Source organism: Antechinus flavipes, chromosome 1 (assembly GCF_016432865.1).
Source record: "Antechinus flavipes isolate AdamAnt ecotype Samford, QLD, Australia chromosome 1, AdamAnt_v2, whole genome shotgun sequence".
NCBI classification, from domain to species: Eukaryota; Metazoa; Chordata; class Mammalia; order Dasyuromorphia; family Dasyuridae; genus Antechinus; species Antechinus flavipes.
In genome coordinates this window covers 48,746,481-48,856,194 of record NC_067398.1, presented here as the reverse complement: position 1 = coordinate 48,856,194, position 109,714 = coordinate 48,746,481, and the positions used below count along the sequence as shown (strand labels likewise).

General features: G+C 43.2%; 6 protein-coding genes across 13 annotated transcripts; 2 read left to right on the top strand and 4 right to left on the bottom strand.

Annotated features, from left to right (window-relative positions):
* Window positions 1-2,630: 2,630 nt before the first annotated feature.
* Window positions 2,631-23,898, top strand: EMC3 (ER membrane protein complex subunit 3). Of its 2 annotated transcripts, none has more exons than XM_051982004.1 (8): window positions 2,631-2,972; window positions 12,442-12,499; window positions 13,143-13,236; window positions 13,853-13,957; window positions 14,897-14,978; window positions 15,639-15,718; window positions 21,919-22,001; window positions 22,722-23,898. In XM_051982004.1, the coding sequence occupies exons 1-8, from the start codon at window positions 2,818-2,820 to the stop codon at window positions 22,848-22,850; spliced, it is 786 nt and encodes a 261-aa protein (XP_051837964.1). In that variant the 5' UTR covers window positions 2,631-2,817; the 3' UTR covers window positions 22,851-23,898. The 2 variants fall into 2 exon arrangements, with proteins under 2 accessions (XP_051837964.1, XP_051837972.1); XM_051982012.1 differs by lacking the exon at window positions 22,722-23,898 and adding an exon at window positions 22,577-22,666.
* Window positions 23,899-45,046: 21,148 nt separating this feature from the next.
* PRRT3 (proline rich transmembrane protein 3) lies at window positions 45,047-56,695 on the top strand. 3 transcript variants are annotated; one of them, XM_051981963.1, is made up of 5 exons: window positions 45,047-45,255; window positions 46,062-46,297; window positions 50,183-51,724; window positions 53,596-53,751; window positions 54,367-56,695. In XM_051981963.1, the coding sequence occupies exons 3-5, from the start codon at window positions 50,242-50,244 to the stop codon at window positions 56,328-56,330; spliced, it is 3,603 nt and encodes a 1,200-aa protein (XP_051837923.1). In that variant the 5' UTR covers window positions 45,047-45,255; window positions 46,062-46,297; window positions 50,183-50,241; the 3' UTR covers window positions 56,331-56,695. The 3 variants fall into 3 exon arrangements, with proteins under 3 accessions (XP_051837923.1, XP_051837915.1, XP_051837931.1); XM_051981955.1 differs by having other exon boundaries at window positions 46,019-46,297; XM_051981971.1 differs by lacking the exon at window positions 46,062-46,297.
* A 1,150-nt stretch (window positions 56,696-57,845) lies between these two features.
* On the bottom strand, window positions 57,846-65,162 carry CRELD1 (cysteine rich with EGF like domains 1). 2 transcript variants are annotated; one of them, XM_051981984.1, is made up of 11 exons: window positions 65,057-65,162; window positions 62,985-63,192; window positions 62,792-62,874; window positions 62,430-62,540; window positions 61,717-61,808; window positions 60,927-61,103; window positions 60,700-60,795; window positions 59,940-60,023; window positions 59,701-59,796; window positions 59,451-59,591; window positions 57,846-58,951 (listed from the first exon to the last, which is right to left on the bottom strand). In XM_051981984.1, exons 2-11 carry the CDS (start codon window positions 63,120-63,122, stop codon window positions 58,731-58,733), a joined length of 1,239 nt encoding a protein of 412 aa, XP_051837944.1. In that variant the 5' UTR covers window positions 63,123-63,192; window positions 65,057-65,162; the 3' UTR covers window positions 57,846-58,730. The 2 variants fall into 2 exon arrangements, with proteins under 2 accessions (XP_051837944.1, XP_051837951.1); XM_051981991.1 differs by having other exon boundaries at window positions 62,985-63,137.
* Window positions 65,163-65,420: 258 nt separating this feature from the next.
* Window positions 65,421-80,103, bottom strand: IL17RC (interleukin 17 receptor C). 4 transcript variants are annotated; one of them, XM_051981914.1, is made up of 19 exons: window positions 79,723-80,102; window positions 79,267-79,288; window positions 78,887-79,027; window positions 77,827-77,904; window positions 77,505-77,614; window positions 76,345-76,450; window positions 75,351-75,395; window positions 75,069-75,205; window positions 74,322-74,381; window positions 74,067-74,124; window positions 73,716-73,909; window positions 73,392-73,442; window positions 71,898-71,943; window positions 71,614-71,735; window positions 70,971-71,030; window positions 66,911-66,956; window positions 66,643-66,738; window positions 66,334-66,372; window positions 65,421-66,218 (listed from the first exon to the last, which is right to left on the bottom strand). In XM_051981914.1, exons 1-19 carry the CDS (start codon window positions 79,831-79,833, stop codon window positions 65,626-65,628), a joined length of 2,115 nt encoding a protein of 704 aa, XP_051837874.1. In that variant the 5' UTR covers window positions 79,834-80,102; the 3' UTR covers window positions 65,421-65,625. The 4 variants fall into 4 exon arrangements, with proteins under 4 accessions (XP_051837874.1, XP_051837882.1, XP_051837890.1 ...); XM_051981922.1 differs by having other exon boundaries at window positions 78,887-79,024; XM_051981930.1 differs by lacking the exon at window positions 66,334-66,372 and having other exon boundaries at window positions 79,723-80,103.
* A 1,991-nt stretch (window positions 80,104-82,094) lies between these two features.
* IL17RE (interleukin 17 receptor E) lies at window positions 82,095-99,238 on the bottom strand. The gene is made up of 15 exons (XM_051981904.1): window positions 99,064-99,238; window positions 98,385-98,498; window positions 95,780-95,877; window positions 95,170-95,332; window positions 94,886-95,025; window positions 88,921-88,989; window positions 87,756-87,822; window positions 86,850-87,025; window positions 86,539-86,586; window positions 86,350-86,395; window positions 86,051-86,199; window positions 83,403-83,471; window positions 83,273-83,324; window positions 83,087-83,194; window positions 82,095-82,844 (listed from the first exon to the last, which is right to left on the bottom strand). The coding sequence occupies exons 1-15, from the start codon at window positions 99,236-99,238 to the stop codon at window positions 82,192-82,194; spliced, it is 2,127 nt and encodes a 708-aa protein (XP_051837864.1). The 3' UTR covers window positions 82,095-82,191.
* Window positions 99,239-102,631: 3,393 nt separating this feature from the next.
* JAGN1 (jagunal homolog 1) lies at window positions 102,632-105,072 on the bottom strand. Its single transcript, XM_051981898.1, has 2 exons — window positions 104,820-105,072; window positions 102,632-103,627 (listed from the first exon to the last, which is right to left on the bottom strand). Exons 1-2 carry the CDS (start codon window positions 104,906-104,908, stop codon window positions 103,165-103,167), a joined length of 552 nt encoding a protein of 183 aa, XP_051837858.1. The 5' UTR covers window positions 104,909-105,072; the 3' UTR covers window positions 102,632-103,164.
* Between the last annotated feature and the right edge of the window lie 4,642 nt (window positions 105,073-109,714).

Genomic DNA, 109,714 nt, shown 5'->3' with positions numbered 1-109,714 from the left:
AAAATGTACAGGATAAAATGGAGACAATGTTGGAGAAGGCACTAAAATTAAAGACTAGAAAAGGCTTCTTGCAGAAAGTGAGACTAAAAGAAGCCAGGGGAAGGAGATAAGGAAAGAAAATTCCACACATGAGTACAATCAGTAAAAATACATGAAGCTAGGAGATGCACTTTTGTATCCAAGGAATAGCAAGGAAGACAGTATCACTAAGTCCCCTTCTTTTTATAAATTAGGAAATTAAGGCTCATAGATGTTACAATGATTTGTCCAAGGTAATGAAACAGTGCAAGAACTATGATCTTATGAATTAAAAATCCAGTTCTTTTCTTATTATATCAAGGTCCTGTTGACCTCCTCAACTTCATTCCTTTGAATTAAGCATGGCCATTTCCAAGCTCCTCTTTTACACTACTTTCAGGAGTTGTAATCTCCTAACTAATATTAGACTACAAAATGATTTTGCGTGGGGCAAGGCAAAATAGCAGAGTATGATTTTTTTGTTACTATTCATTGCTGTTCAATAGGATCCCTGAATCACAGTAGGGCAATACAGTCCATGGGGTTTTCTTGTTAAAGATACTGGAATGGTTTATCATTTCCTTCTCCTCAAACTTTTTAAATAGGGGGCCTCAGACTGCTGGAGGGCCGGACTATAGTAAAAATAAAAACTTTGTTTTGTGGGCCTTTAAATAAAGAAACTTCATATCCCTGGGTGGGGGGATAATCGTCCTCAGCTGCTGCATCTGGCCCACAGGCCGTAGTTTGAGGGCCCCTGGATTAAGGCAGAGGTTTAGTGTCTTGCTCCAAGTCACAAAGCTGTCTGAGGCCAAACTTGAACTCAGGTTTTCTTGACTTCAAGCACAACACTCACTGAGCCACATAGCTAAGTGGTATTCATTACTCTCCATCTATTTGGCACATCATATTTTTACTTTAAGCAGGCTGTCAATTACTATTAAGATATTCACAGAACATAAGATTTTTGAGAACACAGATTTTATATCTTTGTACTCTGCAGCTCAAAATTGTATATGATCCGTGAAGTTCTTCCTCTAGTATATAGGACTTTGGGAGCTCTCTTTCTGTCTGGATGTCTCCTGGGGCTACAGGGAATTTACAAACAAAGACACATAATCTCAGTTCTCAAAAATCGTATGCTCTGTGACTATTCAGGATAAATGTACTATGTGTATGTAAATGTGTACCTATGGATGTCTGTGACTTTGGAAGTTCTCTTTCTGTCTCCTGAGGGGCTGCAGGGGATACAAAGAAAGAATCCCAGTTCCCAAAAACCTTATGCGCTGTGATTATTTGGGGATATACGTACTGTGAGTATGTACATGTGTAGCTATGTGTTTGTATATATTTATATAGATGGGCATATACACATACTCTTATTCCCAAGTCTCAGTGCAGTTTTAAGCCCTAGACAATTCAATCAAACAATCATTCATTTCACATGTGTGCCTAGTACTGTGCTATTTGCTGGAGATACAAAGTCACAATGGAAAACAGCCTGTCCTCCAGCAGCCTTATGCTCCAGCTAGGGGGAGACCCACTTCTAACAAGTATCCTGTTACATACGTGACCGGCTTATTTTTCCATTCTATCCCCAATACTTGGCAATGCTTAATGCTTCATTCATTAAGCAAAAATCGGCTTACTGAAAGTAAGTGTAAAAGGTTAACTGAGTAATTAAAAAAAAAAAAATACCGCGATCATGGGGCAGCAAGGTGGCGCAGTGAATAGAGCACCAGCCCTTAAGTCAGGAGGACCCGAGTTCAAATCTAACCTCAGACACTTAGCTGTGTAACCCTGAGCAAATCAGTTAACCCCAATTACCTCAACAAAAAAAAACACACAAAAAACAAAAAAAAGTGATCACTGATACACTAATCTGGAGTCGAGACCTTACATGAAAAATAGACACAGGGTCAGCTGGATGGCACAGTGAGAAGATAGCATGAGGCCTGGAGCCTGAAAGACCTGGATTCAAATTCTACCCTCTCTCTCCCCCTCCCCCCACTTAACATTACCTGAAGCAGGCCCCTTTACCTGTCTTCACTTCAGTTTAGTCATCTGTAAATGGGGATAATAAAAGCCCCTACTTCTCACTACGTTGCTTGCGAGGGTAAAGCGCTCAACACAGGGCCTGGTATAATAGCCCGCGTTATATGTTTCCCATTATTGTTGTCAGGGCTGGGTATTATTAATAAAGGGATGTGGGAGGGGCGCTAGCAGCTGAAAGAGATGGAGGAGTGGGACCCTTCGAAAAACTGGAGCTGGATTCGAACCCAGGCCCTCGGAGGATCCGGGGCTTGTTCCAGGCCACCCCGCCCTGCCCCCACCAGCGGCCCAGGGAACTAATTCTGTCTTGACCGCAACCCCGAGCCCGAGAGCTGGAGACCCTCGGAGTCTTTGGGGGGGGAGCCGCCATCGGCTCCACGGGCACTGCCGGGCCTAGTTAGCAAAGGCCGGAGGCTACGGGTCCCCGCGTCCCCACTCACTCACTCACCCGCCCGCCCGCTCCAGCTTCCACTCCGCTCGACTTTCCCGCCCGACACGCCCCTCAACACGGCGCCGCCGGAAGGGGCGGGTCTTCCGCCGCTCGGTGACGCCATCGGTGGGCGCCGTCACTGCGGGCCGGACGCTGCTCGGGGGACGCTCGGGGTTGGGCAGAGGTGCTAGCGGCCGGGAGGGAGCTCGGGCTACTGAGGAGTCCGAGCCCAGGTCGCGGGTGCTCGCCCTCGGGACCCCTACGGGGAAGAAGGCTGAGAAGCGGCCGGAGGCCCCGGCGGACATCCCTCCCCAGCCACGATGGCGGAGCCCGAGCTGCTGCTGGACTCGAACATCCGCCTCTGGGTGGTCCTGCCCATCGTCTTCATCACCTTCTTCGTGGGTATGATCCGCCACTATGTGTCCATCCTCCTGCAGAGTGACAAGAAGCTCACCCAGGAGCAGGTGTCCGACAGGTGAGGTGCCCGCAGGGCCCCCGAGGCCCCAGTGCACACCGCGGGGCGGGGCCTCCAAGTCCCGAGCCCCCAGACCAACTCTCTCTTCCCTCCGCCCCTCCCACGTCTCTCCTCTTTGGCTGAGAAGACTGGAGGCAAGGATTAGGCGCCTGCTGAGTACCGCCCCCCTTCCCTTCCCCCCTCCCCCGCCAAGCTGCCTCTTACAATTCAGGCAAAAATAGAAAAGTCAGGGTCAGAAAGACCTACTTTAGGATAAAACTGTTGTCACATGAAAGCCAGTGGTGAGCAAAAAACTATCCAGGTGCTAAGTGCACTACAAAATGAATAAACCTTGTTTTTGTCCTTAAGAATTTCGGTCTCACATAGAGGTAAGACGTAGAAATAAGTAACACAAATGTCAACACAAAGCCGAGTGTGAGGGATTCCTCCAAAAGGGTTAAACAAAGTGGATTGGGGAAGTTCTGAGATGGAGAAAGAAGTCATAGACAAGGTGACATTTAAGGCTTTTCGTTTCTTTTTCCTAATCATCCCGAGCATCTTCTTTTTTTTCCTCTCCTCCTCCCCACTCTTTAAGTTCAGGTAGAGTTTTCCCAGTGTTATCTGTATTGTGTTTTTATTTATTTTGTTAAACATTTCCCAGTTACATTTTAATCCGTTGGAGCCCCACTTGGTCTTTGATATCTCTAAACACCTTCATTTTGTAGTTGTCAAAAAAGTGGGAAAAGTAGGTAGGAATACTCTAAATAGACTTCTGTTGACCTTCTGGCCACCGAGTGAGGGCTCAGATAGCCACCAGAAGGCTGGCTGAACGGACCTCAATGTTCAGCTCCACATAAATCCAAGAGAAAAGATCTTTGGTGAAAAGTAAAGTGGTGTGATGCAGTAGAAGGAACCCCAGACTTGGAGTCTGGAGAGCTGGCTCAGCACTGGGCGTTCCTTTCTTCATTTTTTGCATTTAAATATTAAGAACCATGTATTCACAATGCCTGGGTTAAGTGAGCAAGGGTAACAAATAATTGTTAAATTGCTGTTTATTTGAACAAAGGGTTGAGTATTTGAAATACATTACCTGGCAGGATTGTTGTGAGAAAATTCTTTGTGAATTAAGACAAAATAGAGGGTGGAGGGCAAGCCAGAGTGATTCATTGAATAGAGTCAGGAAGACCCAAGTTCAGATACAGCCTCAAAACTATTAATCGTGTGATCCTGGGGAGGTCACATAACTTCGATTTGCCTTTTATCCACTGAGGGAAAAGAGAAGTCCAATAATAGTGTCACCAAGGGTCAGACACAGAGGAAGAACATAACATATCCATGTCATTCTATAATCTGCCTAGAATTCAGTGTATGACTTTGTAAAAGGTGCTTAATTACGACTTCTGTGAATATAAATTTCAACATCTATAAGAGAGGGGTTTGATGAGATAGCAAACATTGCTCTAACTCACATTTTATGACCCTGTGGTTTCTGAAGCAACTCAGAAGCCAATAGGTTGGGATCACTATCTTATCTACTTACATGCCATTGCCAGAAATAGCAGTTCCATAGGAACATGAAGTTAAAATAGTTTCAGATGGTTGGGTGTCAGTTGAACTGGTTCTGAAAGGAAGCTCTGAATTGTAACTACTTCCAGATAAAACCTAGGTAATTAAGAGAGAGCAATTAATTTAAGCAAGGAGCTTATATTCCTTAACTTATACGGGTATTATAGCCAGGCTGTTTCACTTTTTGTTGTTACTGTTATGTTTCCCAGTGACTTGTAAATGTAGGGGAAGGGGAAGAAGAAGATAGTGTTAAGAAATCCTTTCATCAGTTACCCTTTGTCAGATTTGTTATCGTCTCATCCCTATTGACTCATCCCAAGCCCTGAGAAGACATTGCAATCCACAGCATACTAATCCCAATGTCTAGTTGTAGCCCACAGAAGTTCATACTTACCAAGGAGTGTGAAAGGGACAGGGAGAAGAGATTCAAGCAAAGAATTTGACAAACATTTATTAGACTTACATGCTAAGCCCTTCTCTGGCTATTAGGGATTCAAAGATGAAAACAAACCAATTTTTGCCCTCAGGGAGCTTATAGTTAAAGGGAAGAAGAGAGCATACTACTTATACTGTAAATGCAAAATAATTTCAAAAGAGAAAATATTAATAACTGGAAGGAATCAAGAAAGGTAATACCTGAACTGTGTCTCAATAGAAACTAGGATTCTGTGAAGGGAATTGAGAAAGAAGTATATTACAGGTTCTGGGGGACCACTTCAATGAGGCAGGAGATGTCATATGTTTAGGCAACTGCTAATAGGTCAGTTTCACTGGAATGGAGAGTGAAAGGACATAAATAAAATTGAAAAAATAAATAAGTGGGTAGCCTTATGGAAGGCTTGAAAGGTCATGAGGAGTATTTTTAGTTTGTTTTAGAGGCAAAAGAAAGTTATTTGAGATTTTTGAGTAGAGGAATGACATAGTCAAATCTGTGTTTTAGAGATATTAATTGGATATTTGGATGGAAGATGAATCCAAAATAGGAGGGACTGACTTGGGGGAGGAAGATAAATTAGGAGGTTCTTGGAATTGTCCCACCAAGAAGTAATGCTTGAGCTGATTTAGGATTGAGACTGTGTGACTAGATGCAAGAAACTTTTTATAATCAACAAGACTGGCAACTGTTTGGATGTGTTTAGTCGGGGGAAAAGGGAAAATCAAGAATGATTGAAAGGTTCTGAAGCTGAGTAAAAAGAACGATACTAGTTGTGTCGTCAGAAACGGAACTTCTTGAAGTGATGGATTTGTAATGGGGAAAGTGGCACAAAGAGGGTTTGGGGACAGAAACTGCAACAGTTATGTTTTTTTCATTCAATTGGAATAATTAGCTTTAATTAGTTCCATTGCTAAGAAGACATTTTTATTTAGGATATTAAACTCCCTTCCCCCCCCCCCAAAAAAAAAAAAAAAAGAGAGAGAGATTATCTGGCTTCTGTCACTGAATTGCAATTGGTTGGGGAGTAGTTAAGATTGTATCTTGTTCTAAGTTTGGTGAAAAGTTTCCAAAAAATTGTGCAATTTTAAGAATAAGATGTATTGTGCCCATAGCCCCAAGATCATGAGAGTTTATTTTTAGTCCATATTGAAGAATGTTTTTGTGTCTCTTACTCTCTGTGTTATTAAAAAAATCCCTTTTTTCAATTAATGTCTTTTTATGGCCTGTTTGAATTCCATAGCCTTGAGTCCTTTAGATATTGATTTTGAAATATCTTTAGATAGATTTTGAAAATGTTCAGCTTAATTCTGGGGATTGATAACTTTATTTATGATAGGCCATGAGAGACAGAAAGAAATTTCATTACCACTAAGGATATGATAATTTTCTATTTAGAATTTTTAAAATGTATTTCTTGTTTGTATGTCTCCCTATGAGCTCGGCAGTACTTATGTAACCAATATTAATGGAAGCATAAAATGTGTTGTTGTTTGTTCTTGCTGCTTTTTACATTTTTTTTCTTTTTTGAGTTGTCCATATATTCCTCTTAATAGTCTGGTCTTGTATTGAAATCAACATTTCATTGATTTAAATTCTAAATGAATAAGAGGCTGTCAAGCCATCTTACTAAAATAAACAGAGAGAGAATGAGTGAGAGCTGCAGAGCAAGGAGCGTAGGATTATAGAATTAGATCTGAAAAAGCACTGAGAAGTCATTGTAGTTCGGTCCCAGTAAGTTAAGGAGAGCGTGGTTAGATCTTAAAGAGAAAAGGGGAAGAAAAAAAAGTGATTGGGGATCTGAGAGGTGGAATAAGGGAGATTTTTTTTTTTTATTTCCTAGTTTGTATGTGGTATTGGGTCAGTGGTAGTAGAGACTTCAGGCTATATATACTATAGACCAACATGCTATCCCGTGTGGTTTGGTTGCTACTTGAATTACCATCAAACGAGAAAAGTATAGGAAATAGAGAGGTTCATAAACATTCTTGTAAAAAAGAAAAAAAAAGCACTAAGAAAATGACTGGTCCCGAAGGCAGACTTTACTTAGACTGACTGATGCTATAAAAAAAATTTTTATGGAAATGCACAAAAGAGACATTTCAAATGAAAGAATGATGAGAAAACTCCCCAGAGAATTTTTCTGTCTGCTGGGCAAAAAGAGACAATCTTGAGCCAAATCTTTCCAACATGATTAAGCAAGAACAAAAGGAAAAAAAGCTGGGAAACAGGAAGTACTTTTGCCAATTGTTGGTGCCCAGGGAAAAACAAATCTTAAAGTACATTTGTACCGGAAAGAAGAAGGAGAGGACTTGGAAGAGAATGAGTAGCCAAATCTGCTTTGTTAAAGTTGTCATTACTCAACCACCACCTCTACCAGTCATTTATTAGATTAGGTTTGAGTTTCAAGACGGATCGTGTAACATTCGCAATTTAGGGCCACTTTGTACCTGACCATACTTGGTGAAAAGAAAAGTCTCTCTTCCCACCCATACGCAAGTTTAGGTGTTATTGCCAAAGGCACTGTTGTTGCAATGAATCTGAGTCAACTGGTCCTTGTGGCATAGGAGACAAAGTTGTCTAACAGAAAGAAACATTTACAGGTTACCTGGATTGAGGAAAATGATAGATTTATAAATACATTTTTGCTTGTTTTTTTACTCATGGAAGTTCTACATCTTCTAGAATTGTTAGGGAATCTCTAATATGTATCCAGAAAACAACAGTTGTTGTTTAAAAAAGAAAAGTTATACGACATACATTCTGCAAAACTTGTCATAGTTGAGGTCTCCTGTTATCATGAAAATTCTGTATTGTGATAAATTTAAATGATATGATGGGGTAGAGAGGAGGGGAGAGGAGGGCTACTGTATGTCCATACTTTTGATCCTGTGTATGTACATTAACTCTTCTACTACTTCTTGCCTTCTGTAGCTTTACTTTAACTTACCATTCTGCAAAAATTCAAGCATTATACAGAATTTTATCCTTGATGATGAGATATCAAGATTAACAAGTTTCTAGAATGCAAGGAGGCTTATTTTGATACCTTTTCTCTCTTTTCCCCCATGACCACCACTTCTATGACCTGTTTCCTTTCCAGATTATTTTAATTTCCAAGGTGACATTAAACATCTGTGGTTCTAGATTGCAGAGCAAAAAAAAAAAAAAAAAGTTAATCTTTGAAAATTAATTTGTATTAGCCCCTGTGACTAGTATTCTAAATATTTAAATTAAGGAAAAACAGTAGCTTCAATGCTACAAATGAGGATCTGTCTTTAAATGGATTGAATAAGTAACTGAAGAAGTTAAATATTTTGATTTTCATGTTACTAACTTTTGAACTCTGTGTGTGTGTGTGTGTGTGTGTGTCCAGCATTATTAAAAAAAATAAATAAATAAATAAATAAAAAGGCTTTTGGCCCTTGAGATTACCATCTGGCTAGGGAGACCAGACTCACAGATGTGAAATAATTAGAGAGCAATTAAGTCCTAAACTGCCTTATGCCGATTAGAAGTGCAGTGAGAGTTCAGAGAAGGAAAGATCATTGTGAGCCAGGGTAATCGAAAAAACTTGATGGAGAAGTTTGCAGAGGGTAGAATGTTAGAAGGAGGTCTAGCTTTGGGACTGGTAGAAGAGGAAGCTAGGTTTCTAAGCAGTGAGAATAGCCCAAGCAAAAGAAGGCACAGAAGACACAAGGATGTGTACAGGGACCAGGAAGAACAGCCTGAAGAACCTAGCAGGGGAAGTCTTTGGTGGGCTATCTGATGAATGAGAAGAGAAAGAAGAATCCAAAAGCCTTTTCAAAAAGAAAAAGAAATGAGTAGATTTTGATGATCAAGTCAATATTAAGGAATGGGTAAAACTCCCAGGTCTCTATCTACCCTAGGAGGCTGGCCCAGTAATGGTTTCATAGGTGGAAACAACATGGAGAGAGATTATAGGCAAAGAAGGGCAGAGGGCCGAAAAGATCAGCTTACTAACAGTAAGACCTCATAGTTCTATAGTACTTTAAAATGTGTAAAGCACTTCATATTCAATATCTCATTTGAGCTTCAGAATCACTCTGAAGTAGGTGTTTTGGGACCTGTCTTATAATTGAACAAAATGCAATTAAGTGACTCCTGGGCCAGGGTCACCGAGCATGCAGGTGGTAGAGGCTGGCACTAAGTTGGCTCTTTCCAACTCTCTTCCCCTCTGCTAAGCATCTGCTATACAAATGGATAAATGAAATTTATCCATTTATTAAGTACTTCCTTTGTGTAAAACACAGTGCTAAGCCCCAAGACACACAGATAGAAAAGCCAGGCAGTCCCAGCTCAAAGAATGATTCTGCTTCAAGTCAGATGGAAAGTCCTTTAGTATGAGACATAAGTAGACTCTATATCTGTGAGAAGTGTTCAATTTAGTTGAAACAATTTGTGGATAAAGACAGTTTAATATTTTAAAAATAGATTAAGGTTTCAATGACAATGCAAATCACAGTTTTGTTTTATTTTTTCATTGTCTTCAAGTGTTCCCAGTAAGAAGATTTCTTGTTCTCGCCAGGGAACTTAGCTCACTCAGACATGTGATCCCTAATCTGGGCTTTTCTCTTTGGTTGAACCTTCCAGAGCTTGTTCTTCACTGGCATAGCCTTTGAGAAGCAAGGGTCAGCCATTATCAAAACTACTAGTACAATTGTCTCTTCCAAGTACTTTGATGCTGGAATTGCATATAATATACTATTTGTGATGTATAGCCACAGCAAAGCTGTCACAGACTTGAGATTTGAAAATGGTTGAGACCATAAATAAATAGACTTAGAGGATGGAAGGAGATATTTTTGGAAGGGAAAGGTCAAGTAGGTAAAGCAATTGTTTGTAGAAGGGACTTGGAAGACCACTTGGAGTAGAGGTGAAAGGACTTAAGCAGGCTCTATAGATAGCTTTCTTATGATTTGTGTCTTTTAGATACTTGGAGTTTTGATTCTTTCACTGCTTAAATGGAGGTTCTGATTAACTGAGATTTTATTTTCCTTTGATTGCATTTTAGAAACCCCACAAAACCTAGTTAGAATTGAACTGTTGAGATTCTATTATGTTTTGGCTCTTGCATCTTGCTGATGACAGCTGTTCTTTGTAATAACACTACTCTTGGTAGTTTTTCTTCAAGGATATTGTATGCCCTTATTTATATACTGTGAGATATTGAAAAACATCAGGCTTCTCTCTCTCTCTCTCTCTTTTAAAATAATAACTTTTTATTTTCAAAATACATGCAAAGATAGTTTTCAACATTCACCTTTACAAAACCTTATGTTCCAAATTTTTCTTCCTCCCTCCTTTCCCGCTACCCTCTCCACTAGACAACAAGTAATCCAATATAGGTTAAACATGAGATTCTTCTAACCATATTTCCACATTTATTGTGCTGCACAAGAAATATTAGATCAAAAAGAGAAAAAAAATGAGAAAGAACAACAAAAAAGGTGAAAATACTATGTTGTGATCCACATTCAGTACCTATAGTCCTCTCTCAGGATGCAGATGTTTTCTCCATCACAAGTGTTTTGGAATTGGCCTGACTCACTTCGTTGTGAAAAGAGCTACTTCATCACAGTTGATTAAAAATCTTGTGTTGTACAATTGCTGTGTACCATGTTCTCTTGGTTCTGCTCACTTCACTCAGCATCAGCAGGTCTCTCCAGGCCTCTCTGAAATCATCCTACTGATCATTTCTTATAGAACAATAATATTCCATAACATTGATATACCATAACTTATCCATCCATTCCCCAACTGATGGGCATCCACTCAATTTCCAGTTCCTTGCCACTACAAAAAGGGCTGCTACAAAGATTTTTGCACATATGGGTCTTTTTCCCTTTTTTATGATCTCTTTGGGGTACAGGCTCATTAGAGACACTGTTAGATCAAAGGATATGTATGCACAATTTGATAGACAGGCTTCTCCTAATAGGAAGAATAGATCCTGTTGGAATTTCCATGTGTGCTTTGCCATAATAGAATATTTTTGCAAAAGCTCTTAAGTTCTATAGGCATTTTTCCATAGGGCTGTTTGAAAACCTTCCCCACCAGTTGTGAACGAATCCAGCCATTCTGGAGAGCAATCTGGAATTATGCCCAAAAAGTTATCAAACTGTGCATACCCTTTGATCCAGCAGTGTTTCTATTGGGCTTATACCCCAAAGAGATACTAAAAAAGGGAAAGGGACCTGTATGTGCCAAAATGTTTGTAGCAGCCCTGTTTGTAGTGGCTAGAAACTGGAAAATGAATGGATGCCCATCAATTGGAGAATGGCTGGGTAAATTGTGGTATATGAATGTTATGGAATATTATTGCTCTGTAAGGAATGACCAGCAGGATGAATACAGAGAGGCTTGGAGAGACCTACATGGATTGATGCTAAGTGAAATGAGCAGAACCAGGAGATCATTATACACTTCGACAACGATATTGTATGAGGATGTATTCTGATGGAAGTGGATTTCTCTGACAAAGAGACTTAACTGAGTTTCATTGGATAAATGATGGACAGAAACAGCTACACCCAAAGAAGGAACACTGGGAAATGAATGTGAACTATTTGATTTTTTATTTTCTTCCTGAGTTATTTTTACCTTCTGAATCCAATTCTCCCTGTGCAGCGGGAGAACTGTTCGGTTCTGCAAATATGTATTGTATCTAGGATATACTGCAACATATTTAACATATATAGGACTGCTTGCCATCTTGGGGGGGGGGGGGAGGGAGGGAAGGGAAAAAACGAAACATAAGTGATTGCAAGGGATAATGCTGTGAAAACCTTCCCCACCATATTCTGAGCAATGATCAACTCTACTTTCCATTTAGGAAAAAAAAATCTCTCTTCCCTTCTTCCCTCCATTCTAATCCCCCTCCCTCCATTTAAAGGGAATAGAAAACTTGTGGAAAGGTCTGGATCTGATTTCCTTAGAAATCTTAATTCATAACATAACAACCTAGGAATGAGCAGTCAGAAGGTGGGAAGGCAATCCCTTCCACTTTAAAAAATGATATTGCTATAGTTTGTTAGATAAAATATGTAATAGTATTGATTTTGTATCAAAGTCTATATTTTGATATTTCCCTGGGGACAGCAAGGTGGAATAGTGGATAAAGTGTTAAGCCTGGAATCAGGAAGACCTGAATTCAAATTTGGCCTCAGATATTTACTGGTCATATGACCATGGCAAATCCTTAACCTGTGTTTACCTCGGTTTCCTCTACTATAAAACAAGGATAAAAAAATCTGCCTTATAGGATTGTTATGAGGATCAGATACAATGTGTTTAGCACAGTGCCTGGCACATAGGTGCTCTAGAAATGCTTATTCCTTTCCCTTTCCTCTCCTGAATATTTCATTGCCCAGTGAGACCTAGATTGTATTTGGAAGGATTTTACAGCAAAATTTATAATCTTTTCCAGTATTTCATCTTAATAATTTAATTCTTTTTTTTTTTTCCTAGTCAAGTCTTAATTCGAAGTAGAGTCCTCAGGGAAAATGGAAAATACATTCCCAAACAGGTACTTAATCATTTTTTGTTGGCATCTCTCTGACTAGACTGATTTGTAGCTAATGGTTGTAAGTGTCTGAATGTTTTATGAGGACAGAGTAGATGGTTTCCAAAAAGATACTGAGCCCTGTCCTCCTGCTGCTTTCAGTGTCTTTCTTAGGAAACTCATTTTAAGATGGAATTTTCTGGGTAGCAGTTTCATTGCTGAGTATTGTGAACATCTCAAGAGCAGCACACTCTTAAAAAAAAAAATTAAGTGTTTTCACTATCATTTATTTATTGTTAATTCTTGGTTTTTAACATCACCTTTATTTCCAATTTTGTTTCCAATTCCATCATTTCCTTTATTTCCCCATTGCCAATTCAGAAAGCTAAATCCTTTGATAATAAATTAAGAAAAAGAAAAGGCAAGGTAGGTCAGCAATATTAACTATCACATTAGCTAAGTCTGACATTATATGTGATATTCCCCACTCATAGTCCCATTACCTCTGGAAAAAATGAGGGAGGTCAATACTCTTGGACATTTTGTGAAGAGTTACCAAACTATATAGCATATAATCATAGTCATCATGAATAAATAGTCTTTTTAGAGCATATCTATATTCAGTAATTTTGTGTCTTTGAGTTTTTTTAATGTGTTTTGTTTTTAGTCTTTCTTGACAAGAAAGTATTATTTCAACAACCCTGAAGATGGATTTTTCAAAAAAACAAAGAGGAAGGTAGTACCTCCATCTCCCATGACAGGTATTTTATTAGCTTTCTCTCATTTTAAATAAATGGTGGGAGGCAAAATTGAAATTCTGAAAGAGTATTAGAGAATTTATTGTTGGAAACCTGAACAAATTTGATTCAGTCAGTCTTTACTTGGTGAGAAGAAATTCAATTCTTATCAACGCATCCTCTTTCATTTTTCTGCTGCTTTGATTGCTAGAAATTGTCCAGTGGGTCTATTATTTTCAATTTATTAAATATCTGTTAAGTCTTATTGCTCTAGGAATAGAATAAACTGAACAGATATTTAAAGAATAGAATAAGTGATCTTGTGCTGACTGCCTTTTACTATATTCATTTCTTGAATCAAAGATAAGCAATTATTTATAACCTTTGTAATAATAATATAACCTTTGTAATATTGAAGGAGGCAGGACAGCCACCATGAGGCTGGTCAAAGATGGAGTCTAGTATCTGAAGTCTGGAGCCTGAAGTCTTCTTTGTATCTGTGGCTGAGAGAGCCTTCTGTATCTAATTCCCTTAAATACCTCAGTAATGTTAGTTAATGTCAAATAGTCATTTAGAAAACAATCAAGAATTCCCTGGGAGAAGAAGACATTAGTGATCAGTCTGTTTGTTTAATTCTTAGATCCCACGATGCTCACAGACATGATGAAAGGAAATGTAACAAATGTACTACCTATGATTCTTATTGGTGGATGGATCAACATGACTTTCTCAGGATTTGTCACAAGTAAGTAAGTAAGTGAGTGTCCGTCATAGGATGCTATGTGAATTGATTGTTACCCCTTTTTAGTTCTTTGGATTAAGTTCATTGGGAAGGACCTTAGCCATCATCTAGTTCAACTCCCTCATTTTACAAATAAGGAAACTGAGTCCCAGAGACAGGAAGTGACTTAACCAATACCTGGCAAGTAGTAAGTAGCATAGGTGGGATTGGAATACAGAATTTCTTAACCCATAGCTAGTGTTCTTGTCACTGTACCACCTTACCTTTTTCCATGTTTGAAAAATGTAAATGCAGGTCCTAGGACAGGTAAAGGTCCATGTAATCTGTTCACCGATAGATTTTAATAATGTTTTTCAAGACCATCTTTTAAAACTACAGCACTTTTATTAGTTCACCCTAGACCAATACCTCATTTATGATGTAGAAGCCAGTTTAGCTTTATTCTCTTTGTGACTGTCTTCTCAACAGGGATTCAAACCAAATGAAATATCTGTTTGGTTCAAAGAATATTTTGGTGTTCCAGGCCAATAGAAAATATGTAAGTTTGTTTCTGGTTTAAACTAGTTCACTATTTAAAAAATAACTGCTCTCAGTTCTGTTTTCACAAAAAAAAAAATAAATAGGTTCAGTTTTCAAATTCAACAGATTAGTGAAATTCATTTCAGTCTTTGGTTCACAGTTGTAATCATAGGCCCTGTTGCCAAAAGGATATAATAACAATTCTTAAGAGAACCTGATTTAGTTGAATGATGTTTTAATCTGCTAGAAATAGTTACCAAAAGCTTTTAAAAATGCATTTTCACAAAGAAATTTATGTGTTGAATATTTTTTACATATCCTCCAGGAGAAGATTGTGCACATTAACAGCTAAACCTTTCTAAAAATACAATAGCAGAAAACAGTTGTGAAGTTTTGGTGAGCTTTTTTCTTTCTTTTTTACAGCCAAAGTCCCATTTCCTCTGACTCTTCGATTTAAACCCATGTTACAGCAAGGAATTGAATTGCTCACTTTAGACGCCTCCTGGTAAGAATATTCTTTTACTAAACTATTCATTTATTGTGGTAAGGAAAAAGGGATTCTTTCAGTCTTTCAGTGTTGGATCATCTTAAAGTTCCCATAGTGCTTTTAAAGATTTCATAACATTATATGATAATCCTACTTCACTTCCAGCAAAGTACACAAGGAATCGTTGTACCTAAGACATGAGGGGCGGAGGATATAACAATGGCCATCCTACTACTAAACTGTCAAAGGTAGCACAATGCAGGAAGAGAGGGTATAGTGTCAGCCTTCTGAATCAGAAGAAAAGTCTTAGATGTTATATCAGCAATGTTGGGGAAACTCTCCTTCTCTACCAAAAATTTCTATTCTCTTATTTATAGCCTAAGATGCTACTATTATCACTTATTTCTTTGGCTTACATCTTTGATCCTTTTAAAATGCAAATAAAAAATTAATTGCCTACAATGAGTAACTGTTTGCAAGGCTACTTTTTTTTTGTACGGTGCCTTCTTTAATTTTGTTTGCTAATGAATATGTCTATAAAAGCTGCCAAAATCTTAGCCCTTCCTCCTTTATTAGAAAAATTTCAATTGGATACAGTTTCATCAATCCAATTTACCTTGAGAATTGGGAACATAATTCTTTTTATAATATCTTCAAAGTTCTATCCTGTCTTGCTAGGGTAAGTTCTGCATCCTGGTACTTCCTCAATGTGTTTGGACTCCGAAGCATTTATTCCCTGATTCTGGGCCAAGACAATGGTGAGTACTATTTCTCTAGATGAATGCCCTTTGATTCTGTTCATCAAAATGATAGTCTTCCATATCAGGACAAAAGAGCTATGTGCATTTTCTCATGTGACAGCATAGCCAGATAATACATCCTCTACGCTACCAACTAATTTTTCTGATTTATTCTTCAGTCACCAAGAATAAGAGAGGCATTGCATTCAATGTTTAGGGATAAGCTAATATTCTGAATTTAGGCACATTAATCTAACAATAATATCAGAAAGTAATAGGACTTGGAGGTCTTTTTTGTGATATTTTGTTGGATCCGTGTTTCCATAATGTGTACAGTCCTTCCAGTGTGACGGATCTGAGTCTATCCTTTCCTTATCCTATATGTCCTATATCAAGGATCTTTCTGCTCAACACTTTGAAGACCTCCTTCTCTCTCATTCATGTTATGGATGTCTGATTTATCACTTCCAAAAGCATCATTGCTGATAAATGCTAGACCATTTGTACTGGCAAATTTTCCAAATGTCCTCGGGTCACTTGTATTTGTGGTTTTTTGGACATCATGATATTCCAAGATTTGAAACCATACTTAGCAACTGGAGAACTGTAGAGGACTTTTATATTTAAAAAAATGGCTTTTGGTGTTGAGAATAGCATGGATCATGGAAGGTATTACAGTTTCTCAAATGCAGCCTAACCTTCTCTGTTCATCCTTGCCAATTGTTGGTCCAGCCCACTGTCTTAACTAGAGTACCTGCCCAAAACACTTCGGTTACCTTTATCACATTATGTGTCTTAATCTGATATGTATTTTTCATCCACTTAGCTTTTCCTTTGTAGATGGATCTCATCAAGGAAGTCATATTTTGACCTTTGAGATTTAATATGTCAGTGCACTTGCTCTCTGCAAATTTGGGCAGTCTGAAACCTTCATATGTGTATATATGTGAAGACTAAGTTAGCACTCTAGATACTTTAGAATCAGCTGGAGTCAGGATAAGCAAAAGTCCTTGGTCTTTATTCTTGATCTTTAGGGGTAGAAGTGAACAGGATGGACGCAGGACCTTCCTTCTCTTCCTCTACTGCCAAAGTGACATTGGCTTGTCTTACTCCATCCCCTAAACCTTCCCACAATTCTCTGTACACACCAAAAGATTGAACCAGCACAGACAGAATAGTGGGAAGGGCTATTTTCCAAGCATATGCTAATAGAGTATTGTCCAGTCAATAGTTAGCCTTAAGTGCTCAGTTGTCCGTCCTCAGTGCATCAACTCAGAGTTTCAGCCTTTTACACACACACACATACACACACACACATACACACTTTTTTTTTTTTTTTTTTTGGGGGGGGGGGGGCGGGGTAAGGCAATTGGGATTAAGTGATTTGCCCAGGGTCACACAGCTAGGAAGTATTAAGTGTCTGAGGCTAGATTTGAACTCAGGTCCTCCTAACTTCAGGGCTGGTGCTCTATCCACTAGGCCACCTAGCTGCCCGTGAAACCTTCACTCTTTAAGGAATCATTCCACTGGACTCTGTGATAGGGGTAAACAGTTTTAGCAGCTTGTTTTCAGTTTATCCTTCATTAAATATTAATATAGGATAATGTGGAATGAATCTATATGTGTTTTGGCATCTGTCAAGTAGCCTTACATGTAGGGTGACACCTTGTTGGAAAAGAGCCTTTAAGGTGTCATTTTGCTCTGCAGAATCAAAAGCTTTTTATTTTAATCAAATAGTAAATTCAGTGGGATCCTGGATTTTCTTCCTCTTTGTCATGTAATCTGCTGTAGAGACATCTGCAAAAGCTTGCCTTTTTTTTCTTTTGGTTTTCATTAAAGAAAACAAGATGATTCTAGACTATTCCAACAAGATTTTACAGAAGAGAAAGAAGGCATATGAGTCTGTAGTTATTAATGTCTTATGAGTTCATGATCTTTTGCATCCTTGAATCCTCCTTCCTCAAGGTCTTGAAAATCAGTCCCTGTATATCTTTTCCAACACAAGATTTCCCTTATACTTTATTTACTTGAGTCCATTAAGTTTTCCCAGCTTCATTTTTTTTTTTTGAATGTCTTTTTTATTTCTTTATATTTGAGTTATTCACACAATAAACCTACAGCCATCCAAATGACAAAATCACGTAAGTGGAAGTCAATGGAAAATTGTTCGATAGCCAATACCTTTAGTTTTTATAAAAGTCCAAATCAGGAAGTGTAGAGATAGTGTGTATTTGGTAAGGGCTGTCAAAGATGTACGTTAAACATGCCTATACCTGAGGAAGCTAAGGAAAAGGAAAGAATGCTGGAGAAGAGAAGCAATGGAGGGGAAAGGGAGGGAGGAATCCAGAAGACACCAGCAAGCAGGCAGCTTTCCTGCTATGTTGCTAAATTTATGCCCACCACATTCACCCAGTGTAGCACTTTTTGTATCTCAGGAACATATCAAGGGCATAAACAGGAATATGTCCATGCACCAGTGACGTTTGTCTCTTCTCTGTTAAGATTCCCAAAAGGCAGCTGCCCAGATTCTCTGTGGAGTGCTCCCCAATGAAGTAGGTCAGAGAGTATTCCTGTCCCTGGGCTTTCTTCTCAGTGCCTGTTGAAAAGACAAAAAGATCAGTATGAGCACATATATATTCCCTTTCTTGAAAAATAGCAATTAGACATGACGGAGGCTGAGAGAAGATAGCGATAGATGCTTTTCCAAGGGTCACCTTTGGTGACGAGTGTGATCTTCACTAAAAGGATAGCACAGATAGAGGAAATGACAAAAGATATTCTTCCTTTATACTCCACCAGTTGAGAAGAGGAGACAAAGACAAGATGGCTGAAGTGGGACTTGGTGTTTTTGATGACATTGGTCTGTAAACATTGGGAGAAAGAGATCTGTGCTTCTTCTACCCTCAGTGCCTGCCCCACACATAGTAGGCATTCACTAAGTAGTGGATGAAACTGAGATAGTTTGTTTTTTTCAACAGTACTTTATTTTTCCAAATACAATCAATCAATATAGGTTAAACATGTCCAATTCTTCTCAACATATTACCACATTTGTCATGCTGCACAAGAACAATGAGATAAAAAGTCAAAGGAAAAAAATAAGGGGAAAAAGCAAGCAAACAATAACAACCAAAAAAGGCGAAAATAATCTACTTTGATCCACATTGAGTCAACATAGTTCTCTTTCTGAATGTAGATGGCTCTTTCCATCATAAATCTGTTGAAATTGTCTTGAATTACCTCATTGTTGAAAAGAGCCAAATTCATCACAGTTGATTATCATATCTTGTTGTTGCTATGTACAATGTTCAGAGTTGTCTTAATTTGCATTTCTCTAATCAATAGATATTTAGAATATTTTTCATATGATTAGAAATGACTTTAATTTCTTCATCTGAAAATTTTTCATATTCTGACCATTTTATCAATTGGAGATAAGGTTTTAAATGCTATTTAGCAGTCAAATGACACTGATTAAAAAAACACAGAAAGAATTGACTTTGTGAAAAAGATGAGAAGAGGTAAAAAACTGCTTTAGCCTTTAATTCAAGCATTCATCTGGCAGAAAACCCATACTGTTATATTACCTGGAAGGATGGTGTGAGCTATACTCCATTTTTTTGAAAGAGGTAGACAAATAAGTACTTCAGAGCAGCGTGCTTTAGCCAGTCAAACAAATTCTAGGGTCTATTTTGAGCTCTGTATGTTTAAAATCCAAAGTTTCACATCTCTGACTTGGATAGAACATACAATACATGTTTTTAATCATGACTCTACAAGAAGGAGTTAAATCCTGGTCTTTTTCACTACAGTAAGGAAATAATTTGGGTGGGGGGAAGGGAGAAGTTCTTTAAGTAGACATAAAGAAAAAAAATTATAAGCAGTTAAAAGATTAATTATCTTTCAGTTACCAAAAAGATATCATTCCTTCAACATGTCTAATTAACCAAAGGAACAAATTACATTTCTTCCAATAGTGGGAGTGAGGACAGGAAGACAATTTGTTCCATTTGGGATGTGTTGAATTGGGGTTGCTGATAGTTATGTGGCTGATGTGTGGCAGGCAGTTGAAAATATGGACTGAAGTTTAGGAGATAGTTTCAGAGGTTATTTATACAGAGAAGAAATTAAGCCTATGGGGAAAAGGAGATGAGGAGGGAGAGTGTAGAAAAAAAGGGAGAGGAGATAATTTGACTCAGAACCTTGGGGAGCAAGAGATAAAGAGTGATCCCATAAAGGTGACAGAATCGCAGGGAGAAAGGAGTCTCAGGAAAATAGATATAGAGCTGGAGCATACTCCCTCTTCCAGATAGGGAAGCTGTGGGAGACATCTTTTAGAAAGAGATTTTTAAATTAAAGCATAAGGTACACTTCTTTCAAGAGGATACAAATGTAACCAGAAGGCATTTTTTATCAAAAAAAAAAAAAAAATTGTTTTCTTTTCCCTAGCCACGCTACCATGTCCCATGTCTCCATTTTCTGCCCTAGTTATCTAATCTTTACTAGAAGATCTCTAATGAGGGGAAACCTTGCTACTTCCAGAGGGAGCTGACCCATTACAATTCTCAACAGTGTTTTTTAGTTTTTCTCCCCTTTACCACTTTGCTGGTCATTTTCAGATCGAGCACCATGCTTTCTCTCTGTTCCCTCATCTGACACCCTCTTTTCTTCCTGTTTTCTTGCCTAATCTTTGGCTCTTTTTCACACATTCTACCCTGAGACATCTGACTGGGGTTGGAACTCAGCCTGCAGCTGTTCCTTTGTTGATTTGTGTATAACTTAATAAAGAATTGTTTGGACCTCTCTGAAAAAAAAAATGCATTGGGGGCAGAAAGGGAATACTGATTGTAGCTCCTCAAGTTGTATTCTAATATTTTTAAAAGTCTTTTTCTCCTAATAGATTGTAGGCCCTGGTGCTAAGTCTGTAAGTTCCTATATTTAATCAAATACATAGGGCCTCCTAAAGAAATTTAGATGGTGCTGATTGAACTTGTTCAGATCAATGGGTAAAACCCCATATAGGCACATGAGAAATCAGAGCCATTATTATAATTGTTGAAGATCATTAAGGTGATTCAGTCATGGGAGTTCTAAGAGGTGACCACCTCTCTGAGCTGGGATTAGAGTATGATGTAGGTCATGGGAGTTCTGAAGTCTAGATGTTTGAAGGAATACAAACATGTATATTAAAGCCTCCAAAAGTGAGAGCAGGACTAGAAATGAGGGCCAGAAAATTATATCCACAAGGACATGAGCCTAGTAATATAGATGGATGTGATGAATATTAAAGGAGAAGTTGTTAAAGGGGCTTCTAGTGGTAGTAAGAAGAGCTGAAAGCTGGGAACATGAGCAAGGAGAAGCATCCTCTTTCTGGCCCCATGCGTTAGAACAGAGGAGAAAGAACACACACTAGTAAGGGGGGAGGCCAGAAATGAGGCATTTTCTAGAAGAAGGATATGAATCGAGATCTAAGAGGAAGAGGATTTTGTCACATTCAGAGCCAGGAGTCCCAGAGAGTAGAGAAAGATAGAGAGCTGGGAAGGAGCTGGGCTGAGTTTTAAAATGATGATCTTATGAGGAGAAATATCAGGGGAGAGGGTGTACAACTGCACCAGTGGCAGCTGAAGAGCGGTAAGTTGGTTTGTCAACCTGAGCATAGAGGGTTTGATGATCCTCATGATCACTTTCCTTTCTGCAGCTTCTCTCTTAAACACTCAGGATCCTCAGGCTTGGAGAGTGGTAAGGAGGTCAGACCAGATCCCTGAGTCAGTAAATATTTAGCAGTTAGGTGGATCTTCAGGACCCAAGAGAACTGGCAGCCAGGTTCTGGGCTTTATCCTCAGATCACTACAGTGGGGTATGTGGAGAATATGCATTCATCTCCCTGGCAAGGAACACTGAATCGGCATGGAGACTCTGGCTCAGGGAATTTGTCTGTGATCATACAAAGAGGGATAGATGTCATTGACCTCTCTAGTTCCTCTGGTATTCCATATGTATATGTGTGTGTACTCACACACACACACGTTGGTCCTTCATGTTGAGTTAACATCTGATGCCCTTTGAGATGGCTATACTTCTATGAGTTGAAAGGGGCTTCAGAGATGCTCCAGTCTGAACCACTCATTTTGCAGGTGAAGCACCCAGGAAGCCCCAGAAAATTATGTGAGTACCCCAGCTCCTTGAGTTAGTCTTGTTTGTATTCGTTGTAATTGCAGCTGCCGACCAGTCTCGAGTGATGCAGGAACAGATGACAGGAGCCGCAATGGCCATGCCAGCAGACACCAACAAAGCTTTTAAGGTAACCAGGAATTCCACTGGGGGGAAGAAGATGAGGCTTTGAAAGGTTTCTTTTGTCTATTTATGGCCAAGTTTGATGCTAGGTAGAAAGTTAAATTCATTCTGCTACATTAAGCTTGCTTATGAATGAAATCTTCTAATTGACTACATCAAGTAAATGTAGAAGATGAATATTGTAGAGAAAAAAATGAATTGCTTTTTGTAGATATTTTGTGTAGAAGGGTAAAGGAAGACATCCTAAATTAACAAACTTGTTTAATTGTGTTTATATTTGCAATAAAATCTCACTAATTGAGCCAGAGGACTGGCCAATATTGAAATCTAAAATTATCATTTTAAAGGATTTTTAGTAACTTTCACACTGAGTGAGTTCTGCTGAACCTTCTTTAAGCAATAAATTATTCATTTGTAATCAATAAATGTAAGTATTTTAGCAGGACTATTTGCAAAAAAAGCTCTTAAGAGAATTTGTCCTTTTTTTTTTTTTTTTAAAGCAAATCCATCTTTCTCTGGTTTAATTTATGTAAAAACTATTGAAGTCCTATATAATGAGGTTTATAATATATTCTTTTGTAGGGCCAGTGCTCTTTCTCGACTTATAATAAGATAGTGTTCACAGAAGCTTCTGTACCATTTCAATAAAAAGGGTTTACCCTCCAGACACCACCTTCCCAGTCCCTGTTCTGCTTTCTCACAAAATTAGTGCGTTTTTTCCTCACAGACCGAGTGGGAAGCTTTGGAGCTCACTGACCATCAGTGGGCACTCGATGATGTTGAAGAAGAGCTCATGGCCCAGGATCTCCATTTTGAAGGCATGTTCAAAAAGGAGTTACAGACATCCCTCTTCTGAAGGTTGAGGGGGTGGTTAAGCCAGTACTGGCACACTATTGGGAGCTCAAACAAGTCCTAAGATTTTTTTTGTTTGTATTTGAAAAGCTCAGAATAAAGAGGAGCATAGGCTGGACACCTAACTGGGGCCTGTTCTTGTCTGAACTTGTCTCCCTTTTTATATCTGAAGTCACAAGAAGTAAAGCCTTCCGCATGACTTGGAGAACTGTTTTAAAAAATAGTTTGTTTTCCAGCTCATGTCTCTGGTAATAGCAGTTAATAAGGGGGGAAGGTTACAAAGTGAGAGCATAAACAAAAGGAAGATTGAACCTTTTGCCAAAAAGGGGCCACTTCTCAATAAATAACATTAGGTGCAGCTGATCTTTATCTGGAGTCCAAAGAACTTTAAAGTCTTTTCTTTCTGACCTCCAACAACACATTTTATGGCCCGTTACAGTTTAAAAAGCTGTAGTTAGGTCAGGCATGCCTTGGATAGATAATTATTCCTAGTTTCCCAGGGTAGACGCAGAGACTTGGTACTTTTGCCCAGTGTTGTGCAGTCATAACTGGGGGCTAGGACTACTGATCCCCACTCCCTTTAACCTGATCGGCAACTTCCTGGGAGTATGGGGTGGAGGTAGCCCCATCTTCTCCATCTACAGAGAAAGTTGGTGTCCATGTGTTGGGTCCTGTATAGTTCTGAAGTGTCTTCTCAAACATCGAAGGCAAGTTCAGGGATGGTCAGTCTTCTCCTAATGTTGAGTAGATTTTATTACAGTCCAACTTTTTGGTAATTTGTAATTTGTGCCCTCACCATCATTATTCTTAATTAAACCACTCCATTCCCTGAGGATTATTGTAAATAAATGGGAATACTGCTTGATAATAGTGACGTGGGCAGTTGCCAGTTTCATTTTATCCAAACACATGTTATGGGCTGAGCAGTGGTCATTTTACTTGGTTAAATGTAATAGAGGAAACAGTTTGTGTTGTTTTTACACTGTGGTGAACCTCTTCGTGTAATGAGAGTTGTAACTAATAAAAAAGCCTAATCAGCTCTACAAATTAAATAGACTGAACTCATTTTCCTTTGATCTGTGAAATTATTCCCTCCCAGGCTTGTGCACGACTCCAGATGAGTTTTGGTCTGGGTAGAGTTAACATTGCTAGTTTTGGGAAAGATCTTGGAGCAAGAAGGACCCGCCTGCTCATGACCCAGACGGGGACCCAGGGAGGCTCAGGTCTGCCTGGCTCCTTCCCACTGCACCACGCGGCTTCTCTCTAGGACTGCAGGGTGGAGCTGGGCCAGTTGCCACCTCTCTGGGCCTTTGCCACCTCATTGTTTCAGTCGACAAGCCAGATGATTGGAGACAGGGCAGTGTAATGGTAGAGTTTGGGCTTGGGGTCTGGGACACCTGGACTCAAATCCTGACATAGATTTATTGGCTGCCTGGTCACCATGGGCCCAAGTCCTCTCAACCTCAGTTTCCTTATCTGTGAAATGGAGTCATACCTACACTCCCCTACTTAACAGGATTATTGTGGGGTTCCCATGAGAATACACTCATGCTTGCATGCACACATATATCAGCACGTAAACATTGGCGATACATGTCTACAAAAAACGATACGAGTTTATAAAATAGCTACAGCCTCTAAAATAGCCTTCTTCAAGGGAAATATGACATTTACCCAGATAGATGATACAAAATAATTTGGCAGAGAAATTGCAGTGGCTTCTCATAGATGAAATCAGATTAGGTCCTTAAATAAACAGCAAGTCCACATTCGATGTGAGATGGTTGTGCATTCCAGGTAAGGGTGTGCAAAGACACAGAGGTGGGAGATAGAGATAGCAATACTTTGAATCATCCTTAAATGACCCTAGATGGTCATTTGAAGTTCCTTCTGGTTCTAAAATCTCTCAACTGTATTCATCAGACCAACTCTGTGTTGCAGTTGCAAAATCTGAGGCCCATAAATGTCGAGCTGGAAGGGGCTGTTGAAGTCATTGAGTCCAACTAATTTACTTGACAAATGTGGAATCTGAAGCACCAACAGACATCGGGTAATTTGCCTGGGTTCACACAGCTGCTAAGTGTCTGAGACAGGATTCAAACCCCGCTGTTCTTGGCTTCTATCCAGCACTTTTCACTATACCACCCTGCCTCTCTAATCCAGTCATCTGAAGTGATTTGACCAGGATTGTACAGCTTATTTAGGGGGAGTCCTATTATTGTGCACTTTCAGCCATAAAATAAGCTCAATTTTAATCTCTGTTTCTGTAATTAACACATCACTAAAATCAAGTGTGACTTCTGAGTGGAATTCTACTGTAGAATGTAGAAGGAAGATCTTATCCAGGAGATGGGGCTATAGACACCCATAGTGCATGGAACATTAAGAGAAAATCACAAGGTGGATGCTTCCCAAATGATGAAATTCAGAATGAAAGCAGTGTAAAACACAAAGGATGTTTAGTTAAAACAAATGTGGAAGGACATGTCAAAAAGCCTTATATTCAACCAAAAACTAGTATTTTTTAAGTTGTTCTTCCCTAAAGGTTAAGAAAATTGTGAGCAGGAGGAAGCACAGCTTCTTCTAGCTCTGTGACCCTAAGCTAGTCACTTTACTTCTGTCTCAGTTTCCTCCTCAGTAAAAGGGTTCTAATAATTGCACCTACCTTCTCACACAAGGTGATTGTAAGGATCAAATGAGACTACTTGAAAAGCACATAGCACAGTACCTGGCACGTAGTAAGTGTTAGCTAAATATTGGCTATTTATCTCTTCAAGACACTTTGGGTGCTCATTTCCTTACATTCTCAACAGAAAAGAGATCTAAAATACTTGGTGCTAGGAGTAACTCCAAGAATATTAATCTTTAAAGCAAGGGATTTAGCCTAGGTAAGCTCTGAAATCCTTTCCATCACTGAAAGTCAAGGAGACTCTAACCATGGCTTCAAAGACCCAATTGAAAAAGCCCAACTAGATGATGCTGTTTGCTTGTAGTCCTGTCATTCTATAATCAAGAACATAGCAGGTGCTTCTAAGGCCCCAGTCAATGTAATTCTTCCAGAGAGCCTGTAGTTCAGGAAGCAATACATCTGTAAACTTGAGACAGATTGTCCACATCCTGTCATATTCCTCAATTCTTGGCAGAATTTTAGAACATTTAGAAATGTGAGCATTTAAAATGAGAAGCAATGATCTTTACAAATCCACATCACTAAAAGACCATGCCAGACTAAACTCATTTCCTTTTTTGAAAGGGTAACTAGACTGGTAGATCTAAGGAATGATGTAATCATTACCCAAGTTATCTGCAAAATACAGTCTCATACCATATTTGTGGACAAGGGAGATAGTCTGATTATAATGCATTTAGTTGGACTCATAACTCAAAGAGAATGAGTTAAAGTTGATGCAGTATCTTCAGGGGAATACCATGAGGATCTATTCTCAGTCTTATGTTGTTTAGATATTTTGGGTTTTTTTCTGATATGAATGAATAAAAGGAAAAGCATTTATTAAACCTGTGTAATATGTGATAAGTGCTAAGGATAGAAAATCAAGTGCCCTCCTGGAGATTATAGTCAACACAGGGGGAGATGAGGACAAAAACTATGGTAGTCGTGATTTTTGAGCCCAGAGCAAGTAGGAAAGTAAAAGGAGAGATATTCTGGCACATGGTTCTGTTACGGCTTTATAATCAGATGATGTGGGTAGCAAAGCCTGATCTCATGGTCCAAGGCTGACTAGACATAGTAAACTAATTGAATATACATTCACTCATCAATCAAATAGCCTGAATTCAAAAACTGAACGATCAGCTTTTCTAGGAAGAGTGGGAATTTTTTTCTGGTGGCCAAGGTTAGAGATACTATACCAGGTGAGAGAAGATTCAACCAGATGAGAGAAGGTTCACAGTGGTACAAATGGCAAGACTGCCAAGGTGAAAAGAAGGGTGCCAGGTGAAGTCTGGTGGTTGAGGGCCAGCCAGATAACAGATTTAATGTGTTTTAATCTATTTGAAAATTGAAATAGTAACGCACTAGACTTATAGATGTCATAAAAAATGAATAAAAAATAAAAAAATTACAGTGGATTACAGAATCAGGATCCCAAAAGATTTTCAGTGCAATAGAACAATGAACTAGATTTAATAAAATTGAATTTTATAGGATTGAATGTAAAGTCTTAAATTTGAGTTCAAAAAAATCAAATTCACAAATACAGAAAAAGCATATTTTCCTTCTGAAATGACCACCTAGAGTCCAGGGGTCCTCAAACTTTTTAAATAGGGGGCCAGTTCACTGTCCCTCAGACTGTTGGAGGGCCGGACTATAGTAAAAACAAAAACTTTGTTTTGTGGACATTTAAATAAAGAAATTTCATAGCCTTGGGTAAGGGGGATAAACGTCCTCAGCGCTGCATCTGGCCCACAGGCCGTAGTTTGAGGACCCCTGACCTACACGATAGTTATGAAAAAGACTAGGGGAATCAAGTGAGCCGCAAACACCATCTATATTGAAAGCCAAAAAAAGATTAATCTAGTTTTAGGCTACATTGAGAAGTAGTGTCCAGAAGCAGGAACAGCCCCCGCTGCACTGATCAGACTACATTTTGCAATATTGTGTTCAGTTCTGGGCACTACCTTTTAGTAGCTGACTTCATTGTCAAATCCATTGACAAACTGGAGTGTAAGGAGAGAAGGAATATCATTGATCATGAAGGAACTGGAGACCATTGCTATGGACAGAGATAACCTAGAGAAGTCTCAGAGGATAACTTGATAGGGATGGAGCTCCTTAAAGGCAAGGATGGCGTTTTTGCCTTTAAGTCCCCAGGATTTAGTACAGTGCTTGGTGCTAGTGTTTAATAAATGCTTATTGACTGACTGACTTATTTTACTTGATGATTTTGGCTCAATGTAATGGACACCTTACTAAAATTCAAAAACCAAATGAACTACCTCAGGAAGGTAGTTCCCTCCCACTGCAGAGTGACCATAAGTCTGAGATTCTGTGATTTTGTGGCCAGTCCTGGTTAAATTTTATTTGATAAAACTAAGACTAGACTTGCTTGTTTGGCAAACTGAGGCTGAGCAAAGACCTGTTCTACCTGGAAAATCTTCTGATAGGAAGTCAGCCCCTCAGGAAGTTTGTGTGAGCCGCTGTTAAGGAGGTAAAGGAATAATAACAAGGAACCAATAATTAGGACAACCACCTTATTCCATTCTGTTATACAGACTCTTATTGCCAGTAGTGTTTAGCAGTTTTAAACCCCTTCAAGGACTCTAGACCCATCACAAGACTCATTCAGGAGACTGTCGAATCTTAATTCCCCAGTTCCATGGCCTTAATCTCAAACCCTAGAAAAATCCCTTTTAATCACAGTCAACAAATTAACAAGCATTGTCCTATCTAGGACAATATACCGGCCTAGGTATGATATATACAGGAAAACGATAGGTTACAGACTGGGACTATAGGATTTCACAGGTGTGAGAAGTCAGTGTGGGCTGGTAGAGTCTGGAAAGGTTTCAGGAAGGAAAGGGACTTGGGGCTGAGCCTTAAGGGATGGGAATTTGGGATAAGAATGTTAGTGGAACCCTTTGCCATCATGGACTCCACATAGGGCCTCACTCCAATCTGTAGGAGTGGCTACCAGTGGGAATTAACCAACCCCTAAGGAGCTGATGATGGGTAACCCTCCAGTTCTGGATTAGAAGTAGCACCCGGTCATTGTTGTGTATTGGAAACAGTACTGACCTTAGAGGCAGGTACAGATCTTGAAACCTGCTAGCTATCGGACCTTGAACCATAAGAGCATGTGTTCCTCCATAGCAAGGACTGATTTTTGCCTCTCTTTGTATCCCCATTGCCTGGAATGCAGTAGGTGCTTAATAAATGTTTACCTAATGATTGGCAAGATATTTCACCGCCCTAAACCCCATTTTCTCCTCTCCCTCCTCAAAAATCAAGAGATTGAACTAGAGCAGGAGTTGTTAGACTATTAATTTCACAGACACCTCAGGTAGTCTGGGGAAGCTTATGGACCCCATTTCAGAATAATGTTTTTGTTTTTTCAGTTATTATATGTAATTATATGTATATGTAATTTATTGACTACTGAGCATTAGATTCAGATAAAGATAGGGTTTTCTGCCTCCTGTCCAAGACAGCAAGCAAGCTAATATAAGTTAAACATGTGCAATCCCTTTAAACATATTTCCATATTTGTCATATTGTACAAGAAAAATCAAGGCAAAAGGGGAAAAAAAAACCATAGAAAAAAGAAGCAAACAAATAAAAGATAAAAATACTGTGCTTTGAAAATCCACAGTCTTTATAGTTCTTTGTCAGGATGCAGATGCATTTTCCATCCCAAGTCTATTAGAACTGTCTTCTCCAACTTACGGGTATCCACTCAATTTTTAATTCCTGGCCACTACAAAAAGGACTGCTACAAATATTTTTGCTAATGTGGATCCCTTTCCCTCTTTTATGATTTCTTTGGGATACAGACCCAGTAAGTGCAATTGCTGGATCTGCTCTTTGGGCAGAATTCCAAATTGTTCTTCAGAAGGTTGGATCATTTCACAACTCCACTAATAATGTATTAGTGTCCCAGTTTTCCCTCCAACATTCATCAGCATCTTTTCCTGTCATCTTAGCCAATCTAAGAAGTATAAAGTTTTACCTCAGAGTTGTCTTAATTTGCATTTTTCTTTTTTTTCTTTTTTTTGAATGATTTTTTTAAATTTTAGTCTTTTATTTACAAGATATATGCATGGGTAATTTTTCAGCATTGACAAATGCAAAACCTTTTGTTCCAACTTTTCCCCTCCTTCCTCCCACTCCCTCCCCGAGATGGCAGGTTGACCAATACATATTAAATATGTTAAAGTATATGTTAAATACAATATAGGTATACATATCCATAGTTATTTTGCTGCACAAGAAGAATCAGACTTTGAAAGAGTGTACAGTTAACTTGTGAAAGAAATCAAAAATGCAGGTGGACAAAAATAGAGGGATTGGGAATTCCACGTAGTGGTTCACACTCATTTCCCAGAGTTCTTTCGCTAGTTGTAGCTGGTTCAATTCATTACTGATCTATTAGAACTGATTTTGGTTCATCTCATTGCTGAAGATGGCCACATCCATCAGAATTGATCATCATATAGTATTGTTGTTGAAGTATATAATGATCTCCTGGTTCTTCTCATTTCACTCAGCATCAGTTCATGTAAGTCTCTCCAGGCCTTTCTGAAATCCTCCTTCTGGTCATTTCTTACAGAACAAAAATAGTCCATAACACTCATATACCACAATTTATTCAGCCATTCTCCAATTGATGGGCATCCACTCAGTTTCCAGTTTCTTAATTTTCATTTTTCTAATCAATAGTTATTTAGAGCATTTTTTCATTTGACTAGAAATGGCTTCAGTTTCCAGAATAATGTTTTTAAAACAAAAAAATAAAATACACAGTATTGCAAAGGAAACTAATTGCATTGAAATCACTGAAATCTTTAAAAAAACATTGGTCTGAATGTTCTTGTTTTTCAGTTGTTTTTTAATTATGGTTAACTTTTTGTGACCTCATTTGGGATTTTCTTGGCAAAGATAAAGAGTGATTTGCCATTTCTTTCACCAGCTCATTTTTATAGATGAGAAAACTGAAACAAATAGGGTTAGGTGACTTGCCCAGGGTCACACAGCCTGAGATCAGGTTTGAGCTCAAGAAGATAAATCTTTTTCATTAAAGAAAGATCTACTGCATCACCAAGCTACCCAAATCAATCTGAATACATTGTGATTTTCTTCATAAATATGGCTTGATGGAAAAGAGCAGAGACAGTAAAAATGAATGAATGATACTTCTAGAGCTCTAACATTCTAACATTCTAACAGGGGAAAGATAACAAACACAGGGTATTTCTGTTGCAAGCCAAATGGAAAAACCTAGGGGTCTTTATGGTATAGCAGAAAAACAAAGAATAGTAGATCTTCCTAAATGTTATTCCCATTAAAACAAACCAACAAATCAAAAAAATCCCCAAGAAGATTCTGTTATTTTTTCGTGATGTATCATTTGACCACACCAAGGGTTTTGGTAGTAGGAACTCTTTCTTTTAGGGCTTTAATTTAGTGTTGGTTAAGAGAAGAAAAAGAGATTAAAGGAATTAAGAGTAGGTAATGAGGAAACCAAATTATCACTCTTTGCAGATGATATGATGCTGTACTTAGAGAACCCTAGAGAATCAATTAAAAAACTATTAGAAATAATCCACAACTTCAGCAAAGTTAGAGGATACAAAACAAATCCACATAAAACATTTAGTGTTGGTAGTGGCAAGGATGTTGGACTCCCTCTCCACAATGGTTGCTTCACTTGATGCTGAATGCAAAGGCAGGCTGAAAGGTTGAAAGCAATTTTTATTTTAATTGAAAGATGTACATTTAAAACCCGTAGTAAATACGCTTCTATACTGTAACCTTGTATAATTCTATTTCAGCACCAACCTTTACATTTCCTTCATCTTCCTTATCAATTTTAACCAATCTTTTCTTCTCTCTCAAGGGCATTAAGTCAGTTAATGGAAATGGGAGAGGAAGAGCCCTGACTTCAAGAATCCATGTTAATGTATTTTGCCACAGCATCAAAACAACAGCGATTTTGCCCATCTGCCTTGCCTCCTCCCCAGCCCCAGATTACAGATCTGGTCTGTTCTGCTTTCATATGTTTGGGTAGGAATGACTCAGGAACATCTGATTTTTAGGATCTTCCTTGTTAAAAAGACTCTCTTGAATGTTGGACTGGTTTTGAATCCACTCCAAAAATATTGCTGTCATTTTCTTATATTTTAAGGCTCAGCTCATCTACTAAACTAAAGGAGATTAATGGAAAATCTTTGAAGTCCAAGGATTCAGATTCTACCTGTGATTTTTACTGCCTGTAGGACCTAAGTTTTGCAAGGCTGAAGCTTTTTTTAAAGGCTTACTTTATGCTAAACAGAGCAGCTAGGTATCAAAGTGGAAAGAGAGCAGCACCTGGAGTCAGGAAGACTTGGATTTCAAATCCAGTCTCAGGAACTGACAAGCTGTGTGACCCTAAACAAGTTACTTCACCCAATTTGCCTCAGTTTCCTCGTCTGTAAAATGAGCCAGAGAAGGAAGTGGCAAGTATCTCTGCTCAGAATATTAGAAATATTTAGAAATGGGGTCACAAAGAGATATGACTGAAAAGTGACTGAACAACAACAAATATGATAAATGCTGGGGAATATGAATGTAAACAAAAAGCCAGTCCCTGCTCTTAAGGATTTTACAATCCTTACAAGGGGGAAAAAGGCAACACACAAAAGTGAACTGAAAAGGGGGTGGACCAGATTGGTGAGCTGGGTCCCTCCACAAAACAGAGGTTCCCAGAAAGATTCACCAGTGAGAGAGGGGGACCAGGAGAGCAGAGGGATGGCTCCAGAGTTAGTGGGTGTTTCAAGGTAAGAATACGAATGAGGTGAGGTGCTCAAGTCTGGAAAGTTGAAGGCACCAAGAGGGACTGTTTACTTCAAAGGAGCCTGAGTTTTCTCATCTGTAAATTAAGTGAGTAGAACTAGACCCTAGCTATCTCTTCTCCAAATCTATGATTTTATGATCTCACTAAGAAGACTCTTTAGGGTTTTTTAAAAATTAGATTTTATTTTAAGGTATATATTTTCTCCTTCCCATCTCTACTCCAACCCCCACAATGAAAACAAGAAAAACAAAATCCATTAAGAACAGGTGTAGTCAAGAAAAACATTCCCCATCTTGACCATTTTATGTCTCTCCTTCCTTCCTTCCCTCTTTTCTCTCCTCTTCTCTTGCTCTCCCTCCCTTCTCCTCCTCCTTCTTCATCTTCCTCCTTTTGGAGGTGGTTGTTCAGAACTCCTACATTTTTCAACATCATTTGTCTTTTCAATGTTGTTATTACATAAATGATTCTCCTGGTTTTCCTCACTTTCCTCCCTTGATTTCTTTTTTTAAAAATCTTTTAAAAATAGTTTTTTTATTTTCAAAACTCAGCATAGTGTTCAACACTGGCCTTTGCAGAACCTTGTGTTCCATATTTTTTTCTCCTCCCCTCCACCTTCTCTCTAGATAGCAAGTAATCTATATAAAAAATGTGCAATTCTTCTATATATTTTTTCACAATTACCTTGATTTTACCCCTGAGGCAATTGGGGTCAAGTGACTTGCCCAGGGTCACACAGGTAGGAAGTGTCTGAGGTCAGATTTGAACTCAGGTCCTCCTGACTTCAGGGTCACCACCTAGCTGCCAGTTACCTTGATTTCTTAATATGGGAGACTGGAGGAGAGGCAGAAATGGCAGAGAAAAAGTTCAGACTTGAAAAATAAAGGAACATTGAATTATAAAAAGCAATCACTTAAGTGTTTATTGAGCACCTACTGAGGAACTCTAAATATTTTAGCCCCTAGCTCCCTAGGGTTCCATAGTCTTAAGGTCAGACTAACAAGCATGAGAACATGGAAAGTAATTCATTGTCAGAATATCACCAGCTGAATTGCTGGTGGAATGAATCAAAGGCAGAGGGGAGAGACATTCTAATTTCAGGGAAAAGTTCCCTTTTCTGGTCTTCTTCAGGCCCATGTGACTTTTTCAGATCACTACCTGGTGATCCTAGCTTCTCAGAACCACAGATTTCTGCCCTCAGAGGGTTGAATTCTGCTTTCCTTTCTTCCCTCCCTCCATTTGATTTGCATGTCTAACCTCAGACCAAAGGAAAAGTTATTAAATAAAGTTTGATTCACAAATAATAGAATTTTAAAGCAGCAAAAGACCTCAGAGATTTTCCAGTCTTTTTAGAGAGGCAAAAAATATGGTCTAAGAAAGTAAATTACATTGCCTGAGATCATTGAACAAGTTAATGGCAGCTAGGAATCCAGGTGATCTTATTTACAGACCTTTAATTTTTCTAGTTTTTACTAGGCTGACCTGTGCCTTGTCTCCAAATCACTTCTCTAGCTGCTTAAGGAAAATACCTATCACGTAAATAGGTTCTCTTCAAAAGCTAATTCCAGCATTTTTCAGAACTCTCAGCAAACTGTCTGTCTTGTGTCCTACTCCCTAAACACTCCATTTCCTAATTGAACAGACAAAGCCCTATTGATGTATTCAGTGGATAATAATTAACTTTAATTGTGCTACCCTCCAACTGGATTAAAAAAAACTTTATTTTTAAAATTTTTATTTTGGTGTTATACATACACATTCACTATTTTACATATTTCCACATGAGTCACGTTGGGAGAGAAAAAGGGAAACCAAGAGGGAAAAAAAAACAAAACAGAAGGAGAAAAAAAGTAAAATTAGTGGACTTTGATTTGCATTCAGTCTCCATAGGTCACTCTGGATATAGATGGCATTTTCCATCCAAAGTTTATTGGAATTGACTTGGATCACTGAATTGCTAAGAACCTATCACCATACAATTTTACTGTTGTGGTATACAATGTTTTCCTGGTTCTGCTCACTTCACTCAGCATCAGTTCATTGTAAGTTGTTCCAGGCCTTTCTAAAATCAGCCTGTTTATCATTTCTTACAGAACAATAATATTCCATTATCTTCATATACCACAACTCATTCAGCCATTCTGCACTTGATGGACATCCACTCACTTTCCAATTCTTAGCTACCACAAAAAGAGCTTCCCCCTGGATATGTTAATGAGAAAAGCAGTGTGAAGGTGGCTAGATAGATTACTGAGCTTAAAACCAGGGAGACTCATCTTTGTGAGTTCAAGTTTGACTTCAGATACTTACAAGCTGTATGACCCTGGTAAGTCACTTAACCATGTTTGCCTCAGTTTCTTTACCTACAAATTGAGCTAAACATGATAAAGTTGGAAATATATTTAGAAGAATTGACCTATATTAGATTACTTTCTGTCTGGGAGGGAGGAGAAAGGAAGAGAGAAAAATAGGGAATACAAAATTTTGCAAGGCTGAAGGTTGAAAATTCTCTTTGCATGTATTTTGAAAAATAAAAAGCTATTATTAAAAAAAATGAGCTAGAGAAGGAAACGGTAAACCACTCCAGTATCTTTGCCATGAAAATTCCAAATGAGATTATGAAAAATTGGACACAATTGAACAACAAAGTGGATATAGACAGTAACACCCCCTTAGGGAATCTCCCTTGAGGGAAGCTGTTAACTAGAATTCTAGGAAACTCAGGAGGGAGAAGAGGTTTTTACTCCTTTTAATATAGTTCATGAGCCCACACTGTGCGCTTGCCATTAACAACTATCCAGGAGAAACAACTAGCTCTTAGCAAAGGAATTTTTTAAGAGGGCATTGTAAGAACAGTGATTATAAAAGATTTTGTTGTTATTTAATTTTTTTTAGTCATGTTCAGCTCTCCAATTCCTTTGCCATTTCCTTCTCCAGTTCATTTTACAGGCAAGGGAACTGAGGTAAATAGTTTGTGACTCACCTAAGATCACATAGCTAGTAAATATCTGAGTCAAGATTTGAACTCAGGTCTTTCTGACTCCAGACTGCACTCTAGCTACCCATTTACTAAAACCCCTACAAAAGATATACTACTTTATATAACTGAGGCATACTTTCCCACTAGTACACATAGAATCAGTGGATAAAGTGAGTTCAAAAAAACCCCCAACAAAACAAGAAATAGACTCTCTTTTGGGGCTGGTCATTCCACTGGTTCCCACGCTTTTCCACTTGGGTGAACTCTGAAATGGCTAATTCTTGAGTCTGTTAATGACCTTCTTTACTGTTGCCAGAGATCCCCTTCATTAAAGTCACTCCTGGCCTGTGGGGATTGCCCCTTTCTGTCCATATCTATTTGTGATACGCGTCTCTGCTCCATTCAGTGCACCCGAAATAATCCCAAACTGACTCAACTATGGAAATGGATGTCTTGCTTTGAGCAAGTCTCTTGGCAGCTAGGCTCATGATCAACGGGAGGGAAGGGGGAAAAAAATTCCCTGCCCCCAGCCTCTGGCCAAGATGCAGTAGTCTTTTCTACAAGGCCTAGAAAATTAAAACTGGGTCAACTGTTTTTTTAAGAGCCATCTGGCTAATACCAATCAACCCCATTTAAATAAGAGATGGTCTCCTAATTCAGTTAAAGGCTTCATACATTTTAAAGTATTAATACCTTGTTAACCATTAGCACTTCTCTTTTTTTCTTAATATTTTATTTTTCCCAATTACATGTAAAAATAATTTTTAACATTCATCTTTTTAAAATTTGAATTCCAAATTCTTTCCCTCAACTTTCCCTTCCCTAAGATGGTCAGTAACTTAATGTAGGTATACATGTGCAATCATGCATAACATATTTTCTTATCAATCATATGAAAGAAAACAGACAAAAAAACAGAAAAAAAAGAAAGTGAAAAAAGTATGTTTCAATATGCATTAAAATTAGTTCTTTTTCTAAAGAATTTTTTATCATAAACATTTTTATCTTAAGCATATTTATCATAAAGCATTTTGTATCATAAGTCCTTTGGAACTGTCTTAGTTCATTGTAAAGCTGAGAAGAGCTAGTCCTCTCATTAAAATATTGCTGTTACTGTGAATAATGATCTCCTGATTCTGCTCACTTCACTTTCTATCAATTCAAGTAAATCTTTCCAGGTTTTTTTGAAACTCATCTTGCTCATCATTTCTTATAGCATATAGTATTCCATCATTTTCAGTCATTCCCTAATTGATGAGCATCCTCTCAATTTCCAATTTCTTTTTACAATCAGAGCTAGCACTAATTATCTTGTGATTATAACTTGTGATGTTAACAAATCTAGGAAGAGCAAAAATTAATTAATCAAATATTATCTTCCTCTCTATCTCCCCCAAGTCAAATGGAAATAACACTGGGTGTGGGAACACTAGATTAGAGAAGTACAAAATTGTAATAATTTTCAAAGAAGGGAAGAAAACAGTTTGCAAACTTGACTAGTGAACTTCAGTTCTTGGGGAAATTCTAGAAAGAATCTTAAAAGAGATGATTGGCAAATATTTAGAAAATGTAGTTATGAAATAGCTAACATTTATAAAGTGTCGACTTTGGGTCAAGAACTGTGCTAAATGCTTTACAAATATTATCTCATATGATCCTCACAATAACCCTTAGGAAACATGCAGGAACTGGGACTATTGAACCCGGAGAAGGGCAGAGTGGTGGGGAACATGATAACTTTCTCCATGTATTTGAAGGGCTGTCATATGGAGGAGGATTAAACTTGTTCTGTTTCAGCCTATGAAACCGAACTGGGAGCAAGGGATAAAAGTAGTAAAGAGCATAATTTAGGCCTTCTTCCTGATCAGAGTGGTGCACAAGTTGAAGGGTCTGCCTCGGGAGGCAGTAAGATCCTCTTCCCTGGAGACCTCAGTTAGAGATTGGATGATTTACAATTATTGAGCGTATTAGAGAGGAGATTCCTTTGGAATCCCTTCCAACTCTCTGATTCTGTGATTCTGAGGAAGAAAAGTGAATCCCAGTTCTGTCCCTTATTATGTATGGGATCTGCCTTAATTTCCTTATTCCACATTTTATTAAATTGTCTTTCAGTCATAGCCAACTCGTCATTGTACCACCAGAGAAACTGAGGCGAGAAGAGATTGTTTTTCATTTTTAATGTGGAGAGTTTAAGCTAGCTGGGAACATGTTTCCAAAGCATTCGGTCCAGAGCAACTGAGGCACAGAGTTTACATAAGGTTTTCTAGCAAGCAAAATACCAAGTGCAGTGAATCTTGCAGCTGTTGTTATCTTTACTTCAAAGAGAAGGCAGGGAGAGAGGAGTTAATTTGGTATTTACAGCTTGGAGATTGTGGCTCAGGCCGGGTCAGACGGGGAGGAGGACATTCTTGGATAGATAGGGGCTACAACGAGGGCATAACTGCAGGACACGGGATTGTCCTTGACAATCATTCTATTCCCAGGGTAGTTTTTGAACAGGGATGAAGTCAGAGAAGCGAGCATCTGGAGACTGTTTTTCTTTTCTACATTGTGTCCCAATGGTATATGAGGGGAGTCAGAGCCTTGAGGTTTAAAGTTTTCTTTTTAAACTCGATTTTCCAAGTGTAATTGAACAAGAGAAAAAGGGGAAGGGGGTATGGCCTCCAATCCAGGACCAAACACCATGACCCCATTTAAGGTTTTTTTGGTAAAGATATTGGACTGGTTTGCCATCTCCTTCTCCAGTCCATTTGACATATGGGGAAAGGGAGGCAAGTGGGGTCAAAGGACTTGCCCAGAGTCACATAGCTTATAAATGTCTGAGGCAGAATTTGAACTCAAGAAGATGAATCTTCCTGACTTCAGGCCTAGTACTCTATCCACTACGCCAACCAGCTGAACCTCAGAGATATTGTTGGTTCAGTTTTAGACGGCTGCAATAAAGCAAGTTTCACAATAAAGTGAGCCACAAATTTTTTTATTTCTTACCACATAAAAAGGTTATGTTTGCATTATACTATATTTACATTATAGTATTACTATATACTTATATACATATAAATATAACGTATAAATGTATATTAAACTTAATTAAACATTAAGTGCAATAATAGTATTATATACAAAAAGTACATATTTAATTTAAAAATATTATATATTAAAAATATATATATAAATAAAATAACATTGTATATTAAAATACTACAAAATACTTCAACTGAGACTTTAGTGAGTTTTAATTTTTTTGCTGGTAGAGGGTCTTGTTTTGATGTTGATGGCTACTGAATGATCAGGATGGTGGTTTTTTAAGGAAGCAGTATCCTTGCCCAAGTTGCTTATCAGTGTATCTACATGTTTGATTCAGTTCTGAATTGTATTGCAAGAAACTACTTAGGTCTATTGGGGCGGGGGGAAAATCAGAACTGTGAAAGCTGTCTAAGACTCAGAGTAATGTTCTTATTTTGAACACATAAAGAAAGGGTTGTTTGGATAAGAACACTATAAAAACTAATTATTTAAAAACAAAACAAAACAAAAAAAGAGGCTAAGAGCATGATTTTGATTGAATGACAATCTTTTACTAAAGGGTCTCTTCTCAAACAGAAAACAAGGTGCTCCCTTTGGCCTTTTCCCTTCAATGCTTCAAACTAAAGATCAATTATAGAATGATGCGCTTTAAAAATAAATACAGGTGCATTTGTAAGATTGTTCAGTTAGGAGTATTGATTAGGATCTAAAAGTAGTAACTTGTCTAAGAAAATGACTACAAAAAAGTGGCAGCTCCCTCCACATTTACAGTTTTCTTTATAAAATTGATAGGCATATTGATTGTATTTTCTTTTTCTCCAAGAAAACGTATATCTTAAGAACAGATATCCAAATATATTTGGTGTTTAATTTTTGTGAAATACGTATGTACATATATGAATTGGAAACAAAACTGAAAATAAAATAATTTCCCCCCCCCCAAAAAAAAAAATTACCAAAATATGACCCAGAGACAATGTAAGCACATGCTGTTGGAAAAATAGCACTGATAACCTTGCTTTTCATAGGGTGCTACAAACCTTCAATTTGTTTAACAAATGCATACATATATATGCAAAGTAAAATAAAACAAAGTGTGCTTGTATATCGACTTAAGGAGATTAGAAGTACACAAACTTCTGAGAAATGGTCTGAGAGATTTCTTCATCGTGACCTTTGATTTCACTGTTCAGAGAATGCTCAGTATGGAACTTTCTTCCATTGATACAGTTCTATAATTATTCTCTAACTCAGAGTTTTAGAGAATTGTTAGGTACACCAGGTAAGCAGACTTAACTGTGGTCACACAACTAGAATGTGTTTTTGGCAAATTTTGAAAACAGTTCTCTGTAATCCCAAGGCATTGTTTGCCTTCTATTTATTATACTATTTGGCTGCTTCACATTCAACATGTTCATTCTATAGGGAAAACCGAAAAGGAGTTTGATTAAAAAAAAAGTTTAGAGTAGCATCTTACAATAAATCAAAATGGGTATAACCTCAATATCACACTATACCAAAAAATTAAAGCACAGAATGCACCCTTTTTTGTAATATTTTTTCATTTTTTCCAATTACAGGTAAAGATAATTTCAACTTTCATTTTATAAGATTTTGAGTTCCAAATTTTTCTTCTCTCTCTATTCTCCCCCTTCCCCAAGATGGCAATCTGATAGAGTCTATACATGTATAGTCATGTTAAACCTATTTCCATATTAATTATGTTGGGAAAGAAGAATCAGAACAAAAGGGAAAAATCAGAAGAAAGAAAAAACAAAAACAAGTGAGAATAGCATGTTTCAATATACATTCATATTCCACAGTTCTTTCTCTGGGTGTTGTCACATTTACCATCACAAGTCCTTTGAAATTATTGCATTGCTGAGAAAAGCTAAGTCTGTCATAGTTAATCATTGTACAATGTTGCTGTTATTGTGTACAATGTTCTCCTGCTCTGTTCACTTTACTTAACATTAGTTCATCTAAGTCTTTTCAGATCTGAAATCTTCCTGCTCATCTTAGGGATATATATATATATATGTATAGAATACATTCTCTTGTATTTATGTACCATAACTTGTTCAACCATTCCTCAATTGATGGGCTTTCACTCAATTTCCAATTCTTTACCACCACAAAAAGAACTGCTATAGATATTTTTGCACGTGTAGGTGCTTTCCCCTTTTTTATGACCTCTTTAGGATATAGACCTAGGAGTGATATTGCTGGATCAAAGGGTATGCACAATTTTATAACCCTTTGGGCATCGTTCCAAATTGCTCTCCAGAATGGTTAAATCAGTTCCAGTTCAAAACTCTACCAACAATGCATTAGTGTCCCAATTACCCCCTATCTTCTCCAACATTTAGTATTTTCCTTTTCCATCATATTAATCAATCTGCTAAGTTGTTTAATTTATATTTCTCTAATCAATAGTGATTTAGAGCATTTTTTCATATAATTATTGATAGCTTTTATTTTAAGAAGGTACCTTTTGCAACCACTATATTAACCAAACAATAGAGATCATCATAAAAGATAAACTATATAATTTCAATTATACTTTTTGATGAACAGAATGCAAATATATTCAGAAACAATACTGTCACATGGGGGGCAGGGAGGAGAAATCTTTGCATCCAATATCTGTTGTAAATCTGATAGCCAAGGTAAGTAAGTTTAATGGGAGACAGGCCAGTGAGGCTCAGCTTAGAAGTAGGTACAGCAGCATTTTGCCTGATGCAATCCCTCAAGTGGATGTTCGGTGAGATTCTCATTTCATCTTTCTGTGACTATTTCCTATCTGCTTCCTGGGGGGTAAAGAAAGGTCCTTTGATTGGTTGTTGAGTTGATCTTACCTTTTTTTCCTGGTGATATTCTGCTGAAAATTTCTGTGGATTGAGTGCCAGACATCAGTGCCTTTTTTCTTCTCTCACTCTGGCTATGAGCACATTTGGCCCCTATTTTTAGCCTCTTTAAATCCATCTTTTAATGCTCTTAAATGAAAAAGCATTTAAGGTGGTTACAATTTTGAGTTTTGAAAGATTGGAAAAGTGAGTGACTCCACCAGATTTCCAGAACTGGAGAGTCTACTAGAATTTGCTGACAAGCAGGTGAAGTGCCATCCTGAGGATCACCCTGCTTGACCCAGTTCAGTAGTGGATTCCAAGATAATGTGTCCTGTTGCAACAATGAGAAACTCATATTTATTGGCTAGGCCATGCAATATTCAGAAATGAACTTGGTGAAGTGAATGTTTTGTAGTGACCCCTTCAAATTTGAGCCCATTTTCTCCAAGGACCAACAAAATAGAGGAATGTGTCCCAAGTTTGAAGGACTGTATTTGTACTTGTGTTCTTCTCAGTTAAGATCTCTTTGTAAAAACCTAATTGATGTTAATTGGGTCAATTAATATGGGAGAGAGAAATTCAAGTAAGAAAAAAGTATTGATAAAAGAGAGATACTAACTGAGGAGTGATATTAAGGTAATGTGGTTAAATAGGGGCTGGTGCCGAAAGCATTAGAAACATAGGCTGCTTCGCCTCAGGGATAACACTAGAATCCTAAGAAGGAAATGTGGCTAGTCAATCCTCTAGGGACTCAATTTGTCAGTAGAAGTGGAAGTTGGGATAGAGATTGCCAGGTTATTTGACTACATAAGGAATTGACATAAATATACAAGACCAAGAATCACTGCTTGGTGTGGTCAAAGATCAAAGAATATGCACAAACTATTTTCAGAAGAAATGTGAATGATGAGAAACCATATGAAAAAATGTTTTAAATCACTAATGAGATACAGATTAGAACAACTTCATACTCATCAAATTGGCAAAGATAATAAGAGTAAATAATTGAAGGAAGATAGACACATTGTAATATATATGTGTATGCAATACATATATGTGTGAATATTAATATATATGTGTATATATATATGGGGATGGAGCTATGAACTCATCCAATTGATCTGAAAAACTATTTGATTTTCTGTTAGAAAAGTCACAAAATTGTTTATACTTTTGGACATAGAAATCCCTCTATTGAGTAGTATCCCAAAGGAAGTCAATGAAAGAAAGATCTCATGGATATCAAGATATTTAGAATGGCACTCTGTGGTTGAAAACAAATGGGGAACAAATGGGATCAATGGTGAGGAATCAGTACTAAGAAATGATTCAAAAATGTTCCTTATATGAGTGTAATAGAATATTGCTTCCAGTAAGAAAAGGCATATGAGGGGTTTGAAAGAACATGGGAAGGTTTGTATGAACTGATGCAGAATGAAGAAAGCAAAAATGAATGTAATTTACACTTGCCTCCTCCACCCCATGCAATAGGAAACAATGCAAAAATGTAGCTGAATTTAGGAATTATCATGGTTAAACTTGGTCCTAGAAAACAAATGATGAAAAACATTTACTTCCTAATAGAAAAACAATTACTTCCTAGTTTAAAAAAAAATGACCTAAGGGATGAAGAATATTGTTTATATTGTTGAATTTGGTTTTTTGTTTGAGTTTTGCTCATTTGCTCATCTTTTTTCTTTTACACAAGGAGGGATTTGAAGGAATAAAGGATGTGGTGAGAAATTACCTTTCTCATGTTAAATGTTAAAATGTTAATGTTAAAATGTTTTTAAAAAATGTTAAAAAAAAACCCAGTTGAGCAAAATTCTTGTAAAAGGCAGCTTGGGAGAACTGATGAACTCTAAGTGCAGAATGAGTTGTGCTTTTTCTACTTTTTTTCTTCATGTATGTGCATTTTTTTTGGTAACACGGCTAATGCATGATTATATAATTGATAGATTGATGGCTTTCTCAAGGGCTAGGAGAGAGCTAGGAGGGAGAGAACTTAGAAGTTACAATTTTTAAAAAGCTTTTAATTTTTTAAATTTGGGAAATATTTACCAAAATAAAATTTTAAAACCTTTTAAAAATGAAAGGCAGTTTGGAAGTTGATCTAGAATTGGCTTAGAAGCCAGGAATACCTCTGCCCTACCTCTCCACATCTGGCTCTGTTACTGGTAATTCTTTTATCTTCTCCGTGCAATTCAAGCATGAATTTTGCAGAGGTGCCCCCCTCCAACGATGGAGTTTCTTCACCTGGGAAATCCTTATAGCTAATGAATTCACAGCTCCAGGGTCCATCCCTATTCAATGAAATTTCATCTTTAATTTTTACAGATCAGTTTAGGGGATTTGGCGAGCTGATCTCTTGCACTTTTGCCATTCTCCAATCGAGTAAGCTGCTAAATGCCCAGTCCCAGGGAAGGCCTGATGCACAGGCCGAGTAGGTGCTCATCAGTGTGGAGTGACAGACGCGTCTCCCAATGAGTTCACCTAACAAGTTGCAGACAAAGCTGGGGGGACCCGGTTTCCTCACCCCGGGGCCAGTTAGCTTTCCAGTAATCACATCAGAGCCCGCTCGCCCCCTCCTTGCCGACCTGGCTCCGGTTGCCTGAAGAACCGCTGACGGCGGGAGCTCGCGGGCTGCCTGGGCGGGGAGGGGGCTGGCAAGGGCTCCCAAGTCCCACCCCCCCGCACCCCACCCCCATCCCCTTCCCGCCTGGCGCCCGCGGGGCCGGCTCCCCGTGGCTCTGTCCGCGGTGGCAGCCGCTGGCCTAGGAAGGAGCTCGCTGGGAGGCTGGGAGGGAGGGCTCGGGGTCCCAGAGCTCATCCCCGGGCGCGAGGCCGGGCCGGGCCGGGCCGGGCTGCGGCTGCTGCAGCGCCTGCGGGCTCCGCATTGACACCACCCGCTCGGGGCGGGGGCGGGGGCGGGCTCCCAGCGCGGGGGAGGGTGCCCCGCACACCTCGGGCCCGCATTCAGGTGAGTGGAGCGCAGCAAGGGCGCGAGGGGTCCCGGGAGCGGGTCGGGCCAGGAGGCGGGCTCGTGGAGACGCCCCCACCCCCCGCACTAGCTCGGGTGACCTGGAGCGTGCGGGGGGAGTGGGCGGGGCGTGGGAGTGGGAGCGGGGATGGGGGATGGGGCTTCAAGGGAAAGGGTCCGGGGTCCGAGGAGCTGAGAGGAGCGAGGACAGTTGGCAGGAGCCGCTGGAGATGGCGGAGACGGTGGGGTAGAATTCCGGCTCTGCTAGGGGGCTACCTAGGTGACCTTGGGCCAGTCATTTTCCATTTTCGGCCTCAGGCTGCAAAATGAAGGGATCAGACTGGCTTCGCCCTTTTGTCCCTTCTCCTGGAAAAGCAATTCTATTTTATGATCTTGCATTGCTTGCCGCTTGGGGAGGGGGTGGGGAGGAGCGAAGCCCAGTTCCGAGTCTCAGTACCCAGGCTGCTTAGGGTAGGGATGCCCTAGGATACGCTCAGTCCTTTCCGAGAGAGCCGCGGATGCACCAGCCTCCCCAGCCCATTTCACCGGAAAGCTGACTGAGTTCTGGCGGCGAAAGAACTTTGTTCTCATTGCCGGTATGTCTGGTGGGAGGGAGCTCCTCCTCCGCCCTGGACCAGCCCCAGATCCCTCCCCAGCTCCTGCCTTCCCCACCAAACCCAAACTGCTCCCTGGGTGCCCGGATGCCCAGGCAGGTGGATGGCTGCAAGCCGGCAGCGGGGGCCCAAGGTGCGTGTCCCGCTCCGCATCTGTGTGGGCGGGGCTGGGCAACACCTAGCTCGCTCTGGGGCAGACCGTGGGGGGGGCCTAGGATTTCACAGCCGGGCTCTGTGTGCTTAGGGAGTCACCTGGGCAGGCCCCTCTTCTCCGGATGCTGGAGGCACCGGACTTCGGAGAGCGCCGAGGGAAAGAGGCTGTATCTGTTAGGGCTGAAGCCGCGGACCTCTCCCCAGGATGGCTGGCCCCTTCTCTAGCCGACAGGCTCTCCTGCAAAGGATGCTGGGTTGGGGAGGCTCCCAGAGCTGCTGAGAACTGCAAAGATTTTCTGGGTAAGCTACTGGCTTTTATCAGTGCCTTTTCCCTTTTTCCTCCTCCTCCCCCAACCCCTACCTCCACCCCGGCTCTCTCCAGCCACCCCGGGTCCGAGGGCATTGGGAAGAGTTAAGATAAGTCTGCTTTGGCTCACAAATGCGTTAGGCCTCCAGCCCAGGGATTCTTAACCTTTCCCTCCTCTGGCACTGTGATACAGCCTAGGGACTCCTCGGGATGTTTTAAAACGCACAAAATAAAATACAAGGGGTGAGAAAGAAACCAGTGATGCTGAAATAAAGTTATCAAAATACTTTTACAAATTTACTGATCCACTGAAATCTGTCTATTGATCCCTTGGGAGTCCATGGAGCTGGGATTAAGGACACCCCCCCTCCAAGATATCATCTCTGTTCTCTGCCACCCCTTCTCCCCATAGCTAGGACCCCAGCTTGGGGCTCCCTAAGGGTATGGACTTTTTGATCTCTTTTACTCTCTAAAATTTACCTCCCCCACAAATGAACCAGAGTTCTGCAGTTCGTTTTCAGGTAATTCCTCCCCTGCCCCATACTGATAGACACACACACACAAACACACACACACACACACACACACACACACACACACACACCAAATAACTTCAATTTCTCTTCCCCCATCCACACTCATAATCATAAACCCACATACACACCCCACTTCTCCAATCCCCATTCCTCCTGTAGGATTAACTTTCATCTTGGCTTCAATTGCTGGGCTAGAAAAATGCATCTTTTCTTTGTCCAGAATCTCTGAATCCCTCCTAATCCACCACATGGAAACATTATAGGATTAAGGTGCCTGGTTAGGCAGAAGGCGGAGCTCTGGTGGAACCGGAGGGAGGCTCTCCCAGGGAAGGGCCGAGAGGACTCTGACAGCCACAGAGCCTGTGGAGGCAGAGCAGGGGACAGGGTGAAGGTGAGGACTGCCGCTGACGTCATTGATCCTTCACCTACCTGCGGCTGCAGGACCCCACCCCGGGGTGGGGTGCCTGAATCAGAAGCCTGCTTCCACTTCTGGCCACAGGTAGGTGAGCTGCTGCTCGAGGGAAGGACACAGCTGAGAGTATACAGAGATCAAGGGTATCCAGACTGGACCAAGAGGCTATAAATTAGGGAAATGGAGGAGAAAGATCGGGGTCCTCAGAGGAATGGACAGCTCCCTTCCTCCTGCTCCTTCCACTACAGTGGAGAGAGGGCTGGAGTTGGGGTAAGAGGAAATAGGTTCCTATCCTTTCTGCTACTTAATGTTTGCATGATCCTGGTCAAATTGCTTTCTTTCTTGGATCCTTACCGCCTCTTCTGTGGAATGAGGGAGCTGGACTACATGACTTCCAAAGTCTGTGATCCTAAGACATAGAGCCCCAGCACATAGTGCTAAAAGGCTTCCAGACAAAGACAATCACTTCCACTTTTAGCCACCATCCCTTTCCAACAGCCTAAGGGCTAGTTAAGATGAAAGCAAGTATTCCAACTTCCAATCAACAATTCCTACTCTGCCTTCTCCCCTCCCCTCTCCCCCTACCGCCTTAAAAATAATTCAAAAGAAACCAGAACAAGAGGATCAGGAATGGACCAAAACATGTAGAAATACAGATTAGGGAAACTAAGGCCATAATGAGAGTGTAGCCAGTGGGATCATCACTACCTGGGAAGAGAGAGGCTAATACTGAGGTTGGGTGCTTTTCTAAAGCAAAGAGCACTTCAGAATCCTCTGTCAATCATAAAAAACATGGGATTTCCCATTGATATATTGCTTTACTAAAAACAAACAAAAAACTCTTTTACAACTAAGATAGTGGAATTTAGAGCTGGGAGAGGGGGGTATCTTAGAGATCATTTAATGAAAAATCATTTTATGGATCAGGAAACAGACCTAGAGAGGAAGAGCTATTATTTTTCCCTAAGTTATATAGGTAAGTAAAAGGAAAGAGCAGGATTTGAACTCACTTCTGGTGCTTTTTGCGACCAGACCTCCATGTTTCCTTATTTAATTTGATTCTCAAAATGGTGTCTTAACTATAAAAGACATTCTATATTTTTATGATGATATTAGATAAGATAGGCATTATTAGTCCCATTTGACAGATGGAAAAACTGAGCCCCAAAGGCTTACACCTGGTAAATACTTGAGATAGTACTTGAGACTGGAAGAAGGCTTGAGGGCTCAGTAAAAACTGTTTCAAATGGGAGGTTTAGAAAAAGCCAGGAAAACATTCTCTGGGTCTGCCTTCCCAATTTTTCTCTCTTTCAAAAAGCCAGAACCCTGCTGGCTATTTGATCAATAGAAGAAGCTTTTGCTCTTTATATTGTGAGATAATAGGACCAAAGAGGAACAATAAGTCTTTGGGGAGCAACTTTGTTGCTAAAATTCTGACAGAGTCAGAATCCGGAAGCCTGGGTTCAAATCTCTAGCCTCCTATCTGCTGACTGGGTGATCCTGGTCTCATTTTCTTCCCCAGTTAGATGATGGTTGAATGCAGGTGGTTTTCAAGGTCCCTTTCATCTCTAATGATCAATAAATGGGGGGGGAGTGGTTGAGTGGATGGGCAGGAAAGAGAAAATCCCAGCTAGAATAGGGTTAAATTGGCTGCAGTGACTGGAGATGGGGCTTCCAGCCCATCGGCAGTGCAGGGCTCAGTTAGCCAAGTCTGAGCATCTCTGAGGATACTGAGCACAGGGAAAGCATCCAGTATGGATGCAAGGTGAACCAGGGGGTTCTAGGGCCAGTGCTCAGGTAAAGAGCCATGCTTATTCCTTCAGCCCAGGGGCACTGGGTATCAGGGAGGCTGACATGTCCCTTAGACTGATGAGCTGCCCCCTTCCCCTCTCTGCTCCATGAGCAGGGAGAGCCTGCAGCTTCCCCCATCCCCTGCACACACACACACACACACACACACACACACACACACACCCCTGGGCAGCCTGGACTTGGGCACTGCAGGGAAGGCAATGTGCCAGGCACAAGAGAAGCCTCAGAGAAGGGGTGGGGAAGGGGGTAATGTGATAGGAGCACAGGACTTGGTCCCCAGTACAGTGGCCCCAGGGCTGCCAATGACAGCAGTCATTGGTGGGAAACTAAGGGTCCTATTTCTCCTCCTCCTCCCCAAACACAAATATCCTTCACCAGAGTGACCTAGGAGACAGCTTCCAAGCTGGGAACATACCATCTCTCATTTCTTCTTTCTCTCTCCTCCTCCATTCCCACTCAGAACATTTATATGCCCTAGTTTTCAGGTAAAAAGCTCAGTGGGGTCAACCCAAGTATTTCCCATCAGCAGATTCCTGATCTGCAAAGCCTGTTTCTATGTTTCTGTGATATTTAGGGACTAAGACATAATCTGGAAATACTCTGGGCACTGTCCCTCTCAAAAGTCCTCTCTGAGTGAGGGCAGTCTGTCCCCAAATAATAAAGAGGATGAATTCAATTCCTGTCCTCTACACCTGTGTGTCCTGAAAAGTGAGTTTCCTTCTCTATGCCTCAGTTTCTGCAGCTGTAAAATTATGAAGTTATACTAGATGATCTTTGAAGTCCCTTCCAGCTTTAAATCATCTGGTCCTGGGTGGGAAAGGAGACCTTGTTAGTATTATTGAGTGCTTGTAACAGGGAGCCGGGGACCCTCACTCAGATGGAAGATGCTGACATTCTAGCTGACAGAGATCCTGGTTTGAGAGTCATTGCTGAGACTGCTGGGAAGTAGGGGATAGGACTGAGGGGCTGGCTCTTTAGCCCTGGGAAGCCACAGAATCTGAGGGCAGAGGAGGTACAGGCTGTAAATCTGGAATAAGATCCTTCACATATACATATTTATCTATCTATATATCTTTAAAGCTATCTAGTGCTTTCCTAAGCACTTATTTGCCCAAGGACTTGGTGCCTACCACATACAAGGTACTGTGCTAGGCAGTGGGACTACAAAGACAAAAGGGAAACAGGGCCTGCTGTCAAGGAACTTAACATTCTATGGAATAATCGACTAAACTTACAATCCTTTGAAACACTGTGATTCCTATTTGATGGATGAGAAAACTGAGAATAAGAAGATAAGCGATTTCTCCAGAATTACAGAACCAGATAATGTCAGAGCTGAGTCTTTTTTGTTCAGTCCTTTATTAGTCATGTGCAATTCTTCTCTTGGCAAAAATACTGGAATGGTTTGACATTTCCTTCTGAGACTACACACTGGTTTTTAAAAAGGTTTTAAATTTTTTCAGGCATTTTTTTCTCCTTTCGTCTCATCCCTACTTGGAAAAAAAATGACCTTGTAACACATATCAAGCAAAATAATTTCCCCTTGATCATGTCCACACATGTGACATATTCTACATATGAATCTGTCCCTTCTCTGTCAGGAAGATGCTTCCTCATTGTCTTCCTTACTTATAGTTGACAGGAGTTTTTAAGACTTTAAAAATTGTTCATTTATACAATCAAGTAACTCATTTCATAGATGAGGAAATAGACCACCACCAAGTTCAAGTGGTTTATCCAAAGCCATGCTACCAAAAGGTCAAAGTTGGAATGGGCATATGAATAACCCGACTTCCAGGTCAGTACCCTTTCTGTTATGGTCAGACTGGAGGAGACTGAAGGGGGAAAAGGAAGGTGTGGAGTCTGAAAATCTGCTTTTGAACCTTGGTTGCTGTATGATTCTAAGCAAGACAATTAACCTCAGTTTCCTCATCTGTGAAAAGGATAAGTTGTGCACTACCTCAGAGAATGAATTTTGTTGCTACGTAAATGAATCAGTTTGATTCATGAAGAAGTAATTAAGCTTCTTCTCCCCTGTGAGGCTTATTGGGAACTTATTGAGAGGTAAAAGACTATAAAAGAAACTGCCTACCTTCAGGGATCTGACATTCTACTGCATCTCCATTTCTCTTCACCTCCACATTTTCTTTCCTATTACAGGTTTGTCAAGGGAAAAGTGAAGGCAGAGGAAGGCAAGCCCTGGAGAGCTGGCATTGACCATGGCCCCCTATGCTCCCATTTCCCACTGGAGCCTCCTCCTTACAGCGATACTCCTCACTTGCATAGTGCAGGCTGGGCAGCTTCCTGGACAGCCAGAAAGCTCAAGACAAAGCCTTGACAAACACCCTACTCAGGAATCTCAGCGGGACTACGGGGAATCCCCTGGAACCAGGACCCAGAACCATAACTCTCAGGACCAATCCTGGTTAAATCATGGAGATAGAAGTGAGCTTGGCTTAGACCTAAGAGACTGGCTCAGACCCACTCTGCCTCCTTGGCTCAGGGTTCCTGTGGGGCCAGGAGAAACTGAGAGGCCCAGAAAGTCTCCAAATAGCCCCATTCTGCCCCTACCCACCTCTCCTCCTCTGAGCCTGGCAGCCAGTCTGGAGACCCCTTCTGCTCAGGATAGTGTCACTGGAGCTGTGTGGATGGACTCTCCTCCTAGGCAAGAAGGATACAGTTTGGTAGATAACTTAGTCACAGGAGATGAAGGGGAAAGGGATGTGGGGGTCAAATTATGGGTTTCAAAAGAACCCATTTTCAAAGACACGAGGGGTCCTCTGAAAACAGAGCAGCCTCCAGGACAAATGGCTCCAATCTCCCTTGCAGCTTCGTCCCCTGAGGAGTCTCCAGCTTCTCATCTCTTCCCCACCCTTGCTCTAGATCACAAAACACAAAGACCCCATCCAAAGGGTCTTCAGGAGAAGATAGAGGTCTTGTCTAAAGGTATGACAGGCCCTACTCCCAAAGAGATTCCTAGGGAGGACTTCGACTGGAAGGTAGTCAGCAGGGATGATGATCTTAGTCTTCAAGGGCCATTGACTGGCCAAGCCCCATCTCTTTCATGGGTGCCTTCCGTGACAACTGATCATGAGCACCAGCCACTAAGTAACAGTCCTGTGATTCCAGAGGTAGGAGGAGAGCTGATTATGCAGACAGACTTTGTCACTCTCAGGACCATGAACAGTTATGTCCCCTTCCCAAAAGACCATGCCCTAAGCCCCACGGTGGGTGCTGGAGAGGAAATGACAGAGAAAGTACAAAGTTGGAGTGAGGTCACCCCTGGAGAAAGAAAGCAGGACACCCCCAAACCAGGGGTAGGAAGGAGCTGGAGCGAAGAATCCCAGGCCCCCCAGCTTATCACTCAGAAGAGTTTTGTGTCTTCTGTCCTAAGACCTGATCGGACATCCTCTGCTACAGCTGCTTCTTCTCAGGGTTCCAGGTCTCTGCCCATCTGGATTTCAGAAAATCACCTTCCCTCAGTTCTGGCCGAAGAGCCTGACCTCAGGACTGGAAGCTGGAGTGCCCATTTTGCCCATCAAATCAGCACCCAAAAAGCTCCACTCAGCCCCCAGACTGAAGACTCTGACATCGAGGGGTCCACTCCCTCCACTACACTTCTTCCCAGCTCCAAGTCACCATCACCTTCCCCTGCCTTCAACACTACAGCTCCACTGTCTCCTGGGCAACAGCCTGGGCCAGGTAGGTACAAGGGGAATTTCTAGGGACTGGTCCCACCAAGTTGGCTCCTTCTCACATAGTTCCTAAATGCTTACATGCTTTCCGTTCTCCATCCTAGACCCTACTGGTTCCTCAGGGCAAGGAAGGAACCGCCTCAGGAAATAAAGGCCCAGAGTGTGTCCTCTCAACACTAGAAGCCCTATTTAGGCCTGGCCTTCATGCTAGTTCCTGCAGCCCTGGGTATGCCCTCTTTAGGAAGAATGGACTTAAGATTGTGCTTTGTCTCCTAAAAAGCAGAATTCCAAGAATCTTGAGAGCTCCCTAATTGTCATATGAGCATAGACAAGCTATTTAACCTCAAAGTACCTCAGTTTTCTTATCTGTAGAATGTGAAGAATAATGTTGTGAAAATATAAAGTAGCGTAAAAGACTGCTTTCAGCATCAGGGAGCCTCAATTCAAATCCCAACTTGCTTTCTACCTCCAGGACTGTGAGCCAGTCACTTAAACACTCTGAACCACAGTTTTCTCAATTATAAAAGTGATGGTGTTAGACTAAGTGATCTCCAAGATCCCTTTGAGTTCTAAATCCTATGATGGGACCAAATGAGAAGATGAAATCAAAAGGTCCTTGAAAATTGTGAATTGTTATGCATATTATATAAGTAGAGCAATAATGTGATTATTGAAGAGAGTACTGGATTTTGGGTCGGTAAGATTTGTAATCAAATTCTTCCTCTAAAAAACTACATGAACATGGAAAAGAGTTACTTACTCTCTCTGTTTCAGGCAATTTTTTAATAGCTTTTTATTTTTCCAAATACATACAAAGTATGTTTTCAATATTTACCTTTGCAAAACCTCGTGTCACAAATTTTTTTTTCTCTCTTTCTCTTCCCCCCCCATTGACAGTGAGCAATCCAATATAGGTTAAACATGTACAGTTCTCAACATATTACCACATTCATCGTGCTGCACAAGAAAAATGAGATAAAAAAAGAGGGAAAAAAACAAGCAAACAAACAATAACAATCAAAACAGGTGAAAATAGCATATTTTGATCCACATTCAGTCAACATAGTTCTCTCTACATGCAGATGACTCCTTCTATCCTAAGTCTATTGAAATTGCCTTGAATCACTTCATCTTTGAGAAAGGCCAAGTCCATCACAGTTGGTCATCACATAATCTACAATGTTCTCTTGATTCTACTCACTTCACTTAGTATCAGTTCATGCAAGTCTTTCCAGGTTTTTTTGGAATCAGTCGGGCAGTTTAAAAATAAATAATTTATTTTTCAAAATACATGCAAATGATAAATGTGGAAATATGTTGAAAAGAATTTCACATGTTTAATCTATATTGGATTACTTGTTGACTAGGGGAGGAAGTGGGGGTAAAGGGAGGGAGAAAAATTTGGAATACGATTTTTCAAGGATGAATGTTCGAAAACTATCTCTGCATCTATTTATTTTTATACTTTTTATTTTTAAAATACATGCAGAGATAGGTTTCAACATTCATCTTTGCAAAACATATTTTCTCACTCCCTCCTGCTTTTCTCCTCCCCTAGACAGCAAATAATCCAATCTAGGTTAAATGTGCAATTCTTCTCAACATATTTCCACATTTATCATGCTGCATAAGAAAAATCAGATCAAAAGGGGGAAAACAAGCAAGCAAGTAAACAACAAGAACAACAAATACTATATTGTGATCCACATTCAGTTCCCATAGTCCACTGGCTGGATGCAGATGGCTCTATCCATCGCAAATCTATTGGAATTGCAGACAATGCTTTTAAGACTCAAGTTTTAGACATCAGGAAGTTGTGTTGGACTGAGTTATCATACTGGGAGCTCCCCTCCTCTATGGTATTATTGTTTTTTTCAGAGACAGTACTCTTGGAAGAAACTGAACTAATTTCCCCTCAGAGAGTAAGAGGAGCTGTGGAATCTCCAAATTCCCTTAATTCCACCATTCCAAGCACCCCTGTAACTGGGAAGATGCCCAATGCCACAAAGAGCCTCCCAGCAGCCGGTCTACCAGGTGAGGGGACTATTTGTGGGGCCTGAATATGGAGGGGAGAGAGAACATTTTTGCCCACCCACCCCCAGAAGATTCCTGATTAAAAATCTGATTTGGAGCCCTGATTTGAAGGTGCCCAGAAAGCACATCTAGCCCCATCGGAATATCTAGGGCCAATTTTCCTAGGACAACAGTTACTTTTTGTCGCAGTTCTCCTGTTTGAAAATGACTACTTTCCCATTTTCCCTTTTCCTGGGCTTTCCAAACAAAACAAACAAACAAAAACTCCCAAAAGGAAGGCCCTTCTAGCTGATTCACGTGTGGCCTTAGGGGTTGGAGAGTTTTCCCAAGCCAGGCAAATTCCTGTCTACCTCTCCCTGTTGCTGCTCTGAGCCGCCTGATTGAGGCCCAAAGAAGTCCTCGCTAGCTGAGGGGAGGGGGAGGGAATAACCATTTGTATGGTACCTACTAAGAGCCCGGCACTGGGCTAAAGCTGAGCAGCTTTCACAATTATTATCTCATTTGATCCTGATGCTTTGAGCCGGGTGCGTTTTATAGGAGGACCCCTTCTCAAATCCCAGGGAAGGCCTGGGGCTTTCGGGGAAGGCGGGGCGCTCATGGATGTCCTTGTTACAGGTGCAGGGGAAAGACCGCCTGTGGAGCGACCTCCTCAGAGCCACCCTCCGGCGCCTCCAGCTTCCTCCGGGCCACCCCTCATCACTTCCCGCAGGGGGCTCATCCGCGTCACCACCCAGAGAGCCCTGGGGCAGCCGAACCCTCCGGAGCCGTCCCCGAGCCCCGCGGCCTCGGAGCCTCCGGCGGATTCCACCTGCGGCCCGAGGGCGTGCGGCCCCCAGGCCAACGGGACGAGCTCCCCCCCACTGCGCTGGGGGCCTCTGCGGCACACCCTGAGCTTCGCCTGGGAGCTCCACGTGTACGGAGCCGGGGCCTTCTTCCTGCTGCTGGCCTTCCTGGCCCTGGCAGGCCTGGTGGCCGCCGCGGTCACGCCGCACGTGCCCGGGCGAGCCCACGCGCTGGTCGCGGCCGCTCTCGTGCTGGCCGCCTCCTCGCTGCGCGCCATCTACTTACTGGCCGACCCCTACGGCTCTCGGGGCCGCTTGGCGGCGCGCACGGGGCTGGTCCTCTACAATCTGCCCTTCCCTCTGCTCGTGACGGCCCTCGGGGCGCTGGCGCTCCTGGGCCTCGGGCAGCTGCTCCCGCCCAGGCTGCGGAGCCTGCGTCTGTTGGGCGCGCTGGGCGCGGTGCACTGGACGCTGCTTCTGGGAGCCGACCTCCTCTCGCCCTGGCTTCGCCCTCCTCTCAACCTGCTGGTGCAGGGCCTGTCGTGCGCCTGGGGCGCCGCGGTGGCGCTGGGCACGCTGCTCCTGTGTCGCCGCTGGCTTCTCGGGGCGGTGGAGGTCGGCCCCGAGGGCCACGGGAGGAGCCGAGCCCCGGGTCCCGGTCCCAGGGTCCTGGCTGTGGGCGGGGCTCTCGGGTTGCTGGCCAGCGGTTTGCAACTGGCGGCCGCGGTGTGGCTGTACCCGCTGGCGGGGACCCCCAGCCGATTCTCCTGGCCCTGGTGGGGCGTACAGTTCTGGCTCCGCCTGGTGGAACTCGCCTGGGCTGCCGCCCTAGCCTTGGTGGCCGGAGTCGCTTCGTGCCGCTGGGGACCGAGGCCCACCGAACACACGTGCTGGGGCAAGCTGCTGCACTACGCGTGCCCCCCACCGGGGAAAAACGAGGTGCCCGAGTACCCCAACAACTGCTACGACTGGACGGGCACAGCCGGGGTCGAGCGCGGCGGCACAGACATCAGCAAGAGCCTCATTCGCAACCCCGCGGAGAGCGGGGGCTGCCGCCCCACCAAGGACAGCAACGAGCTGCGAGCCGGTCAGGTCTTTCCCAGTCCCGCCGGCTCGGCGGCCTCCCTGGCTCGGGCCGGCCGGAGCCCCAAGTACCCCAACAACGTGGGCCCGGGTCGCTCTCGCAGCAGCGTGTGCCTGGATAAAACCGCGGGCTTGTCGCTGAGCGAGCTGGACTTGCGCCCGCCGTCGCCCATCAACCTGAGCCGGAGCATCGACGAGGCGCTGTTTCGGGAACACTTGGTCCGCGACAGCGTGTTCTTGCGCTCCAGCCTGCAGTACCCAGCTGGCCCGGGCCGTCGGGACTCCGCCGCCTCCCTGCAGGCTCTCCCCCAGCCCGGGGTCCCCGTCCTGCGGCAAAGGCGCAGCAGCAACCCCGACTGTTCGGGCCTGACCCCTCAGGACCGCTGCTGTTCCTTGACTGACGTGCGGATCGTCCCCAAGCCTGCTCCCGAGCCTGAAACGGGGGCAGCGTCCGGGAGCTCGCTGGATAGCTTTTCCAAGGGCTCCCTCAAGATCAGCTGGAACCCGTGGCGCCATGGACTGTCATCGGTGGAGAGCCTTCCCCTGGACGAGCTGCCCAGCACGGTGCAGCTGCTGCCCTCCCAGGCCGAGCCAGAGCCTGCGTCCGCCCCGGAAGAGCTCGGGGATTCAGAGCGCGAGGCCCGAAGGAGCTTCCTGGCCCTGAGTAAGCAGGTGGACTCCCGAAGCGCCTCCAGCGAAACCATAGAGCTGTGATCAGGCCGGGAAACTGGCGACTAGAGAGAAAAGGGGAGGCGCTTCCCTTCCCTCTCTCTGTCCCCCAGAGCAGCCCAGGGAGAGAGGGGCGCTTCATCCTCAAAGCCAGGATTATTTTTTTACCTATTTTTTGGAACTCTGATTTTGCCCAGGGATATGGCCTTCACAGAGTGGAGGTAAAATGGGGAAAGAACTCTAGGGAAAGGGCCTTCTGCTGCCCCTCAGCGCGGAGCCAAGGAAGGAAGGATTCCAGGAGCTATAATGGGGGACACGTTCTGCAAGAAGTCCCCTCGAGAGCCACGTCTAAAACTTCCTGCTTTGTGCCAAAAAAAAAAAAAAAAAGACAAAATAAACTTTTAAACCAATCTGCCTGGCCCAGCCTTCCTGTCCCTCCTTAGCCCTCAAGTCCTGCTTTTCCTCCTATAGGATCTCTATCCTTCATCTCCTACCATTCTGGGCTGAGCTTTCAGCCACTCAGCCAAATAGCGAGGAGAAATCAAGGCAGGGTAAGCCAGGTACATCTCCAACATATATGATGGCCCACAGCGATGTGTGCGGAACTCAGAAGTCATGGAGTAGAAATTAAAATCTTGATTTTGCTCTTGTCACATAACTCCTCTGGGACTCAAGTTTCCTCATCTGTAAAACGAGGGGGTTTAACTCCATCACCTCTAAGGTCCCTTTTATTTCTAGGTCTAGGACTCAGGAGCTGCACTTGGAAGACTTAAGAAACTCTTGGGAGAGAAACACTAGAGAGCAGTGGATGGAGGTTGGGAATAGGCATTCTTTGGTTACAAAAGTTTCTCCTTGCCCATTAATTTTCAGGGCCCTGCTGTAGCTGAATCCCACATACCCAGTGGACATTCCCTTATCCCATTTTCCCCATCAGAACAATTCCTAAAGCTCACACATTGAAAGTGATGGCAAATTCTCTTCTACCACCCAACCCCAAAATCCTTCTAGTTCTTCCAGTTCCAAAGAGATTAGCCCAAGATTCATAGTCAGAGGATCTAGCCACTATTCCCAACATAGAGAGCTTAGGATCAGCTATTAAACTTAAGAGACACCCAATTTTCCTTTTTATAAAATTAGGTAATATTTTGGCTCAAATTTTTGGGGGAATTTTTTTTAAAGTATTACATAAAGAGCAAAGAAGAGGTGCATGGTGGGAATAAGGAAGGTGTGATGTAGCAAAATAACAAAAGCAAGGATGTCCTGGAAATAAGCAGCAGAAATAGGCAGGTCATGGGAAAGTCAGAGGCAAGGTAACCTTGATAAGTCAGAAAAAAAATGAAAGAAAATTCGTGGTCAGCCACGAGGGGCAAACCTAAAAGGAAGACTTAGACATAGAAAGGTGAATCAGGACACCTCATTCCAGGTGAGCAAAGGCCTCCTGGGGCCCCACTTTTACGCCGTCCCTCATATGGTCACCATTAGACAAATGTACAATATGTCAAGCCAGAGGCTAGGCCTGGGATAGATAGCAGGGGGACTTAGAGATGCTGGAGCCACTGCTAGATTTATGAAGAACTTTATTTTCCTGAGATGAATAAATAGGTGAGTGAGTGTGGGCAAAAGCAAGGGCAGGGACCATGCAGGAGGATTCCGTCCCTCTGCTCCTCTTCCCTTGCATGGACCACCTCCCTGTGCCTCCCAGTTTCTAGGACTAAAGAGGGAAGAAGGGAGAATATGGGGCACATCTGTATGGCCAAGGTCATAGGCACTACCAAAAGGAGGAAATGATTTTTAAAAATCACTTAGCCGGACTTGTCCTCCCATTCAGTATCTCATTCCCATCCCCCTTCCCACCCAGCTCCTTTTAAAGTTGTGGGCCCTGCCTCCAGGGGCATTTTTTTCCAAAACCCTTCCATTGCCAGTTCCAATGACAGGTAGGCCCCAGCATCACCGGAGGGCCTGGAGCCACTGCATAGGGGAGCAGAGGGCCACAGGAAGTGCATCTAGTAAAGAAAGGGAGTAGGACCAGAGGAAAGGATGGAATCCTGGCCCAGTCCCCACACACAAACACAAAATAACTGCAGCCCTAGCCTATGGCTAGGAGGGAGACATTCCCATCTCCAGCTCTGCCTGGAGGGTCACATCTGCAAAGATGGAAGCCAAGGGACAGAGAGAGGCACTGAGCTCAGCGGAGGACTGGCGCGGCACCTGGGAGCCGGCAGTCCTGATTCACTCGGGCTTGGGAGGGCAGGGCTTAGAGTTAAGGCTTGCTGACTTGTTCCCTCCTTGACACAAACCTTAACTTGCCCAAGCTGCCTCTTCATCTGGATCCAGTCTCCCCCCACCATCAGTTTTCAGTCCTTGGGTTCGACCTGAGCCGACCCCCCCCTTAGACCCCTGCACTGTAGAGAGGGAGGGGGGGACCCTCCCACCTGTAGCAATTCTCTATCTGCCCTTGATGAAGCCGTCCAGCACACGGTCACTACGCTCCGACAGCCAGTATCCGGCCATGGCAGCCACAGCCCCGATGAAAATGGCAGTGAAGACCATGTCACCTTTGGCTGCCAGCGTGGCCAGGGCACAAATGATGACACCAAAAAACATCTGCTGCAAGACCACCACCTCATCGTCAGTCACCTCGGAGAAGAAGCCTCCCGGCTTGGGCTCTGAAGAGGAGGAGGAGGAGAAGAGATCCATGTGCAAACAAGGCTCTGAGCTTTACAAATCCAGGCCTAAAAACCACCTTACAAGTGGCTGCTCTCACTCCTTTTGAAGATGAGGAACCATCTTTTTAAAAGGATTTAAGGGATGTGCCCAGGGTCCCTGAGTGAGTGTAACTCGGGTATCCTGACATCGGGGCTAAGGTTCTATCTGATAGGCCGGGCTGGACAGAAGCCAGGTCAGGCACATGTAAGTCACCGACAGAAGCGAGGTGTTGGGAGAGAGCGGATCCAGGCTGCGGCAGTCAAGGAGAGAGAAAAGAAGGGCTTGGGAGAAGGGCTGTGAACACTACAGGTGGCCGGTGGCCAGATAAGCACCGGGCAGGCCTCTGGGCAATCTCCTTGGAGGCTGACAGGAAGGGTGGGAGGCTCGGCTCTCCAGGGCCCAGAAGGTGCTTCCGCTACCCCAGGCAGCCCCCAGCCCCACCCCCAGGGCACTGCTCACCTTCCAGCTGCCGGGGCACACAGCCCTCCTGGCTTCTCTCGTAGCCCTCCACACAGGCGCACCGGTAGCTTCCGTCCGTGTTCTCACAGAGCTCGTGGGGGCCCGTGCACACCTCCTCCTGACCCTCGCACTCGTCCACATCTGGGGGATGGAGGGGAGGTCAGGCCTCCTCCAGCCCCCGTGACCCAGAGTCCCCGGGCCCACCACTCCTCAGTGTTGGGCGGGCCAGACAAAACAGACGCTCCCTCACCCAAGCATTTGGCTCCCTCTCGGCGGTAGCCCGCACTGCACCTCTTGCACCGGGCAGGCCCTGCCCCCATACAGCCAGCGCAGGCTTTGGCACAATCTGGGAAGAAAGGGGAGAAGGGCCGTGAATGGGACCCCGCAATCTGATGGAACTTGGGAGTAGACCGTAGGAGACGGAAGGAGCAGCTGTCCCTCCCAAGGGGCCTCCCTCTCCCCGCCTCCACCTCCAAAGTTGGGTCTGACCTCGGCACTCATAGGACCCATCCGTGTTCACGCAGAACTGGTTGGCTTTGCAGGTGGCCATCTCTGTCCCACACTCATCGATGTCTGTGGAGAAGGAGGGGCTTTCAGGGACCTCCCTCCAGCCCCTAACCCCCTCTGATTTCATGGGGACCCTATCCTCATAGGCCCCACAATACTCTATGTGTAGCCACAACAGTTTATTCTTTTCAAGTCTTTTCATATCCATTACACTCATCTGATCCTTATAACAACCCCATAAGGGAAAAGTAAGGGTTTTTTTTTTCCATTGTTAAAAAACATTTTTATTTAAAGTTTCGAGTTCTAAATTCTATTCCTCCCTCCTTCCCTGAGACAATAGCAATCAGGTACAGGGTCTATATGTGCAGTTATGTGAACTATTTCCATATTAGTCATTTTGTACGAGACAACCCCAAAGGGAAAAAATGGAAGTAAAAAGTAGCATCCTTTAGTCTGTATTCAAACAATAAGTTCTTTCTCCAGAGGCAGATGCTCTGTTTCACCATTAATTCTTTGGGATTGTCTTAGATCCTTATATTGTTGAGAAGAGCTAAGTCTTTCACAATTCTTCATCCAACAATATTTTAGTTCCATTTTTACAAAAGACAAAACTGAGGCCCACTGAATGATTTGCTCAGAGTCACACGGCTCCTAGTGGCCCAACTCTCCTAACCCCTGGCACAACGCCCCCTGGAAAGAGTGGGAGGCGTGCCCTGAGTCTGCCCCACTCTGCTGCACTCACCCACACACTTTTGCTGGTGCAGGGCCCAACCTTGTTTGCAGCGAAGGCAGTTGCCCTCCTTGGGGCCCGAGCAACGGGAACAGGGGCCGAAGCAAGCTGAGGAAGGCAGAGACAAAGGGAGGGATGGTGTGAGATGGGGAAGACGGTGGGCCCCCTTGACAGCTGAGCACACCGTGCCATCTCCAACCCCAACCCAAGGGCCTCCCTGGCCCTGGCCCACTACCTACCCTCACATACCAGGTGGCTGGAGTTTCGAGTGGCTTCATAGTAACCGTCCCCACACTGGGCACAGGTGGGGCCCCCATAGCTGGGCTGGCAGTCGCAGCGCCCACTGCCCTGTCGGGTGCCCTCCCCGTCACAGTGCCCATTACCACTGCATGGCTTCTCCGTGCCCCCAGGACAGGCTGTAAGGAGACATCACCCATCCTAAGCCTGGGACAGCCTTGGAGCTGGGCTGGCAAAAGCTATTACTCCCTTACCCCCAAGCATCTACCAGTCCTCCCAAAGCCCTTCAGGCCCATGGAGCTCTCCAGAACAGTACTGCCCCTTCTCCTCCTATCATCCCAACTGGGCCTAGTCTGAGCCTAGGGCCTGGTTGCCACATCACCATACCAGCACATGTGCCACGCTGCGCTTTGTCACTATCCTCCTCCACTTTTTACCTTATTTCATCTTCACAAATGCCCCGGGAGCTGGACAAGTATCATATTCCCAATTTGCAGATAGAGGAATTAAGGCTAGGCCATATAAGACAAGTGGAGATGAAGGGATGGAGACAGCTTAACTACACAAGGGTCAGAGAAGACCTTGGAAGGGAAAATGGGCACTTCTGACTAGCTAAAATGGAAAAGCTCTTGCGCAAGCAAATCCAGTGTAGTCAGAATAAGAAAGGGAAGAAGCTGAGACGAGTTCAATGGCTTCCCTCAAACTCCATGCCACACTCTCTGCAGTGTCCCTGAGGGGCAGATGCCCATGCGCCCACCACCCCTATTTCCCGAGGCAGCTTGAGCAACTCACCCTGACAGGCGGGCCCATAGGTTCCGGGAGGGCAGCAAACCTTTAGGGAGTCCATGCAAAGCCACTGGAAGAGATCGGGGGCCTGATGCTGCCTGAGAGGGTGGGGGCACCATTAAAGGGGTAGGACACAACACATGCTACAAAGAGTGAGGTCAAGGCTCTCTGAAGGACCCAGCCCAGCATCCTCCCTTCCCCAGTGCTGGCCAACCAAGGAGCCGCCCTGGTCTGGTGGTGAGCCATCATTCAGCCCCGCTCCCCTTACTTTACAGAGAAAGAAGCAGTGACCCCAAGAGGCTAACTGGCTCGGACCCGCTTCAGATTAGCATCGGACCTGCAGGTTTTCGGATTCCAAATCCAATGCTCTTTCTACCACACCATCTCGTTCCCAGGTGAGTTGTTTCCCAAAATAGAGTTCAGGTCAGTTTGATTCAATTAAAAAACATTTATTGAGCACCATTAACATGGAGGCACTGTGCTAGGTGCTGAGGCTACAGAGATAAAAATCAGCAGTGTCTGCTTTCAAAGAGCTTACAATCTAAAGTGGGGAAGGGGAACCCAAGGCTCAACACAAGCAACGATGACCCAAGATAGGATGTGATATGGTAAAAGCGACCCGGCAATGACCTGGTATTTGGACTGATGGGAGATGCTCCCTCTTGGCAACCCGTGTCCCCCCCAGCTCTCTCCCGTCAGCCCCCGGGGAGCCCACTCACTTGTGGAACCACCAAGTCTCCACCAGCTCCTCACTCTGCTCCAGCAGTCGGTGACATTCAAAATCGGACTTGCTGCACACGCCCTCCAGCACCTCCACCAGCCGAGTCTCACTGGCCAAGTGAGACAGGTGGACAAGCTGAGGTCCGGTCCTACCCCTTGCCCAGCCCTCCCTCTCCCCAGCTGGGCCTATCCAGTGAACCCTACCAATGGTACCTAGCAGAGCGGGGGGGGGAGGCTTCGCTCTGCTCCTGGCCCCCGATGTGGCACAGATGGGACATAAACAGGAGAATCCCCCTTTTCTTGGGGAAGGAAGTCCTGTCTCAACCCCGAGACCCCATGGTCTCCCAGTCCTCCAAACTACCTGTCCTTATACTTGGACAGCTTCTCTTCCTCCCAGGCAGTGTTCCCTCCTCCAAAGTTGTCCCGGACTGTCCGTTCCAAGCCCTGGGTAAGAGAAAGGGCAGGACTCATCCCACTCCATAGTGAGTGGCTCTGCCTTAAACACTTAAAAAGCAGGAGGTTGGGGGTAGTAGAGGGACTGGAAAAACACTCACCTTGCTAAAGCTGTTGACCAGGTCCCGGCAGGTGTGACAGGGCTGTGACTGGAGCCACACAGGGACTGGCAAGCTCAAAAAAAGGCACAGACCCCATGGTAGGATGGGAACCAAGCTTCTCCAGAGAACTGGAGCCATCTTCCTTCGGGGAAGCTGGAGTGTATTGGGTGGTAAAAGGAAAGAGGACACTTTGTCCCTATTCCAGGAACTAGGGGAAATAACCAAGGGAAGTGATGAGAATATGCACGGGAGGAAGACTATGTAACAGGTGAGACTTGGCGGGGGAAAGATGGGACAAATTCTCCTGGAAATCAGGGAAGAAGAAAGAGCAGTAGATAGAGAAATACTGAGAAGGTAACTGCTCTATTTCTAGGGAAGTGGGGAGTAATATTAGAAGGAACTAATTAGTAAGGAAACCAGTCATTAGGAAAGTGTCTAAATGGGGACAGGAATAACTAACTTGGGCTTTCTAGTAAAGGGACAGTACTAGGACAAGGAAGGAAACCAGTCATTAGGAAAGTGTCTAAAAGGGGACAGGAATAACTAACTTGGGCTTTCTAGTAAAGGGACAGTACTAGGACAAGGAAGGAAACCAGTCATTAGGAAAGTGTCTAAATGGGGACAGGAATAACTAACTTGGGCTTTCTAGTAAAGGGACAGTACTAGGACAAGGAAGACAGGAAGAGGCACCACCTGTAGTAGTGGGGGAGAGGGTATGGGAGAGGAGTTAGGATTATAGTATTGGGAGAGGAGAAGGGAGCAAAAAACTAGACCAGCAAAGGGACAGTGTCTGTTAAGGGTTGAGTATTGGAAGTTGTGGGAAAAGGATGAAATTGTAGTATTTGCAAAAGAGGTAAGCTGGGGATGCTACTGTTCGGGGAGCATGAGAAGGGAAGAATGTGAGGAGAGCAAGAACTAATAGAATCATGGTATTTCCAGAGGAATCAATGGGCTGAGATGGGGTGGAGAGGGAGGTTTATAAAGATATTGAGAGGAAGAGAAAATACAGACTTATGTTAATAAAAGATTGAAAGAAAAGGGGCAATGTGGGGAGAGGTATAATAACCACAGTACTGAGAAGAATGGGACAATATTAGGGGTGTTGTTATTAAGAAAGGTATGGAATATTAAAGGGGCTGATATAAACCCTGATGTTGAAAGGATAGGCAGCAATAGGGGGAAGTAGAGTAACTACCTTATAAAGAAGAGGGCAATAATTAATTAGCTGGGATATTAAGGAAAAGAGGGCAATCTCAAAGACTGATATTAAGATATTGAAGGGGAAAGGGAAATATTAGCGGACTGCTATAATTAACCAGGTGTTTAGGGGAAAGGGACAATATCGGGAGGCTGATATTAGTGGGGTGTTTGTTCAAGGGGAGCCCGGGCTGATATTAACCATAATATTGAATAGGACAATATCTGGGGACGGATATTAACTGGGATGTTGAGAAGGAGGCAATATTGGGAAGGGGAACTGATCTTAACCAAGTATTCAGAGGGAGATGGCAAGATTGTGGGATGATAGCAACACAATCACTAACAATATTCATACGATATTGTGGGAGCAATCATAGGAACTGATGTTAATCTGGGACTGGTGAAGAAGGCAATGTTAGGGGACTTATTTTAACCAGCGTATTAATGGAGATAATGTTGGCAAGAGCTTCAATCAATCAGAAAGGGGGCAATACTGAAGGGTTGCTTTTAACCAGGTGTTCGGGACTAGGGGCGTTATTGAGGGGCTGATTTTAATCAGGTATTTGGGGTAGGGACAAGATTGGGGGGGCTGATTTTAATCACGTATTTGGAGGAGTTGACGCTGGGGGAGCTGATAATAACTGATTCAGGGGGAAGGGTAATACTAGGGGGCTGACATTAACGGTGATACTGAAGGGAAGAGGGACGGGAGGGGGCTCCTATCAACGGCGGGGGGAGGGGTGGGAAGAGAGGGGTTGGGGGAGGGGAGGACTGGGGCAGGGGAATGACACATGCCCCCCCCTCAGTTCCGGGGCGGGGCGGGGGAGGGGAGAGGAGGGGGCGGGACCCGCGGAGGGTGGGGCCGTCCGTACCCGCCGTCTTTAGGAGCCCGGATGGCCCGGGGGCTCCAGGGCCGCGCCCAGCCAGCCGCCCTCGCGCCGTCGCCGAAGCCGCCACTGAAGTCGCCGCTGCCGCCGCCGCCGCCGCCGCCGCCGCCGCCGCAGCCTCCGCGCGGCTCGGAGCCTTCGCAAGCTCCGCAGTCTAGGGGGCGGTGCCAGCCCTTCCACCAATGGCGGCTGGCCATGTGCCTTGACGTCACTGCCAGAGCGACCAATGGGAGCTGGCTCGAGCTGCACCTGTCCGCGCTTTTAAAGAGACGACGCGCGGACCCCGCGAGGGCGGTGTCCCGGACTCCCTAACCCTTAGCACAGACGCACAGACTAGAAGCTCGGAAACTACAAAAATAAGTCTATCTTTATTCACCCAGATGTCCCCGCACGGCCCAAAGCCGGGGTCCATCCCCCACATCCACATGTCCTGGTGGGCGGGATTTTCAGGGGAGAGGCGACCTTTGCTCCAGGTGGATGCACATCCAGAGGCTGCGGAGGACTTGGCTCTGGCTCCTGCCCTTGGGCCTAGTGGGCGAGGGGCCCCGGCTGGGTCAGAGAGCAGACGATGACCCCCGCTGCAGGCACTCCTCCAGGGCGGGCTGGAGGTACTGAGCCACCCGCGCGGCCTGAGCGCTGAGAGTGTCCCGCTGCCCCTTGGCAGGCCCCACTAGTGCCCTCAGGAAGGCGGGCATCTGGGAGGGCAAAGAGAAGACTGGCACTGCGTGGAAGAGGTCGGGGATCCCCTGGCGGGGAAGCAGCTCCTCGAAGCAGGCTACCACGTAGCCTCGGTCCGCCCTGCCCTCCAGGAAGTCCGGCAGCACGCAGCTGAGAGACGCCCCGAAGGTGTCGGCCGGGCGGGCTGGTCCCTGCGGCGCGCGCGCCTCTTGGAGCCACTCCTGGCAGAGCGCCACGGCCCCGGGGGAGAAGAGCAGGATGACCACCCCACCTTCCTGCAGGGCTTGGCGACGCTGTGCGTGAAACCAGGCCAGGGGGCCCAGAGCACTTAACTCCCTCCGGTGCCACAGGTCCACCGCCACTGAGAGCGGCAGTTGCCCAAGGGCTGTGGCCAGGGTGCCCACGAGGCGTTCGAAGCTGGCATGGTCCGGAGAGTAGAGGAGCAGGGCTCTACGGGCCCGCGCGGCCCCTGCGACAAAGACAACTGCTGTTGAGCGTTCTCCCGACTGCAGTTGGGAACATCCCGGGCATCTTTCCTAGCCCCGAGTCCCACTGTGCGACCTGGGACCCCCCTTGAAACTCACCCCCATAGCGGTAATCGTTCTTCAAGAATTGCAGCCACCCTGCGAAGGGAGAGGGGCAGAGGCAGCCAATCAGCGTGAATGTGCTTGGCGTTTGCCTTGGGTGTTCTAGGCCTGCTAGCTCTAGGTCTGTTCTAGGTTTATGCCCCACCTCCCTCTCCTCCCTCCCCGCTAAGGACGTCCTAACCGGCTCTTCGCAGTACCCTGGCTGTGTCAGGAAGAGAGAAATCCCTGAAAGGCTAGGGACTGGAGAAGTCTGTTCTCATCGTGCCCCTGGAGATAACAGCCCCGAGAGAGAGAGCAGCATCTCACCTTTCATATCATCTTTATGGAGCAGGAAGAGGAACAGGATGCAAGCAGCCAGGACTAGGAAAGCCAGCCAAACCAGGACCCAACGCTCATGAGTGTCTAAGGGCAGAAGTCAGCACCAGGGCTAGGGACTTGGGCCCTCCAGGGGTGGGAAGGGGAGGCAGACACCCAATATCCTCCCTCGGGTGCTCTAACCTTCCCTCAAGCCAGCAGGTCCTAGAGCTCCCTGTGGGTCCAGGTACCATCCATTTCCCTTCCCCTCCATACTCACACTTTTGAAGAGAGCAAGCCCACAAGATCCCTGTGTCATTCCACAACTGAAAGATAAGCAATTCATTAATTTCCAGGAGTCCTCCTAGCATGAGGGATTGCCTCCTCATTTTTCCCCTTCCAGGATAATATCCTGCCTTGCTTCCTTTCCCTCTGCCAGATCCCATCTCTGAAATTCTTCCAAAGCCATCCCAGAATCTTTACCACCTGAACAACTTATCTTTGAGCCTTTGAGGAACTTCCCGCCCTTGAGAGAGATAGAGACTGACCTGGATAGGTAAGGTAGGTGAGAAATAGATTACATTCCCTGTCAGAGATTTACTCACTTAGTATCTATGAAAAAATGGACAAGTTTCTTTAGATATCTGGCCCTCCATTTGAAGAGTTAGACTAGCAGAGGCAGAGGAGTTCATGGATAGAATTAGTTTTGGAACCAGGGAAAACTAAGTCCTGCCTTTGAAGACCTGGTTGTGTAACCCTGGATAAGTGTTCTTAGCAGCTCTCTCTAAAATGCTGACCTCCGTTTGATAAGAATTTCCTCTTCAGGTAGAAATTATAGATCCAGGCCCCTAACTATTCTAGACTAGGTGATCTTTAAAAGTCCTTTTCAGCTCTGAATCTGGGAACCTTTTATGGTGGTTTCAGCTTCACAAAATACTCCCTGATGAATGTTATTGTTCCCATTTGACAGGTAGTGAAATTAAGCCTCAGAAAAGGTCAATTGATGTGCCCATGTTCACACAAACAGTACAGAGCAGCTAGGTGGCTTAGTGGAGAAAATTCAGACCTAGAGTCAAAAAGATTTCTCTTCCTGAATTCAAGTCCAGCCCAGTCAAGAATGACCCTGGACAAATCATTTAACCCTGTTTGCTTCAGTTTCCTTATTTATAAAATGAGCTAGAGAAGGCAATGGCAAAACCACTTCAGCAGCTTTGCCAAGAAAACCCCAAATGGAGTTATACTGAGCAACAACAACACAGACAATAAGTATTAAGGTTGGAATTTGAACCCAGTCTCCTGGCTTTGAATCCCATACTCCCTATGCTATGGCTGCCTATACCCAAAATCCTAGTTATCCTTCCAAATCTCAATTTAAGGACTATCTTATGTTTGCTTTTCTTCAGGGAAACCTTTCCTGAATGTTCCAGTGCTCCCTACTTTTCTCATCTCCTTAAAGATCTTCCCAAATGTTTTTCACTTCCACTGATTCAAATAAATGCGTACTTTCCCATAATATCTGGCTTATATCCCCTGTATCCCCTGTATGCCCTGTAATCAGTTCTTTTTAAAAATACACTCAGATATATTTCCTTTCAAATAGATCTTATTCTGAAGACTATATTTAGGGGTAGCTTACGTTTGGACCAATACAGTAATTATATTCTATCTTATCATTTATGTTTCATGTATGATATCCTGTCTCTACAACTAGAGTATAAGGTCCCTCAAGATAGAACTTTATAAATGCTATTTCCTAGTATTCCCTATAGCAACAGGTATATCAGGAGTTTTTCAAAATCCAATTTGGTTACATTTTGAGAAATATGAATAAATAAGTAATAAAACAAATCATAAAATTATGAAATTAATTATAATTCATGTATATTTAAATTTAACTGATTTGAGCATCAGGAAATTTCTAGCCTTCATGGAATCATAGATTTTTAGAACTAGTCCAACCCTTCTTATGTTTTAAAATTTACTTTTATTAAAATATCTTGTTTACATTATCTTCACTTCTGAGCGTATCTTTCCCACTATCCCTACCCAGCAAGCCATTGTAATAGAGAATGAAAAAGAAAGAGGGAAGAAAATCAGTTTGATAAAACTAGCTAAGATACCTGATAGTATATGCAATGTTCCCCACCTCTGCAAAGAAAGGAAGGAGACATTTTCTTATCTCTTCTTTTGAGCAAAGTTTGGTAATTATAATTATATGGTATTAAGGGTTTTTGTTGTTGTTGCTGTTCTTTCCCTTTTACATTTTAACTTTGAAGGAAATTGAAGAGCATGAAATCTAAATGACTTGCCCATGAACTTGTAACAGGTTAGAGGCAGAGTTAGTAGTGTTGTTTGTTTATATTCTTCTGTTTTAACATGACAGCAAATTATCAAGAAATGGGAGACCCTTCCTGGAAGGTTTTAAGAACAGAAATTTAAATGCAAAGAGAAATTCATTCCTGGCATAAAAAATACCACATGCTCCACAGTCTTATGGCATAAAAAGCAATCTAATAATGCCATCTAAATATGAGTATTTCCCCAGAGGCCAGCCTGTGTGAAGGAGGCAGAGCGAGCAGAAGATGGCAAAGTTCACTACAAATAGCAAGAGATCAGGTTTCCTGCATCAATCATCTCCTACACAGCAGGCACTTTGTAAGGTGCTGTGGGATCCAGAAAAATAGCAATGGAGACTTTTTATTTGCTTCCTGTGTTCATTAGTCTCCTCATTAGTCAATTATCTCCTTATAGATAGATCAGGGTCCTTGCTTTCTTCACATCTTCCTAGAAGGTTCAGCCCAGAACTCTGTACAAAATAGATCCTCATGGATGGTGTTTATTATAGGATAACAGAATATTAGCTCTCATAGAGACTTTAAAGACAAGGTATTAAAACCAGAAGAGACCTTGCTAATAGTGTTAGTCCATGAAATGTCAGGGCAGGCAAGGACCTTAAGCACAGACTTTTAGATCTGGCAGAGACCTGAAACCATAAAATATAAGAATACAGAATGTGACAGCCAGAAGGAACCTTACAATATTGCATGTTAGCCAAGGAGGATAATTTACACAATGATCACAGTAAGGTAAAGGAAACAACATTGAAAGACTTCAGATCTCTGATCAATGCATTGATCCATCCTGATCTCAGAGAACTGATTGATGGTGAAGCTTGGCTCTCATCAATTAGCTTAGGAGATGGATCGCATAGCAGTGCAATGAGGGACACATTTTTCGACATGGCTACTGTGTTGATTTGTTGTTATTAATTGCCTGTATTTGTTACAAGAAGAAGAGATTCTATTTTAGGTGGTGAGAGACTTCTCTAGGAAATAGCAGTGACATATATTAGACACTTTAAAAATGATAGCATCTGAGGGACTATGAAACACAGACTGTTAAAACAGTGTTTGTTCCAGAAGAGACCTTAGGATGTAGAACATTTGAAGAATAATAATTTGGGAGAGACCTGAGGGTCTGAGAATGCAGAATGGCAGGGCTGGAAAGAACCTCAAAACAGATCATCTTAATCCAATGCCACCTCCCTCCCTCCCTCCCTCCCTCCCTTCCTTCCTTCCTTCCTTCCTTCCTTCCTTCCTTTCTTCCTTCCTCCCCTACTAATTGCACAAAGGAAGAAGCAGAGAAGAAAAAAGGGAATAAAGGAACGTGACTTGTTTATAACTCATTCGAAGCACTTACAACCCTGTGAGTCAGGAAGAGTGAGTTTGGGTTCAGAATTATGATTTCATTGACAGGGAACTTCCACATCAGGAAACTCCCTCTTCCCATCTGTCATGATTCTTAATGATCTTAGTCAGTGGCCTGGGGCACTTGAGGAGGGGGGAGAAGGTTCAGTGACTTGCCTAGTCATACCACCACTATATGTCAGAGGTGGGGCTATGAAGCCAGGTTTTCCTAACTCTCAGGCCAGTTCTAACCTGTTTGCTTAAAATAATAGGATCATAGATCTAAGAGTTGAAGGAACCTCAGAAGCCATCTAGATCACTGTCTGAATTTTATAGATGAGAAAACTGAGGCACAGCAATGTTAAATGATTATCAGTTATTCGCAATAATAAGTGTCAAATCCAGAAGCCACACAGTGAGAATCAAAGGTGAGTTCCCCACTGCACCATACACTTCTTTATCACTCCTCTATTAGATTTGAGATTCCTAATAAGGGGCAGAATAGTTAAGTGACTGCCACAATGGAAGCATTAGATTTGGAACCCAATGGTCTCTATCCAGCATTCTTTCCATTCTCCCAGTCCTGGATGGTTCACTGGGTTGCCCTCCCGCCCACTACCTGTCCACCTTTGCCAGCTTCTTGCCTCCACTGACCTGCATGCACTGACCGGATTGCAAGTCTTGAAGAAGCTGTTTTCCAAAGAAGGCTGCTCTCTGTCAAGCCAAAGATAGAAGCTGTCACACGGAGTGGTGGTGGTGGGGGGGGGAAGGGGACTGGAGCTGGAGGGAGGGAAATTGTGGAGGGCAGGGAGAGGAGGAGGGAACTTGAGGGAAGAAAGGAAAGAGCTCTAAGGTAAGGGGAAGGACCTGAGGGGAAAGAAGGGAGGTGCACAGAGATAAGACCCTTCAAACTTCAAACCTTACTTTGGGGACCTGCAAGTGATCTCAGCCTTATGGCCAAAGGGTTTGAAAGGGAAAAAACCAGGGAGTAAAACAAATCAAGAATAAAAAGCCAGGAGGGACCTTGGATACTATCAAGTATTTTACAAATTTTACATTTTGCAAATAAGGAAATGGAGGCACCAAAAATGTAAGTGATTTGCCCCAAATCACAAACTAGTAAGTAACAGAGTTGAGATGTGAATATGTGTTTTCCTGATTCCAAATTCCACGCCAGAGAATGGAGGGAAACCTCACTGGAAGATTGGGGGGCTGCAGTGCAGAGTACCTGTTAGGGATGGAGGAGGAAGGCATGCAGAATAGGAAAAGGGCTATAGGATGTGGAGTTGGGTCTTACTGTATGGGCCATGCTTGGCAGTGGGGTGCACCCACTGGTCTCCATGGCACAGAAAGAGTGGTTCTGCAGAGGGCCCCAAGTCTCCAGCAGTAGCATGTCATCCCTTAGAGGACCCAGAATATCTGGGAGGAATTAAAGGTCAGAAAAATCAGAATGAGAACCTTCTTTCATTCTCTTCAACTTGACCACCATACCTTCTTCTCCCCCAGTTTAACATGTTTCTTCAAGTTTTTCCCAGGCCAGATCTCTTCCCCCCTTTCTTCCCTCTGCCATGTTTCACTCACTCTCCTGTGGGCATTCCTGAATCTGGAGCTTTTCCCCACTCCATACCTGCAGGAAAGGACAGAATCAGGAGGCTTGATGAGGAAAAGGCTCCAGGTGAAAAGGAAGGGGAAAAGAAGGCTGAGGGAAAGGTAGGGGATGGAGAAAGAAGGAGGGCACACATGCTAAATAAAAATAATAGGCAGCTAGGTGGCTCGGTGAATAGAGCATCTGCCTTGGAGTAAAGAGGACCCCAGTTCATATCCAGCCTTCAGGCATTTACTAGCTATGTGAGCCTGGGCAAGTCGATTGGCCTTATTTGTCTCAGTTTCTTCATCTGTAAAATTAGTTAGAAAAAAAATAGCTAACCACTGCAGTTCCTTTGCCAACCCCCCCCCCAAAAAAAAAACAAAAAAACAATTGGGATCACAAATTGAAAATGATTTACCAATGAAAGTCACTCTATGGATAAATCATTAAGCCTAAATTCAATCCAGCTTCAGATAGTTACCAACTTTATGATACTGGGCAAGTCACTTAACCTCAGTTTCATTTATAAAATGAGGGTAATAAGAGGATCTGCTTCCCAAAGATCATTGTGAGAATCAAATGAGATAATGTTTGCAAACCTTACATATATATATATATATATACTGCCTATTTTTGTAATAAGAAGGATAAGTTTAAAATGTCAAAATAAGCTTTGAGATCCTGGATAGTGGTTCCAGGTAGCTCCAGGACCATGGGCTGAAAAGCAGATACCTCACTGCATTGATAGAAGTTTCCATACTGAAAGTTTTCTATGCCCATTAAGTTAAAGATTGGAGAATAATGATGAAAATCCCTCACAAATTTTATGGCAATTTATGTATTTTCAAAAAGTTCTTTCATATATTTTATCTTATCTCCAAGATAAAAAAAAATATTTGTCAGAAAAATATTACCTCTGAGGACAAAAGGTCCTGTGCCTCCACTTACCAGCTCAGCCTAGAGCTTCTGGTCCTTATTTGTGCCCTGGGTCCTGCTGGCAGTATAATAAATACTATGGTCTCCTCTTATATTCATAATTGAAGAAAATGCTCCATTTCAGTTAAAGGATGGTAAAAAGAAAGCAGTGATTTTCATCCCTTCCAAGTTCCCAAACCCATTGAAATTTATCCACTAATCCTTTGAGTCTGAGGGAAGTGAAAATAAGAACCCCTGATCTAGCCAATCCCCAATTGTACAGATGAAGAAACTGGGCCCAAGTGACTTGTATTAGGTCACAATGTTAGCTCCTGGATGATTTTCTATGCAAATGTTCTTTCCATTGCACCAAAGGTGATCCTCCAAACAGTCCCAGGGAGTAGACAGAAGTGGGTCTGATTATAATCATTTGCCAGATGAGGAAACTGAGTCTCAGAGAAGGGAAGGGCCAGCCCCGGGTCACATAGAGAGTTTGTGACCGAGTTGGAAATAGATTCCAGAGCTCCAGTTCTACTGGGCTCAGAATTCTTTCTCTTCCTTTGGAATCTCACCTGAACACAGACATTAGGATGGAGAGTCAGCAGAGGGAGGTCCTGGAATTTCTGCAAAGAAGGGGAGGGAAGGAGAGAAGGAGATCCCCAAGGTTAGCAGTCACAGGGTGTGTGTGTGTGTGTGTGTGTGTGTGTGTGTGTGTGTGTGTGTGTGTGTGTGTCTGTCTGTGTCTACCTCTCTCATATCCTCTCCACTTCTTGGATTATCTGAGCTAATTTCCAGGTAACCATCCCTGGTTTCTCCCTTCTCTCCTCCTTCAGCTATTCCCCTGCTGTTCCTTGATTCCCCATCTCCCTCCCTCCCTTTGTCTTCCCTTCCCTTACATTCAGAGTGACATTCTTCTGAGGTAGGGGCACAGGCAGCGGGTAGCAGAGCTCACTATCCACTGGCTTCCAACAGAGAATGATCTCGGCAGACAAGGAGCAGGGCGCCTCCACCATCCAGCTCAGGCTTCTTGTCCCCAAGAACTTCAGCTTCAGTTTGGTCTGATTCCACAGGTTCTTGTGGGCTCTGGGGTCTAGGGAGGAAGGGTTGTAGGAGACCAGGTATTCCTCACCTATGCACCCGCCAGAGAATCTGTCCCATCCCTCTCATCAGGTTTTACTTTCCCTCTATATTCCTAGCTCCAGAGACTGCCTCCCTCTGCTTCCATCCCAGGCCCCAAACTCTCTCACCCTCCTTGAATGGGCAAAGGTAGTTTCTGATGGCATCTTCCTCTTCCTTTATCCACATCTGGAAAATGAATCCATTTGGGTGAAGGAACAGAAGGCAAGGTTTAACCTTCCTTTGACTTAAGAACGGGATCCTTTCTTCCTTTTTCTCTTATCCCCCCTTTACACTCCTCCCACACCCCTTCGGCTTAGGGAGACAATTCTAAATCTACCACCACCAGCAGCCAGCTTCAGATTTTAAATAGGCTCAGTTCTTACCTCGATACAGAGGCAAGGGACAAGATCCGTTTGGTTCAGGGTGATATTCTGTGGTCCTGTCTAGGGGACAAATCAAGGATAGAATCTGAGATACTACTTCTACTGCTACTTCTACTACTACTGGGAGATGGGATGGGCAGTCAGGGCAGGGAGGAGGGGAGAAGACACACTCTTGGAAAGCAAACAAGAGACCAAGGAGTCAGCCAGGACTGAGAGTAGAGGAATAATATGATTTACGAAAGTTTGGAGCAGCTCTATTCCCCAGTAATCTCTCTTTCTGCAAATCACCAGTGCATGAAATTCTATCATTACAGATTGACCATTTGGGTCCTGGAGGCTTTCTTATTTTTGAGAGTCTCTTTTAAAATAAAAATGCTATTAGAATTAAGGGTAAGGGCAGAAGGGAAGATAGGAGCTCTTAAACTTGTCAGAGAACACCACATGTAGGATGTTATAACTGTCACCAGAGAACAAGCTCGAGATAGGGGAAGGTCTGAGCAAAAGAGAGGTCAGGAAGGAGGAAAGACAGGAAAGATAGCAGGGACCCTAAAAGGAACTTCAGAGACTGAGAGGAAGGGGAGAAGCTGAAAGACTCAAATTGGTTGGTTGAAGGGGAGGGGACAAGAAGAGGTTTGACTAGGAGATCCTAGTCAGGAGCCATAGGGGAGATTCCTGGGGGGAGAAGGAAAAGATGGTAGGGTGAAACAGAAATGAGGTGTTAAAGAGGGGAGCTAGATCCCTTCTCACCAGGACTTGAAGAAACCTTGTTTTACGATTCCCGCTCTGATTCCAGTAGAGAGAAAGGAAATAGTTTTGCTCTGTGGAGATGTCCATCACCAGCTGTATATCATCCCCTTCATTGGAGATATTGAACCAGGGCAGCACTGGAAGTAAATTAAGGGTGGGGTAAAAAAGGAAGACTTTCATTCTCTTTGCCCTCCCACTCAGACTGCCCTCTGTCTTCTACTGCCCCAAAATTTGCTCTTCCTCCCAACTTCCCCCTCCTTTCAGCCTGACTGTGTTCTATACCAAAGCAGCTCGGGACGCTGTTCTGCAATTCTGGCTTGACACAATCTGAGGAGAGAATAGAATGAAGGTTCTTAGTAGGGATAAGGGAAAAAACAGGAGGAGAGAGAACACTGTCTCTTCACAGGTTCTTATTCACTGGCTGAGCAGGTAAACAATAAGTGTTTTTTTCTTTTTTTAATATGTACAATTTTAAACATTTATATGTAAGTCATGTTGAGAAAGAAACATTAGAATAAAAGGGAAAAATCATGGGAAAGAAAACAGAACCAAAAAAAGAGGTACTTTTGCTGAACTATTTTTTCTGTAAAAAATTATGGAAGATTATGTGATCAACTATGATGAATTTGGCTCTTTTCAACAATGAGGTAATTCAAGGTAATTCCATAAATTTGTAATTGAAAGAGTCATCCCTCATCTAGAGAGAGAAGTATGGAGACAGAATGTGGATCAAAGAATACTATTTTCAATACTATTTTTGGTTGGTTGTTTGCTTGTTTTTTTCTCACTTTTTTTCACTTTTTGATCTGATTTTTCTTTGGAAGCATGACAAATATGGAAATATCTTTAGAAGAATTGCATGTATTTAACTTATATTGGATTACTTGCTATCCGTGGGAGGAAAGGAGAAAAATTTGGAATACAAGGTTTTGAAAAAGTGAATGTTGAAAACTACCTTTGTGTGTAAAATAAAAAGCTAAAAATTCTTAGACATATTAGATGGTTTTCTTGGAGGGAAGAGGCTCTATTAGAAATATAAAAAAGAAATATAAAAATAAGAATTTATATTTACAAAAACCTCTCAATTTCAGATAAAAACGGTTAGTTTCAGATACTTTCCTGATAGTAGGTTGTAATAGGGAGAGAGAGAAAGCAGATTTGACAAGAAGGGATCCAACAAGATAAAGCTCAAGAAACCCAAGACCAATTTTCCCTTCTTTCCGTGTTGCCAAGGCCATATCTTATTTCTCCCTTCCCACAGTGGCCAGACACTCACCTGGCACTTGTTGTATATGACTGAGTTCTTTTTCATAGGGAGGCTCAGTATAGATCCGTACTTCCTCCCCTACTGGCGCCTTAAAGCAGTCAAATACCAATGAGCCCTGAAGAAAAGCCAAAACCCCACAAAGGATCAGCGTTAAGGTCAAAAGCAAGAACTACTAACTGGATCCTCAGCTCTCCTGACTTTCTCTATCCTTCCAGGCCCTCCCAGCCCTTCCTTCCATAATCCTCTAGAGGCAAAGTAAAAATCATTTCCACACTTCAACCTTGGGAAGTTATGAGGGAGTACTAGGAATGGTGAGCTAGCCCCCTCTCCACTCCCAGCCTCCCCTGGGATAAGGAAATTGAGCCCAGAGTTCCTGCCTCCATCTCTTACTTAGGATATTTGCCTGGAGTTCAGCTAGCCTCCTTCCATTTTAGAGATAAGGAAATTGAGGTCCAAAGAGGAAAAGTACTTTGCCCATAGCTGATAAATGTGGGAGTCATTCAAAACTAGATGTTTTGACTTCAAGTCTAGTATCCTCTATATTATAATTAACATCTAAAAGACAAAATGGACAGATAGTTACAAGCCTGGAGTCAAGGAGACCTGAGTTCAATTCTAGTCTCAGACGATTACTGGAGGATTCTGGGCAAATCACTTAACTGTTTCTGCCTCAGTTTCCTCAACTGTAACCTCCACAGGGGACAATAATAGCATCTGAGTCCCAGGGTTGTTCTGAGAATCAAATGAGATAATATTTGTGAAGCACTGAAAAGACGAGTGACTAGCACATAGTAAGTTCTTAATAAATGCTTCTTCCTTTCCCCTTCATGTTGAGGGGAAAAGTTCTACCCAAGGTCAATTCCTTCCTCAGATACTCTTTATTTTATCCTTTTCAAAGCATCATCATAATTATCACCTTCTCTGTTCCTGAAAACAACCTATGAGGGAGTCAGAACAGTAATTGTCCCCATTTTACAAATTAGGGAAACTGAGGTACAGAGTGAGTGCCAGAGCCAAGTCTTTTGACTCCAAGCCTGATGTTTTCCTGGATTACGCCTCCAGTGCTAATATGTGTGTCGGGGTAGAATCTCAGGGAAAAGCTTTAGGATAAAGCTTAAACAGTGGGCCAGCCCCACAAAGCTTCCCTGCCCTTTCATCTTTCAACCTACCACATTTTGACCTGGTTGTACCATGGCGGCAGGCACCTCTATCTTCACTAAGACACATCGGTCAGAGAGGTATGCCTGGAAGGAAAGGATGACTTTTGCCTGGAGAGATTCTACGGAAGACACAATATAATTTAACTCAGCAAACATTTATGAATCACCTACTGAGTGCAGAGGGCTATAATAAGACACTGTGCTAGGAAGAGCAGCCGGGATCGGTCTGAGCAAAGCTGGGATGAGGGACAAAGGGAACACTGTGCAAAAAGCCATTCTTCCCCAGGGAGGAAGCAGAGAGAGGCTGGGAGCAGAGACGGGGCTAGCTCACCATTCCTAGGCCAAGGGTGAGAAGTTAGTTCAGCATCTTCCCGGAGCCAGACCTCATCAGGATCCTCCTTCCTAGGTTCTAAAATGACTCTGTAAGGGCAGAGTCCCCCCTGCCCAAGAACCCCGCCCACCCCCAGCTCAGAGACAGTGAGTAAGTTTTCTGGCCCCTCTCCCAGGTTTTCTGGAATTCCCTTTGCTGGGAAATAAAGCCTGTGGGCTATATCCCAAGGGATCCTCATTTCCTTAGCTGCTGGGATAATGAGGAACCCAGGTAGGAGGGACCCTGAGCCAACAGCTGAGTACCTGCCATCTCTAGAGAATTTAAGGGGAGATCCTTCTCCCCAAACCTGCGCTCAGCCGTGGGCAGCCTGAGTCCTCCCCAGATGGCCCCTCTTACTGGCTTCCTTCTCCCTTTCCCCTTCCTCCCTCCCTTTCCAAAGGCTTTCCGGTCCTTCCCCCTATCTTTTCAATCACTCTGGATCTCTTCCCGTCAAATCTAGTGACATATACAGATGGCAAGAGCAGAACAAACCACCCTCTGCCACGGGCTCGCTCCCTCTTTCCTCCTGCCAACCCCTCTCCTTTTCCTCTCTCCTTTTTCCCAACCCACTTTTTCCTCCTTCCTTCTTTTCTCTCATCAGGAACTTTCCCTTTTAAGTACAATCCCCAGCCCAGCCCACCTCTTCCCACACTTACGATTTTAGAATTCAAAGCTAAAAGAGCCTTGGGAGCATGATCCTTTTGTCACAAAGGAGAAGGCCGAGATTAAATGCCAGAGAGGTAGGTCAAAAAAGACAATTTGCGGAAAAGCCTCGGGTCTCTTTTCTGCTCTGGCTCTATGATCCTATGATCCCACGTGGGAGGGTGAAAGATTGGAACCCAAATCCTCTGACCTCAATCCAGTGTTCGTTCCAGACTGTGTCCCTACCAGATTTCTCTCTCCTCCCCAGGTCCTTTGGACCTCTTACCTAAACCCACATCCTAGCCTGAGGATCTCCTTTACCCTCCACCTTGATAAACCTTTTCTTCAGCCCCCCCACCCCCACCCCGCAGTCTCTCACCCTGCACTGTCAGGTGGAGGGTCACCCGCACACAGGGGACACAGTTCCTCTCTCCCCTGCACTGAAGGACCACCTCTGTCTGTAGTTTTGTGGGCACCAGCACAGGGTCTTTGGTGGGTTCGAGCAGGCAGAGCACATCTTCTGGAGGAGGTAAATGGCAGCCTTTGAAAATACCCACCGCACCCGGCCCAGAACAGGGGTGAAGGGGGACGGGGGAAGGGGTGGGAGAGGGGAGAACAGTGCCCTCAATGCTAGTACAAGGGGGAGGATTCCCTAGGAAACTCTCGGGAACCAGCTCAGCCAGACCCAAGGGACTGGGGGGTCTCCAAGGAGCCAGTGGCAGGAAAGTAAACCATCTCCAGTCTTCTCTTGATACTCACCCCAAAGGTGACAGGAAAGACCCTAGGGGAAGAAAGGGAGTTCAGAGCTTCCCTGTTTCCTGCCCCAACTTTCCCACATGCATCCCTGAGCTCCCATAAGCAGGGCTCGGATCGCGTGCCTCGAGGGCACAGAGAGACAGCGAGGGCCTTCGGGCATCTGGAGCCTTTTCCAGAGATGCCCGCTGCTCAGTAAGTACAGAGAAGGGAGCCCTGCCGGAGCCCGAGCAGAGCGAGCCAGTAGCCTGCAGGGAAAAGGTGAGCCGGCTGCTTGTTTCTCTCACATCGGCACTCTGCCCTTCCCCCTAGCCCAGCACCCAGCTCCCTACCTGGGCAGACCTGAAAGGGCAGTTACACCGGAGTTGGGGTGGTGGTGGCTGGCACTGCCAAAGCCCCGGGCCAGAATGGGCGCTCTCCGGGCCATCCCTTAACCCCCTCCGAGACCCCTCCGGAGCCTACCTGAGAGCATCGGGCATCGTCGTGGGCCCCTGACAGCTTCTCCAGAGAGAGCACCCAGGGCCTGCTGCCGAGGACCAAGGAGAAGAGCAGCAGCAGCCGTGGGACCGGCATCTTCTGGTTGCTGATCAGTGTTGTAGCCCGTCTCAGGCCTGGGGCCGCTCCCCTCGGGGGGAGAAGCTATTTCTGCCCCCCACCGCAGGTCTGCTGGCCAACTGTTGCTCCTTTCCTCCTGGATGCTCAGCGGTGCCAGAGTGGGCACTGGGACCCCTCCCCTCCCACTCCTATCCTGGCTCGGGGGCCTCCTAGGGTGGGAGGGTTGGGAGGAGATTCCAGGCACTGGGAGTCTTCGATGGCTCTTCTCAGTTTGATCTCTGAATCCAAAGTGCTTTCGATTCGGCTCGGAGCCCTGCTGTCCCGCCTCCTGTTCCAGCCCCTGTCCCGTCCTGTCCCTCCCACAAAACACTGGGCCCAGTGCCCAGAATCTGGATGACTGGGAAGCCGGCAACTCACTCTCCACTCCTCACAAGGCACAGCCCTCCCAATACACACACATACACACGCACCCCTCCCTAGCAGGGCAATACCCAGCAAAGCTGCCTACCCCCCCTGGGAGTCCTGTGGGAAGATGGGAAAGGGGAAGGTGTTCCGGAGGCCCTTCTCCAGGGACTTGGTGACATGGAACTATTTCATGCCATAAAAGTGTGACTGTTGATGTTAAGGTAATACCCAATCCCTTTTCTCCTGGACCTTCAAGCCCTGCCTTTTTTATGTTTTCCCAGTCTGGCACTAATATAGACCCTAGAGTACTGATGGTCTCAAGAGAACGTAGCTTGTTCGTATCTTTTGGGTCTAGTAGATCCTAAAAGGACAGTTACCCCTTGTCAATCTCTGCTTACCACATAAAAGGGAGAGTTGGAGTTACAAGTCAAGTGGATGTGTCTCTCCACCAAGTCCAGGATCCTGAAGCTTGCTTGCTAAATATGTGTGATCTCATAAAAAGAATAGAATTTGGGAGTTGGGAAGGATCTTAGCAGCTTTCCAGTCTACTCTGTACACAAAAGGAATACTTGTGTACACAAGATTGTGGTCACCCAGTCTTGAAGCCCAAGAAAAGTGAACCATCTCAGCCACTACAGTGGAGACTTTTATTTAGGGTAATGGAGTCCATAGTAATTCCTCTTCAAAAGTCAAGCTTAGTTGCTACAGTTCTCCTCATATCTGACCCCTATGCACCCATTCTTGTGACCATTGATGGAACATCTGGGTTCCTTCATACTGATCTTTTCAAACAGCTTACTGATACCGTTTTTTGATGGTTAACCCCTCATTTTGTTGCCTGCAATATCTTTTTTGAAAACATTTCATTTTGGATATAAAATATATACATTGTATAAATGAACGTCAACAATTCCATATGCAAAGGCCAGAAAATTAGAATAGATAAAACTATGAATCTATAATATACAGATTATTTAACATATTAGCAGTAAATTTTAAAATATTTTACAATTGCACATTAATTTAATATAAAAAATTTTTATTTTTAGTTTCAAATCTTCTCCCTCCCCATAATGAATTAAAAAAAATTTTTTTTCAACATACCCCACATACAATTGAATTCTTTTAACAAAAACAAAAGTCAAGTAAAATTAACATAGCAGTAATTCTCCTCTCCTATTTTCATAGATTTTTATTCACCATGTTTGCTTTGGGCAGCCCATCCCAATCCAAACTGTGAAAAGTAACCTGGAATAGCTTCTCCTCCTCTACCCAGTTTAGCCAAATTTATTACTCAATCACTTCCTTCCTAAATCTCGGAGATGGGGGCAGAGGAAGGAGGCTAGCTGAACTCCAGGCAAACATCCTAAGAGATGGAGGCAGGAACTCTGGGCTCGCACGTTTGTTCGTGTGTTGATCCCGATCAGTGGGTCACTGTTTCTTCCACTCTTTCCTTTGCTTCCTATCCCAGCTTCCCCCCCACCATTTTAGGATTCCCTTCTCCAACTAGGAGCAAAAGGCCTCTTTACTGTTATCCAACCAGGAGACTGGGCCAGAGGGGCGGGAAGGCGAGGAGTACAGACGGCTTACTTCGGCCTGGTCTGGACACTTTTAATAGAAAAGAGAATGCACGTGCAAGGAGTGAGAACAGAGCTGTGCTTTGGGGGAGTCAGCCAGGCATCCCCTCGCCACAGATGGAAGAATCTCAAATCCTTTTGCGGGGAGGGCGGCCAAATGCTTTGCGCTTCCTATCCAAGCTCGGAGTAGTCCCTTCCGAGCCTCTCCTCCTCCCCACTCCTATGGGACACACGCTCCTCTGGAGGCCCACTTTTGAGGGGAGAAGGGTCCATCTTGGCGATGGGGAGGAGCCCCTTCTGGCCTCCCCCAGCTCGCTTCTCTTCACAGAACGCCGGCCTTCCCGTCCCCCCTGGCCGGAGGAACAAAGGCACCTTTCCCCCATTCCCTTCCGACTCAGCCGCTGTCCGAGCGCAGCAGCTCCGCCCGCGCCGCCTCCTGCTCCAGCCTCTGGCACAGCTGCAGGCGCTTCCGCGAATAGCCCCGCCAATCTTCGCGCCCCGGGGGGCGGGGGCCGGGCCGGGGCCAGAGCCCGAGCCCACGCGGGGCGCCGCGGGCGTCCTCGGCGCCCAGGGCCCGGAGCAGCTGGGGCAGCTCGCCGAGCAGGCGGAAACGCGGGAGAGCGCGCAGCGGCCGGGGAATGTCCTCCGCGGCACAAAGCTTGCCGAAGAAGGCCAGCAGGAGGGGTCGCGCCCCTCTCCCGGGGCTCGCGCCAGGGTGGAGGCAGCAGCTTAGGGCGGCCCGGAATAGGTCTTGGGTGTCCCGATCGCCCCCGGCCCCGGCCCGCCAGCGGCGGTAGAGCTGGCTGCTGGTCCGGCTCCAGAGGAGCAGCACGGCGCCCCGCTCCTGCGCCACGCGGGCCTGGGCCGCGCACAGCCAAGGAAGAGGCCCCAGGCGGGCCACGCGCTCCCCCTCCCACAGGTCCAGGATCACCTCGCCGCCGCCTCCCAGGGCCACCCTCAGCAGCTCGGCCAGGGCGCCCACCAGTCTGCGGTGCGCCTCTGAGTCCGCAGAGTAGAGCAGCAGAACGGGCCGGGGCCGACGGGGGCCTGTGGAGAGAGGGCAGGGATAAAGGGCGGGGGCGGCTTGAAGGAGAGGGCTGGGCAGGGGCCGCTCCATCCCGCCCTGCCTCCCTGCCCCCTCGCTCTGGGACAGCCCAGAGCTGAAGATGCATCGGGAGAGGAGGGCACCGCTTGGGGACTGGGTGGGAAGGAGACAGATCTGCTCCCCAGAGGAAGCCCCAGATCCTTTCCTCTCCTCAAGCACCTCCGGCCAGTCCGGGCCCTCTCACCTGTCAGCAGTCTCCGTAAGCCCCGGCAGTTCAAAACCAGGATGGTCACCAGCAGGGAGATCCCCATCAACAGCCCCAGAGCCAGAAGCCCCAAGTGCCTGTGAGAGACTGAGGCAGGCGGAGGTGAGGTCAGAGGAGGGCTCCCCGATCTCACCCCCTCCATCATCCCTGACCCTGAGAACTTACCATCGGGGCACAAAAGGTGCTTCCGGGCGTACTGGACGTCTGACCGCCACACCTGCGGAAAAGGGCCCACAATGAGAACGAAGGGAGGGGAGGGAAGAAGGGTGGGGTGGGGATGAGAAAGGTTCATTACCAGAACACAGTCCCCGAGGCTCTGTAAGGGGATGAGGAGGTCTGACTTCACTGGGCTGGATCCTTGAGGCTATGGGAACAAAGATACAAAGGTCATCCCCATACAAGCAAATGATTAAAGGGTCCTATTATTTTTGCCATGCTCTCCCCGGTTTTGACAGCGGATAGAGCACATTTGAAGTCAGGAAGAACTGAGCTCAAATTCTGCCTCAGACAATTATTAGCTGTGGGATCCTGCCATTTAGCCTCTGTTTGCCTCAATTTCCTCACCCGGAAAAATGAGAAATGGCCTCTAAGATTCCTTCCGGCTCTAATCTGTGGTTCTATGCTTTTATGATCAGGAATTCTTTCTGTCTCCTTTCTGCCTATCCACCTCATTCCTGGGGGGATGGAGCCCAGACATACCTTCGCATGATGCCCTCCCTGACTACTGCACCTCTGTTCTAGACACTTTAATAGAAGGGAGAATTCATGTGCAAAGGAGTGAGAATAGAGCTATGCTTGGGGGAGTCATCGAGGCAGCCCTTATCATTGGTGGGATAATACAATGGAAAGTAGTCAATCTGAAGTCAGAGCACCTATATTCAAATCCTAAGGGCGCTACTTACTATAGGACCCGGGCAAATTCCTTTCTCTCTCTAGACCTGTTTTCTAAGCTCCAAAATGAGGAAGTTGGACAGGAAAAGAAACTACCCATTTCTCTGAACAATGTTTAGGTACATAAGCTAAAATACATAGGATTGCAAAGATAATTAATTCTATTGAAACATAGTTATCAGAATAATAATTTTAGAAAACCAAATCCACAACCTCCAGGTTAAGAACTTCTGCTTTAAAATGCAGGTAAAGAGGAAGCATAGTGGATAGAGCATCAGCTCAGAAGAACCTGAGTTTCAAATTTGGCCTCAGACACTCAACGCCAGCTGTGTATGTGATTCTGAGTGTCATTTAACTCTTATTGCCTGTCAAAACAAAACAAAACAAAACAAAACACCCAAAAATAAATAAATAAAATGTAGATAAGGAACCTCAAAAGGCACCTCTTCTGATCCCAGTGTGCTGTGGAAAGATTGCCATACTGATTTACTCAATTTGGTGGATCTTAGTGGTTCAACTATTCTTAAAAAAAAAAAAAATGGAGATTATGCAAGAAGATGAGTACAGTGTCCATACCTTTGACCTAGCAATCCTGCTACTGAGCATATATCAAAGGAAGTCAATTTATGCAAAAAATATCAGCACTTTGTGCTAGAGACAAAGAAATGAATACAAAGTGACTTCATCAATGGGGGAATGGCAAAAAAAAAAAGAAAAAGAAAAAGAAAAAAAATCCTCAATCCTATGATAATGATATGTCGTTATATAATAAGAAATGATGAACTTGAGGTAATTCAGAGAAGCATGGAAAGATTTGTATGAACTGATGCACTGTAAAATAGGCAGGGCCAAGAGAAATAGGATAATGACTACAATGTAAAATGAAAAGATTTCAGCTTTGAGAGAAGAAAACAAAGAAGGTCCTAGAGGACAGATAACAGATTCCGAAGAGAACTGGAAAACTACTAAAATAGAATATATGTCCAACAAGAGGGTCACTTTAAGACATATTTTTTGCTGAACTGTTTCTTTGAATTTCTCCCAAGTTATAAGGAAGAGTTCGTAGAGGGGCAACGAAATGAAATAATTATGATGTAAAAAATAAAAGGAATCCCTAAAATATGGTTTAAAAAGAAATAAAAAAAAGATTTTCCAAACATATGGAGCCGATTCTGCTCCTTGCTGAGGACTGACCAAAGTGAGTGGATTTAGCCTTTCAGAGAAAGGACAGAGGAGATACTTCTAAGACCTATTGTCCAGCCTGATAAATTGTGGTGCTGGTTTGTCCTTCATTCTTGAAGAAGGCCATGACATCAGGGAGGGGATGCCCTCCCTGGGCAAGGGAATTGGATGCCCAAAAATGTCCCGTTGTGTTACATCTGCGTTATGTTGGAAGGATCGGGATGAAAGATGGAGATGACTGTGGCCATGGTATAGAACAGAGAGGACATGTGAGAATGCTTGTGTAAATACAAAATGAGGTGTGAGTGAACAGTTAGCTCGCCCACCTGTTCTGACCAAATGAAGTAGTCAAAGGGAGTTAGAGGACTGGATAACTTTCCATTTGCCACAGCCTATTAAGTTCACAGATGTGTCAGGAACTGAAAAGTTAGGAAATATTCTTCTAGATAACCTAACAGAAATCAGAATCTAAGATAGAGTTTTCAATTCTTTTGGTGCCAGGGACCCAGTGGGCATCTGATAAAGCCTATTTACAACTTTCCCTTGTGGTTCCTGGTTCCACCCTCTGGGGCCAAAAAGAATAAGACTCTTTCCTCTTCCTCCCTTCAAATATTTGACAACCACTTGTCCTTCTAGATCTTCTCTTGATAAATGGCAGAAGGGACAAATTATAGAGGCAAACAAAGGTACTGCAATGAGCACAATGCAAAAACCTTTGCTTTCTCCCTAATATCAACACCCCCATGCACAGACCCCTAGTGCTCGGGGCTAGTTCTCAGGGGGTGAAGGGAAAGCTAGAACCTGGGAGAGTGGGGGGAGGAGGCTTCTGGAGGAGATGGCAGAGCTCAGACTTGGCTTCAGGGACTGTACCTGACTGACAGAGTACACAGGCAGCTGGGGATCATGGCTCTCCCTCCCCGGCAGGCACCAAGCAGCACTGAAAGCGGCCGGGGTCCTTGAGAAGAAGCGCAGGATGAGCTGTCTGTACTGGATATCCATACTCACATTCCAGGAGGAGGCTGGGAGGGGCGGGGAACACAGAAATCCACAGATTATAGAGATACACAAACGGTGAGTTTCCCACAAGTTGGGGGTGAGGATCGGAAGGTCGTATCTGAGTGAAGGTTAAAAGAGGGGATGGGATACATGAGGGAAGATCACATGCTCACCGTTCCTCTGGGGGCATTTAACATGGCTACTATTCCCAAGAGAGAACTAGGAAAGAGAGGACAACAAAGTTTCAGGATGGAGATGGAAGGGGGAGAGATCTCTATTTCCCCTTTCCTGTGATCTTTCCATCCTTGTTTAACCAAAGCCCCAACTCTCCTTTGCAGAAACTTCTGCAGCTAGAGCCATACCTTGAAGCAAAGATGTGGGTGTAAATCCACCTTCTCCACCACGTACCACTGTTGGGAGAGAAGGGAGTCACATTGGAGAAGTTTTGAGCCCTCACTCATCCCAGATCATCTCATGTGGTGCGGCTACACATAATGTATTGAAAGCTCCCTTAATGTTAGAGATGAAAATCACCCACCCTCCTTCTCTCCCTTCTCCTCTCCTTCCCTCTCTCCTCTCACCCCCATCCCTGTGAATCTTGAGCTGTCCGTCTCTCTCCCTCTTGCTCCCCACTCTCTCTCCCCCACTTTCTTCCCTTCTTCCCCCTCCTCACCCCCTCCGATTCAGACACTGTGGCATTGGGAAGGTCTTCACAGGGGCTGTGCCAGCTCTGTTTCTGGCACAGGGTGGCCTTGGGCTTCACTGGGCAGCGTAGGGTTAGGGTCATGGCCATTTGGTCCTGGTAGCTGTAGTCAGTGAAGTGCACCGACCTCCAGAAATCCATGCTGTCTGTGGGCAGACAGGTGTCCTGGTGAGGTGTTTGCTCACCTCAGGCCTGTCTCTGCTCCAAACTATCCTTGCCCCTCCCCAGATCCAAGATGATTTCTTTATTATGGTGCTATCAAGGACAAGGCAGATCAGGCTATTCCAATGTCCTTCCTGTCTGACCCCACCCTAGAACCAAACCTGTATGCTCTGCTCCACCCAGACCCATCTTTCACTTGTCTTCTCCCTTCCCCACCACCATAGCAGACCCTGTTTCCTCTCTGGAATTTTATCAATGCTGTTCTCTCTCCACTAACTATTCAACACTACCCACACTTCAAAGTTCAGCTCAAATCCCTCTGCTCCCATAATGTAGTCCTGGATGGCTCCAGTTCACCTGGTTTTCTTTCTTCTTCAGAAGCTTAAGAGCATTTACAGTATATTCCATAAAACTGGTCACTATCTTGTACCGTGTGCCATTTCATATCACTCTACAACTTCTTATTGAGTTGATGACATTGTATAGACCCTATCTAGGCTACCAGGAGGGAGAAACAGCATACCCACCAAAGATTCGGTGTTTATTAACTGACTGACTGGAATGTCAAGACATGGATACCACTGCCATCTTGTCTCCTTTTCCCAAGGAGCAAAAACCCCAGCCACACTGATCCCAGGTCCCTGTGATAAAGTTATTTGGACAAATTCATCCTTGGAGTGAGGGACTGGGATGAGGTTCGTGTGGGCCACTCACAGACTTCAGGCTGGTCCTTCAAGGGACACTGCTTCTTCCGCATACTGTCATGGTGCAGGTATGCCGCCTGATAGAATGAAGGGGTGGGGTGGGTTGAATGCTTAGAGGGACAGACTTTTTTCTACCACCTAGACCCCAAACCCACTTTAATCTAATTAGAATCCAGTTCTCTGGAGTCAGAGATAAAGAACTAGGGTATATATTCAACATACAAAAAGGGAACACACACAAATCAAGAGAATTCAAATTCTTAAAGGAGAGGAAAAATCACTAAGTAGGAAGCAAAATAAAATGTGAATAATGATAATAGCTGACACTTAATTTCCTTTTTTTCCACTAAGTACTATGTCATATCTGAGTTACTTGCCACCCTCACCCTTTGGGCTCCATCTCCCTACTTCCAGCCTCATTTCAGCACTACTTCCTAAAGCATTAGAGTCCTCTAATGAGGCACTTTCTTGGCACTCTTCCTTTGCATTCAGTTTTTTTACCCATAAACCATCTGCTATATTGCCCCACCCTACCATGTTCTATAGCTTCAGCATCTTGTTCTCTCTTCTTTTCCACCTCATTTTATCAACTAATCTATAGGAAGGTGTTGGAAGGAGGAGAATGATCCTAGAAGTCAAAATTGTCCCTTCAAATGACCCTAATGAAGACTAGGTCAGTTGAGTTCTGAACTCTTTGGACAACTTAATAAATGGTCATTGACTATTGACTGACAGCATTTTGAAGCAAAACTAGTATCGGATTAGTCCTAGATTGGGTGCAAGAGACAAATTGGTACAGTGAATAAAATGCTGGAGTCAAGAATACTGGAGTTCCGGTTCCCCCCTCACACAATAGCTGTGTGACCCTAGGCAAGTCACAACCTCTTAAAGCCTCCATTCTTTAACTGTAAACTGGGGCAATAATAGAACTGACCACATGGGGTTATAAAGATCAAAGGAGAAAGTCTACACAGAATACTTTAGAAACCTTAAAATGAGATATAGATGTTAGTTTCACTTCTCAGACTAACCATCCCAGGATCTTCCTCGATAACCCAGAGTCTCCAGACATGGGGAAGATGAGGGCCAAGAACAATCAATATTCCCCTTGGGACGCTGGAGAATTAAAAATACACTTATGCCCCTATCAAAGTATCAACAACACCCCCTCTCACCTCTATACACAGACAGGGTAGCAGGAACTCATAGGGCAACTGGACTGTGTGACCTCCAGACAGAGTCTCCTGTTTGAGAGGGAGAAAGGGAAGGCAGGATGCCTGAGAAAAGGGCAGGTGCATCCTGCATAGGTATCTCCAGGCCAGTGAAAAAGATCTGGAGGCTTAAGAATTGAGGAAGAGAAAAGTAGGAACTGGCTTGAAAATTCCCAAATATATCAAATTTGTCACACCTGCAAAACACTCTTTTCTTTTTCCTTTGAAAAAACTGCTCTGTAAGGGAAAGGTCTGTATTTTGTATTTAATAGTTTGCTTCATTAGCCATTCTCTACATTTTGTTGTCTGTACTTCTGACAACGATATTCTGGGAAAAGGATTAGGGGTATGTATGTCCAAGGAGATTTGGAATGGAATATCCCACCCCCAAGGCTGCTCACAGGGCTCAGAACAAGGAAGCAGGTTGCCAGGATTGCCAGGTTATGTATGACACATATAGGTCTATAAACCTGTGATGTCCTGACCTCAGAGGCGAAGCTTTGACTTACCGAGAGATGAAGCATAGGTTAAATCGAGGAAGAATTCATCTTGAGATAAGGGGGGAGATGAAATGTCAGACATATAGCAGGTTGGAAGACTGGACAAGGAAGTCAAAAAGCCTGAGTTCTAGTACCAATTAGTGATACTAATTCACGGAGTGACCATGAACAAACTGACTAATCTCTGTGGGCCTCAGTTGTGCTTATCTGTAAAATGGTATCAATAATTCCTATTCCACTGATAATGAAGAATAATGCTCATTTCCTGACAGAGAAATGATAGACCCAATATGCAGAATAAGACACATATTTATGAACATGGCCAATGAAAGACTTTGTTTTGCTTCATCATGCATCTATATTATGAAGGTTTGTTTTTCTTTTTTTGGTGAGGAAACAAAAATAGACGCTTGACAATTGAAAAAAAATTGAATAATTAAAATAAATAAAATAATTCCTCTCCTACTAATTTCATTAAGGCCCTATGAAGATCAAAGGTTAATGCATGAGAGAGCTTTGAAAAACATAAAGCCCTAGGCAACTATAAGGGGATGTTAAAATGAATTTTTATAACCATTTTTACCTCAAAACCTTGGCTGGAATTTCAGCCCCACTGCTTGTTATAATTTCAGATTCAGCAACCTTTCCAAGACAGGATGTCACGTTGTTAACCCTAGCTTGGTCAGAGTCATAGAGTTACCCCCCTCCCCTTAAAAGTATCTCCTCCATAAATTTCTTAAAGCAATAGAAAAAATTATTGAGGTCAGAATTGTTGAGTTTAATTATATTTGAACAATGGAAGCAACGAGGCTAAAATAAAAAGGGAAAAAAAACCCAAGAGAATAGACATAGCTTGATTTCCAGAACATAGAGAAAACTATTACAAGGGCAGGGAAGCATAGTGGACAGGACTGGTCTAGGATCAGGAAACCCTGGGTTCAGGTACTATCTTAGCAACATGATGGTATGTAAGGAATCATAAAGAAATTACTTAACCCCTGGCAAGTCTCTAGAAAAGTTAGAGATGAGATGAAACTCTGAATCAGGGTAGGACTTTCCATGTCAAGAATTCTCTCACACTAATGAAATAACAAATCAAGATCTCCAACTTCCCCATACACACACATAAAAGAGAGGCAAAAGGTAAACATGCATCAAATTATTAATAGTAAAAAAGGAAGGAGAGACAATTCACAAAAACCACTTAATGGAACTGAAGAACAGATAATGAAACTTTCCCTCTCCTCATAGAAGAGCACAGGATAAAGATACATTACATTGTCAGATATAGTCACTACATCTGTGGGATAAATAGATAGACAGACAGATAGAGCTACTATAAAGAGAATTACTATAACTATAGAGAGTTACTATAGATTCACTAAATATATAGTTACTATATCTAATTAATATACATATTGTTACAAGAAGTGTTGGATTATATTCAATGATTTTCAGAAATTGTGCTGTGTAGACAAAAGGCATCCCAAAATGCTTTTTAAAAAAGAAGGTTCTGAAAGTAAAAAGTAGATAATTCATGGGAAAAGAAAGCAAAGAGTAAATAAACATGGGGAAACACTTAATCTCATTAGTAATTTTTTGGGGAAAGCAATCAGCATTAAATGATTTGTCCAGGGTCATGCAGCTGATAAGTGTCTGAGATCACACTTGAATTCAGGTTCTCCTGACTCCAGAGCCAGTATTTCCCCTAATAATTAAAATAATTAAACAAGAATGAAAACTACAAGGGACCTCCACATGTGCATTTAACTATCACTATTAAATCGTTAAATTAAAAAAAAAAAAGGAGAAAATTAATGATGCAGGTATACTCTCCAGTGCTGAAGAGTAATAGTTCTATTATTACAAACAACTGTGACAAAATTGGCTATGTCCTTTGACAGTGATCCATCCAAAGCTGGAACTACACATCAAGAAAAAAAATTAAAGTACTCTAAGTGCAAAGATTTTTATAGTAGCATTAGTTAAAATAGTGAGACTTGGAGGGAAAGAGATGTGAATTACTGAAAAGTTGCCCATTGAATTTGAAATCTGGGGATTTACATTTGAATTCTAACTCTGCAGAAAGGGTACCTGTGTAATGACCTGAAGACAAGGTAAAATGAGGATGTCTGTATGGCCTCTGAAGTCATTCCAAGCTCAAAATCTCATTTATATATGTATGTATGTATGCACATGTGTGTATATATTTATATACACATATATGTATATTTATGTGTATGATAAGTTACATGTGACACAGACATCTGCATTTACATGTTTTTTTTTTTTAATTGGAGACTCCAGTAAGCACAACTTTTTTTTTTTAAATAATAGTTTTTATTTTCAAAATATATGCAAAGATAGTTTTCAACATTTACCCTTTCAAAACCTTATGTTCCAAATTTATTCCCTTCATTCCCTCCCCTAGACAGTAAGTAATTCAATATATGTTAAACTTGTACAACTCTTCTATACATACTTCCTCATTTATCATGCTGCACAAGAAAAATCAGATCAAAATGGTCAAAGGATATGAACAGACAATTTTCAGAGGATGAAATTGAAACTATTACCACTCATATGAAAGAGTGTTCCAAATCATTATTGATCAGAGAAATGCAAATGAAGACAACTCTGAGATACCACTACACACCTGTCAGATTGGCTAAGATGACAGGAAAAAATAATGATGAATGTTGGAGGGGATGCGGGAAAACTGGGACACTGCTGCATTGTTGATGGAGTTGTGAACGAATCCAACCTTTCTGGAGAGCAATCTGGAATTATGCCCAAAAAGTTATCAAATTGTGCATACCCTTTGATCCAGCAGTGTTTCTACTGGGCTTATACCCCAAAGAGATACTAAAGAAGGGAAAGGGACCTGTATGTGCCAAAATGTTTGTGGCAGCCCTGTTTGTAGTGGCTAGAAACTGGAAAATGAAAGGATGTCCATCAATTGGAGAATGGCTGGGTAAATTGTGGTATATGAATGTTATGGAATATTATTGTTCTGTAAGAAATGACCAACAGGATGAATACAGAGAAGACTGACAAGACTTACATGAACTGATGCTAAGTGAAATGAGCAGAACCAAGAGATCATTATACACTTCGACAACGATATTGTATGAGGACATATTTTGATGGAAGTGGATTTCTTTGACAAAGAGACCTAACTGAGTTTCAATTGATAAATGACGGACAGAAGCAGCTACACCCAAAGAAAAAACACTGGGAAACGAATGTGAACTATCTGCATTTTTGTTTTTCTTCCCGGGTTATTTATACCTTCTGAATCCAATTCTTCCTGTGCAACAAGAGAACTGTTCAGTTCTGCAAACATATATTGTATCTAGGATATACTGCAACATATCCAACATATAAAGGACTGCTTGCCATCTAGGGGAGGGGGTGGAGGGAGGGAGGGGGAAAATCGGAACAGAAACGAGTGCAAGGGATAATGTTGTAAAAAAATTACCCTGGAATGAATTCTGTCAATATAAAGAAATTATTAAATAAAAATAAAAAAAAAAAAAGAATTGATCATCACATAATCTTGTTGCTGTGTACAATGTTCTCTTGGTTCTACTTGCTTCAGTTAGCATTAGTTCATGTAAATCTCTCCAAGCCTCTCTGAAATCATCTTGCTGATCATTTCTTATAGAACAATAATATTCCATAACATTCATATACTATCATTTATTTATTATAGCCATTCCCTAACTCATGGGCACCAACTGAGTTTCCAGTCCCTTGCCATTACAAAAAGGTCTGCTACAAATATTTTTGCACACATAGATTCTTTTCCCTAAGCCCACAACTTTTTTTTAAAAGCTGAATCCACTTGAACTGATAAGTGCCTCGTTTTCCCCCATGCTTTTAAAATTCTGAACTTCACACAAAAAACCTAAGATCATTTCCATTCCAAAGTAGAACACAAAAATATATATGAAACTATAAATAGCTATTCCATACCTCTTTAAAAAAAAGAAAAAACACAACTTTCAAAATTATCCTGCTTGTTTGAGTCTCCTTCATTCTCTTTTGTTCACTAAAAAAATTTTTTTTCAATATTCTTTTTTCAACATCACCAATGCTACCTCCTCTCCACTGTTATCCATATCCTTTCTATTAAAAACAGGAGAGAAAAAAAGCCCACATGCCCATCATTGGGGAATCACTGCATAAGTTATGGTATATGAAGGTAATGGAATGTTATTTTTCTATAAAAAATGATGAGCAGACTGATTTCAGAAGAGCCTGGAAAGACTTACATGAACTCAGCAGAAATCAGAGAAAATTATATACAGTGAAAATATATACAGTTACAACAAGATTATGTGATGATCAATTCTGATGGATTTGGTTCTTTTCAACAGTGAGGTGATCAAGGCAATTCCAATAGACTTGGGATGGAAAGTAACATCTCCATTCAGAGAGAGAACTATAGAGCCTGAATGTGGTTTAGGGCATAGTATTTTCACTATTTTTGTTGTTGTTTGCTTTTTTTTTTTTTTTCTTTCTCACAGTTTTTCCCTTTTGATCTTATTTTTCTTTCACAATATTACAAATATTGAAATATGTTTAAAAGAATTGCACACATTTAGCCTATGTCAGATTGTCTACTGTCTTAGGGAAAGGGGACATAAAGGAGGGAGAAAAACTTGGAACACAAAGTCTTAGAAATTAATGTTGAAAACTATCTTTACATGTATTTGGGAAAATAAAATACCATAAAAAAATAGCAAAGGACAAAGAAAAAAAGAAAAAATCCCACATTGTAACAAATGAGCATAATCAAGCAAAACAAATGCCTACAATGACTATATCCAAAAATGTCTGTTTCCTTCTGAAGCCTGAATCCATTCTTTCTCAGTCAGGTTGGAGTTCACATGAGAAGTTTCTCCTTAAAATGCATTTATACATATTCTCAGCAGGTTCATGACTTTCAAAACATCAGGGCACAGAAAGACTCTTTGGGGTAGGGCAGGAGAGGGCAGATATAAGAAGTGCAGAGAACCTTGGAGAATAGATGTGAGAACATGAAAAAAGCTTAGGTGGCCAGACAGAGAGGGACCCTATCATAAAGATATTATTCTCTCCTTGAAGGGACTGGCAGAATTAAAGAACATTTCGCCTCAGAAGCCTGGGTTCAAATTCCAGGTCCTCAACTGTGAATAGCCAATAGAATTCAAACCACCTAAGATCTCTAAATCTCACTTCCCTCATCTGTAAAATGGACATAATCTCTATCTGCTCTACAAACATCACAGAATTGTTATGAAGAAAGCACTTTTAAAACTTGAAAGAACTACATAAAAATGGGCTCTGGGTAAGATTATGTTCTTCTCCCTTCCCTGGGAATACTCTCCAGGGACCCTAGGGCCCGGGTGGTCTGCCTGCCCAGGGGATTGTGTTTTTGTTACCTGTCTGTGGAAGGGACTGCTCAACTCCTCACACTCGAGAACCCACTGGTGGCACAGCCTCACATTGATGTCAGGGCCCGGTGGGGCGGTCACCTGAACAGCCCTCTCTCCCGGCAACAACGTGAAGGAGAACGCAGGCCCTGCAGCAAGCAGAACGAGCTGGGAGCTGACTCAGCTCAGAGTAGGCCAGGGTAGGCTTGGCGACCAACATGTGGACATATTTGGGGGTGTGGGGATGACCCCAGCCCAGCCCTCCCTTCCAGGAAACATGCCCTGGCGCTCACCTCTATGCCCTTGGGAACCAGGCAGCTGTGGAGTCCCATCAGCTATCTCTGGAAGGCTAAGCTGGGTCCGTTTTAAGCGAAGCCCCGAGCTGGGCACAGCTGGGGAGGAGACAGTGAACTGGTGGCCCTGTCTAGCCCGGCAGCAGTCACACAGCCACTTCCACTGAGGACAGAGGAAAAGACGATCTTGTTTGTGCCCAGTTGTCTGAGTGTTACCTCTGCTAGTAGAAGGCGAGCTTCTTGGAGCACAGACTGAGTTTTTGTCTTCTTTAAACCCCCATCACATTTTACCTCCATAGTCACTATAATTACATATTAGTTGATGATCACAATTAGCCTTCAACTAGAGGTCAGAGATCTGATTCTGTCCTCCTGTTGATCTGGGTGGCCACAGGAAAGTAAGTCACTCAAGGCCTCAGTTTTCCTATCTGAAAAATGAGAATAATAATCTTTCTCCCCTTCCCTTTCCATATCTTTCACTAGACAATGAGAGAATGAGATGGGGCGATAGATGTGATAACACTTTGGTAATAAAAATGGCATAGGCGTCAGGGTACAGACAAGCTGCAGAATGAAGAGGGGTGGGCAAATAAAGGAAGAGGCAGGCTACCTGGGCAGTGGTGGGCATCCTGAGCCTGAAGCAGAGCTGGAGCTTATGGGACTTGTGAAATTTCCTCATTAGAAAGTGAAGCTGGTGCTTTGGAAAACCTGAAGATGGAGAAGGAGAAAAGCATTACTGGGGACATATACTCCCTTTGGAGGTCACAGAACCATAGAATTAGAGCTAGAAGTAATTTTAGAGACCAGATATTACAACCCCCTCATTTTTCAGATGAAGAAACTGAGATCAGCAACATATATAGACTGCTTGCCATCTAAGGGAGGGGGTGGAGGGAGGGAGGGGAAAAATCGGAACAGAAATGAGTGCAAGGGATAATGTTGTAAAAAAATTACCCTGGCATGGATTCTGTCAATATAAAGTAATTATTAAATAAAAATTAAAAAAAAAAAAAGAAACTGAGATCAGGAGAGATTTTTGCTTTGCCCAAGATAATTACAGCTAATAAAAATCTGAGGTAGGATTTGGACCGAGGTTCTGTGGACTCCAAATGTGAAATTCTCATCTCTGCCCTTCTCTACCTTCTTTTTCTAATGAAGCATTATTGCATGTTAGAAACTATTATTTGCAAATGCAGAAATAGGTTTAAAAGAATTGCACACATTTAACCTCTATTGGATTGCTTGGTCTCTTGGGGAGGGGGGAGGTAAACAAGAAAGAGAAAAATTTGGAACACAAAGTTTTACAAACACAAATATTGGGGACTATCTTTGCATGTGTTTGGAAAATGAAATAGTTTTGAAAATTAAAAAAGAAAAGAAAAGAAACTGTCATTTGGAAACAAAGCATGATGAAATGGATGTAATCCTAGTCTGGAATCCCATCTCACAGATATAATTTTGAGCAAGTCATTTGTCTATCTCAGATTCAGTTTCCTCATCAGTAAAATGAACTTACTATTAGCTTCTATCACGGGTCATAGTGAGAAACAACTGAGGTGCTATATATAAAGCACTTTGTCACTTAAAAGTTGTCAATAAAAGTTATGAATGTTAAAAATCCAGGAGGAAAATGGGGTTACTATAGAAAGACAAACCAAAAAGACTGAATCTCTTTGTAGATCATCTCAGCCTCTGACATTTCAGATCAATCTCAGTCAGTGCTATAATCGGGTTAGACTGGGCCTCTTGACCCAAAATGGGCAGGGAGGAGGGATATGTGGGTAGAAATAGCTAAAATGACAGATAAATTCAGTAAGTACCACCCCCAACTTCAAAGAGTTCCACTAAGCCATGTGGTTACTCTTTCCTGGCCTACTCACTAGAGATACACCAATAAAAGGCTTCAGCTCTTTAGATCTGCCTTGAGAAAACATCCCACAGATTCCAACCAATCTGAGCCATTCAGAGCCAGCCGAAATGTTCTCTACTTTGCTGGATGCCTGAGATTATGAATGTTTTTTCATCTTTCAAAACTGAAACCAATATCAAGATGGTGGATGAAATGGGATGATAGCCAAATGGTCAGGGCATATGAATCCTCAAAGTCTTGGTTTCCTAAGTCAGGGTGACCACTATTGGCTGTCTCTCTACTCCGAACCTGGAATGCTCTCCCTTTTTACTTCTGTCTCTTGCCTTCCTTCAAGTCCCTGCTAGAATTCTACCTTCTTCAAAAAGATTTTCTTGAAATCCCTTGATGTTAGAGCCTTTCCTCTATTGTTCATCCCAACTAATCCTGTATATATATCTTGTTTGCCTGTTGCCTCCTTCATTAGATTATGAGTTTCTTGAGAGCAGGGACTATCTTTTGACTTTTTGTATCCCTAGCGCTTAGTCCAGTGACGGGCACATAGTTGGTGCTTAATAAATGCTTGTTGACTGATCTAGGCTTTGTCTCTGTAGCTTTCAATCCTAGACCTGATTAACATAGTCTATAAAACTTCAAAGATTCTATATTTTGGATTCCCCAAATCCCAGTGTACAAAAATGAAGCTGGGGAGTATCACTTAAAGACAGATCTTTAAGCAAGAGGTAAGCTGAGGCTAAATTGTGCATTATACGGTAAATTTAGAAAAGTCATCCTCATGAGTCAAAGAATAATTAAAGACTAAAAATAAGAAACATTTCAAGGAAAATTTGAAAGACACCTAATCACATCCTCAATCTGGTTAGATTCACAGAGGGAAGGTGAACAAACATGTTCTTCCACAGATAACATAGGAAAAAGGGTAGAAATAAGATATTTGGGGACTACAAGTCCTGGTTTAGCCACTAAATAGCCATGTGATCTTGAGCTAAGAACTTCTCCTCTCCAGGCTTCAAGCTTCCCCATCTATAAAACAAAAGCATTAAACTAGATGATCTCTGAGATTCCTCCCAATTCTAATATCCCATAATTTTAGGATATTCTGTTCCTTTGGACTTCTATAAGAAACAAACCAGGGTTTCAATGGATACTAGGTTTGAACTAAGATTCCGGATTTAATCCCTCATTTCTAACCTTATTTCTTAAGATTAAGGGGGAAGATTTCTTCCCTTCCCCAAAGGCCCACTCACTAAACATGAATGGACTATCTGACAGTCTCACTCCAAGTTATTCAGGGGAACTAACTGGGCCCAAAGGGTGAACCTCTATTCTAAATTTATGTTCTTCATACCTGGAATGTCCAAAGCAAGTTGGATGTGGAAGGAGAATGGGTTTCGCCACACCAGAGTGCACTTTGACCTTGTGGAGGAGATCCCATGCTGGTGAAGGTCAAGAGCAAGCTTTTCTGCAAGGGATTAGGAAGGAGGACTGACATTGGAGACTTATTTACTTTTCTGTGCTGACAGAAGAAACAAGTTAGGGCTCCAGAGACTTGAAACATGTGTATGCCAGGGCTCCGGAGAAGGGAGCATGGGAGACTTGAAATGTGTGTATACTGTGTGTGTGTGTGTGTGTGTGTGTGTGTTTTGTTTTTTTACAAAAAGAGAAAACAGACTCACCGATAAAATTGTCATCCTGCCCAGGGGCCAGGGTAGAAAAGAAAGAAAAGAAGCATTAATATAGAGATTGTCAGGGAAACACTAGCCCAGGACCTTTTCCCAAACTGCCCGATGGAAGTCATTGGGCTAGTATCCCACCCACGCAGGGTCATCTGCTGATTCCACTCTATATATGACACAAATCCACCCTGAAGTTCTGTCCCAACAGCCTATTTTCCGAGCAGAGACATTGGGAGTAGGAGAGGAGGCCAAGGGGGAGGTAGGGAATGAAGCTGAGGGGAATCTTTGCCAGACCTAAGGCAGGGAAGCAGGGGAAGGTCGGAGGTCGTCCCCAGCGCTTCGTATCCTTACCGTGTGGGAAGACTGAAAGCATCGGAGCCCCCACCAGGTCACAGGAGAGGATCTGATCCCAGCAGAACCAGAGAGGCAAAAGAGAAGAAAAAAGGAAGGACCGAGGAGGGGAGCCCCTGGCACCAGGCTCCCCATGAGCCTCGGAGAGGTCAGCGCACCGGGAGCATGGCTGCATTGCTGGAGATGGGAGGCCAGGTGCCCTTCTTCGGTGCGGGACGCCCCGGCCCCAGCCCCAGCCCGCCCCTGCCCCTGCGGCTGCCCAAGCTCCTCCTAGCTGCTCACCAGCCGGCCAGACCACATTCCTTTTCTCCTGAGCTAGGGCTTGTTCTGGAAGGAGTTCTGCTCCCAGTTCCGGAGCCAAAACGCTCCAGAGCTTGACTTGCCTTCAGAGGCGGAGTAGGTAGGCGAAGGAAAGGGTCTGAGTTTAAGGGAAAGGTTGGGCTGCGCTCACCGAGGGAGGAGTGTCTGCTCCCTAACCCCTCCCACCCCTCACCTTCCCGCCCTGGAGCTCTGATCTTTTCACCAGGCTGTCTAGCAGCCCTAAATCTCGAAAGAGTTTTTGAGGCACGTGCACAGCACTGAGCTAATGCTAAAATCTTTCCACCCTAATTCTGGGGAGCCACTTGCTGTCTCTTCTCAGCCGGCTCGGTAAAAAACGAATTTTCTTCCTCCTCCCATTATATCTCTTTTTGATCCAGCTACTCTGGAGAAAAGGGTTTAAGTGAAAGGGACGCAGGAACCTCAAGGACCCGTATCTCCAGGCAGTTGAGTCAGGAAGCTCCAAAATCTGCCCAAGAGCCAAGCCCTGGAGATAGGGGAGGGGCCTGTGTCAATACTGACCTGGTTTCCTGCGGTTTCCTGTGCTGGAAAAAAAAATGCAGGAGGGGTAGGTTCCATTATTTGTGGGGACCCTACCATCCCACAGCTTCCTCCTTCTCATGCCCCAGACAGCATCAGCCTCGACTTTTGAGATAATTCTATCCGTAGATAGTAGCTATAGATATATAAGTAAAAATAGGAGATAAATCTATTCAGATTCTATCCATAGACATAGTGTCTGGTATCTTGAATATGGGAAGCCTGCTAAGGCAACTGAGAGAAAGAAGGAACAAGGGAATAGGATGGTGCAAGTACACTTGAGTTAGTCTTGGGACATTTGGGTCGGAATCTTATTTCTGCCACTGTCTAGCAAATGACCTTGGCCACTTTAGGCATTCTGCTCTGAGACTCACTTTCGCCTATAAAATCAGGAGCCTCGGACTTGGTGATCAAATCCTAGCATCTCTTGTCTTGTGGCTTCACACCTCAATAGCTGATAGTTATCAATAGCAGACAGTGCCTGGCGCTTAATAAATGATTGTTCAGTGATTGAAGGAAGGCAGGCTCATATTCCCTTACTTCCTGAAGTTGAGAAGTTAGACTGGAAAGAAAGCAATAAGTAACTAGAGTTGACTGTTTACCATAAATGGAAGGAGTGAAGACAGAGAAAGAGGGTGGATAGTTGGGTAGAGCACAGGAAATTATGACTTTTATAAGGTTCAGGGATTGTTGGCAGGTGTCAATAAGGGGGAGGGGAGAGGGTAAGAGAAGGGAATAAGCATTTATATGTCACTTATTATGCGTCAGACAATGTGCTAAACACTTTATAAATTATTTCCTTGGACTCACAACTTTAGGAGGTAGGCACTATTACCCCCATTTTACAGTTGTGAAAATTGAGGCAAACAAGGGCTAAACTCACTTGCCCCAAGGTCACCCAGCTACCAAGTATCTGAGGCTGGATTGAACTCAGGTCTTCTTGATGCTAGCCCTGGTGCTCCAACTGCTGACAACCAAATTACTTTGCAGTTAGAAGAATGCTAATGAGGGTTAATTCAAGGATGCTTTCTGTATGAAAAAAGGCTTTCTCTGCAGCTCAGCCCCGAGTTAACCTGTCAAAGGTGGTGCCTCTCCTCTATAAGCTTGTTATAATCAAATGGCCTGGATTTCATACCCTAATCTTTACTTAGGCCAGTTTCTTAAACTGGATCAAATGGGGTCTTGTAACTGAATGTAGGGGTTGTGAAATTATAATTTGTTATCAATGTGTTTGGTATGCCTATTTTATATATCTACATACCAGGGCTGCATAAAAATCAGCTGCTTTAGTGAGATACCACAGAACAGGCACATCTGTTGGGCACAGGTCTAGTGCATCTAATTGGTGCTGGACACAGTCTAGTTTATCTAATTGATGCCTTTACCTCTGCAGTGGAAGACAGCCAAGTTCTAAAAAATTGAGGAAAGATTTATGAGACCCAGACTTATCTTCTAGTCATCTCCTTGAGATGGGCCTTGATCCTTTGGCTGAGAGGATGAAGGTGACAGAAGTAATCTGAATTTCTCTATCATTTTACTATTGAATATATCCAATGCTGTTTCAGCACTGATTGGGGAAGAAACAGCTGTTGTAAAGGAGATTTCTATTCAGGGAAAGTAATTAGAAAATAATTGAGATAGAAAAATTCAGCAATAAAGCTTTTTAAAGGAATTTCTTTGAGGTAGATGACAATTCATTTGATTCCTATTCATCCCTCAACCACTGGAATGCTCAAATAATAGTTTCTTTTCTCCGAAATATTATACATTGATGTTCAAAAGGATTTAAGGTACAAGAACCTGAAATACTTCCTAAGTGCAAAAGAAAATAATATGCTCCTCTTGTGATAGAATTGTAGTTTAACTGCATTTTAATTTTTTAAAATTTGGTAATCTGTGTATGATTACAAATATCTTCTTATTTATAAAATATAACCATCTGGAATTCTCTTTCATATCGATAACCACATTCCTTCAAGGTCTGAATTAAGCTTCCTGACTAAGACTTTATGACGACTCCACCCCTCACAGACTTCATCCTTTTCTAGTGCTTCTTGCCATTACTGGACAGCTCAATTAATGTCAACTAATTGATGCTTGTTTATCTGCTTCACTACACTGTAAATTCACTGTAAGAAAAAAACTATGCCAGTGATATTACATTCTATTAAATAGCACAGCACAGTCCTGAGCACAACACAAAGTAGATGCTCTCCAAGTGTAGGCTGATTAACCAAAATATTCAATTAAAAACAACACTCCAATCCTCAAATGAGATAGTGGATGAAAAGCACTTTCTAAACTTTTTAGTACTAAAATAAATGTGAGCTATATTTCTCCAAAATTCTGAATAGAAATCTCCTGAAGTTCAAATGTCGAGATAAAGATACATATGCCCACTGGTGACACCACAGTGAAGTCAACAGCACAGCAAGACATCAGGAATCAGTTGTCCCCACACCCAATTTCCTACTCTATAGCATACATTTTTTCCAAGATTTCACTCATTTTTCCCCTTTTTTATTCAGAACTAACCTCCAAATAAAATAGGCATTTCCACAAACATTGCACAGAAAAGAGGACTTTACACAGAACTGCAGATCTCTGTTCTGTACAGGTTGCTCGTCTTTGTTTTACCCTTTAATAACAATGATTTGGGGAACATGTACTTCCTGTCACTCCAAATCTCATCAAATACAAAGCACGGTGGTCGAGGCATAGGTGAGTTTTATTGAGTTTCTTTTTGAGTCATGATTCTTGGCATCAGAGAACACAACCTATCGATATTTTCTTCCTAGAAAGTATGGAACCTGATTTATTACCAGCTTCTGCTTGGTCTCTGTTTGTCTTCATGGCTGTAGGAAAGAGGTTGAAGGGATGGAAGGAAAGAGTAAAAGAGATGGTAAATAGGAGATGAAGAGGACATTCATCCTGAAGGGTCAAAACCTCAGCAGGTTAAGCCATAGCATTAGATCATCCAGTCCTGGCAAAGAGAGCCCCTTCCAACTCCAAGAGTTCTACGTCACAGTGGCTTTCAAACAAAGTGAGGGAGGTAGGAAATGTTTTCTGTAGACACAGCCTAGTGTGCACCTGCTGCCAACCTTCTTAGGCCAGTGGCTTGAAGACTATTTCACAAGTAGTCCCTGTACCCTCCCCTTCCTCTAAATTTGAGACCCAGTCTCCCCTCCCCCACCCCCAACCCCTGCCCTCTCCCATTACAGCCCAGAGTCCATGTGTCAAGCTTCATTTACGCTTCTTCTCCTGTGTACTGGTGAACCAAGAGTCCAGGAGTTTCTTACTGTAATAGAGCTGCCAGGCATGCACCTGGACAGCTACCACCAGGACCAGGTACATGATGGAGACAGCAGAGATGCCAAAAATGACCCGGTAGGCTTTGCCGTGGAGGTAGAGCTGCTGGGCAGCAGGAAACATCTCCATGGTGCCATAGATGAGAGGGGCAATGGAGAAGAGCCCCGTGCTGATCATGGAGAGCACCAAGTAGCTTATGTTGTTTCGGGGGAATGAGAGCAGGCCAAAGCCAGAGGGCACAATGCTCAGCAGGTAAGGGTATTCCCACTGGTAGGGCATGGCAACTTGATCATAGGACAGGAGCTTCAGATGCCCCACACACATCTGGGCTGCCAACAGGAGCCAAAGGCCTATGTGAATGTAGATCAGCCTCTTAATCTCAGTCTTGAAGGTAACACTGTGGGACAGAGCAAAAGAAGAGTACATTTAGCGTCGAGGGAATCTGGGGTTATCAGTCTGGGGAAGAGCCTTTTTCTAATACATACACAAGTCTTCACTTTTTCTCCTCCTCCTTTTTTTCTCTTTCTTTCAGCTTCATGCTTGGGTGGGAATGAAGCTGGGGAAAAGATGCATAAGCAAGACTGGGAGGTATGTAAGTGAAAAATTTAGGGCCATTCCAGCAGCATTTTGGGCAGTGTAGAGATGGCCTTTTACCCACACATGATCTAGGAGAAAGGGCAGGTTTGGATGGGCTACTGGATAACTTCAGAGAGGTATGGTTTAATAAGACTGGGAACAAAAATTAGGTGATATCAATCTACTCGGGAATCCCCACTATTTTTATTTGAATGTAAGCTCCTTGAGAGCAAATTTGTTTCATTCTATGTATCTTGATCCCCAGGACTAACTCATGACCTGGTAAAGAGTAAGTCTTTAATTAATTTGGGTGGATGATTAATTACAGGATCATAGGATTTAAATATCTGGAAGGGCCTTTAGAAAGAACCACACCTTTTTTTTTTTTTTTAACCTTCCCAACCTGGATGATAACTGCATGTAACGGAGCAGCAATTTAATAGGTTTTGGTTGGGTGAATGGTGGGATACTCTGGGTTAAGTGGATGGGAAAAGGGGGGAACCCAAGTATTGGTCAGAGGTCAAGTGCTAGAATGGATCGTAAACTTCAATCCCGGGCCCACCCCTCCTCCCAACACCAATGGCGGATAAACTCCCAAATATGGATCAGATTTGTTTTGTTTGGCTACATCTATATGAAATGATTTTGTATTTTGGGCGGAGGGGTGAAAGGAGAGGTGGGAGAGGAAAAAATAAAAACTTGCTAAGATATTTTTCTATTAAAAAAGGTGGCCACTGGTCAGCGGTCAGACGTTTGAATGAATGGAGGGGGGGGGGGAAGCAAGATGAATTTTAACTGGGTACGCGATGAATGGAAGGAAGTTCTGGGGATCAATGGCTGGGCCAGTGAGGGGCCGCACCCAAGGGGAGCCCTCACTCTGAGTCCCCCAGGAGGGGGCGGGACTCCAAGCAGGTGCCCGGATGCAGTAGTGTCCCCGCCCCCACCCACTGCACCCCTACCCTTACCCCCAGACCCCCGAACGCGGACGCCGGAGACGAGGCGCCCTCTCCTACCTCATCTGGTAGTGCGAGGCCACGCGCTCCCGGTGCCGATAGTCGCTGCCGTCGGTGCCCGCCGCCCGAGGCCCCGCGCGAGACGCCATCGCCCCAAACCCTAACTGATGCTCCGAGAGCTAGGGTGAGCGCGAGGCTGCCCACCCGGCCCGCCCCCGACAAACGGACTACCTCAGTCGAGCCAGACCGAACGCAGCCGAGCACGAGCCGAGCCCGGCCGAATGCAGCCGAGCCGAAGCCGAACGGGAGCCGAATCCAACCGAGCCCAGCTCCTCCGGCACTTCCGCCTCCCTGCGGACGGAGGACTTCCGGTCTCTCTAGGCGCTTGGAAGACCAACTCAGTGGTCATGATTTGTGCCTGAGTCATCCTTCCCAATCCCCGTCCTCTCTTTTAGCACGTGGACTTTTGCGATGAGGCTGGTGTTCTGTTCTGGAGCTGGGGGGAACTACTGCTTTGTAATTCCTTCAGGGGCCCCGAGTTGGGCGTTTGAGTTTCCAGGAATCTTTGCTTTGTTCAAGCACGAGATACATAGTTTTTCGTTTGAAGGGATGGGGCTGCGGAATAGGGCAAGGCAGGAAGGAATTGAGGGGGGAGGGGAACAAAAGAACCTGCTAGTCGTTAACGTCAGAGGGAAAAGGTCCGTTATCAATTTCATTTTCCAGATGAAGAAACTGACTCCCTGTGAGGTGAGGGGACGTTCGAATTCAGGTCCTCTCGAGTTCACTTCACTGGAGCCGGCACAAGTGGGCTTTGGGACGGGCTTTGGGCGTGGGATTTTGCAATAAAAAATATCTGGGGAGGTTCATCTGGCTGCCCCCGTGTGTGTATCTTTGTATATAAATCGCCAACAGGAAATCACCACAAAAATATACACGGAAAACGATTTACTACAAGTAGAAATAGAAGAAAGTATCCCCTCCTAAATGGGATGGGAGGAGGAAAGGAGCCATCATAGTGGGGAAAGAACAATTCCCAAACGGGAGGAGGTCATGAATAAGTAAGATGGTAAAAGCAACTTTGTTTTTCCTTGGGAACTGCTAGACTAGAAAGATAAAATGGTGTGCTTGTCTTATATCAAGATATGTCTATCGATTCCGAGGGACACAGAGTTCATCTTGAGGAACAAATAGCAGCTGGGTAGTGGAGCTTCATTCTTGTCACACTCAGGGCCTCTTGCATACTTTGGGTCAGTGGAAAATAGGACAACTCAAAAAGACAAGTTTAGAAGATCTTTTAGCAACACACATGCAGGCACCCACAGGCACATATAAACACTTATGTATGTGTCTATTTCCCTTTGTATCTGGCCATCATGTTAGAGAGGCCACTGCTTGTGAATCAAGTTGGGTTTTGCAGATCTGAGGGTCAATCAGACCTGCTGGACTTGAGGATGAGAGATGGGCTCTGCTTATATTGTTTTCCAGACAGTGAAGGAGGTGATTGAGATCAACCTTTACCTGCTAGGATTCATGGCAAGAGGAGCAACTGATTTCCATTTCTGAGAACAAATGTGCATCTATAAGCTTCAAAATAAAGAACAAATCTCCATGGCTTCCACCTTTAAAGTCCTCTGCTAATAATGGTGTATAGTAGGATAAAGATAAGTAATTTTGGGGGAATCTGTAATGTTGGACAGAGTATTCAAGAAGGACTAGCACTTCAGGGTAACTGAGCCCTTTTCAGGGTTGTTTATACACTTTTGGTTTTTACGTAGCACTTAACTCTCATCTGTAGCTCCAGGAAGCTAAATCATGCATATTGATATGCCCCCACCCCAATAAAACTATCTCAATAGATCAGACTAAACTAGGTCAAGGGTACCTGACCATAAGCTTCAAAGCAATTGATGAGTTAGGGAGCATGTCTACCCCAAGCATGTGAAGACTTCCCTCCCATCAAAATGAGCAGATGAGAACAAATTGTTTCAATGGCCATGAAGTGATTGAAGCAGGTGCCAGGGAGCACTGACAGCTTGGTCAGACATTGAAGATGGTGAGAGTATTCACTGTATCCTGGGCCATTTCAAGTTTTCTTGAGTTTTGTCTTGTCAACTGAACGTCTGATGACTCTGGAAGAGAGAAAGAGGTTGAAGACTGTGCAATTCTGTCTCACTAAAATCCAATTTTTGTACAAGATATCAGCCATAATGTCAGTGATGTCATTGGTGCCTTTCAAAAATAAAGAGACCAACAATAACAAAAACATATTCATGAGCTGTCAATGGGTACCATGATTTGTGGTTGGGATAAATGAAGACTTGGGCTGTACTATGTGTACTATATCACTGGAGTTACTTTTTCTGTAACTTCTGGTTTTGTCAATGTTTTGGAGTTTATGGATCAGGGCTACTCGTTCTACTTAGAAGTAGATGACTATGATCTATCCCAGAGAACCATCTACTAAACCACCTATCAGGATGCCTACTTGGGAGGTATGGTCAACCTCTGCCACATGGGAGAGGACAGTCAGAACCCTGTTTTCAGCAAAAATGCAGCTGATCTGAATGACAAACAGGGCAGTCATCCTCTAAAGAAAGTTGAGGGAGGACAGCTAGGTGGTGCAATGGATAGAGCATCAGCCCTGAAGTCAGGAGGACTGAGTTCAAATATGGCCTCAGACACTTAACACTTCCTAGCTGTGGGACTCTGGACAAGTCACTTAACCCAATTGCCTCACTAAAAATTAAATTAAATTAAAAAAAAAAAAGAAAGTTGAGGAGATGGCTTTCTTGTTTAACACATGATATTTATATAAAATGTATGGATATAGTACTATACACACACACACACACACACACACTTACACACAAACATATACATATATACATATGCATTTACATACATATAGTTAAGGAGGTACAGTGAATAGAGTACTAGGTATTAGGAAGACTTAAGTTCAACTCCAGCCTCAGCTATGTGGCCCTAAGCAAGACATTTAATTTCTTTTTACCTCAGTTTGCTCATCTGAAAAATCACTTTAGTAGCTAAAAGATGGCTCCAGGTGGCTCCATGTTCCATCCTCATCAAAGGTGTAGCCCAGGGCTCAGTGTCAGACTTTCTTCTCTTCTCCATAGTCTTTTATTTTAGTAAATTCATCAGCTCCCATAGATTCAATTATCATCTTTATGCAGATGACTCAGATTTATGTGCTTAGCCACTGTTTCCGAAACCAAACTTACTAAACTTTCTCCTATAAACCTGCCCTTCCTTCAAACTTCCTTATATCTTTAAAGTCTTCATTATTCACTGTCATGTCTCACATTTCATCAGTTGCCAACTTTTCCAATTCCGTTTCCACAATATTTCAACTGTGTCTTTTCCCTGCTCCATCTTACATACAGTCTTACTGTAATGTAAATCTTACCACACTAGGAATTCTTGCCTGGACTATTTCAGTAATCTTTCAATTGATCTTTACATCATCTCTCTTTTATTTGATCCATCTTCCATATTGTTACCAATTTGATATTACTGAAGCACAGAAATGACTTTATCGCTCAACAAATTACTTCCCTAGTCATAGGGATTAGCAGCCTCCTATTACTAGCATGAAATGTTTCTGACATTTGATTCCCTTACAATCTGGATCTAATTTATTTTTTTGTGTAATTATCTTTCCCCCCAATTTATCTGACTTCTCTTCTATCATTTTAGGTTTCAGTTAAATTGGCCTTCTTGATACTTCTATATGACCTATTTCTCTTCTTTGCGTAAACTTTCCTCCATGTCTGGAATCCCCCCTTTCCTTCCTTCTCCCTCTTGGAATCCCTAATTTCCTTTAAGGCCCAACTCAGATGCCACCCCTTACAAAGATTTTCCCTGATTCCTCCCAGTTATTTCAGCTCCACACTACCCCCTAATTACTTTGCATTACTTATTTGTTTAACTAGAATTTAAGCTGTTTAAAAAATGCCACATGTCCTTGAGGATAGAGATAATTTCTTTTTTATCTTCTTATTCCCAGTATAGCACTTGCCTTGTACATAATAATTGCTTAATAAATATTCGCTGAATTAAAATAAGGCAGGAATTAATGCTGAATCCTTATTCTTTAGCTCTGTGGTGTCAGTAAAGTGAGAAGCAATTTCAAACAAACAAAAAGGTCGATCTTCTCTAGGAAATCCACTATAAGGCCTTTCATTTTTCAGGAGCCCCATGTCTCTTCTACTGGATAATATGCTCTTCTGAGTGCATTCTTTAAGGCCAACTTTTAAAGGAATATGTGTGTTCTTTCCTGTATTTGAGAAGGGCGAGGGGAGGAAATGAATCAATTCAAGCCAATGTCTTAAGATTTTACATAAGACTGAGATTTAGAAATCATGGGCTCCTCCTGGCAGAGAGCTTGCTGATATTGGTAAGATTGTTGCAGTGGAAATATCAGCCAGCTAGCCTGTTATTGTTGCTGGTGTTCAAGAACATACTGTATTCAAAGGAACATGGCATCCAGTGAAATTTGCAGAGATTGCAAACTTTTAAAACTATGAGACAATGTTTCACGGCATGGCCTCAAATGAATTGAGTTAGCTCATGTTTCTGTTACTGTCTCTTAAACAAGACGTGAAATTCCTTATGCAGGTTGAACTCTTGACAAAATGTAAATCTGCCTTATTCCAGGCATATCCATATAATTCAATATGAAGAGCAACTTGGATCTACTTGCCTCATACCTTCCCATCTACCCCGCCCTTTCACAGGTACCATGAATCATGGGATATAAAGGTCTTTGATTAAATTCCCATCAGAGGAGAAGAATAGTGTTAAGTGTTCATAGGCTAGGAGTCCTCAGGTTTTTCTGTTCAGGTAAAATAAAAAACAAAACAAACTTGGTTTATGTCTTATGGATTATTACCCTAAGTACATCAGAAGGAAAGAGGAAGAGTGTTTATTAAGCAGCT

Coding starts and splice junctions, on each gene's coding strand:
- EMC3 (XM_051982004.1), top strand. CDS start 2,818: ATGGCGGAGCCCGAGCTGCTGCTGGACTCGAACATCCGCCTCTGGGTG. Junction 2,973..12,441: donor CAGGAGCAGGTGTCCGACAG/GTGAGGTGCCCG, acceptor TTTTTTTCCTAG/TCAAGTCTTAATTCGAAGTA. Junction 15,719..21,918: donor GATTCTGGGCCAAGACAATG/GTGAGTACTATT, acceptor TTGTAATTGCAG/CTGCCGACCAGTCTCGAGTG.
- PRRT3 (XM_051981971.1), top strand. CDS start 50,242: ATGGCCCCCTATGCTCCCATTTCCCACTGGAGCCTCCTCCTTACAGCG. Junction 51,725..53,595: donor TGGGCAACAGCCTGGGCCAG/GTAGGTACAAGG, acceptor TGTTTTTTTCAG/AGACAGTACTCTTGGAAGAA. Junction 53,752..54,366: donor CCCAGCAGCCGGTCTACCAG/GTGAGGGGACTA, acceptor TCCTTGTTACAG/GTGCAGGGGAAAGACCGCCT.
- CRELD1 (XM_051981984.1), bottom strand. CDS start 63,122: ATGGCTCCAGTTCTCTGGAGAAGCTTGGTTCCCATCCTACCATGGGGT. Junction 62,875..62,984: donor TGGTCAACAGCTTTAGCAAG/GTGAGTGTTTTT, acceptor TCTCTTACCCAG/GGCTTGGAACGGACAGTCCG. Junction 60,024..60,699: donor GCACCAGCAAAAGTGTGTGG/GTGAGTGCAGCA, acceptor CCTTCTCCACAG/ACATCGATGAGTGTGGGACA.
- IL17RC (XM_051981914.1), bottom strand. CDS start 79,833: ATGCCGGTCCCACGGCTGCTGCTGCTCTTCTCCTTGGTCCTCGGCAGC. Junction 77,905..78,886: donor CCTCCACCTGACAGTGCAGG/GTGAGAGACTGC, acceptor GAGTCATTTTAG/AACCTAGGAAGGAGGATCCT. Junction 66,739..66,910: donor GGCTTGCTCTCTTCAAAAGT/GTGAGTATGGAG, acceptor TTCTGCCCTTAG/ACACTCATGAGCGTTGGGTC.
- IL17RE (XM_051981904.1), bottom strand. CDS start 99,238: ATGCAGCCATGCTCCCGGTGCGCTGACCTCTCCGAGGCTCATGGGGAG. Junction 83,195..83,272: donor GCACCTTTTGTGCCCCGATG/GTAAGTTCTCAG, acceptor CGCCTGCCTCAG/TCTCTCACAGGCACTTGGGG. Junction 82,845..83,086: donor CTTACGGAGACTGCTGACAG/GTGAGAGGGCCC, acceptor CTCTCTCCACAG/GCCCCCGTCGGCCCCGGCCC.
- JAGN1 (XM_051981898.1), bottom strand. CDS start 104,908: ATGGCGTCTCGCGCGGGGCCTCGGGCGGCGGGCACCGACGGCAGCGAC. Junction 103,628..104,819: donor GCCTCGCACTACCAGATGAG/GTAGGAGAGGGC, acceptor TCTGTCCCACAG/TGTTACCTTCAAGACTGAGA.